The sequence below is a fragment of the Bos indicus x Bos taurus genome, chromosome 18 (genome assembly GCF_003369695.1).
Source record: "Bos indicus x Bos taurus breed Angus x Brahman F1 hybrid chromosome 18, Bos_hybrid_MaternalHap_v2.0, whole genome shotgun sequence".
NCBI classification, from domain to species: Eukaryota; Metazoa; Chordata; class Mammalia; order Artiodactyla; family Bovidae; genus Bos; species Bos indicus x Bos taurus.
The window spans coordinates 19,348,588-19,469,028 of NC_040093.1; the positions used below are offsets into that span (position 1 = coordinate 19,348,588).

Consider the following 120,441-nt stretch of genomic DNA (forward strand, 5'->3'; position numbering starts at 1 on the left):
GAAGACAGAGACAGGGTAAGTGGGGATATCTGTCTGTAAGGAAGACTCTGGGGAGGAGATTTGAGGGTGACAGCTGTCAAAGGGTCAGTGCCCAACTGCCTCCCCATGCCTCCATCCTGGAAGGTCGGAGGAAGACCGAGTCAGGAATGAATATGAGGAGAGCCAGTGGACTGGAGATCGGGACACTCGAAGCTCCACCGTAAGTGGGGGTGGTCCTGACACCCCACTGACAGGGAATTGACTGTGACTAAAATCCCACCATTAGCTTTAGGTTAATCATTGTCCTTTCCAGGAATGATGGAGTCAGAGGATGGAAAACACTTAATGCTTTTTTATTGGTGGGGGGGTTGTGGACAGGTTAGCACAACAGATGTAGAGCCATATTACCACTCCATGAGGGACTTCAGCCCCCAGCTTCCCCCCACGATGGAGGAGGTGTCTTATCCCCTAGGTGAGTGGTGTGCACAGTGGAACATCCTCTCCCCACCTTTGATACTCCTGACATCTAGACCTAGCTGTCTGATCATCACTTCCCCTCCCCACTCCAATTCCAGGTCTCAGGGCTCTTGAGGAGGAGAATATGGCCTTTCCTGGGCACCTGTATGATGAGGTGGAAAGAGTGTATGCTCCATCTCGGGCCTGGGGACCCCTCTACGATGAAGTACAAATGGTGAGGAGATTTATATCCACAGAAATATTTCCTAGTTAGTGCCGGAGATCCCCCTCCTACTGCCTGTATTAGTTCAGGTAAGCTAGCTGCTGTAGCAAAGAGGCCTGGCCATAATCCAGTGGCCTAAACAAGACAGCCTATTTCTTTCTCGTGTAGCAGTCAGAGGGGAGTGGCTGTGCTGCACATGGTTATTCTGCAACCCATGCTCTTTCCATTGTGTTCCTCTGCCATCCCCTAGTGAGTTGAACAAGTTTACATGGATGGGCCAGTTCACTGGGGGTTTCAGCTTGTGGGAAAGGGAAAAAGAGAGCATGGTAGAGGCACGACCCTGACTTATGGTCCAGGCCCAGAAATGTACACACTGCTCTTATTCCACTGGTGAGAATATGGACATGGCCACACCTTAACTGCAAAGGAGGCTGAGAAATGCAGTCTACTTGGCAGCTCTGTGCCCTACTAGGATTCTGTTACTGTGGAAGAAGGAAGGTGTGTATTTGGTTGGATAACTAGCCATCTCCACTATACTGGTTACAGCAGAGAGATAGAAATACTTTTTGGACCCACTCAATGGAAAAGTCAAGAGACAGAATTGTCTTCAGGCCTACCCAGAATTTTCTCTCTAAAGACAATCCCTAGCAAATCCAGGTTTCTATCCTATTAGATTATAAACCTTGAGAGAAAGAGAATGCCTCTTATCCAATCGCTCCAAAGCCCCAACTCGGACTCTTAGTGGTTTAGCTCGGTTCACATAGTTGTTGCTGAATGTTGCTGGTTCACTGAGGCAGGAGATAGAATATATACTAGTTGGACAAATCTGGGGCAGTGTCCACACATGGCATCTGGGATTAGAGGCCAGCCCCACTCAATCCACTGAACTGAGAGTGGGAGAGAGATGCAGAACCCAGAGGGAAGTGAAGATGGTGGTTGGGCAGGCACAAACCACAAACAAGCACCTTGACCACCAACTAAGCCCCACCTACTGGCTCACAGAAAGAGATGGGGCAGAACCCCTGACTTTCTGTGTGGCCTTGACTAATGCTCTGGCACCTGTGGGCCAAAGACTTCCCTCTGTAACTTTGTTCCCAATGGGGCACCGGCCTCCCCACCACTGTGGAAAGAACGCGATGCTGTCCATGGTGCTGAACACACATGCCCTCTAAAAGCACAGATAGAGCCTGCACACTTTTCCTGTAAAGGGCTAGACAGTAAATATTTTGGGCTTTGCAGGATATAGTGTCTTCCTAAAAACTACTCAACTCTGCCATAAAAATAGCCATAGAGAATACATAAATAATTATGACTAACTTCCAATAAAACTTTTATTTTTCGACACTGAAACTTGAACTTCATATAGTTCTCACATGTCACGAGTATCACTCTTTTTTAACAAATATTTCTCAGCAATTAAAAAATATAAAAAATATTCTTGGGCAATACAAAAACATGCAACGAGCCATATTTGGCTGCTTGCTCTAAAGTTTGCTGATCAAAAACAACCATTTTCTCCCAAAATCTAAGGCAAAGCACATCCTCAGTAAGGACCACCCTGCTGCTGCTGCTGCTTGCTGCGTTGCTTCAGTCGTGTCCGACTCTGTGCGACCCCAGAGACGGCAGCCCACCAGGCTCCGCCGTCCCTGGGATTCTCCAGGCAAAAGTACTGGAGTGGGGTGCCATTGCCTTCTCCAACGACCAGTGCGGAAGAACACTGGAGTGGGTTGTCATTTCCTTCTCCAATGCATGAAAGTGAAAAGGGAAAGTGAAGTCGCTCAGTCGTCTCCGACTCTAGCGATCCCATGGACTGCAGCCTACCAGGTTCCTCTGTCCATGGGATTTTCCAGGCAAAAGTACTGGAGTGGGGTGCCATTGCCTTCTCCAACGACCACCCTCCATGGCCTTTAATCTCTTCTATTTTGATGAGGTAGTGTTTTGGACATTCATAAAACCAACAGAATCAAGACTCACATGCCACAATTCCCTAACTGATGTTGTTGTTCTGTTGCTAAGTTGTGTCTGACTCTTTGAGACCCCATGGACTGCAGCACATCGGGCTTCCCTGTCCTTCCCCATCTCCCAGAGTTTGCTCAAACTCATGTCCATTGAGTTGATGATGCCATTCAACCATCTCATCCTCTCTGTCTTCTCCTCTTGCTTTCAATATTTCCCAGCATCAGGGTCTTTTCCAATGAGTTGGCTCTTCACATCAGGTGGCCAGTGTATTGGAGCTTCAGCCCCAGCATCAGTCCTTCCAGTGAATATTTAGTGTTGATTTCCTTTAGGATGATATCGTGGGCTAATTAAAAGTTTCACATACCTGCTTCAGCAGCACATATACTAAAACTGGAATGATATAGAGAAGATTAGCATGGCCCCTGTGTGAGGATGACATGCAAATTTGTGATGTGTTCCATATTCAAAAAGAAAAGTTTCACATGTATGACATTTAAATTGCTTTTTGACATGAAATTATGAGTTATCTTGGATTTGCTTTAAAAGAATTCCAGTTAGTGGCAGCAAGGGATGATAGAGATAAAGATAAATCAAGATTGACCAAAGGTTGAAATTAGGTGATAGGTTCACAGGGGTTTATTATAATCACTATCCTCTTTGTATATGTTGGAATTGCCTTTATAATTAGAAGTTAAAACATTTTTCTTTCCTGTGAAGTAGAGCAGGAAGGTGTATCCCCCAGAGCTGCAAACATGACTCACCCATAGCATCTTTCTATGGTTCTAACTCCACCTTTGCTTGTCAGGACTCCTGTGATTTCCGCTGGCCTGGAGACAGATATGAGGATGCAAGAGGAATTTATGATCAGGTGGCAGGAGATCTGGACCCTGTGGAACCTGATGCTATACCCTTTGAGCTGAGGGGACATCTGGTGTGAGAACCTCCTCAACACCCTTTTCCTACACCTGCAAGACACAACATGCCCACTGTCCTTTTTATTCTGAGCTAGGCTGAGCCTGTTAAGTGAGCTCCATTGGACACAAAGAGACGGGGCTTTTTCAGGAGGAGAAGTGGAGGGGTGTGTGTAAGTGACAGATGGTTCAAGCTGGTCCAAGTATCAACAGGGCTCCTCTGATGCTTGGTTTTAGAGTTCTCTGTAGGGACACAGTGGATTGTAAAAGACATCTCAATAAATAAAAGTGTCTTTATGCTTTTTAAAGTAAAAATTTTAGAAGTGGGGAAAAAACATACTAAAAACTCAGTTCATTTTGAGTTCAACTAAATCTGAAATAGCTAATAAGTGGAATTTATGAGCCATTGTTATATCCTACTTGTTTTATGCTTTTCCACAGTTATCTACAACACAATGTATAAACTATGACACATATGTATACATAAATAGACTCTACAGAAAATAAACAGACTTTATTGAAAAAGCTGTACTCAAAAGAATGCATACTGTACGGTTTTGCTCATAGAAATTCTAGAACCGGCAAAGCTAATCTACAGGGACAGAGCAATTAGTGGTTGCCTGGGGCCATGAGAAGGAACTGACTACAAAACATATGAGAAAACTTCTGAGAGGGTGATAATAATTTTCTATGTGATGACTGTGGTGGTCAAAACTCACTGAACTCTATGCTTAAGATGGGTGCATTTTATGGTACATAAATTTACCTAAACAAAAGTGACCTTAAAAACAGGCACCATAGGGTCTTTCCTGGTGGTTCAGTGGCTAAGACTCTGTGCTCCCAATGCAGGGGGCCTGGGTTCAATCCCTGGTCATGGAACAAGACTCCACAAGGCCACAGTTAAAGATCCCATATGCTGCAGTGAAGATCGAAAATCCTATGTCCCAGACCTGGTGCAGTCAATAAATAAATACTTTTTAAAAGGCACTATAATAAAGCCTTTTCATACTGTTCATACTGTTCATGGGGTTCTCAAGGCAGGAATACTGAAGTGGTTTACCATTCCCTTCTCCAGTGGACCAAATTTGTCAGAAGTCTCCACCATGACCCGTCTGTCTTGGGTGGCCCTACACGGCATGGCTCGTAGTTTCATTGAGTTAGACAAGGGTGTGGTCCCTGTGATTAGACTGGTCTGGTTAGTTTTCTGTGATTGTGGTTTTCAGTCTGCCCTCTGATGGAGAAGGATAAGAGGCTTATGGAAGCTTCCTGATGGGAGAGACTGACTGAGGGGGAAACTGGGCCTTGTTCTGATGGGTGGGACTATGTTCAGTAAATCTTTAATCCAATTTTCTATTGATGGGTGGAGCTGTGTTCCCTCCCTGTTTTTTACCTGGGGCCAAACTATGATGGGCTTCCCTTATGGCTCAGTTGGTAAAGAATCCACCTGCAATGTGGGAGACCTGGGTTCGATCCCTGGGTTGGGAAGATCCCCTGGAGAAGGGAAAGGCTACCCACTCCAGTATTCTAGCCTGGAGAATCCCGTATAGTCCATGGGTTCGCAAAGAGTCAGACTGAGAGACTTTCACTCACTCACTCAAACTATGATGCAGATAATGAAGATAATGGCAACCTCCTTCACAAGGTCCCATGCAGGCACTGCTACACTCAGTGCCCCAAACCCTGCAGCAGGCCACCGCCGACCCACGCCTCCGCAGGAGACTCCTGGACACTCATAGGCAAGTCTGGGTCAGTCTCTTGTGGGGTCACTGCTCCCTTCTCCTGGGTCCTAGTGCACATAAGGTTCTGTCTGTGCCCTTGAAGAGTTTTATTTCCCCAGTCCTGTGTAAGTTCTGGCAGCTCTATGGTAGGGTTAATGGCGACCTCCTCCAGGAGGGCTTATGCCATACTCAAGTCTGCTGCACCCAGAGCCCCTGCCTCTGTGGCAGTCCACTGCTGACCCATACCTCCACAGAGAGACACTCAAACACAGTTCTGTCTCAGTCTCTGTAGTTTTTCTGAGTCCTGGTGTGCACAAGCTATGTTTGAGCCCTCTGAGCGGGGTATGCGGTTTGATGTTGACGTTTGGGGAATGAGAGTGAAATGTATTGAAATTCTTTGTATCCATCTTAGAACTTTTCTGTAGCCCTAATATTACATCAAAATGAAAGTTAGGATTTTATTTTATTTTTTTTAAGTTAGGATTAAAAAGCACTTTGCAGGGATTTCCCTGGTGGTCCAATGGTTAAGACTTCACCTTCCAATTCAGGTTTTGCGGATTCTATCCCTAGTCAGGGAACTAAGACCCCACATGCAGTGTGGCCAAAAAACCAGAACAGAAAACAGAAACAATATTGCAATGAATTCAATAAGGACTTTTAAAATGTAAAAGTGCACATAAGAAAATCTTTTTAAAAAGATGTTTAAAAGTACATTGTAAAGGTTTATGATAAAGTCATAGAGGCAAAGAATAGGAAGTACCACCGCGTCTCATGGGTTGTGCAGATCTGACCAGTTCTTTTGATTTTCCCTAGATCTCATCATCTCTTGTCTGCATCCCTCAGCAAATTCCTCTCATCCTCTCCTTATAGATACCTAGCTTCCCTCTTTGTCCCAAATTACTGCTTGTCCAGAGACTGGCTGCCCCAGTTCTAGAGCACCACATGCTTGTCTGACTGAAATATGGTGCCTTTATTCCACATTCCAGACAGACCAAGTTGGATGGGCTCAAGTTAGGTTAAGAAAAGGAAATCATGGGGAAATGAAGACTATCTAGTACTGGAAGAAAATGGAAATACTACCTATCAGAACTTGTGAGAGGCATCAAAAGCAGAATTTTGGGAAAATATTTAACCCTTAAATACTTATACTAGAAAAGGAGAGAGCTCCAAAGTCACGAGGTGACTATCTTAAGAAACTAATAAATGAACCATAGAATAAACCCAGAGGAAGAAGAAGAAACAAGAAAATTAAATCAAATAAATTAAAGGAAAAATGCAGATTCTTGTTTAAAAACCCAGAAGTATGGTCTTTGAAACTAACAAAATATACAAATCCGACTACATAGTAAAGAAAGTCATTAGGATTATGAATAAAAAAGGCGATAAAACTATGAAAAGGAAGGATTAAAGATAAAGAAAAAAAAGGATTTCCTTGGTGGTCCAGTGGTTAAGACTCTGTGCTCCCAAGACAGGGGGCCTGGGTTGAATCCCTGGTCAGAGAACTAGATCCCACATGCCTTACTGGAAAAAAAAAAAAAAAATCTTGTGTGACATAAGGAAAACTGGGGATCCCAGGTGCCACAACTAATAGCCGGGGCAGCCAAATAAATAAATATGTATTAAAAAAAATAAACTAAGAGAAAAAAAAATAAGAGCTTTCAATCTTAATGGTATTTTTTAGGCTAAAGCAATCTCAAAGACTGCCTGAGTGTGTGTGAGTGTGTGTGCATGCACATGTGTGTGCCAGGTGGAGAGCCATGACACCCCCCGAGGTAAGGTGTCAGAACAAAGCACAATGAGAGGGCTGCCTAGTGCAGGCTCTTAGAGCCCTGAGGTAGTGCAAAGGGCTAGTACCTGGGACAAGGGAGGTAGTAACAGTGGGAAATCAGTTAAATACAGAGGGATTCATAAAAGAAAATCAATATATTAAGGACAGCCGAGTTCTCATTATCAGAGAAGGGACCTTGCATGGATCAGATTGCATCATGAACCAAGGATAGTGGTTAATTCATTCTGTGTGCCCGAGGACAGAAAGAAAAAAGAAAAACAAAACTAAACAAAAATGGTCAGGAAAAAGCATGTGCTTATGGGAGTGTAAATCAATACAACCATTTTGCCAAACTGGCTGTATCTACTAATTCTGAACACACACACACGCATGCGTGCATGCTCAGTCTCTAAGTCATGTCTGACTGTGACCCCATGGACTGTAGCTCATCACGCTCCTCTGTCCATGGGATTCTCCAGGCAAGAATACTGGAGTGGGTTGCCATCTCCTTTTCCAGGCGATCTTCCTGACCCAGGAAGATCCTGACCCACGTCTCCTTCTTCAGCAGGCAGATTCTTTACTGTTGAGCTATCAGGGAAGCCCAATTAAATTGTATATTCATCCAACAGATACTACGACAATGAAGATAAATGAACTACTGACTGACAACATGGTTGAACCTCACAAACACAATATTGAATCCAAAAGACTCAAAAGAGAATATACTGTATGATTTCAACTCTTTAAAGTTAAAAAGTCAAAACTGATTTATGGCAAAGCTGGTTTCCTTTGGGGGAGAGGGAAACAGTGACTTGAAAGGGACCCCAGGAGGGTTTCTAGGGGACTGATAATGTTTCTTGACCTGGTTGCTAGTCACACAGGTGTTGTCACTTTCTGAAATTTATCACACTGAATACTTGGGATTATATGCATATTTCTTTCTCTGTATTATACTTTAAATTTTTTACAGTATATCTCATAGATGGTATTATGATTTTTCTGATATGGCGAACAACCCTTGGTACCATTCTGAACAAATACTAAATTATATTTGTCATTCTATTTATGATACAGTTTCATTTCAGAAAAAAGTATACTTTAAACCATCCCCAAAATATGCATGCATGTGTATTTGTGTTATATTAATTTTAGATAATTATAAACTTTTCTTTGTACCCATATGAATGCTTTTAAAGATGTTTTCAAGTTGTTGAGGCTGCAGACGCAGTGTTCAGCCTGCCTTGACCCTGGCCTCTGAATGTCTGTGGTTATTCAGTGGATAAGTCATGTCCAACTCCTTGCAACCCCATGAACTGCAGAATGCCAGGTTTCCCTGTCCTTCATCATCTCCTGGAACTTGCTCGAACTCATGTCCATTGCGTCAGTGATGCCATCCAACTATCTCATCCTCTGTCGCTCCCTTCTCCTCCTGCCCTCAATCTTTCTCAGCATCAGGGTCTTTTCCAATGAGTTAGTTCTTCACATCAGGTGGCCAAATTATTGCAGCTTCAGCTTCAGCATCAGTCTTTCCAATGAATATTCAGGGTTGATTTCCTTTAGGACGGACTGATCTCCTTGCTGTCCAAGGTACTCTCAAGAGTCTTCTCCAACACCACAATTTGAAAGCATTAATTCCGCGCTCGTGCGGCAACCAAGAACGTCCAGGCAATTTCCCGAAACTCCCACCAGGGGGCAGTACCGGCCCGTTTGAGAAGACTCCATACACCAGATTGGTTGTGTATTGGGATCTGGAGCTCAGACTGTCTGTGTCGTGGTAGAGAGTGTCTTCTGCATGTTGTGGTCACTGAGTCCCAATATTAAAGGCGAAGTAGCTGTGTAGGGCATCCAGACGTAGAGGACCGCAGGAACAGTGTGGGAAGGGATTTTCCTAAAATTGAGGCTGGAGAATAACAGGGAGTGGTAGGAGTTGAGGTTGGTGAGATGGGCAAAGATATATTATGAAGGATTGTAGTTTATCCTCTGGGTGATAGGAAGCCACTGAACAGTTGAAACAACAACAGATGAACAGCATTTATGAGCTGTTTCCACACGCCAATCTCTTTTCTAAGTTTATGTATTCTCTCCCAGAACCATCAGAATCACTCATGAGCTCAGTTGTTCTGTCATCCAGAGTTTATTCACCCTTTTCCTGGTGATATGCAGTCTTCTCTTGGGAAGCATCAGTGCCTAGATCCCCTACTTCGGATATATTTTGTACCAAGCTCCCGCTCTACCTGGATCTCCACCAATAGGCATAGCTCTCAGAACTGGCCAACCAGAGTGTCTAATTTTCCAAGCCCAGTGATTGGCTTAGGGTTCACCAGGTGGTCCAGTCAGAGCCAATGAGAGGACTCTGAGGACGGGCCTCCCACTTAGAACTCTTGCCCCGCCTCTGAGCTAGTATTAAAGCTTCTTTCACTCTCACCCTGAAGGACCATCACCCACAGAAGGACCATCTGGGAGCTTCACTTAAGCTCCTCCAAGGCTACTGGAAGCTTCTCTCTTAGGACAGACCTCAAGGTTAACTACAGATGAGACTTTCCATTTCTCATCCCTCTTGCTCAATAACCCTAAAGAATTCACCCCTAGTTCTGGATTGCCCCATCTTGGGACACTCTGTACTTTTCACACATGTAAATATCAACATCAGACTGATAATCTCATCACCACACCCCAGTGCACCCCCGACATCTCTACCCTGGGAGAAGAACTAAATTCTCCTGACTGGTTAACACAATGCCAGAAGTCAGAGAGTGGGTTTTATTCCTCCTGCTAACAGGAAATTCCTCCTATTTCCAAAATAGAAAATAGAAAACAACCACACACATCACTGGTTCAACTTAAGTGTGGCTCACCTATGCCTAATTTGAGAAAGGAGCAAATTATTTCTCTGTTCAATAATCTCCTTCTATCACCATTAACCTTTGAGATTCACAAATGAAAACAACTCATCTGCTGTTTGGTCCTATCTCCTTAAGAATAAGCAAAGGGGAAAAAAGTAAGACCTGCGAGCTGAGAAATAAAATATCTTCTCTTGGGACTTCCCTGTGAGCCAGTGGTTCAGAATCCTTCTGCCTATGCAGGGGACACGAGTTCGGTCCCTGGTCTGGTTAAGATCCCACTTGCCCTGGAGCAGCTAAACCCGTGCACCACAGCTACTGAGCCTGTGCTCCAGGACTTCTGAGCCACAACTACTGAAGCCCACACACCCTAGAGCCCATGCTCTACAACAACAGAAGCCCAGGCACCGCAATGAAGAGTAGCCCCTGCTCGCTGAAACTAGAGAAAAGCCTGTGCAGCACTAAAGACCCAGCATAGCCAAAAATAAATAAATAAAATGATATTTAAAAAATTCTGTTACCCTTAAAAGGGTATAAAGAGAATATTATGACAACTTTGTGCCAAGGACTTTGACAAGTTAGATGAAATGCCAATTCCTTGAAAAATACAACATATGAGAGCTAACCCAAGATGCAACAGAAAATATGAAGAGCCCTATCTTTATTAAAGAAATTGAACTTATTATTAAAATCCTTCCCACAAAGAAAGCTCCAGGACCAGATGGCTTCACTGGTGAAATCTACAAAAGATTAAAGGAAGAAATAACATAAAAGCTTTCAAACTTGAGATATAGTTATATGTGCTGAGATGAGCATAATTCTTCAAAATACATTAAGTAAAAAAAAGTCAATGTGCAAAGGGACAAATAATATTTTCTCATTTATATATAAAAAGGAGTTATATAGGTGCATTTTTATGCACAAACTATCCTCTCCAAATGTTATTTAACTTATATGCAGAGTACATCATGAGAAACGCTGGGCTGGAAGAAGCACAAGCTGGAATCAAGATTGCCAGGAGAAATATCAATAACCTCAGATATGCAGATGACACCACCCTTATGGCAGAAAGTGAAGAGGAACTAAAAAGCCTCTTGATGAAAGTGAAAGTGGAGAATGAAAAAGTTGGCTTAAAGCTCAACATTCAGAAAACGAAGATCATGGCATCTGGTCCCATCACTTCATGGGAAATAGATGGGGAAACAGTGTCAGACTTTATTTTTGGGGCTCCAAAATCACTGCAGATGTGACTGCAGCCATGAAATTAAAAGACGCTTACTCCTTGGAAGAAAAGTTATGACCAACCTAGATAGCATATTGAAAAGCAGAGACATTACTTTGCCAACAAAAGTCCGTCTAGTCAAGGCTACAGTTTTTCCTGTGGTCATGTATGGATGTGAGAGTTGGACTGTGAAGAAAGCTGAGCGCTGAAGAATTGATGCTTTTGAACTGTGGTGTTGGAGAAGACTCTTGAGAGTCCCTTGGACTGCAAGGAGATCCAACCAGTCCATTCTGAAGGAGATCAGCCCTGGGAAGGAATGATGCTAAAGCTGAAACTCCAGTACTTTGGCCACCTCATGCGAAGAGTTGACTCATTGGAAAAGACTCTGATGTTGGGAGGGATTGGGGGCAGGAGGAGAAGGGGACGACAGAGGATGAGATGGCTGGATGGCATCACTGACTCGGTGGACGTGAGTCTGAGTGAACTCCGGGAGTTGGTGATGGACAGGGAGGCCTGGCATGCTGCGATTCATGGGGTCGCAAAGAGTCAGACATGACTGAGCGACTGAACTGAACTGAACTGATCCTCTCCAAGGATACTTCATTGCCTTGGAGGCATGAAATTGAGGGACTGAGATTGAGAAGTTGGAGAAAGCTTCACTTCATTTCCTTTTGGGCTATTTTAATTTTTAAATAATTTTTAAAACTGTACATGTAACTAAAAGAAAAGTTTAGGGACTTCCCTGGTGGTCCAGTGGCTAAGACTTCGCCCTCCCAATGCAGGAGGCCCGGGTTCCACCCTCGGTCAGGGAACTGGATCCCACATGCCACAACTAAAGGTCCCAAGTGCTGCAACTAAGACCCGACACAGCCAAATAAATACTAAGCAAACTTCCCCACTTCAATCTTGATAGTGGGTGGGAGGGAAAATAAGAATATATTTTAAAACCCTTACAATATGAACAACTGTGAATCATTATCAGGTTATGAAAAAAGGGCACAGAAGCCCCCATGAGACCCCACCAGGTTACAACTCCTCTGATCCCTTTCTGGTCTTTGTGATTATGATTTCCTTGCTTGTCTTTTCTTCATAGTTTTACCATCCAGGTATGCACCCATGCTCCCACACACGATATGGCCATTTCATTACCCCTGCTTTCAAGTTTATTGACTAGAATAAGACAGCATGTCCTGTTTGGTGTCTGGTTTCTTTCACGCAACATGTGTGTGAGATTCATCTGTGTGGTTGCAGGCATCAGTAGTTTACCCCTTTTCATTGCTGTATAGTAGTCTGTCATATGAATCTACCACGGTGTGTTTCTCCATTCTTGAGCTGATGGAAATGTGGGGAGCTTCCATTTAGGGCTATTGAAAAAACTACTGTTGTGAACATTTCTTCCTGTACATGTTTCCTGATGTCCATGTTCAAGTTCTCTAGGATATATGCTTAATATAGAACAGATAAAGATGAGGTGTATTTGCAAACTACACTCTCTCCCACTTTAAGATGAAGCAATTGCAACAAGAGATGTTTAATAACTTTCCCAAGATCACAAAGCCACACGGCCTGGCTCCCAGAGCGCTCTGACTTAATACCCATTGGCATATGATGGGTGACTAATAATTGTGAGCTGTTATGCTGAGGGTCATTGAGGTTTTGAGGGGGGCTTTCCTTTCCTGTCCCCATTATTCTGAACTATGTCCCTGTAAGTTAATAATTAACTGCCCCTCAAGGAGTCTGTGATCCTAAAGATTTGCCTTTCCCTGGCTACTGTCTGGTTAATCAGTCACTGTCCCTGGCCGGGCAAGGGGCACTGGGTAGACCAGCTGCCTCCAAAGCCCCCTGCTCCAGTGTGGAAGTGGTGAAGGATTCCTGATGCTTCAGACCTGTCGTGTGCTCCGCTCCCGAGCTGGCCCCTCCCCAGGGAGCTGGCAGCCCCTCAGCTTTGATGGTGGGGCCTTCCACCTCAAGAGCACGGGAGAACTGACCCGGGCTTTGCTGGTGCTACGGCTGTGTGCCTGGCCGCCTCTGGTCACCCATGGCCTGGCGGTGAGCAGCAATCCTGGGGGGACTAGCCTAGGAAGTTCCTGGGGCCTGGTTCTGAGCCCCTGCTCCCTGTCACCCCAGCTCCAAGCCTGGTCTCAGCGACTCCTGGGCTCCTGGCTCTCCGGTGCGCTTCTCCGAGCATCCATCTACGGGCAGTTTGTGGCTGGTGAGACCGCCGAGGAGGTGAGGAGCTGTGTCCTACAGCTCCAGAACCTAGGCCTGCGGCCTCTGCTGGCAGTGCCCACTGAGGAGGAGCCAGACTCGGCTGTCAAGACGGGGTGAGTAGGGGGGCCCGGAACCAGGGAGGCCGGGAGGCTGGTGGGAAGGGGGCTAGTGGGCTCCCAGCCCTGATGCCTGCTGGCTGGGCAGCGAGGCCTGGTATGAAGGGAACCTCAGTGCGATGCTGCGATGCGTGGACCTGTCACGAGGCCTCCTGGAGACCCCTGACCCAACAGGAAATGCCCTGATGCAGCTGAAGATGACGGCGCTGATGAGCACTCGGCTCTGTGTAAGGGGTGGGCCGGGTGGGAGGGGAGGGGCGGCTGCCCACCAGGTCCCCCTCACCGCCCCACCCTCCATCCCATTCCAGAAGCAGCTCACCTCATGGGTCCTAAGGCCAGGGGATTCTTTGGAGCTGAGCCCCAAGAGGCTGGCAGAAGCCATGGACTCTGGACAGGTAAGGACCACAGGTTGGGGGAGAGGAATGGTTGGTGGGGAGTGCAGAGGCAGCAGACACCAGCCAGCGGAATGTTCTAAATATTTAACTATCTCTACTTCCCAGGCTTCGAACTATCAGAATAAATGGGGTTACTGCCCTGGGGCATGGCTGGAGAGTAACCGGAATATGGGTCACCTGGGGATTCTAGGCTAGGGGCCTGGGAGCTGGGAGCTCTAGTAGGATCAATTAAGACAGTAGCTCTTTACCAATAAAAAAGTAACCAATATTTTTTCAATCAACTTAGCTACGCTAGTGTATGCTAACTAGCTAGAAGCTATGATTAGACCAGTGGGGTTTTGGTTCATTCATTTACTCGTTTGTTCTTTCATTTATTCTTTATTTCTGTATCTTATTTCTACCTTCCCCGCCATCAGTAATCACTTCACCTTGTATAATATACATCTCTTTGTTACCATGATGTGGTTTTGACAAATATATGCTATTTGGGGGCATATTTTTCCAACATTTTATTATGAAAATTTTCAAACATACAGAAAAATCAAAAGAATTTTATGGTGAACACCTGCTATTGTTCCTTTAAAATCATATCCATTCCTCTATCCATCCATCCACCCATCTTATTTTCTGATGCATTTCAAAGTAATTTGCAGACATCAGCACGCTTCTCCCCTCAAATGCTTCAGAATGCATATCACCAACTAGAGCTCAGCAGTCATTTCTTTTCAGGTAAAATTTATACACAGTGAGATGCATACATTGTAAATGTACCTTTTGATGAGCTTTGACAAATACACGCTGGAGCTACTACAATCCCTATCAAAGTACAGAACATTTCCATCCCTGCAGAAAGTCCCCTTGTGCCCTTCTCCATCAATCTGGGGTTGGGTATAGTTTTAAATATCTACAAGTAACATTCATCATTATGTTGAAAAAGACTCTGATTCTGGGAAAGATTGAGAGCAGGAGGAGAAGGAGGCGGCAGAGGATGAGGTGGTTAGACAGCATCACCAACTCAATGAACATGAGTTTGAGGAAACTCCTGGAGATAGTGAAGGACAGAGAAGCCTGGCACACCACAGTCTATGGGGTCATAAAGAGTCAGACACAACTTTGTGACTAAACAACATTATGTTATCTGTTGCGTCCTGTTTCTTACGTTTTTCCACTGAGCACTCTGATTTTTAGATGCCTCCAATCATCTCTGTATACATCTAATCCACTGTGTTTTTTTTAATTACTTGTTTTTCTTTTTGGCTGTCCTGGGTCTCCATTGCTGCGCTTGGACATTCTCTAGTTGGGGAGAGTAGGGGATACTCTAACTGTGGTGCGTGGGATTCCTCACTGCGGTGGCTTCTCTTGGTGCGGAGCACGGGTTCTAGGGTGCCTGGGCTTCAGTAATTGTGGTGCACGGGCTTAGTTGCTCCAAGTCATGTGGAGTCTTTCCAGACCAGGAATCAAACCCACATCCGCTGTATCAGCAGGCGGATTCTTAACCCCTGAACCACAAGGGAAGTCCTAATCCATTGTTTCTAATTTGGGCTTCTGGCCGCCGGGTTTACCTCTCCTGGGATGGGCACCCAGGTAGCCTCTGAGTCTCCATCACCGCCAAATAACTGCTGATGTTTATTTTTTAATTTGTAATTTTTTTTTAATGCATCACAGAACACATCGAAGCCGTGCTTAAAGGATCAGCTTTGGAGCATAACAAGCTTCACCCCTTCATGAGCTTTTCACTCACATGTGGCAATGGTAGTAATGTCTTCCCAGGGCAGTTTTCAGGACGAAAACCCTTGCCAGGCTGGCATCTTCACGATGACAAAGGGGCCCTGCTCCTTCTGTGTCCCTCACTTCCCTTGTCTTCCCCAACACCATCAGACCTGGTGTTCCTCATTTTCCATCGCTCCCGGCTCATCCTCAGTCTTCGTTAAGTTTACTCTGCCTGATACTCAAATATGGAGGTTCCCCAGGGTGAAGCCCAGGCTTGCTCCTCACTCTCCTCGAAAGGGCCTTCTCACCCACCCCTTCAGCCTCAGTTTCCCCGGTTTGCACTAATGATGCCCACCTGTCTCCAGGCCCAGCCTTTCCCCTGACCCTCCCCCTGCACCAAACTTCCCCTTGGGCGTCCCCCAGACTTCTCACACCCACTGGGTCCCACACTGGCCTGTGTCTCCCTAGAGCTGTCCCTTCTTCCTGTCCCCATGTCAGAGCCGCCCTGCCATCCCCACCCCAGATCCCAGCCCCCACCCATCCTTGGTCTTCACAGTCACCGGTTCCCCAGCACGATTTATGACTGTCCTGTTCACGGTCACATCCCAGGCCCTAGCACCTAGACAGGATGTGAAAAACATGTCAAATGAATGAATAAATAAATGAAGCAGGTGAGTTTGGAACAACGTATTAACGGTAGAGAGCTTACTGACCACTCACAACGTGCCGCACACTGTCCTGACGGCTTTACATATATTTGAGGGAAGCATTTCCTCTCTGCCTGTGGGTGGGTGTACATGGTGACTGTTAAGTACTCAGGTTCTGGAGAAGCTGAGGTTTAAATCCTAGGTCAAGCTGTGTGACTTTAGATGAGTAACTTCACCTCTCTGTGTCTTGACCTCTGCTTCCCCCCGTAAAATGGGGGTGACAGTAGTCGCCACCTCAGACGGTGGTGAAGGGTAAATGAGGGCCCGGTCGGCCCCCTGTGAGGGTGATGGCTCCACCAGCTGCACACACCCCAGAACTCCCCCGGACGCTGCCCCACAGCGGGGGACGATTCCCTGACTGGGGAGACGCACTGGGCAGGTAGGTGCCCCTTGCTCCTCCCTCCTGCTGGAGAGAGTCTTCTTCCCCAAGATGCGGTCCATATCCATCCATATCCATCCTGTCGGCCATGAGTGTGTGTGTGTGTGCTAAGTCACTTCAGTTGTGTCCAACTCTTTGTGACCCTATGGACTGTAGCCCTCCGGGCTCCTCTATGCATGGGATTCTCCAGGCAAGAATATTGGAGTGGGTTGTCATGCCCTCCTCCAAGGGATCTTCCCAACCCAGGGGTTGAACCCATATCTCTTGTATCTCCTGCATTGGCAGGCAGATCCTTTACCACTAGCGCTGCCTGGGAAGGAGTCCTGTTGGCCATAACAGAATTCCACCTGTTCCTCTTTTTTAACTTTCCCATTTCTCTGAACCCAACTGGACTCCCTGAGTCACCAGAAGCTCACATTCATGTGGAATCCCCATAAGAAGACCAAGAACTGTGTGCATTAGCCAGTCATGTCCAACTCTTTGCGACCCCATGGACTGTAGCCCACCAGGCTCCTCTGTCCATGGAATTCTCCAGGCAAGAATTACTGGAGTGGGTTGCCGTTCCTTTCTCCAGGGGAATCTTCCCGACCCAGGGACTGAACCCAGGTCTCCAGCACTGCAGGCAGATTCTTTACCGTCTGAGCCACCAGGGAAGATCCCTGTTACAAATGTCTAACAATTCCTTAAATGTCTGTTGAACATGTACTATGTTCCAGGTGCTATGCCAGGGGTGGAGACTGTTGTTCAGTCACTCAGTCATATCTCACTCTTTGCAACCCCATGAACTGCAGCACACCAGGCTTCCCTGTCCTTCACCATCTCCCAGAGCTTGCTCAAACTCATGTCCATTGTGGGGTGGGGGTGGTGATCAAGATAAACAAAATATATGTCCTTGAGGCACTTACTTGCAAGAGACAATCATTCAAATCAAAGCCAAAAACAAATATCGTACATTAACGCATACATGTGGAATCTAGAAAAATGGTACAGATGAACCTACTGCAAAGCAGAAATAGAGACAAAGATATACAGTACAAATGTATGGATACCAAAGGCGGGGGGTAGGATGAACTGGGAGATTGGGATTGACATATATCAGTTCAGTTCAGTTGCTCAGTTGTGTCTGACTCTTTGCGACCCCATGGACTGCAGCATGCCAGGCTTCCCTGCCCATCACCAACTCCCAGAGTTTACTCAAACTCATGTCCATAGAGTTGGTGATGCCATCCAATAATCTCATCCTCTGTCATCCCTTTCTCCTCCTGCCTTCAATCTTTCCCAGCATCAGGGTCTTTTCAAATGAGTCAGTTCTTTGTATCAGGTGGCCAAAGTACTGGAGTTTCAGCTTCAGCATCAGTCCTTCCAATGAATATTCAGGACTGATCTCCTTTAGAATGGACTGGTTGGGTCTCCTTGCAGTCCAAGGGACTCTCAAGGGTCTTTAACACCACAGTTCAAAAGCATCAATTCTTCAGTGCTCAGCTTTCTGTATAGTCCAACTCTCACATCCATACATGACCACTAAAAACCATAGCTTTGACTAGATGGACCCTTGTTGGCAAAGTAATATCTCTGCTTTTTAATATGCTATCTAAGTTGGTCATAACTTTTCTTCCAAGGAACAAGTGTCTTTTAATTTCATGGCTGCAGCCACCATCTGCAGTGATTTTGGAGCCCAAGAAAATAAAGTATCTCACTGTTTCCATTGTTTCCCCATCTATTTGCTATGAAGTGATGGGAATGGATGCCATGATCTTAGTTTTCTGAATGTTGAGTTTTAAGCCAACTTTTTCACTCTCCCCTTTCACTTTCATCAAGAGGCTCTTTAGTTCTTCTTTGCTTTCTGCCGTAAGGGTGGTGTCATCTGCATATCTGAGGTTATTGATATTTCTTCTGGCATTCATATACAGTATTATATGTAATGTAGATAACTAATGAGAACCTACTGTATAGCACAGAGAACTCTACTCAATGCTTTATGGTGACTCACATGGGAAAGAAATCCAAAAAAGGACAGTATGTATATGTATGGCTGATTCACTTAGATGTATAGCAGAAATTAACACATCATTGTAAGGCAGCTATGTGTGCTGTGCTGTGCTCAGTCTTGCCTGACTCTTTTGAGACCCCATGGACTGTAGCTCACCAGGTTTCTCTGTCCATGAGATTCTCCAGGCAAGAATACTGGAGTGAGTTGCCGCTTCCTCCTCCAGAGGAGCTTCCCAACCCGGGGACTGAACCTGTGTCTCCAAGTCTCTTGCATTGGCAGGTGGATGCTTTACTACTGAGCCATCAAGGAAGCCCCAAAAAGCAACAATAAAAGCCAGAAAAAGTCCAATAAAAAGTTAAGACAAAAACCCAAAGCTGAGTGCAGACTTGCTTGGCTGCCGGTCACGTGGTGGGGAGGGGGCGCAAGTGCACCCAGCCAGGAAATTCGATCTTTTTAAAGGTTTTAAGTTACCCTCTGGGTCTCAGTTTCCTTATTTGTAAATTGGAAATTATGTTTCCTTAATTGTTTTAGGGAATCACAGAAATTAATGCAGATGAAGTACATACATTAGAAATTGGGTTCTGAGAGTCTTCCTGTATTAGTAAACTGCCTTTTCACTTGAGCTCTTCTGAAAGGTTCCTGTTTATTAGAAGTGATCTTGGATTCAGATGTGGAGGCTGGTGCAGAGACAGACACAGAAACACACTTCCCTCTCTTCACTCTATTCATAAGTGTGTGAAAAATGTTTAATTATTAAAAAAAACCTCAAAGTGGATATGTAACAAGTATAAATAAGCATTGTAGAATGAGATGGTTGGATGGCATCACCAACTCAATGGACATGAGTTTGGGCACACTCTGAGAGATAGTGAAGGACAAGTAAGCCTAGTGTGCTGCAGTCCATGGGCTTGCAAAGAGTCAGACATGACAGCGACCGAACAACAACAAGGACTTCTCTGGTGGTCCAGTGGCTAAGACTCCATGCTCCTAATGCAGGGGGCGCAGATCAGATCCCTGTCAGGAAACTAGATCCCAAATCTCACAGCTAAGTGCTACAACTAAAAGATCCTGCATGCTGCAACTAAGACCCTGCGCAGCCAGATAAATAAATTAATTTTTAAAAAACGAGTATTGTAGGGAAAAATAAGGCTAAGGAAGGGGAAGGGAAAGCCCCAGCTAGGGAGTTGCAAATTCAAACCAGAGAAAATAAAGACCCTGCTGAGAGGTTGGAGTCGGGTGGATGGACATCTAGGGGAACAGTGTTCCAGGTGGAAGGAACAGCCAGAGCAAAGGCTCTGAGGTGCGAAGGTACCTGGCATGTTCCAAGAGTAGCCAGGAGGCCAGCGAGGCCAGAGAGCAGTGAGCGAGGCGAAGGGTGGGAGGAGGTAGAATAAACGGGTCAGACCAGGGGAGCCTTGTGAGTTGCAGTGAGACATCCTGAGAAACTAATGCAAAGTAACACTCACGGCTCTTATTAGGAGCTGGTTACTGTTCCTGGATGCTAACTCCAAGTCACTTCACTTTCCCAGCTTTGGTTTTCTCACTGGAAAACGGAGCTTGTAATAATATCTGCCTACTAGGATCATTGTGAAGATTATAAGATGGCATTTGAAGTCACCTATTATTATAACAATAACAACATGTATTGAGTGCTTAGGGCTTCCCAGGTGGCACACTGGTAAAGAATCTGCCTGCCAAAGCAGGAGTTGCAAGAGACGTGGGTTTGATCCCTGGATCAGGAAGATCCCCTGGAGTAGGAAATGGCAACCCGCCCCAGTATTCTTGCCTGGGAAATCCCATGGACAGAGGAGCCTGGCGGGCTATGGTCCATGGGGTCTCAAACAGTCAGACACGACTGGGCACACACAAAACAACAAAAACACTGAGTGCTTATCATATGTTGGCCCTGTCCTGTCCTGTTTATGGCCAGGCCATTTTTATCCACGCAGCAACTGAATGAGGTAGATCCTATAATCATCCCCGTTTTACAGAGAACATTGAGGCCCAGAGAGGTTACATTTGTTCAAGTCCACACAGTGAATGGTGGAGCCAAAACTCAAACTCAAATTCTGGGCTCTCAACCCATGTGTGTGTGTGTGTGTGTGTGTGAGTGTGCGTGCTAAGTCTCTTCAGTCATGTCCGACTCTGTGTGACCCCACGGGACTGTAACTGGCCAGGCTCCTCTGTCCATGGGATTTCCCAGGCAAGAATACTGCAGTGGGTTGCCGTCCCCTCCTCCAGGGGATCTTCCCAGCCCAGGGACAGAACTGGCGTCTCTTTACCTGCATTGGCAGGCAAGTTCTTTACCACTAGCACCACTTGGGAAGCCCGTCCATCCATGTATTATACCTCAATAAATAGTATCTATATGATACAGCTGCTTTCCAGATTTCTAGTAATTTCTAAACTTTTTTCCCTGCCTGCTGGTGGGGGAGAGGAGGCTTGGGCTCTGGAAGGGTCCAGAAGGCCTGAGCCGCCTTGCCTCCCCCCTGCCCCCCAGGACCTCCAGGTCTCCTGCCTCAACACCGAGCAAACACGACACCTCCAGGCCTCCCTGAGTCGTTTGCACCGGGTGGTACAGGTAACAGCTTCGGCCGAGGCCTGCCTCCACCGCGCCTGCTTGCTGGTCACCCCTGGGGCCCGACCGCAGTCCCTCTCACCCTCAGCATGCCCAGGCCCAGCGCGTGAGGCTCCTGGTGGATGCCGAGTACACCTCTCTGAACCCGGCACTCTCTCTGCTGGTGGCTGCCTTGGCCACGCGCTGGAACAGCTCCGGGGAAGGTGGGCCCTGGGTGTGGAACACTTACCAGGCCTATCTGAAGGTGTGTAGTGCACTCCGGGGATAGGGGGTGTTTGGGGACAAGGGGCTGCAGGCCGGGGTCCCAGCGCCTTGATCTGAAGCCGCCCATGTGCTCCACCAGGACACCTATGAGCGGCTGAGGCGGGACGCTGAGGCCGCAGACAGGGCTGGCCTGGCCTTTGGGGTGAAGTTGGTACGAGGGGCGTATCTGGACAAGGAGAGAGAGACGGCCCGGCTCCAGGGAACCGAAGATCCCACTCAGCCTGACTATGAGGCTACCAGTCAGAGGTGGGACAGGGGCAGGCCGGCCTCTGAGATGAATAATTGTTGCTGTGGTTGTTCAGTAGCTAAGTCGTGTCTGACTCTGTGACCCCATGGCTTGGCAGCACGCCAGACTTCCCTGTCCTTCACTATCTCCTGGAGTTTGCTCAAATTCACATCCATTGAGTCAGTGATGCTATCTAGCCATCTCATCCTCTGCCGGCCTCGAGAGGAAGAGCATTAGCATCTAACCTTCCATTAGAGCTCATTCCCCACAGTGTCCAGCAACCTACGTGCGTCTACAGGTCACTCTCTCTCCCCGACCAGGAGACTGTCGCTTCCCACCTGAACAGCAGCCTGCTCCCTTCTCTGTCACCCCTCTCCAACCTGTCGCCAGTGGGGAGCCTGTTAATACCTGTGTCAAATCTCCCTCCTCAGTTCAAATCCTCCCATAGCTCCCAGCACACCCTCGATAAACCCCAGATCCTTGCAGTGGCCTGCAGTCCTGTCCCCTCACTCACTTCACTCCAGCCACACTGGCCTCCTTGATGACCCCAGGGACTTTGCACTTCTTGTTCCCACTGCCCAGAACCTTCTCCCTCCAGATGGCCGTGTGGCAGGGCTCAGTCACTCACCTTCTTAGGTCTTTACTTTTTGGGACCTTCTCAGGGGACCTTCTTGCCCTCCCTACCAAAAACTGACACAGACCACACCCTCTCTTCTTGGATTGATTTTTCTCCCAGCACTTACTGGCAGCAGAGCTTTGGCGTTCAGTTGCTCATTGTCTTTCTCTCCCATGAGAGCGTGGGCCCAGGAGGGCAGGGTTTTCTAACTTGTTCACTGCTGAGTCCTCAGTGCTTAACACTGCTGCTCCATGGGAGGTGCTCGGTACAGGTCTGGTGAATGAAGGAGTAAACGACCCCAAGCAGTAGATACTATTGCTCTCTCTCTATTTCACAGAGGATGAAACAGGCTCAGAGACGTGACATCTCTTACCCAAGGTTGCAAAGCTAGTGAGTGGCAGTGCCAAGATTTGAGCCTTGGCAGACTGGGTTCCCTGGTGGCAGTAGCAGTAAAGAGCCCTCCTCCCAATGCTAGAGATGCAGGTTCGATCCCTGGGTCATGAAGATCCCCTGGAGGAGGGCATGGCAACCCACTCCATTGTTCTTGCCTGGAGAATCCCACGGACAAAGAAGCCTGGAGGGCTGCAGTCCATCGGGTCACAGAGTTGGACACGACTGAAGTGACTTAGCACATGCAGACTGACTCTAGAATCCTGATTCTGATACACCTCAAATCACAGGCAAGACATGGCTGAGCTCCTGGGGCCACCATCTCATGGCCCTGAGAAGAAAAGATTTGTTCTTTCAATACACACTTGCTGATCACTTGTTTCAGATCAGTGTTGGATTCTGGTTGCGGTAGCAATCCAGCTGGACCCCAGGCTCTGTTCTCATGGAGTTTTCAAAGCCTGATTCCATTTCCCAGCGGACAAGGAGGGGTCTGTAGAGCCACAGGGACTTACCAAGCTCCCACAGAAAGTGGCCAAGCCATGAAGGCTAAGCTTGCATCCAAAGCCCATGAAGCCTCCTAGGCACATTTGTATCCTATGGGCTTAATCATTTGGAATCATTTTTTTTTACTGAAATATAATTCACATACCATACAATTTGCTATTTTAAACTACAATTCAGTGGCTTTTAGTATATTCATTAAATTTTGCAGCCATCATCACCAATTCCAGAACATTTTCATCATCTCAAAAAGAAACTCCAGGACTTCCCGAGTGGTCCAGTGGTTAAGACTCTGAGGGTCCACTGCAGGGGAAATGGGCTCGATCCCTGGTCTGGGAACTAAAGTCCCACACCCTTAAGCAAAACAAACAGACAGACAGACAGACAGACAGACAGACATGGCACAGCCAAAAACAAACCATATTCATCAGCTGTTTTTGTACAGCAGCCGAGTTGTGTCCGACTCTTCGAGACACCATGGACTTCAGCACGCCAGGCTTCCCTGTCCCTCACTATCTCCAAGAGTTTGCCCAAGTTCATGACCAGTGAACTTGGGCAAATCAGTGATGCCATCCAACCATCTCATCCTCTGTCACCCTCTTCTCCTTCTGCCTTCAATCTTTCCCAGCATCAGGGTCTTTTCCAGTGAGTCAGCTGTTTGCAAAGTACTGGAGTTTCAGCTTCAGCATCAGTCCTTCCAAAGAGTATTCAGGGTTGATTTCCTTTAGGATTGACTGGTTGGATCTCTTTGCTTTCCAAGGGACTCTCAAGAGTCATCTGTAGCACCGCAGTTCGAAAGCATCATTTCTTTGGCACTCAGCCTTCTTTATAGTCCAGCTCTCACATCTGTACACGACTACTGGAAAGACCATATCCTTGACTATATAGACCTTTGTCAGCAAAGTGATGTCTTTGCTTTTTTAAACACTGTCTAGGGCTGTCATAGCTTTCCTGCCAAGAAGCAACCATCTTCTAATTTCATGGCTGCAATCATCACGCAGTGATTTTGGAGCCCAAGAAGAGAAAATCTGTCACTGCTTCCACCTTTCCCCTTTCTATTTGCTAATTTACTAATGCAAATATCCATTAGCAGTCACTCATAATTCCCATCCCCTTAGGCCCTGGAAGCCACTAATCTACTTTTTGTCACTATGGATTTGTCTATTCTGGACATCTCATGTTAGTGGAGTCGCATAATACATGACCTTCCGTACCTGGCTTCTTTCACTCAGCATAATGTATTTAAGGTTCAACCATGCTGTAGTGTGTGTCAGTGCTTCATTCCTTGTTACGGTTGAATAATATTCCATTGTATGGAGAGGCCGCATTTGATTTATCCATTCATCAATTGATGGATATTTGCATTGTTTACACTTTTTGTCAATTGTGGATAGTGCTGCTATGAACATTCATGTACATATTTTTTGGTAAATGCACATTTTAAATTCTCTTAAAAGTCCAACTCTCTAGGACTGGAATTGCTGGGTCCTATGGTCACTCCATGTTTAACCTTTTGAGGAAGTGCCAGATGGTTTCCCAAAGTGGCTGCAGCCTTTTAGACTCACACTAGCACAGTGGGAGAATTCCAATTTCTCCACATCTTCTCCAGCATAGTACCATTAATGTTTTAATAGAGATTTTAAATAAATAATACATTCCCATGATTCAAAAATCAAAATGGGGACTTACCTGATGGCCCAGAGGTTAGGACTCCATGCTTCCACTTTGAGGGGCCTGGGTTTGATCTCTGGTTGAAGAACTAAGATCCCACCTGCCACTCTCTGCACAGCCAAAAAAAAAAAAAAAAAAGACACAAAAATGAACAGGCTGATACAGCTCACTTCCACCCACATCCCCATCCAATCATGGGGGGGCGGTTCCTGCCCCTACAGGGGCCCTCCACTATCCTCTGGGTGTTCATTTAGCCAGTCTCCCACTTACAGACATTTGGGGTGTTGCTAACCCTGCTCTGCAGACGTTGCTGAAGTGAATGTCAGTGGGTAAATGTCATCTCCTGTGACATGGCCCTTTGCTGTGAGACTGCCATTGTGCCAAAGACTTTAGGTCTACCCTCATCTCACTCCATCCCCACAACAATGCTAACAGATGAACGTGTGTTGTTCAAGGGAAAAAAAAGGCTCAGAAAGAAGATGTCCCTCACAGCTGAGGCAGGTGGGATGTAGGTACTTCCTGACTTCAGGGTCCTTGCCCTTAGGCACCCTACCCCTCGGTGATATAAATCCCCGGTCTCTGGGGCCTGACCCTAACTCACCAGGTGCCATAAGCTGATCCTTCATCTCCCTTCAGTTACAGCCGCTGTCTGGAGCTGATGCTGACCCAGGTGTCCCATCGTGGCCCCATGTGCCACCTCATGGTGGCTTCCCACAATGAGGACTCTGTCCGCCAGGCAACCAAGCGGTATGAAGTAGGGGAATGGAAATAAGCGCCCAAAGGGTGGTTGACAAGGGGAGGGACTGTGGGGGCCAGTAGGTTCAAAGGGGGTCTGGGGAGAATATTCAAAATATTTAACTCCTGCTACACCTGTAGGCTCCCGCTGAACAAGGAACTGCCCCTTATTTGCTGGGGAATAGGGAAGTCCAACGGAGAAGGCAATGGCAACCCACTCCAGTACTCTTGCCTGGAAAATCCCATGGACGGAGGAGCCTGGAAGGCTGCAGTCCATGGGGTCGCTGAGGGTCGGACACGACTGAGCGACATCACTTTCACTTTTCACTTTCATGCATTGGAGAAGGAAATGGCAGCCCACTCCAGTGTTCTTGCCTGGAGAATCCCAGGGATGGGGGAGCCTGGTGGGCTGCCGTCTATGGGGTCGCACAGAATCAGACATGACTGAAGTGACTTGGCAGCAGCAGCAGGGAAGTCCAAATATTTCAGGAAAGGAGCTGAGACTTACGGGCGAGCTTTCAGAGGTCCCAGAGCCATGGTTATTTATCAGTGAGTTTGGAAATACTTCAATATTCAAATAACTAGAAGAGCCATATGAGTGTGTCATGGGGGATCCAGCCACTGTCTGGATTGATGATGTGACCTTTTCTGTAGCATGTGGGAGCTGGGCATTCCTCCAGATGGGCCTGTCTGCTTTGGACAACTTCTGGGGATGTGTGACCATGTCTCCTTGGCACTGGGTATGTGAGTGATCCGTCCCTCCCAGCCCCTACTCCCACCTCCCACCTAACCTGCCCCAGCCCCATTCCCTCCCAAACAGATCCCTTCTCCCATTCCCAGATGATGCCTGGCCAGGCTCCCATCAACAGCCTGCAGCCAGCCCAGTGGCAGGCCCTCAGAGAGGTCTGTCCCATATCTGAAGGCCTCGCGGGCCTATGTCTCTGCGTCTGTGCGCTGTTGTTTTTGTCTTGATCTTGGTATCTTGGTTTTTGATCTTGGTATCTTGTTTCCTGTCTGCTTTGTTATCTTTACTGTGTTGTTCCCCAGGGCCTGAGACCAGAAGATTTATGTTTTCTTCTGCCAGGCACTAAGGGGTACAAAATCACTGTACCCTAAATTCACAGCTTGAGGTTTCTTGAGATATCTCAAGGATCCACACTGGGGCTGCAAATATTTTAGGAGACTAACCTACAGTAACGGGCTTCCAGAATGGCTCAGTAGTAAAGACTCTGCCTGCAATGCAGGAGATGCAGGTTCAATCCCTGGGTCAGGAAGATCCCCTGGAGGAGGGCATGGCAACTCACTCCAGTATTCTTGCCTGAAGAATCTCATGAACAGAGGAGCCTTGTGGGCTAACAGTCCATAGCCTTGTGGGCAAAGTCTGACAACGACTGAAGTGACTGAGCACACACGCATGCAACCCATGGCCACAACTTCTCAGAGATGGACTTCTGTTTCCTTCCTTGCTCTGTTTATGGTCAAGGCCAACCTTCCTTATGGGAGAGTTGACTTCTTGTTAACTCTTACTTTGAGGGTCTAGATTTTGGGGTTCACACTTAATCTGGGGAAACTCTCTTTTATAACTCTTAATCCTGGTCAGGTTTTAGGCCTCCATTTCTGTACCCCCTTAACTTTGAAGTCATTAGACAGAAACTCAGTTTTGCCCTCAGGAAAGAAACGCTTCTCGTGTAATCCTTCTGCTCTGGGTTCTCTCTCTTTTTCAAGAAAAAGAATTTTTAAATTTATTTTTGGCTGTGCTAAGTCTTCATTGCTGTGTGGTCTCTTCTCTAGCTGTGGTGAGCAGGGGGTTACTTTCTAGTTGCAGTGCACGGGCTTCTCATTGCAGTTTCTCTTGTTGCAGAGCACGGGCTCTAGGCATGGGGGCTTCAGTAGTCACAGCATGTGGGGTCAGTACTTGTGGCACGTGGGCTTAGCTGTCCAGTGGCATGTGGGGTCTTCCCGGATCAGGGATTGAACCCGTCTCTCCTGCATTGGCAGGCAGATTCTCTACCACTGAGCCACAAGAGAAGCCCCTCATTTTCTCTTAATTCTTGAATTAGTAAATTCCTTATTCTCTTTGCTTCCCTAATAGCTCAGTTGGTAAATAATTCGTCTGTAGTGCAGGAGACCGCGGTTCGATTCCTGGGTCAGGAAGACTTCCCTGGAGAAGGGGTATGCTACCCACTCCAGTATTCTTGGGCTTCCCTAGTGACTCAGCTGGTAGAGAATCCACCTGCAATCAGGAAACCTGGGTTCGATCACTGGGTTGGGAAGATCCCCTGGAGAAGGGAAGGGCTACCTACTCCAGTATTCTGGCCTGGAGAATTCCATGGACTGTATAGTCCATGGGGTTGCAAAGAGCTGGACACGACTGAGTGACTTTCACTTTCACTTTCACTTTATTCTCTTTGCAGCATTTTTATAACTTTGAGAATTTTTTATTTTAATGTTTACTCCAGGAGTTTTAGTTTTTCAGCGGGAGATTTTGTCCAACTCACCTAATCTGTCATGCTCTCAGAAATGGAAGTCTCTGTTCTAGATGGAGCCTATGGGAGCCTCTTGCCAAACTTGAGCCCACACACTGCCAATACTCTCCCTCCAGGGCAGGCTGGCTATGCTGTGTACAAGTCCATCCCCTATGGCTCCCTGGAGGAGGTGATCCCTTACCTGATCCGGAGGGCCCAGGAGAACCGAAGTGTACTACGGGGTGCCCGCAGGGAACAGGAGCTGCTCAGCCAAGAACTTCGACGGAGGCTGCTGGGGCGGAGCCTGAGGGTATCCCCCCATTAGCACCCCCAGGAGTCATGTGGTCAATAAAGTTCTTGAGCTGTTGCCCAGGCAGCTGCCTTGCACCAAAGCCATCTCTTTGGGGAAGGGCTCATCTTGACCTCAGCCAGCCCAAGTTCGGGGGCTCTGTGGCTCAAGAAGGATCTTTAGATGACCCTAGAGCACAGCGAGGGCATTGATCAAAGACTAAGGAGGTCCCCCCAACCCTGAGGCAGTCTATCCTGCAAAGGGCCTGGGGTCAGCTCTACTCAACCAGTCAGTGGCTGACATGGGAATTTTCTTCACTCCTGTGGACACCCGGGTAAACAGCACAGATGAAGAGCAGATACTGAAACACTGAAATCTAGAGGCTAGGCTAAGGCCACACGTCCAGGGAGAGACAGAGAGAAGAGCAAACCACTCTCTCACTTAATAAGCATTTACTGAGTCTCCTTCTGAGCTAGGCTCTCAGGTAAATAACACTGGGGACACAACAGAGACCAACACAACCCCAGGCCTGGCCTCACTGGGTTTTCAGTCCAGTAGGGGTAAACAGACCACCTTCAGGCAGTGACAGCCCAGGGTAATCAGGGCTGTGATGGGTGAGCTCGGGGGAGTATCTGGGCAGCCTTGGGGAAAGCCCAGAGGCTGAAGGAGGCCAGAGGAGACACCTGGTGATCAAGAGGGCTTCCCAGAGAATTCCCAAGAATAACCAAGTAAATATTGAGAAGAGCATTCAAAGCCAAGGGCATGTGCACAAACAGACTGGGGAACGGGGAGACAAGGATGGGCGGGGGCAGATGATGCAGTCTTAGGTGCCACACAGCAGGGCTTCAACTCTGTCCAAGGTCACTAGGGAGTCAGGAAGGTTTGAAATGGGGAAGGGACAGAGTCAGGTAAGACTTTAGTTAAGAGTCCCCTGGCTGTCACATGATGGGTGGACTAGTGGAAAGAACCACCAGAAGACTGAGTGGAAGGGCCATGGAGCTGATAGCCAGAATATAAGGGAGACATTCAGGGTGAGACCCAGGGCTCTGGGTGAGAGGGGACAGTGGGACCAACTCTTAAGATGGGGATCTGGCAGGAAATGCAGTTTGGAGGAGATACTGAAGCCAATGTGGGACCGGGTGGGTGTGAAGGTCCCCGGGGACATCCAGGGAGAGGTGTCCAGCACACTGAGGAGCCTACGTGTGGAGCAAAGAAGAGAGACTGGGGCATAGACGAACAGGAAACTGCCCGTGGGGTTGACATGAGAAGCATGGGAAGACAGCGAAAGACAGGGATGGTGAAAGGCTGGGCATTCCAAACAACAAGGCAGTAACATTAGGGAGCAGCCACAGCTCTGGGGTGGACACTGCAGTCTTTTCTACCGGGTCGCCTCAGGGCCATAAGAGACTCTACTGCACGCAAGCGCAAAGATGGCTGGCGAGCACTGATGCGCATGCGCCTGGAATTGCCGCCTAGACCTCCGGAACTTCAGCGTGGGGTCACGTGGCAGTCACATGGTGATCACTGTCCAAGCCCAACGGTAGGTGCAAAGCTGAGGGGACTGGGCCCCCAGCTGGCCACCATGCCCCTCCCCCAGCCCACAGAACCCCTCCCCCATTCTCCCTTCCCACCCATCTTGTGCCCACAGACCCCACCCCTTTCTCAGCCTTGGTCTCAGTTCTGCACATCTTTCTCCCAGCCCACAGATACCATCTTCAGACTCCTTCTTTCTTCTGTCCCTTCTAATCCATAGACCCCATCCTAGTACACAGACACTTCCCTAAAGCTCAGTCCATGCCCCCAGCCCTCAGACCCTTTCCCAGCCCGTGGACCCCAGCTACCGCCCCCTACCCCTCCTCAAGGCCCTTCCCAGCCTGCAGGCCCTGCCCTCAGGCTGTCCTCCTTCCTTGGACACTCCTGTCTCACAGCCTGTAGACTGCACCTCCCTCTCAGGTCCTAACCCTCAGAGCCTTCTTCCTCCAGCCCCTATGTAGTCTTCAGACTCTCTTTCCAAGCCCCTGACTCCTATCCTCATAGCCCTTACTACTCCTCTGCCACAGAGAGCAGATTTCCTTAGCTTCTTTTCACTCCCAGACTCCCTTGAACTCCTGACCTTCTGGTCTGAAGCTCTCCCAGGTCTCATTCAGATGCCTCTCTCCAAATCACACCCCTCCCAAATCACCTTTATTTCTCAGACTGCCCCCCAAGACTCACAGCCAGCTCTGTCTTTATTGCTCCCAGAGATCTAGTCCTTCATGTCCTCCTGCCCTCATGAGACCTGCTCACTGATCCCTGGCCAGGAGCTGACGGAGTCCACAGATGCCCTCACTGCGTTCTCGATTCCCTGTGGAGCTGGGCTCTGTTCCGGATCCAGAAAGTCAGGTGGGCCGTCTGCATCGCCTGGCTGTGGCTGGGGGCCCAAGGTGGGGCCTCACCCGACTCCTGCGGAGAGGTGAGTTTAGCTGCTGAAACTGCCTCGGGGAACGAGATCAAGGAGCAGAAAGGAGGATGCAACTTCAGTTGACCTGTTAACAATTGTGTATCAGGCACCTGTCATGTGCCAAGGCGCTGTTGTCTGTGATGGAGACTTAGGGGCGAGAATGACCCTCCAGATCATTATGAATTAAATCTATAATGAGAATTTAAGAGAGTGATGAGAATGAGTGAGACACCCTGGAAGGATGGCCTTTCAAATGGGTTGATACTTGGGTCCCACAGCAGAAGAGCCAGACATGGAAACAGCTGGGGAACAAGCACTTCAGAGGGAGTAGCTAGTGCAAAGCCCTAAAATCAAAACAAACTGGGTACACAGTATCGTAAAGCAATAATTCTCCAGTTAAAAGTAAATTTTAAAAGCAAAAAAACCCCCACAAACCCCAAAACTGGGGATATGTAAGTAGCAGCAGGGAGCAAAAGGACTCAGGGAGGCAGCAATTACAGACAGGAACAGGCCTTAAGAGTGGTGTGAATTTTGTTGGATTTTGTTCTGTGTGTAATTGGAAACCCCTGGAGTTGTAGGCAGGAAATTAACATGATCAAACTTACAGTTTCTGTTGTTCACTGATTTTTGTAAGTTGATTGTGTATCCAGCCACTGTCTGAGCTTGCTTAATAGTTGTGTGTGTTGATTCTTTTACTTTATTGTTATCTGCAGACAGTAACAGTGTGGTCTCAGCTATTCAGTCTTTAAACCACAGTCTCTGTTTTCTGTCATAAGGTGTTGGCCAGAACTCCTAAACCTTGTTATCATTGGACATCTTTTTTTTTATTCTTGATATTAAAGAGAAGAGTCTTATGTTTCTGCATTAGGTACTTTGCTTGCTCTTGGGTTTTGGTTTGTAATTTTTATCAAGTAAGAAACTTTCCATCTAGTCTTAGTTTTCTGAGGTAGATTTTTTTTTCTAATCATAAGTAGGCCTTGAATTTTTTTTGTTTTTTGGCATTGAATTTTACCAAGTGCTTTTTCTGCATCTACTGATACAGTTAAATGTGATTTTTATTTTTTAATTTGTGAATGTGTTTTTTTTACATTGATTTTCTTTTGTTGATTCATCCTTGCTTTCTGGGAATAAATCAATTGGGTTACCCCTTTTACTTTATTTAGGGGCTTTGCATGTATGATCATAAATTGAATTGATGTATGACTTCATTTCTGGTTCTGGAATTCTCATCTGGTTTTGGAGTTAAGGTCATATTTTGCCTCATAAAAATTAGCCTTGCCCTCTTGCCCTGGGTACCTTTGTGCGTTTTAAAAATTTATTTATTTGTGACTGCGCTGGGTCTTCACTGATGTGCAGGCTTTTTCTCTAGTTGTGCTCCACAGGCTTCTCATTGCGGTGGCTTCTCTTATTGTGGAGCGCGGACTCTAGGCAGTGGGGCTCAGTAGTTGAGGCTCCCAGGTTCTAGAGCACAGGCTCAGTAGTTGTGGTGCACAGGCTTAGTTGCTCCATGGCATATGGGATCTTCCCAGACCAGGGATTGAACATGTGTCTCCTGCATTGGCAGGTGGATTCTTTACTGAGCTACCAGGGAAACCCCCCTTTGTGTGATTTTGACACCTCTGGGATGGGGGTGGGGTGGATGTTGGCAGGGCAAGTAGACGTCACCTTGTTCTAGTTCTGTGGACTTAGTGGTGAGGAGTGTGTTGAGATGGATTCTGAGGCAGAGTCCCCAGCGGCTGGAAGGTGGCGGTTCCAGGACATAGAGGTGGAATCTGGAGCCGAGGGTGACCCAGTCAGGGAGGGATTGTGGGGGCTGGGAATTGGGAAAGGTGTTGCCAGGACCTCTGCCCCTGGAGTAAGAGGCAGGGATAGTCCTAAGCCTCGCTGCCCCTCAGTCGTCCAGGTAGACGGCGAGAACTCGGCTGGGCAGACAGCACTCTACCTCTCGGCGCTGCTGGGTCACAGCTCGGCCGTGGAGCTCCTGCTGGCCTCTGGTGCCAACCCCAACCAGTACGTGGACACGTGGTGATGCCCCACACTCCCAGCGCCCTGAGTCTGAGCCCCAGAGAGCCAGGGCTGTCTTCCCCAGAGACCTCTCTCCCTCAGACCCCCTCCCATCCCCGGTGACCCATCTTGCTCTCTCAGTTAACCCCTTCTTGTCCTCCAGAAACTATTCCCATCTTCCTGGTGCCTCCATGCTTACCGCCATCCACTCACTCTTTTCAAGGACTCTGCTGTGTCCCCAAGTGAGCCCCCCATCCTGATGCCGTCTTCCCACGAGCATAGTGACCCCCGTATCTCTCCATGCTCCCCTCCTGCCACCTCCTGTCCCTGTTCCGTCCCTTTCCTAACCCATTCCTGTGCTCGCTGTTCTGCTGCAGCCGCTGCCTGGATGGCAGCACACCCGTGCACGCGGGCGCCTTCTCGGGCCGTAGCCTGGTGCTCCTACACCTGCTGCAGGCAGGCGGCGACCTGCGTCTGCGTGACCAGCAGGGGCACAGCCCTCAGGACTGGGCAGAACAAGGTGGTGCCAAACAGAGCTGGGAGGTGAGCTGTGGCCAGGGTGGGCCGAGGGCCTCAGGGCCGGGCCCCCCACCCTGCCTTACCCCACATGCTCCCCGCCCCGTCCAGACGCTGGAACTGTTACAGCTGTGCAGGGCCCACATGTCAGCCCTGGTGCATGGCAGTGAGTTGGCGCCCGCTGTCTCCCTGGGCCAGTGGCAGGCTAGCTCTGGACACAGCCTATGTGGTGGTCTGCGTCTGGTGCAGGCGAACAGGTAACGATGCATGTCCTGAGGCCTGCCTACCCACCACGCCTGGTTACCCTGGACTTGCTCTCAGATGGCCCTTTACCTCAGGGCATGGAGGCCAGAGCAGACCAGGAGACCCCCCCATGTCCCTGCCTTAGGGTTTGGCCAGGTAAGCAGATGTCGGAGGGAGTGGGGACCACGGTGTCTGTCCTCTTCCTGCCTCATGGTCCTGCTCCCCACCCCCAGCTGAGCAGCCTGTGGCCACTGGGCCTGGTAACAGGTGTACCCCTCGCGGATCCCAAGGAGCTGCTGCCAGCGCAGGGCGAGCCCGACCACACCTACAGGAGCAGCTCCCACACCCTCATGGCCAAGTGAGAGAGCCCCTCCGACACCCTGCCTGGTGTCCAGCAGAGCTGGGAAGAGTCCGACCCTCCTGCCCCCCTCACGGGGAAACCCCTTGTCTCAGACCTGCGCTCTCTCCCCTCTGCCTTCCTCCAGCCTTCTGTGGAGGGGCCACCCCGTGACCGTGCGGCAGCTGAAGGTGCCAGGAGCCCAGGCTGATGTGCTGTTGGCTGACCTTCAACACTGCAGGTGGGTGCCTCCAGCTGGCCCCCCAGGCCCGCCGTCTTCTACCCGCCCTGCCCAACTTGAGTGTTCTGGAAATAGATGACCAGGGAATGTGGTGGTGGCCGCGGTTGCAGCCTTCACCCCTGGGCCAGCACTTGGCATGGAGCCCTCCTACTGGAGTGACCCACCTCACAACGGGAAAGTGGGCGCCCAGTTCTGTAGGCCTCGGAGAGGAGTGGGTGTTGGGAGGGTACCACGGACAGTGGTGCTGGCCCCACCACTACCAGGCTGTATGATCCAGGGTCACCGTTTCTCCTCTGTCCGGTGGCTGAGGCAGATGGTCAGCTCCCGGCCGGGCGGGCTGGGGCCTCCTCACGAGTGGCCTGCTCTCCTCCTGTCCAGCGCCCTGCACCACCCCAGCCTGCTGCTGCTGATGGCACTGAGCCCCTCGGAGGACCTATCGGGGCTGTGTCTTCTCTTTGAACCCGTGTGGCTAGGCTCCCTGCATGTGGTGCTACACCCCCAGGGCCCGCGAGAAGGGGGACCCCCCCACCTCGTGCCAGGCCTGCTGCCGGGCCACCTGCTGCTGCAGGTGCTGGAGGCCCTGCTGTTCCTGCAGGCCCGCTGGCGTGCTCACGGCGGCCTCAGCTCCCATGCTGTGCAGCTGGTGCGGCCAGGCCTGGCCAAGGTGGGCGGCCTGGAGCATGGGCGCCCGCTGCACCAACGCTGGCTGCAGCCCAGGTGAGTGCCTTCCTCCCTGTCCTGCCTGTGGCCCCGTCTAGCAGCCACTGACTCACCAGGTCCCTTGGCCTCCACAGGCCGCGGCAGGGTTACCCCTGGGGAGGCCCAGGCCTAGGGCTGCCCCCACCTCCCGAACTGTACCCATGGCTGCCGCTGGAGCTCATCCGCGGTGACACGCCTGCGGCCACCTCAGACCTCTACAGCTTCTGCATTTTGGCCCAGGAGGTCTTCACGGGTCAGTGAGTAACCCCGCCCCCAGCCCCACTGAGGCTCCCCACCTCAGTTGGGTCCCCCAATCATACTTCCTCACAGGAGAGCTGCCTTGGGCTGGAAGAAAAGGGCCTGAGGTGAAGGCTAAACTGGAGGCGGGTGAGAGCCCGGCCCTGGACCCCCTGGTGCCAGCCCCCTACCAGGCCCTGGTTCAGGCTGGGCTGGGCCTAGGGCCTGCTGACCGCTGCGGCAGCCTGCAGAGTACACGATACCTGCTGCGGGAGGCCATAGCTCAGGTACAGGACAGGCGGGCAGGGGAGGGTGGCAGCCATGGAACCTCAGGCAGGGCCTGTGTCCCACACCCAGCCTCCTCTCCACAGGACTCGGCCTCTGAGGTGAGCTCCCCAAGGGACTGGGCCATACAGTGCCCTCCACCGCAGGGTTCTCTACCAGGTTAGAGGGCCCAGAGGGGATGGGGCCAGGCGCTGAGCAGAGCTCGGCTGTGCCCCTGCCCCATTTCCAACTGGCTGGTCTGCAAGCCCAGAGACACTACTGTGAGGTGGCTCCCAGAGCCAAGACTGCACCCGGGCCTGTGGCCCGCTGTGATGTCCCTAGGCCCCTCCCCATCCTAGGCAGGAGCGAGGACAGGCACTTGGAGGACCAAGGGAGCTGTGGGCCACCCACGCCAGCCCTCTGCCATCGCTCTCTGCAGGTCATGGGCCACAGCAGAGTCCAGAGGGGTGCCACCTGGGACTCGGGCAGCAGCTTGACTCTAGGCAGCAGCCCGAGTCCCCGCCCTGGCCTCTGCCCAGGGCACAGCCCCACAGCCAGGGTCAGCCTGGACCACAGCCTGGAGCCCAGATCAACAGTATGGATACCCCAAGTCCTGCGCCATTGTCCATTTGCTCACCCATGACCCTTCCCCCAAGTTGTCACCAACCCCAATTTCCCTGGCTGCCTGTCCTCTGACCAGGGACCCCTGGGACCCGCACTGTTCCCCTCGCTGACCGGTTAACCCCCACCCCGCCCCCGCCCAACCCTGCTTCCCCCAGGGCCCTGCCCTGCACACCAGCCTTCAGGACTCAGCCTCCCTGCTGGGGACTCAGAGCTCTGAGGAACGGTTTGAGAGGAGGTTCTCAGCTAAGATCCAAGCCCTGCAGGGGCTGCAGCGGCACACACACAGGGCTGCCCTGCTGGACCCCCAGCCCTGTGAGCCCAACCCCTGCCTGCTGACCCACAGGGAGGCTTCCCATGCCCTGGAGGCTGCTGGCAGGGAAGGCCACGAGGGCAGGTGAAGCAGAGGGCCCTAAGCCCAGGCCCTGCCCCAGCCCGCCCTCCCAGGGCCCTCCTGAGCTCCGTGGCCATTGGTGGCAGCTGTAGTCTTTACTCCTGCAGGTACCCAGCCCTGAGCTGATCAGAGGAAGTCGCTTCTCCAGCCTGCAGAAGTGAGAAGTGGGGTGCTGGTGGGAGGGCCCCGGGCCCCTTCCTCCTCCTCGAGGTCAACTTCAGCCCACCCTACCCCACCCTCTCCCAGGATGGACCTGCTGGAGGAGATCATAGCAGAGCTGCAAGGTGGATGCCAACTTGAAGACGGGCCCAGGCTCAATCCCACTCCTGACACAATTGTTAGGGCACCTGTGGCCCCCTCTGTGCAGATGTCACCCCTTAGAGCCTCCCAGGAGTGACTCCCCACTTAGCACCTGCTGAAATGATAAAATGAGAAAGCAGCCCACCTGTCACTGCCTCTTTATTCATTGAGCCTGGCCCCAGCATGACAGCAGCAGCCACATTTTCACCGTTTTTATTCATTAATTTTGTCAGATGGTTTAGTGGGGTGTGTGTGGGGAGATAGCAGGAGCAGTCCCCCACCCCCGTGCACAGGACAGGACATGCTGGGGACCCCTGGAGGGAAAGGGAGGGTAAGGAGTCAGCCTAACCCTCTCAGATTTGTGCGAGAGGCCCCAGGATGGAGGATGGTGGGGGGCGGGCATGCCCGTCAGCCCAGGGTAGGTAGGCTATGATAACGGGTTAGGGACCCACATCAAAGGCAAGTTACAAAGTTAGAAACCTGGGGTAGGGGTCAGAAGCTCAGGAAAATACAAAACAAGGGATCAGGTTGGACCAAGATCAGTGAGAGGGGAAGAGAAAGAAGGAGGGTCCCTCCCAGCTCTGGCTCAGCAGTAGCTTTGGGTCTGGCTCTCAGGGTGGAAGGACCAGCTGGGAGTAGGGTAGGGGGGTGGGGGACCAGCCCCTTCCCTCCCTTGCCCCCCATTCCTGTACAGGGACCCTCGGTGGTGCTCGCCCCTCCTCCCGTAGGCTGGTGGGGCTGCCCTGTAGGGGAGAGGGTCTGGAGGGCCCCAGGGCCCAGGCACCCTGTGAGGGGTGTGGTGGCCCCAGGGGGCCCGCTGCTTTTGGGGGAGGCGGGGGGCTGGGGGGCCAGGATCAGAGCGACTGCGAGGGTGGGCAGGAGGAGAGGAGGAGCTGGAAGAAGCGGGTGAGGGGCCCCTGGGCCCCAGGGCTAGGTTGACATAGAGGGGTTCAGGTCGGGTGGGACGCCGGGCCGAGTGCTGGGGGGCTGAGTAGCCAAGGTGGTCATGGGGAAAACAGGAGGGTGGTGGGTAACTGAGCAGGAAGTCGGGGGACCTATGGAGTGGTGGGGATTGGCCAAGCATGCCGTATGAGGCATTCAGCCTGTCTGGGGGCATGGAGCGCAAGGGACTCCAGGAGCGAGTGGGGCCAGAGTATGGGGACCCCTCACCCGCCTCGATCTCATAGTACAGGTTCTCTCCTCTGTCCAGTGGTGCAGGGGGAACCAGGGGGCTCCTCCAGACTGGGGCCGGGGAGCTGGGCTGGAAGGATGGGGAGCCGAGGGGGTACAAGCCTGGTTTGGGGACCCCGAGGAAGGGTGGCAGGCACTCCCGGGGGGCTGAGAAGAAGCCAGGGGTGGGAACCTGCTGGGGGACAGAACACAGGAACTGGGCTGCCATCTCTGGTGCAGCCCCACACCCCCCACCCATCCTGAGCTGGGCACTGACCTGGGCAGGGCCTCGGGGTGCCCTCCTTGAGGTCCCTGTGGGCCGCTGGCTCCTCACCAGGCTCCCATCACTTTGTTGCCTTGGTAAGGAGGGTGGGGGTCCTGGAGCCCAGCCACCTGGGTGGGCTAGGGGGTGGGGGGGTGGCCCACTCCCTGAGGTCCCTGGGGGCTCACCGCCCACCTCCAGGGACAGTGAACGGCGGAAAGGGGACTGAGGAGCAGAAGGGGTGCTCCCCTGCTCCTGCTGGCTCTGTCTCTGGGCCACCTGCTGAGCCCGCTCAGCCAGGGCCAGGGCCATGAGGCGTGCTGGATTTTTGGGAGGCGGGGGTGGGGCCCCCCCGGGCGCAGGAGGGACAGGGGAGGGGGCAGCAGCGGTGAATCCATACCAGCACCTAGGAGAGGAACGGGAAGAGGAGTCAGCCAGGTCTTGGGCACAGCCTCGGGGTTGAGGGAGTGGGCTGGGCTGGGCTGGGCTGGACAGGACACACCATGCTGGCCTTGGGCTCCCCGGGGACCAGGCAATGCCAACTTGCTGCAGATCTCTTGTTGGCAGGTGTCACTCAGCTGGGCCTCAGCTCCACGCAGCAGCAAGGGGATGAGGTGGGGGCGCAGGCCCGGGCTGGGGCTGAGAGCTGGTGTTGGGGTGGCTGAGGCGGGTGTTCCTCCAGCCCCCAGCAGCTCCAGGACAGCAGGTGGCACTGACACAGACAGGGGCTCCGAGATGTCCAGGGCAGCGGGTGAGGCAGGGCTGGTGGGGCCCCGGGGCGAGAGGGCCTGAGGGGTTGCCCTGGGTGGAAAGGCAGAGGCGGGGGCTGGGGGGGCCGGGCTGGCGGGAGGTGCCGGGTCCCCAGGGGTGGGGCTGCTGCATCGAAAAGTAAGGGGATCAAAGTCAAGCCCCCGGAGCCCCTCCAGGCAGCGGGGTGGGCTAAAGTCCAGCTCGTCACCGTCGTCTAGCCAGGCCGAGGTTCGGTGTGAAGGGGAGCCAGAGAGTACTCCCAGCCCAGCTGCGGAGGACTCAGAGGAAGAGGAGGAGGATGACTCGGAGGAGGACTCGGTGGACTCGGATGATGACAGGCTCTCGCAGGAGCCAGCGGGTGCGGGGCCCACGGGAAAAGCGTCACTGCTGGAGTGGGGTCGCCGTAGCCTGTGCAGACGCTGGAGGCCTGGAAGGGCAGTGCAGGGGAGGGGGAGTCAGGGATCAGAACTACCTACCCAGATACATCAGTGAGAACAGGACACACACCCCCAGTAAGTTGGGAAAATAACACACAGAGACACGTCTCTGCCTAGGGTCACAATGGCTGGGGATCCAGGGAGAGCTGTGCAGACTCATGGGTGATAGAAGACATCAGTGGCAAGTCCATGAAGAGAACTGTTCCAGAAGCAAGAACAAAGTCTGACAACCCCACTGGCTACAAGCTTGAGACCGACAGGATCTCATACCCGGTAGCTGGGAGGACAGCCTGAGGTGACCACACCTGGGAAATACTTGGGGCTCGTCTTGTACAGCTGGATGTGGGCGTATCATACAGTGTGCGCCTTCACTCCTGGGGCGCTTGTCGGAGCCCGCAGATCCATCAGGAGGGGCATGGACAAGCATCCCCTCCCCTGAGGGGACACCCACACTCGCCAATGGACAGTGATGGAGAGGAAGGAGCCTGAGCTACGCCAGCTGTGCGGACGGCAGCCTGTGACGCAGTGGTGAGTGAGTACACACGCAGCACGATACCCCTGTTTAATGATACCCTTTAATCAAAGATTCAGAACAACTAGCAGTGTGTTGTTGACCCCTACACCTGTAGGTGACAAAACTGTAAAAGCAAAGGGACGAAGACCATCAGAGGACCCCTGAGGTGGGGAGGCAGCAGGTGGGAGGGGAGGAGTTCGCACATACTGTGGTGGGAGGCCTTTACTTCTGGCCAGCAGGTTCATGGGTGTTCATGATACTATTTAATTTTTTTCGAAACGGATGAACAAAAGACTAGAAGGACCCTGCATGGGCCAATGACCAGAGTGCATCGTGAACCAAGAGTGAAGCTTTATCAAACTTATTGTACGTAAGGTCCAGATTAAAACAAAAAACCCCAAGACCCCCAAATCTCAGAACACCACGTGGAGGCCAGCTCAGAGCCCCAGTCCCTCCCAGCTCCACCTGGGCACAGGCAAGGGTCACCCCATGCTCACCAGCCCCACTGGCCTGCGATGACAGAGACTCCTCACTCTTGGCAGACCTCAGTGTGACAGTGTCAGGTCGGCAGCCTGCAGGGAGAGGACGAAGGGTCATGGGGGCACTCCAGGGTGCCTCTCCAGCCACCACGCCCACTGCCCCGCCTCTGACCTGAAGGCTGCGGTCGGGCCCGGGTGCCCCCTAGCCAGGGCAGAGGCTTCTTTCGAGGGATGCTGGGGCCTCGGCCCAGTGCAAAGAAGGTCTTCCAGCTGCTACCTCCAGGCTTCCGCTGTTTCTCGCCTCTCTCCCCTTTCCTCCTGGAGTTTGGGTCAAGACATAGGAGGCTGGCTGAGGAGCTGGGTCCCCAAGGCCAGTCCCTCCCTTCTGGACATCCTACTCACCTTTCCACAGGTGAAGTTGGGGCCTTGGAAGTTGTGGGCTCGGTGGGTGTCCCCAGCCGACCCTGGGTCCGAGCCTGGGCTTCCTCTAGTGTTAGCAGGCGAGTGGAGGGGCCGCTGCCCGCAAGGGACTTGGGCCTGGGAAGGAGGCAGCGGCCTGAGGAGTCGGGAGAGGGGGCAGCCATCAGCCCTGGGGCTGTTGAAGGCCACAGGCAAAGCCAAGCGCTACAGCCCAAGCCCCGGCCCCGCAGCGTGCCCACCCGGGCTGGCAAGGCAGGGGGCCAGGACAGATCAGGCGGGAATGGGTGGGCAGCAGGCAGGTGAGGAGGAGGAGTGAGGCAGAACGAGCTGATGAGGAGGCAGCTCCCAGCAGCCAGCGAGAACAGCGGCTCTGGCTTCAGTTACCTCGGGCCAGAGGGCCCTCCGACGTGCTGAGTCCTGACTGGGCTGGGGTCCGGGGCAGGGCAGGGAGTCTGGGTGGGGCCGGGGCAGGGTCAAGTCTGGGGACCTCCCACCTCCTCCCAGGTGGACCCATGGCCCCAAGTGCCCCCAGGAGCTACAAGGGGTGAAGGAAGAACGATGTCCGGGCCAAGAAGTGGGGATCCTGAGCGTAGGAGCTGAAATGAGAAGGCGGGGGAAGGGGAGGGAGAGGCCGGGGCGGGGTCCTCAAGGAACCAGAAGGGAGGTCCAGCTTCAGTGGGATAGGGATGGGGCTGGGAGCCCACCTACCCTCCCACTGCAGCCCTGACGATGGGGGGCGGTAGTCAGAACATGGGATAGGATTGGCATACCTGCAGGGTCAAGGCCAGCAGATGTGAAGGTGTCGCTGAACAGGACGTCCACATGGGTGAGCAGGAATTCCACCACCACCGACTGTACCCGCACCTCCCGGAAGGCTGCTGCACCCCCTAGCCCCACTGACTCCAGCTCCATGGACCTGGATGGGAGAAGAGTGAGGGTGGCCGGGTGCCTGGAGCTCCAGCTGGTGGGTTCTGGCCAGGGGAGGGTAGGGCGTCATGGAAGCAGTGACTGTCATTCAACGTCTCTGACCTTATCAAACTGATCACATCTAGAACTAGATTCTCAGCCTTTCCCCAGAACCTGCTCCCTCCCTGCCTATCCCATCTCAGTCAATACCTTGGTATTGCCCTTGACCCCTCTTTCCCTAACACCCACATCCAACTGCAGGAGACCCTGTGGGCTCCACCCACAAACTCTATGCAGAATCTGAACTCCCCATGCCCCTGCTCTGGCCCTGCCTCCATCCTCTCCCTCCTGGACCAACGCACCGCCTCCTCCCTGTTCTCCCTGCTCCCCGCCAAATCCCTACAGTCTGCTCCCTACACTCAGCCAGAGGGAGCCTGTGAACCCCTAAGTCACAGATCAGGGCCCTCCTGGCTCAGAGCCCTCCTCTGGCTACATGTCATTCCTGGTAAAAGCCAGATCCTCACCATGACCCACAACTTGTAAGTCACTCCCCTGTCTGTTCCTGCATCACCTCTCTGACCTTACCATCTCCTCCCCTTCAACCTGCACTCTCTCACTCAGCTCCAGTGACACTGGCCTCCAAAACACTGGGCCCTAACCCAGCCCCAGGACCTTTGCACTTGCTATTCCCTCTGCTTGGTTTGCTCCTTCTCAGCCACCCAGGTCCTTCTCTTACCTTCTGCAGCTGTTAATTCAAATGTTACCTTCCCAACAGAGTCTTCCCCACCTATTTTATTTAAAATTGTAAACCTATATATCCCAGGTCTGTCTTCATTTTTGCTCATAGTTCTTATACCTACCACGTACTAGCTATTTTATTTATTTGTTTATTTATTTAGCTGATTCCCAAGAAGACCTGAACTCCTCCAGGACAGAGAACTTGCCTGTCTCGGTCACCATCAAATCCTTTCGGGCTTACCTTGCTGCTGGCCAAGAAGGACTTCTTCCTGAAGCCTTTCCTGCCACTCTATCTAAAAATGTCAAGTGCCATGACTGACCAGATCTCCCTTCCCTACTTTGTAATCTTTCTCCTCAGCCCTCATCACTGTCACACTGTGCTCTCTTTTTTTTTTGGTAATGTCCACTGTCATCTCCCGCATAGGATTGTGAGCTCAGAGTGTAAGTTCCTGCTCACCACTGTGTCCCCAGTGCTGAGAACAAGGGCGGGCATACGGGCACCCAACACTTAAGAAATATGTGTTGAGGGACTTCCCTGGTGGTAGTGGCAGGAGTCTGCCTGCCAATGCAGGGGATGTGGGTTCAATCCCTGGTCTGGGAGGATCCCACATGACTTGGGGCAACTAAAGCCCGTGTGCCACAACTACTGAGCCCATGAGCTCTAGGACTGGTGAGCCACAGCTAATGAGACCCTGTGCCGCAACTACTGAATCCTGGGTGCCCTGGAGCTCACATGCGGCAACTACTGAAGCCCATGCACCTAGAGCCTGTGTTCTGCAACAAGAGACACCACGATGGGAAGCCTGTGCACCACAAGGAGTAGCTCCTGCTCACTGCAACTAGAGAAAATCCCGAACGCAGCAACGAAGACCCCCACAACCATAAATAAATTACAAGAAAAGAAATAATGTGTTGGGTGAAATGATCAAAAGTTGGATGGGTTCCTGGGGTGAGGTTGGGGGCGGGGGCGGGGAGACTCCAGGCCCAGCCTGGGAGTTGGTAGGGAGCTGGGGGAGCAGGCTGGTGAGCTGCCAGCTTACCGTAGCAGGTTAGGTGCCCAAACGATGGCCAGGTTGCGGGCGTGCATGCTGGTGTTGGCACTGTGCCTCGCCATGCGGGCCAAGTGCCTCAGAAGGTACTCCAGGGTCCTGGGGATGGGAGTGGAGAGGGACGCCTGAGCCTCACCTCCCTCGGGAGTCCACCACCACCCTTCCCTTCCCCTCCTGGTTTACCGGTAGTGCGGCGGGGGCAACTGCTGGATGACATCGTGAACCCTCACCAGGCGCTCCTCCTCGCCTGGCACCGACATGGCCTCCTAAGACAGTGCACAGTGTGAGCGGGGCTGGGCTGCCGCCTCCCAGCCCCTCCTACCTCGCGGTCACCCTCACTCACACTGAACTTCCCGTAGAGCTGGTAAGTGAGTAAGGGGTTGGGCAGCTCTCGGAAGTAGAGCTTGCAGAGGGAGGACACGCTGTGGATGTCCTGCAGGAAGGCGGGGCCAGACAGTTCAGGGATCCTCTCACTGTCGAACTCATGCCTGAGGCCACCACGTCAAGAAGAAGATGCAGGTCAGAGCTGGCCCACCAGGCTGGGTCCTGCCCCCACACCTAAAGTGTCCACAGGTAGATGCAACCCTCTTCCTGTGCTGGCTTTTCAGAGGCAGTACTTACTGAGCTCCCTTCCCCCCAACAACCCTGCATGCCAAAGACAAGGGCGCCCCATTTACACAGGAGCACACTGAGGCTCTGGTGGGAGACGCCCTGCTTGTAGCTACCCAAGCCCATCTGCCTCCAGAGTGTGACTGGGCTCCATCCACAAAGTTGTGCCATTTCCCTGGCTCCAAGAGGCACTGGAAACTGCAGCTGGAATCCCGGCGGCTTCTGCTCACAACCTGGCAGCCTCTCAGGTGAGAAAGCTCTATACACGGGACCTTGGCCTCAGGCTCTCTGCTCTCGCCTGGAAGCCCGGGCCTCAGCGCTTCCCACTTCTTAAACTGTTATGCCTATTGCCCCTCTTTGGCCCACAATCCTTCCTGTGGTTCCTCCCTTACTCCCAGTAAAAGCCAAGAGCCTAACAGTCATCAAAAAGAGCCCGTGAGCCTACTCTCCCCTAATCACTTCTCAGACATCATCTCCTGCCACTTTTCCCCTCTCACTGGCTGTTCTCTCCATGGTGGACAACCACAGTGCTCGCTCCCCCACCTCCTCCACAGCGAGCTCTCTCCCAGGAGGCCTTCTCCACCCACCATGATTTCTTATTATGATCTCCCTCACCCCGTCTTTTTTTTCTCCAGGCCACCTGTCACCTATCGTCAACTCTCTCCTTTCCTGTCTGCCTCTCCTTCCAGCACATGGACCCCATGAGGGCAGGAGTCTCCGGCTGTCTCGTTCACCATGGTGTCCCTAGAGCTTAATGCTTGGCATGTGGCAGGTGCTCATGAAGGTTGGTGGAGGGTCCTCACCGTAGCCTCTGGATGTTGGATGACACACCCGAGAGTCGATAGATTCCATCCACCACCCCGTGGGCCTCAATAAACTCAGAACAGCAGCGCAGCACCTGGGGCACTGGGAGAAAGCAAGGGTTCGATCTGCTGCTGTGGGTCACAGCCTAGCGGGGAGAAAGGGCAGGGGAGGCGGACTGGGCCTCACCGTCCTGGCCTGAGTTGCTGAGGTGTTCTCCCAGGTCACAGCCAAATACCCTCTGCCGCAGAATGCCCCGCTGCCGCAGACGCTGCCGGGAAGGGCGGGAGCGCATGAAGGTGCGGAGGAGGCCAGCCAGCTTCCCCCGCGGCCGGGGCACCGCTGTGGAGATAAAGGCTGGTCACACAGGGTCGCATGGGGAGATGGGGCAGGGTCTGGCCCCTGGTAATTACAAACGGGTAATGTTCACATTACCTGAGGTCAGAGAGGAAGCACCCTGGGAAGCCAGGACACCACACGGGGGACCGTCGGCATCTGCAGGGTGAACAGTGGTGGAAAGGATGGAGGGCAGGGAAGGGATGCAGGAGGGCCTCCCCACTCTGCCCAGGACACTCACCCCCCTTTAGTCCTGGACCCGGCCGCTCCGTGAATAGTTCCACACACTCACTGGGGAAGAAACCGACCTGAGGAGGGTTTGGGGTCAGTGGCGGGGCCACCTGAGCTGGCGCAGTGCCCCAGCCCCACCTGTCCAGCTCTAACCAGGCTTACCTGGAAGCCCCGCTTGCCCCGCCACCAGCTCCGATCCTCCGTGGGCGGCATGTCGATCACGGAGACAATGTCCCCCACCTGGGAGTGGGTGGGCATGAGGAGGCAGGGTCAGAAGGTGCAGATGAAGTGGGAGCCCAGCCAGAGTCTGCTCCCCTACAGCCTTACCTCGAAGGACAGCTCGTCAGGTGCCTGGGCCGTGTACCGCTTTACCACATGGGCAGCGGCCACTGCGGGGATATTGAGTGAGGCCTCCTCACTGAGGAGCAGTCGCCGGCCGTGGTTGTCCAGCTGAGATGGAGGGGATGTGGCAAGGAGAGGCCAGAAGAAGGCAATAGTAAAGACCGAGAAGGTTCCCCCACTGGAGGCCACCCCCTGTCCCCCACCTGGGTGCCCCTGTCACTCAAAGCTATTGGTAAAACACCTACACTCTTGCCCCTTCCAAAGCAAATTCCCTTCCATGTCCCAGGATGCCCCTGCCCGAAACCATGCTGATTCACTCCTGCACCCACATCCTCCACAGCAAACGTTGCATATCTGCTATCTGAAAACCTGCACTCTTAGCCTGGCGTTCTGCTGCTGCTGCTGCTAAGTCGCTTCAGTCGTGTCCGACTTTAGCAACCCCATGGACTGCAGCCTACCAGGCTCCTCCGTCCATGGGATTTTCCAGGCAAAAGTACTGGAGTGGGGTGCTGTTGCCTTCTCCGGCATTCTGCTAGCTATAGCCAAAACTATTTCTAGCCAGTATACCAATATTCCTTGAAATTCTCACATCCCCACAGCCCAACACCTGCACACACACACACACATGCACGCACCCACTTGCGTTCTCTCTCACAGGCAAGCGCCCACACAGACACTGAAATACCAGTGCCTCCTCCACTCTGGCTCTTTTCTTTCCTGTGCCCACACACCCTCCCAGGCTGCTTCTTGCTCCTCAGACATCCCTCCCTCACTCCCAGCTCCAAGCCCCCTGCCCGGGGCCCACCTCCATCCAGGTAAGCACCGGCCCACAGTTGAGGTTACTGTCCACCAGCCCTGACAGGGTTTCCAGGTACTGCAGCAGCAGCGGCACCAGCATCTGGGGCAGGTTGTCAGAGTGGGATTTGTGAGAAGACCCCACCCAAGAGAACCCACCACCCTCCTGTACTGCCCTGGCTCGCCTCTGGCAGGGCTGAAATTCAACGTAAACACATGGGTGCTGCTCCGCTGTGAAGTACTGAAATACTGTCGTTATCAGTTATAAACAGTCTGGGCCAAGGCCCTGTGTGCCCCCAGCGGTCTGGCCATTCTGACTCTCCCCTGGAGCCCCCTAAACTCCCCATGATCCTAAAAACTAAAGGGAGTCACCCTGCTGCAGTTCTGAGGCCCCCAACTGGTTGGAACTCAGGACATAGCAGTGTTTAATATTTATCTATTTCCCCTGCCTTGATGGTTTCACCCATCACTGGTGAGGACACACCTTGACTGAAGCAGGGGCTGGGACAGGTAGTTTACCTGGGCAGCCCTGGCGCCCTCTGGGGGTGGAGGAAGCTCTGGGAGGCAGGAAAACCTCCGGTCAAATATGCATCGGTGGAGGTGGGCATCCAAGGAACGGAAGTCATCGTAACTGCGGAGAACTGGCCAGGAACGGCCCTGTGGGAGTGGGAAGGACAGGGGGATACAGCAGCTTCATTATACTGAGCTGAGGACCACGGCAGTCAGTTCACTGGGCCAGAGGAGAGGCGGGGCGGCTGCCGCACCTGACAGGTCACCTGCACCCCGAACACCAGTTCATTCTCTCCAGAGACGTTCGGACCGTCACGCTCTGGAGACAGCAGGAGCTGCAGAGGGAAACAAAAGGCCCTGGTGAGGGTCTCACTTTTGTCCCTGTCCTGACCTCTCCAGGTCGGCACTATCAAGGGATGGGACCGTGTCCACCTCCTGAGTCTCCCCACAGTCAAGGCCTGGTGATGGCTCAGTCAGAATCCAAGGTCCTGGCACAAAATTCACACCTAACAAAGTCATTGCTGAATGAATAAAGGAACAAATGAAGGAAGGAACAAGTCTCCCCTCTGCCCTACAGCTCCTGCCACTGAGCAGTCACTCCCGGCGGGGAGGTTTCAGGGGTAAAGTGGCTGATGCTGCTTCAGGGTTGGGTGGGATCCCACCTACCCACCTGGGTGCAACCCCCATACCTGAATGTGGCCGAAGTCAACATTCTCGTAGTGGAAATGGGCACAGTCTGCCAGCCGGGGAAAGGGGCCTCGAGGAGCCGAGAGCCTGGGGGACAGACGACAGATCACTAGCAGCCCTATGCTTGGCTCCCCTCCTAGGTTGAGGCTCTCCCTCACCTCTCACCTCTTCCCAGCCTTCCCCTTCACACTGGGTCCCCCAGTAGGGGGCAGGGGCTGCACCGAGCCCTCCCCTGGGCCATCCAGGCTGTCAGTGCTGCGAGCCTGTACAGCAGAAAGAAGAATCAGAGGCCCCCAGAGATGGGAGCAGAGAGACAACGGGAGCATTGTTATCTGGCAGCCTGGGCCTGCAGGCCCGAATTGCTCCACACACTGTCCTGAGCATGGAGTAGAGGGGTAGGTCAGGGGGAGGTGAAGGCCGGGCTCAGGGTAGGTCTGCTTCTTTATGTGTAGTCTGGAGTGGGGGACTGAAGGAGCAGGGGCCATGGGTGCGTCAGGGCAAGAGCATGCTGGTACTATCTCTCCCTGTTTAAAAGCCTCCTCTAGCCCCAGGAGAGAAGGGGTTGTGCCTTTCCACGCCTTTCATCAACATCTGGACAATCACAGCTCCCATCTTATCAGTCTCCCTGCTTCCACCTCTCCCTTCCTGCCAGCTTCTTCACAGCAAGAGTCAGTATCACTTTCACAAAACACAAATCTGCCTCTGTCTCTCCCCAGGTCAGGGATCTTCAATGGCTCCCTGTTGTCTTTAAGATAAAGTCTAGATACTGTGGCCTCTGCTTACCTCTCCAGCCTCATTTCTTCCCACTGCCTCTACTCTCAGAGCTCTCAGACTTCTAAGAGTCCAACAAAAGAATCATCTTCTCATTTCCTTCTAGGCCTTTGCAAAGGCTGTTCCCACTGCATGGAACATTCATCCCCATCTTTTCCCCGTGCTTTCACTTAGCCCTCAGATCTGACTCTCATGGTAGCCTCCCCCATCCCAGGCTTGATGATGTTGCCTTAACTTCCCTCATAACAGCCCTGTGCACTCTGAGATGTCCCCATCTGGTGACAAGTCCAGCTCCCCCACTGGACTGAGGCTCAGTCCCTACTCCCCCAGCATTGCCCTGCACAGAGCTGGGCAGAGAATTGAAGCTCCTCACAAGTAGGGTTGTGCCTGATTCCTCTCTGGGTCCCAATGCCCAGTGCCAGCTCAGTCACCCAGCAGGGGCTGGGTGAAATCTGATGAATAAATTAACCATCTGCCAGATGAGGATTTCCCAGAATGGGCCCTAGCCTCTCCCTCCTTCATTCTCCCACAACCCCGACTTCATCCTTTGGGTCTCACCCTTGGGTCGGTCCCCCTCCAGCCCATGAAGTTCCCCAAGGCAGGATGGGTTCTGACTTTCTCCGTGCCTGGAGCAAAGGGGCTACACAGAGGTCTCAGTGAATGCTAAGTGAGGGAATGAGGGAATGAATGGATGAATGAGCAGGAGCAGCATGGTGGGAGAGGGAGACGGTGGGGGAGGGCGGATGAGGACAAGAAGATGGAGAGGACCCAACGATCACATCGCGGGGTACAATGCACGCTGGGGATTGAGGTGCAGTAAGGAAGAGGGGAGCAGTTGGAGAGGCTGAAGTAAAGGTTCAGGCTGATGCGGGGAGGGGGTAAGGGAGGGTTGGTTGAGAAGGACTGGGATGGGATGAGAAAGGAGAAGAAAAGGGTCAGGCTGAGGATGGAGCCGGGTGGGGGTGGGGCTCAAGAATGAGAAAGGGGCTGATGGTAGGAGGAGGAGGGGTCTAAGCCAGGGAGAGGAGGAGGATGGGATGACGATGCTGGGGATGGATCTGGGACAGGGGCTGGTTGGAGGACTCGGAGACCCTCAGAAGGCCTCCGCGAAGGCCACTTAGAGGATGCGGGGTCCTTCCCTGGACCAGCCCTTTTTCCTCCCAAGTCTGGGTCTTCGGCCACTGTCACCCCCATACAGGGCGTGGAACGGGGATGCGCGTTGAGGGGGCGGGGCCGGGGTAAGGGCTCGAGCCCAAGACCAGGCCGGGGTACGAGAGGGACCGCGATGAGGGGTGAGGGGCGGCGCGGGCCGCGGACTCGGGCGGGGCCAGGGGCGGGGCGCGTGGGGCGTGGCCGCGCGCGGACAGACTGACTTCGCCGATGGACGGACGGCCGCGTGGGCGCCTCACCACCATAGCCGCGTAGCCTCCTCAGGCGCCAGCCGCGCTGGACCCCTCGCTCGTCGTCCTCGTCGCCGATGCCGCCGCCATGGCGACACAAAGGGGAGGGCGCGAGCCGCGCGCGGGCGGCTGCAGGCCCCGCCTCTAACGGCTGCCCGTGCCTCTGGCGCGCGCGCTCCACGGGGGCGGGGGCAATGAGGGACGCGGCGAAGAATCTCATTGGCTCTACCCTTGGCCTTAGGACGACGCCCCGCCCACCTGGCGGCTAATCATTGGCTTCAGCTTGGGTCCTATTTCTGGCTAGATCTCTTCGGCCCCGCCCCGCGAAGTTTGACAGCACCACGCCCATGCCTGCGTTTCATTGGCCGTCATTCCCCTCCTGAGACACACCCCCAGGTTCTTTATGCTTTGCTTTTAACATTTCCAACAGTAAGCAGTGGACCCTTCCCTTAGTCCACTGTCAGTGATGGCTCTTCTGACATTTAGCTGGCTTCTCTCATGAGCGCAAGCTTTTCTCCACTCCCTAAGCAGCTCTTCAAAGTTCCGAACCCCACTTTGTCAGTCCCGACTCAGCCCCTACCCCTGCTCTTGGAATTTTAGGAACATTGGGCCATGGATGTTTTTCACTGGCTCAGATGCCTCGCACAAACTCAATTCCAATTTTTCCTGTTGTTGACTGAAGCTCAGAAAACACTCTGTAACAATACCCTTTCCAAGAGAACTTGCCATTGGTCATGCCCTCAACAAGGTCCTCGAAGGTACATCCTTGATCAATCCATTCATTCATTCAAAAACTCTGATCACTTAATTTGTGGATCTATCAGTAACCAAAACGGGGGATATATACCCTGCCCACATGGAGCTCAAAAGCTAGTGGGAAAAGAATTTGCAAAATAGATATTTTAAAATATGGATAAAAATTAAGCAGAGATTGGGGAAAGGGAGTGTGATGGAGGAGTCAATTTACAGCTACTTACTTCAATTTATTGAACATGTTGACCTCACTTCCACAACAGGTATTTCCCACATGAAGTACCCTCTGCCTGGAATATTCTTTGTGCCCCCCCCCCCCACCTCATTGAAACACAACTGCAAATCCTTCCACACTCTTCTTGTGAGAAAGTACAGTCTGCCTTTCCTCCCTCTTGAATCTGGGCAAGACTGTGACAACTTCAACCAATAGACAATAGGAATGATTGGAGAAGGCAATGGCACCAGTACTCTTGCCTGGAAAATCCCATGGATGGAGGAGCCTGGAAGGCTGCAGTCCATGGGGTCGCTGAGGGTCGGACACGACTGAGCGACTTCACTTTCACTTTTCACTTTCATGCATTGGAGAAGGAAATGGCAACCCACTCCAGTGTTCTTGCCTGGAGAATCCCAGGGACGGGGGAGCCTGGTGGGCTGCCGTCTATGGGGTCGCACAGAGTCGGACATGACTGAAGTGACTTAGCAGTAGCAGTAGCAGGAATTGACACTCTGTGATTTCCAAGGCGAGGTAGTAAAAGGTAATGCAGTTTCCTCTTTGTCTGCTGGAATGGCTAGCTCTGGAGCCTTGAAGCACAATGTAGAAGTGCAGTTCTGCTGAGGCAGTTCATGCTTTGAGGAAGCCCTGATCACAATAAACTGTGGAAAACTCTTCAAGAGATGGGCATACCAGGCCACCTGACCTGCCTCTTGAGAAACCTGTATGCAGGTCAGGAAGCAACAGTTAGAACTGGGCATGGAACAACAGACTGGTCCCAAATAGGAAAAGGAGTACGCCAAGGCTGTATATTGTCACCCTGCTTATTTAACTTCTATGCAGAGTACATCATGAGAAACGCTGGGATGGAGGAAGTACAAGCTGGAATCAAGATTGCTGGGAGAAATATCAATAACCTCAGATATGCAGATGACACTACCCTTATGGCAGAAAGTGAAGAGGAACTAAAGAGCCTCTTGATGAAAGTGAAAGAGGAGAGTGAAAAAGTTGGCTTAAAACTCAACATTCAAAAAAAAAAAAATTCAGAAAACTAAGATGGGCATCCGGTCCCATCACTTCATGGCAAATAAACGGGGAAACAGTGGAAACAGTGGCTGACTTTATTTTTCTGGGCTCCAAAATCACTGCAGATGGTGATTGCAGCCATGAAATTAAAAGACGCTTACTCTTTGGAAGGAAAGTTATGACCAACCTAGACAGCACATTAAAAAGCAGAGACGTTACTTTGCCAACAAAAGTCCGTCTAGTCAAGGCTATTTTTCCAGTGGTCATGTATGGATGTGAGAGTTGGACTATAAAGAAAGCTGAGCGCCAAAGAATTGATGCTTTTGAATTGTGGTGTTGGAGAAGACTCTTGAGAGTCCCTTGGACTCCAAGGAGATCCAACCAGTCCATCCTAAAGGAGATCAGTCCTGGGTATTCATTGTAAGGACTGATGCTGAAGCTGAAACTCCAATACTTTGGCCACCTGATGGGAAGAGCTGACTCATTTGAAAAGCCCCTGATGCTGGGAAAGATTGAGGGCAGGAGAAGGGGACGGCAGAGGATGAAATGGTTGGATGGCATCATGGACTCGATGGACATGGGTTTGGGTGGATTCCGGGAGTTGGTGATGGACAGGGAGGCCTGCTGTGCTGCGGTTGATGGGGTTGCAAAGAGTCGGAGACGACTACACGACTGAACTGAACTGAACTGAAGCCACAGACTCCACAGGTGAAGAATCTGCCTGCAATGCAAGAGCCACAGGAGACATGGGTTTGATCCCTGAGTTGGGAAGATCCCCTGGAGTAGGAAACAGCAACCCACCCCAATACTCTTGCCTGGGAAATCTCATGGCCAGAGGAGTCTGGCGGGCTACAGTCCATGCGGTTGCAAAGAGTTGGAACACAATTGAGCACATGAACACAAACAAACCAAAAAAAGCCACATAGAGAGACCTTGTATAGACACTACAGTCCAGCTTGGCATTGTCTGAGCCCTGATGCTGAACTTAGGAGTTTAAGAGGCTCCAGAGATTCCACTCCCAGCTGTCAAGCCACCTTTGTCTTTCCAGCCGAACCCCTAGACATCATGGAGCAGAAATGATCTATTCCCAACTCTGCCCTGTGACTCACAGAATATATGAGCATAATAGAATAATTGTTTTGTGCCACTAAGTTTTGGGGATAGCTTGTTACCTAGAAATAGTCATTAGGATGGCCCTTGGTTAATTATTAATTCCTACCTATCTCAATTCCTCAGGAATACTTCTAGGCCCCACTCACCCCACACACACACCAACTAAATCAGATTCTGCTGCTATAAACATCTTTTTTTTTCTCCTTATGCCTAAACAGCTATTTCCTTGTTTTTATTTTATTTAAATGTATGGCTTGTTCATAAAGACTGAAAACAAATATTTACCATGTCTATAACATACAAAAGCTACTTTTTACAGAAATCTATCCTATCCTCTTTTTTTGTAAATACAAATATCAACATAATCCTGATTGCATATTTAACACCTTGTCATAAAAATTGTCTAACATACAGCAAAGCTGAACAATTTTACACCCATACAACCACCCCAGATCCTACCATTAACATTTTACTATATTTGTTTTATCTCACATCTATTACTCTATTCATCTGTTAATTTGACTTTGGATACATTTCAAAATAAATTGGAGAAGGCAATGGCAACCCACTCCAGCACTCTTGCCTGGAAAATCCCATGGACGTAGGAGCCTGGTGGGCTGCAGTCCATGGGGTCGCTAAGAGTCTGACACGACTGAGCGACTTCACTTTCACTTTTCACTTTCATGCCTTGGAGAAGGAAATGGCAACCCACTCCAGTGCTCTTGCCTGGAGAATCCCAGGGACAGGGGAGCCTGGTGGGCTGCCGTCTATGGGGTTGCACAGAGTCGGACATGACTGAAGTGACTTAGCAGCAGCAGCAGCAAAATAAATTAAAGACATTGTATACTGTCCCATAAATACTTCAGCATGCATCTCTCACTAGAGTTCAATATTTATCTTTCTTTTCAGGTAATATGTACCCAGTGTAATTCACAATTTCACTGAATTTTAACAGGTGCATATGTGCATTTGTTCTAAGTCGCTTCAATCGTGTTGACTTTTTGCAATCCCATGGACAGTAGCCCGCCAGGCTCCTCTGTCCATGAGATTCTCCAGGCAAGAATACTGGAATGGGTTCCCACACCCTCCTCCAGGGGATCATCCCAACCCAGGGATCAAACTGGCATTTCTTGTGTCTCCTGCATTGGCAGGTGAGTTCTTTATCACTAGCACCACCTGGGAAGCCCCTAGCAAGTGCATATACCTTCATAATCCAAATGCTTACCCAGGATGGCAGCTGAACATTTTTATACAGCATCCCAGGACTCCCAAAGGAGGTGGGGGGAGAGATTAGGAGAAAACCAGGTGGAGGGCTTCCCTGGTGCTCTGTGGTAAAGAATCCACCTGTCAATGCAGGAAACATGAGTTTGACCCCTGGTCCAGGAAGATCCCACATACCGCACAGCAACTAAACCTGTGTACCAAAACTATTGAGCCTGTGTTCTAGAGCCAGGGAACCACAACTACTGAGCCCACATGCTGCAACTACAGAAGCCCCTGTGCCCTAGAGCTTGCTCTCAGCAATAAGAGAAGCCACCACAATGAGAAGAGTGCACACCACAATTAGAGAGTGGCCCCTACTCGACACAAGTAGAGGAAAGCCTGCACAGCAATGAAGACCCAGCACAGCCATAAATAAGCAAATAAATAATTTTTAATTATTTAAAAACAGGTGGAAATTATATCATCTTTTCTAATTCAATTTAGAAAGTTAAAGTAAAATTGCTTCCTTATACCCAATGTCAAGAAGGAACATGGACCCTATTTTTTTGATAGGAAATATGCCAAAGAATTCGAAGACAAAACAATAGGTTTTTCAGTAGTCCAGAGAGATGATGATAGTCTAGATTAGGGTCAACGGAGGGGTTGAATTCTGGAATTTTTTTTTAAGTGATGGTAACTCTTACAGTTTCTCTTCACAGCTTTTATTTAATTTTTTTGGTTGTGCTGGGTTTACTTTGCTGCACTCTGGCTTTCTCTAGTTATGGCAAGCGGGGGCTAGTTTTTGTTGTAGTACTCAGGCTTCTTATTGTGGTGACTTCTCTTGTTGCAGAGCACAGGCTGTAAGCACACAGGCTGCAGTAGTTGCAGCAGGCAGGCTCAGTAGTTGTGGCACAAAGGCTTAGTCGCTCTGCTGCCTGTGGAATCTTCCCCAACCAGGAATCGAACCCAAGTCCCCTGCATCTGCAGGTGGATTCCTATCCACTGTACCATCAGGGAAGTTCCTGGAGAGATTTTAAAGGTAGAGATAATATGACTTGCTGGTCAGCTGATTGTGAGGAGAATCAATGACAGCTATGAGGCTTCTGACTTGAGCAGGTGGAAGGATGGAGCTGAGAGCCAGGGAGGAGCAGGTTTCGGGCAAGGATTAAGACCTACGGAGTTTGAGATATTTCTTAGAACTTTTTGTGTGGATGATGAGCAAGTCATGGGATATAGGGACCTGAGGTTCTAGGCTGAAGATAGGAATTTGTTGTAGTACTCGGGCTTCACAATTTGTATGACTTTGTACAGTTCAAAATCGTCTATCAGAAGAGAGATGAGGTTCAGAACCATGAAGCCAGATGAGAACACCTGGGACTGGTTGTAGATAGAAAAGTCAAGGCCTGGGACACCAAAGTGACAGGTGTGAGGCACAATGAGGCACAACCAGATTGGTGAGGAGAAGGCTGGGGTTCTGGAAGCTAGGCAAGGAAGTGCTTCAAAGAGTGAGTGGGGATCAGCACACCTAATGCTGCTGCTGGGTCAAGCAGGATGTGGAGGCCTGACCATTGTCTAACACTCTAATGACTACAAGCTTCACACCCAGAGAACAGTTCCTTTGGTCTCATCTGAGACAGGAGGACCCACTTGCCCAGAACCCCTTTCCTGCCCTCAAAGATGAAACCAGAAGAGACCTGGCTTCAGTGGTCAGAAACAGGAGTTAAGTGGTGCAGGGCAGAGCTAGTATGGGGGAGAGGAAGGGGGCACAGGGAGCTATTTCCCTAAATTAGCAAGACCCTTGGCCTTTTCAAACAACTTCTTTTTCGGAGACAACCAGTAATCTGAAAAAAAAAATTTTTATTAAGAAAAATAGAATCTATACAATTCAAAGTCGTCTGGCCTCAAGAGAAGCTCCTTCCCTCCTCAGCCGCAGCCTTGGGGATCCGGGGGGGGCGACCTGGCTGGAGAAGACCAAGACTCTGGGTCTTCAGGGTGGCCCAGCAGGTGGGCTATTTGGGCATCCACTTTTCTGGAAAAAGGACAGTGGGGTAGAGGTTGAGGTATTTGTTCAGGATTAGGGTCTGGGGCTATGTATGTTCTGGGAAAGGGGTTCAGGAGAGGTGGGCACCACATGGCAATCTCAGAATTCAGGGACCAGGTGTGTTAAATCCTGGCGATGGTCACCTTTTCTGCTGCCGCAGCGCCGTCCTTTGAATCCTTAGCACCTGCAGTATAGGGTCGTCCTGGAACTCGCTCCCATCGGAGTCTAAGGTGGAAAGGAGCAAGATTCAAGGGGTCGGACTCATGGCGTAATGGACTGCCATTCAGAACACGGCAGCCACGCACAGCATGTGCGCCTGCTCACCTTCCGCAGCCTGCAGAAGTCTGGCAGCCTGGGAGAGCAGGTCTTCTGAGGGGGCGTCGCCAGCAGCGGGTGAGGGCGTGGCTACCACCTCAAGAGACCCCGCCTCGAACGGAGAGCGCGGGGCCGTAACACAAGTGGCGACCACCTCAGCTGGAGGAGGCAGGATCTTGGGCTGCAGACACTTGACTTCAGCCAAGGGAGTGTCTTTGTCTTTCCTAGGCACCGATCCCGCTAGGGGGAGCATGGTCTTGGCATTCCGAGACACCGCCTTAGACCTATCCCGCGATTCAGATAGATGAGCCGTGACTTCTGAGCGAGGGGTCAGAGGGTGTGTGGCCTTGGCTTTTCGAGGTTCAGCCTCGTGTGGAGGCGGGCCCTCAAGCCGGGGGGGCGTGTCCTCCAGGCAGTCCGGAAACAGCCGAGCCTTCACCACCTGGCCCAGTGCGCCTCTGAGCTGCGGTCCGGGGCCCTCGTGCTCATCCGCGGCCATGACTCGCCCTGAAGACTCCCGGAGTTGGGCTCTGCTTCTCCGAGGCTTGGAGCTCTGCTTCTCGAGCTCCTCTGGGCTGCTTGGTGCAGGGGTTGGGGGGCCCTGGAGGGCTGCAGGGGTCGTGGGTGTGGAGGCAGGGGGTGCGGGGGTTGAGGCTGGAGGGGCAGGAGTGGAGGCCAGGGGCGCTGGGACGGAGGCCGGCGGCCCTGGGGTGGAGGCCGGGAGTGTTGGAGGAATGATCCCAAGAGGTATCCAGGGACTGGGCTGTGGGGCCCAGAAGAATCCATGGGGACTGGGACCCCAAAAGATGTGTGGAGAGAACCCTGGGGGAATAGGAGGCCTCTCCATGGGGAAAGCTTCCTGGAGTCCAGGCGGAACCATACTGCCCCAAAGTGGGATGGAGTTAGACTGGGTTCCCAGGGAACCAAGGGTCTCCGCAGCGGGAGGAGATGGCTGTGGACAGATGGGGGAAGGGACCTGAGAGGGAGAGAAAAGGTAGAGAGTCCTCAGTCCCTCTCAGCCTACTCCTTCCTTCAACTTCCCTTAGGATCCTCCCTCCACACCCCACTCAGGCTCCTCCCTCCTCCATCTCACCGAGGTGGTGAGGGCAGGGGTCTGCGGCAGCACCCAGGTTCCGTCACCCTGGCTTCTTCGAGCCTGTTCAAGTTTCCGCCGCTGCCGCCACTGGTACAGAATGTCATCCTCTGGCCGCAGGGGTGCCTGGGAGGAGGACGGGGCAGGAGTAGGGATGGGGGCAGGTGCTGGGGTTGCTGTGGAGGAAGTAGAGGGAAGAGAGGTAAGGTAGGGGCTGGGGTGATGAGCAAGGATAGCCTAGCACACACCCTTTGAGTACCAGGTTATTCAGACAGGCTCTCCAGATGTTGTCCCAAGTCCCCTGCAGATTGGGAAATGGGGGAAGGGACAGAATCGGAGAAGAGAGCCCTCATGGGCTTCAACCTGTCATCATTTGACTCTTCATCATCAACAAATATTACTGAGTCCCTACTATGTGCCAGGCACATTGTAAGGCACAGTGCCAGGCACTGTTCTGGACACAGTGGTCACAGCAGGGACCAGGGCAGATCTTCCAGAATCTGCCTACATCTCCCCACTTTACCACCCTCACCTGCCAACCCCATAACAACTTCCTCCTTGGCTTCCCTTCTCTCCCATCCTCTGAAACTGCCTCCATCCACAGTCCAGGGAGCCTGTGAACACCTAAGTCAAGTCAGGGCCCTCCTGACTTAGAATCTTCCCTGGGCTGTACCTCTCTCCTGGTAAAAAGCACATCTTTGTACTTGTGGTTCCCTTTGCCTGGAAGGCTCTTCACTTATGCATCCACGGGGTTAACTCCAAGTCCTTCAGGTATTTCCCCAAGTACCACATTCTTCATGAGGCCATCCCTGGCTGCCCTATTCAAAATTGCAATAGCCCAGCCCTACCACCCTCCATCCTCTTTCCTGTTCCATTTTTCTCCTTAGCACCTATCACCTTCTAACTACTAAAGATCACACTTCTTTGCTTATTCATTGTTCATCTCTCCCTCCAAAATGCCGGCTATACAAGGACAGCAGTTTTTATCTGCCAGGCTGTTGCCAGATCCCCAGTGTCAAGAATAGGGCCTGGTGTCAGTATATGTGGCATAAAAGAAAATAAATATATGCAAAATTGTGCTCCATCCCAGTGCCCAGCACTGTGCTGGGGATACAGCAGTGACTAAGGGCAGGGTCACCACCTATCCTCAGGCCTGTGGGACAAAGGGACATCATTTCCCATCACCCAGGTTATCATTTCATGAGTCATGATTAGTATGGCTATCATTATCTCAGAAGCCCTACCTATTAATGCTGCACAGAGAAGGGGAAGCAGGGTAGTAGGCAGCATCTGGGACCTCTCCTCCCCTCCCCTCTATATCCTGTGATTCTATTTCCAGACCTGGCCACTTCCCTTTACTCTGTTCCTCAGGCTTTGGCCCATGCCAAACTACCAGAGTCTGTCTCTTACCAACAGGGAGTTTGCTAACACCTGGTAAAGATCTTATCCCTGCCTTGCTCACAACCCTCCTGTGGCTCCCCAGTAGATCGTAACCAAATGCCTCACATGGCTATGCAGCCCCATGTAACCTGACCCCTGCCAATATCTTCCACCTTATCTCACACTACTCTTACCCCTGGTTCTTGCCTTTTCTTGTTCATTATCTGCATTGTGCTCCCTCCCACCTCAGTACAGGCTACAGGGCTATAGTCCTCACCTACATCATTCAGGTTTCCACTTAGATAGCACCTCTTCCAGGAAGGCCTTCTCTGACATCTCAGTATCACAAGTCTCCCCTGCATGACCCTCATTTCTACTTATATTTGTTTGTGGAGTTATGCAGCTATTCTGTGCCCCACATTCACTATTCTGTGAGGACAATGAAGGTGAGACCATGTATGGTTGGTTCACTAAGGAATCCCCAATCTCGAGCAAAGGCTTCACACGCAACACGTATTCAATGTGTGTTGCATAAAAGAATACATACATTTACTCTGCAAAAAACTTATGAAGTATGTAGTAGGTTTATCCCTATTTTACAGATGAGGAAACTGAGGATCAGGAAGGAGAAGTGAATAAAAAGAGAAGCTTGGATGGATCAAAGAATCAGGGGACAGCTTGGGCAAGATCACTCAAATGCACAAATAGCACTCTGTTCTCTCTGCTTGCCTGTCCCCACTCATGGGAGTCCCATGAGATATGGAGAGAATCTTTCCTGGCTACCACTGCATCCCAGGAACTGGGGCACAGAGTAATAGTAACAACAGTGATGACAAAACAGTAACCCACATCTTTAACCCAACCTCTGAAATCTCAGGGGCAGAAATTTGAGAGTTCAACACTTAGCATGTTTTAGTCAAGTTGCTAGGTATGTATAGGATTGACAGGGGTCTGGGTCAGAACATCAGACTCAGACACACTAGTATATAGCTGAACGTGTGAAATTGCCATTATTCAACCATTTTTTACTTACAAAAATTTCATAAGATTCATAGTAGTATGAATATTTACTCCCTGACTTCAGACTATACTACAAAGCCATAGTAATCAAAACAGTATGGTACTGGCACAAAAACAGGCACAGATGAATAGAATAGATCAAAGCACCCAGAAATGAACCCACACACTTATGGTCAATTAATCTACAACAAAGGAGGCAAAAATATACAGTGGGGAAAAGACAGTTTCTTCAATAAGTGCTGCTAGGAAAACTGGACTGCTGCTGCTGCTAAGTCACTTCAGTCGTGTCTGACTCTGTGTGACTGCATAGACAGAAGCCCACCAGATTCCCCCATCCCTGGGATTCTCCGGGCAAGAACACTGGAGTGGGTTGCCATTTCCTTCTCTAACACATCAAAGTGAAAAGTGAAAGGGAAGTTTCGCAACCCCATGGACTACAGCCTACCAGGTTCCTCCGTCTGTGGGATTTTCCAGGCAAGAGTACTAGAGTGGGGTGCCATTGCCTTCTTCAGGAAAACTGGACAACTACATGTAGAACGTTTTCTCCCACCATATACAAAAATAAACTCAAGATGGATTAAAGACCTAAATGTAAGATCTGAGCCATAAAACTCCTAGAAGAAAACATAGGCATGGCATAGCAATATTTTTGTAGATATGTCTCCTAAGGCAAAGGAAACAAAAACAAAAATGAATGAATGGGACCCAATTAAACTTAAAAGTTTTTGTACAGCAAAGGAAACAATCAACAAAACAAAAAGACAACTTATTGAATGGGAGAAAACATTTCCAAGTGATACGACCAACAAGGGATTAACAGCTCATACAACTTAACATAAAAAAAAAAAACTTAATTAAAAGATGGGTAGAATCTGCCTGAGGACAACTGAGGCCATTTCCTGGGTGCCTGGCCTCGCTGCCCAGCAGCCCCAAGTGGCGAGCGGCCCTTGTGGCAGAGGAAGGGGGCGGGCGCAGGTGGAAGCAGGTTCACATCTGGAAAAGCACTAGACAACCCCCACCCCCGCCCCACTTTGTATTATTCCTCCTCTTACTCTGAGCTGTGAGTAATTTTAACCCTGTGCATATGGCAGCTCTTCTGATGCAGAGACTATTTTATCAATGTCAGTGCCATCCCCATAGGATGACTCCATGAGTGTTTCCAGACTCAGGCTCTGACAAACGAAATAAAAATGTTTTGTTTTTTTTAAAAAAAAAAACGGGCAGAAGACCTGAACAGACACTTTTCCAAATAAGACAGATGGCCAACAGGCACATTAAAAGATGCCCAACATTACTATTCATCAGAGAAATGCAAATCAAAACCACAATGAGATAATCACCTCATATCTTTCAAAATGGTTATCATCAAAAAGACCACAAATAACAAACGTTGGAAAAGATGAGGAGAAAAGGGAACCCTTGTAGTACAGTGTTTATGGGAATGTGTTTAAATTGGTACAGCTACAATGGAAAACAGCATGGAGATTCCTCAAAAAACTAAAAATAGAACTATCAAACATTCCAGCAATTCCACTCCTGTGTATATATCTAAAGAAAATGAAAACAGTAATTTGAAAAGATACATGCACCCCAACAGCAGCATTATTTACAATAGCCAAAATACAGAAGCAACTTTGGTATTCATCAACAGATGAATGGATAAAGAAGATGTGGTGTATATATACAATGGAATATTACTCATCCATTAAAAAAGAATGAAATTCTACCATTTGCAACAACACAAATGGTTCTTTTCTGGGGGTGGGGGGAAGATATTATGCTTAGTGAAATAAGTCAGACAGAGAAAGATGAATACCGTATTTTATCACTTATATGTAGAACTGAAAGAATAAAACAAATGAATATAACAAAACAGAAATTGACTCAGATATAAGGAACAAACTAGTGGTTAGGGTAGAGGGAAGCAGGGGAAGGGTGGGACAGGGACAGGGGATAAGAGGTAAAAACTACTGTGTATAAAATAAATAGGCAGAGAAGGAAATGGCAACCCACTCCAGTATTCTTGCCTGGAAAATCTCATGGACAGATGAGCCTGGTGGGCTAGTGTCTGGCATCACAGAGTCGTACACAACTTAGCAACTGAACAACAACACACAATCAGGCAGATTGTGATTTGGGGAAATAGTTCTTGATGGAAATGTGACATAAAATGAAGAGTGAAGTGACCTAGCAATATGGAATACAGAGTTTTGTAAGAAATTAACATTTGTGTATAGAATAATAATTGCAAATATTCAAACAATAAAGTCCATGGCTAAAGAAAAAAATAAAATAAATAGGCTACAAAGATATATTGTGGAGCACAGGGAAGATAGCCAATAGTTTAGAATATAGGGTTGGCCAAAAAATTTGTTTGGTTTTAAGTGAAAATAAAAGACATACTCTTCATTCTCACCAAGAACTTTACTGAATAATGTATTCACTAACCAAATGGACTTTTTGGCTAACCTAATAATGTTAAGAGCTTCTCTGGTGGCCAAGTGACAAAGAATCTGCCTGCAATGCAGGAGACATGGATTCTATTCCTGAGTCGGGAAGATCCCCTGGAGAAGGAAATGGCAACCCACTCCAGTATTCTTGCCTGGGAAATCCCATGGGCAGAGGAGCCTGGTGGGCTATAGTTGGACAATAAATCACCATCTCCACAAATAACTTCAAATGGAGTATAATCTATAAACATTTGGATTACTATGTCGTCTACCTTAAACTAATAGAATATTGTCAATCAACTATGCCTCAATAAAAAAGGATGACTTCATCCTAAATGAGATAGATATATAAATACTCTTCATATTGTTTAGGTCAAATTTTGCTGCCAAATCAGCTGTGGTGCCAAATTTGTAACAAGCCTTCTGATTTTGGAGCTTCATGTTCAGAACTGCAGACAGGATGCAGAGAGAGAAATTGCATACTCATGGGAGCTACTGCGTATGCTTTCTTAATTTTTTTGGCCACGGCTCATAGTATGCAGGATCTCAGTTCCCTGATCAAGGATTGAAACTATACCCCCTGCACTGGCAGTGTAGAGTCTTAACCACTGGACCACCAGGGAAGTCCTCCCACGATAGGTACTGTTAACAGAGCCATGCTGCGCGCTCCATGTATTCACCAACTCTTTCAATCCTCATGACACCTACAGCAGGGGAATACAGTTATTATCCCTGTTTTACAGCTGGGTAAACAAAGCACAGAGAAGCCCAAGGTCACAGAGCTATAAGTCGAAAAGTTGGAATTTGCACCCAGACTGCCCCCATCCTCACCTCCCAGCACTCACCTTGTGCCGTGATGTCAGGGTCCTTGATGGAGTCAGGAGTGAAGGTCATGGAGAAGGGAGAGAGGCCATCAGAGCTGATGGGGAATGAGGAGCTGCCGCCATCGCTGGGGCTGAGGGAGGAGGTGGAGGAGACAGAGGCCTTGCTAGAGGGAGAAGGCAGAAGTGAGGCCACCGGGGTCTCAGAGGCAGCAGCCTGGGTCCAGAGAGGATGGACTGGGGAGGATGATGCGGGTGGGGGAGGCACCTGCGTTTGAGCAGCCTGGCAGCTCTGCTTTGCAGGCTCAGTGTCTCCAAGTCCAGCAGGGATGAGTTCCATGTATTGAGACTCTGTGAGGTGAGAGGGGGTCAGAGCTCAGTCCCCATCGCAAAGGCTTCTGGGAAAGGGGCTCTGGACAGAGGGCCTGAATGCAAGTCTACATTCCACCTGGCACCCTCACATGCTGGCAGACAATCTGCTCCTCCTCAGGCAAGACAGACCAGGTTTCCCTCTGTGGATCCATAACCCTCAGTGTAATCACTGTTATAGTAGAAGGGCTGACCCTACCTTCCTGATCAGGCCTGGCTAGTCACAGTGCTCTGTCCTCCAGTTCACAGTGACTGGCTCACAAAGATGAGCGAATGAAAGTAAGTCCTGGGGCTTTGGATGGAGCTATTGGAAAAGCTTTTTCTTTTCACTGGAGTAATCAAATATATCAGACGCCTACAGCTATTGGAGACATCTTAGCTATTTTGAGGGGAAAGCCTACCTGAGATTGAGCCAAACAAGGAGGAACCGAAAGCCATGAGAGTTGAGTTCCTCCCAATATTGTTCAATCACCAGGATTCAGCTATGCTCAAAAGCATCTAGTTTAGGATTTCTTGATTACACTAGCTAACAAAGCCTCCCTTTTTTGTTTAGGTTTCCTTGAATTGGGGGTTGACTCTAATGCTAACTACATGTTTGTTTGGTTTTTTTCCTTCTTCTTTTTTGGCTGAGCCGTGCAGTGGCATATAGGATCTAATTTCCTGACCGAGGGTTGAATCTGCACACCCTGCATTGGAAGTGGAGAGTCTTAACCACTAGATCACCAGGGAATTTCTGACTCTAGTTCTGTCTCAGGGCTGGTGCTATCAGTCCAGGCAAGGAGGGACAGAAGTGGGTGGCAGTCTCACCTGCTTTATTTCCTGAAGGGGTGCCACAGCCTTAGCCTTCGATGCACTGGCCATCTTAGCATGAGTCAGGGCTGCTGTGTTGGGTCTTCCTTCTGGTTCACTGGCTCCTGTTGAGATGCCCCAGTTGATTTAGTGGGGGGCAGGTAGAGGAGCTGCTAGGGGTATTGCTCAGGAGGAGATGAGACTGAAGCAGGTACCTGCTGCAAGTTGACTGCCAGGGTCTGAAGATTCAGGCCGCAGCCACCAAAAGTCAGCTGGGGTTGGGCCTGCAGACTGGCGTTCTTCTCGGCTTGTGGGCTGAGCCTGTCGGAACCGGTTTATGTACCTGTGAGCATCAGAGAATTGGGAGGTGGGTGGGATGAGGAGCACCCAATAATAATAATAATAATCATAATAGTCAATGTATATGTAGCACCATAGCAACACTTGGTAGTTGATCCTCAGCATCTGTTCTCCTTTCTTATACAGTAATGCAATATTATGTAAGACGATATAACCCTGGGGACACAGCCACTCTTCTATAAATACATTTGCCAGATACCCTTGCAGATTTATGGCCATGTATATTCCTGACCACAAGATGCAATTCTGGAAAGTGGATGTGGCTGGGAGCCATTATGGGCCATGAAGGAAAGGGTAACAGCCTAGGGAAGGGAGAGCAACAAGAGAGAAGGAAACTGTGTCTCTGACACCTCACTTAGGGGCTGCCATATCAGCTCTGGTTGCTTCTGCCTGGACTGTTACGTGAGGGAGACATATTGATAAACACTCTTGTTTAAGGCACGATTCATTTGGGACTCCTTGTTATAGCAGCTGAACTTGGATCCTACAAATCCAAGTGCTCACTATGTGGCTCACTATTTGTTACAGATGCAGTACTGATGGTAATTCATCAAAAACTTAAAAGAGACCCAGAACATATGTGCTATTAATATCCTCAATTTACAGATGAAGAAACTGAGGCCAGGATTGTACAGTGATAAAGCCTGGATTTGAATCTAGCTCCAGAGCGCTTGGTAACATGAATGAAGCATGGTCCTAAAAGTGCAGCTCTGGCTAGGATGATTATTATGGATGTCTGCCCCCTCGAACTGATCCAAACCCTTCTTTTCCCTGAGAGCTACTGGAACTTACTTGGCCACCACGGAGTCCCCACTGTCAGTCACGATGGGTGGCGGGGAGGCTCTTATCTGGCCCTCAGCGGTGCTGGGTGGGGAAGGGGTCCCTGAGCTGGATGGCCAGGACTCCTCAAACAGCTCAGGGGAGCTGGGGCCTGTAGCCAGAGCCTTGGAAGCTTCTGGAAGTCTGGATCTCTGGGATCTGGATGGGCTCAGGGTCTAATATAGAGGAGGTGAAGAGAAAAAAAAGTGAGGCTGAGGAGTCATCCCTGTAGGGAAACGAAGACACAAATGAAATCTCAGTCTAGAGGAGAGGAAACACATCTCACAACGGCAACAACTCAGAGTGATTGGGGAGGTGACAAGGGATTTAAGTGGTGGAGGACAAGGGCAAGGCCATGGGGAAGAGAGGAGAGGCCTTTTAATCTCTCACCCCCATCTCTCATCACGTCTTCCTTCCCTCTAGTCGTCACTCCCTTGTTACTGGTTGGCACACAGCACTCTCTGTGGGGTGTCCTCACCTGGGGATGCCAGGTTTGGCTTCAGGATGGCCAGTGTGGCTTCAAACCACACTACGGTTCCCACGCAATCCTGGAAGAGACGAACTAAAATTTCCATGAAGCACCACTGTACATTCAAGATAATGACACTGGAGGCACGATTCCCACCAGTCCTTGGAGCAGTCTCAAAAGAGAACCTGGGAACTGCTGGTTGGTGATTCGTAACCCTGGATCCAGTCTAAGAGGAATCTTTTAAAAATACAGAGGCGTGGTCCTCACCCAAGATCAAAAGAATCAGAATACCTGGAAGGGGGCTGGGCATCTTCATACATCTGTTTTGCAGTGTTTCATGTGATTCTTAAGTGGAAGTCAGGAGAAGAGCCAAGGCTAAACCCTATCACTGTATATTTCCCATAAGTCCTTGGGACACTAAGGAGAGGGGTAGATGGATTACAATTCCTATAGTCACTGGGCTCCGCCTAAGCAAGACACCCGTGGTAGTATGGGAGAAAATTCAAAATTACGAATCTTAATTCCCAAGGTTCCCCCGGACACTTTTAGAGGAAAAAAAAAAAAAGCCCTTAGGGCCACTTAGCGGAACGTAAAACGCTATGAAATCCCCGCAGTGGTAAAGTCCAAGGTCGGAGCCACTTAAGGCTGTGGAGCATCTTGGGAGTTGTAGTTCCAGTAAGGTTGAGCACAGTTGACTCCGGACCGTAGCAAACCTGATCTTAGGCTGTGTTACTCTCACCCTTGATCCTCTCTAGGCCTCCTGTAATCCATCAGCTGAAGTCCATCCTGCAGCTACCTCGCCGATTCCGCCTGCTCTGCTAGGTCACCGGACTCACCCGGAGCGCATCTTTGTCGCTTAGCAATACCCTATAACCCCGCCCCTCTGTGAGACTGCAGGCGCGGGAAGAGAGCGGTCTCTAAGGCGACCAATGATAGAGAGGAAAATAAAAGTAATTGACAATGGCCAAAGGAAGGTGTCTCACAATTGGCTGTAACGGGAATGAGAGGGCATGTTTGATTGGGGAACGGTAGCGAGCTGCAGTAATTGGCAAGCCCATGGACCAATGGAAAGGATCCGAGGCTGGGCTCGCGGTTAGGAGGAGGTTCCAATGGACTCTCTTTTTGCTGTAGTCTTGTATTCTAACCACCCCTCGTCTTGCTGTCTAAATCTCATCCAGATTCCAATCTAACTACGGATTTTTCCGTTGCAGGGGCCATCAGGGAGCCTACCCCCTCTCTAGCCGCTGTCCCTTCATCAGTCCAGCAGTCCCTCCCGATCTTCTAACCACTTCCGTCTTGCTCCAGGAGCAGCTGGTTGCTCCAAGTGCCAAGCCTGGGCTCCCCGCCGAGGTGGCTGGATCATAACGAGCTATTTCGGGCCCCAGCGTGCGGCCCCCGCGGGGCCAGCCTGGACTGTTCTTGCCCGCGCCCCCTGGCTGCTGCTCACCTGGCAGACCCCGCTGTCCAGCGCACCCGAGGCTGAGTCAGACGCACAGAATTAGGCCCGGCTTGCCGGGGGTTGGGTCCAGGGCCCTGGTCAAATGGGAATAGGGTCTGTTCTGTGTCCTTCTGACAGCCTGGCCCAGCTACTGCATTCCCTCTAACCAGGAATCTGCTCCCAAGACCGGCATCTGCGTCATCCTCAGAGCACCTTCGGGGCGGGGGTGGATTAAAGGGACTGTGAATTCTTTGGTGGGTTTCTCAGGCTGTAGGTCCCTAACGCCACGCTTGCACCCCACTTTGGCAAGGCTCCTCCTCCTCAGCCTTAGTTTTTCTTTCGGGAAATTAGGGAATGATACCTCGCTGGCATTCAGCAGGCGCTTAATAAATGGCCAAGTCATTGTTGGGCTGTCTAAATAAGGCTCTATTAATGGCCGGCTCTGGCCGCGGTCCCAATGTCCCCGGGCGGCTCGCCGAGGGGCGGACACAGGGCGTACTATAAAGCAGCGGCGGCGCTCGCTGGGGCACTGCGGAGCCTAGGGCGACGGCGGAGCAGGATGGAGATCCCGGTGCCTGTGCAGCCGTCTTGGCTGCGCCGCGCCTCGGCCCCTTTGCCTGGGCTGTCGGCTCCCGGGCGCCTCTTCGACCAGCGCTTCGGCGAGGGGCTGCTGGAGGCCGAGCTGGCTGCGCTCTGCCCTGCCGCGCTGGCCCCATACTACCTGCGCGCACCCAGCGTGGCGCTGCCTACCGCCCAGGTGCAGACCTGGGGGAGGGGTGGTAACCCGACTACTTCCAAGGCTGGGGTCCTCGGTCACCCTGAGGGGGGTTAAGGAAAGTCCCTTGACTTTGAGCGGGGTGGAGAGTCCGGCCAGAGGGGCTTTCGGAGTTGCCGGAGTATGGATTCTCAGAGGTCGTTTCCCTGAATCGGGTGGGAGGGCCCAGTCGGTTTGAGGAGGGTCTCACGTCCCAGAGGAGTGTAAGGGCTGGGTTCCTAATGGGTGGGGATGCTCACTCTGAAGGGGTGTCTTGGTGATTCTGAAGGAGGCTGGGGACCCACGGTATCTGGGGAAAAGGGGGAGCCCAGTCATTCTGAAGGGCGTGGGGCTCCCAGTGACTCCGGGGGAGGGGAGGAAACTTTTTGTTATTCTTGAGGAAGAGAGTTTGGAGACTGTGGGTGGTGACTCTGTGTGTCTCATGGAGACACGCAGAGGGGAAGGAGGGTCCTGCAACTTGAGAAAGGGGGGTGTGGACACTCAGAAGTGGGGGAGGAGTACTAATAACTGCTGGGGGCTCAAGCAATCTCGTAACTCGAGCGGGAGGGTAGAAAGAGGACTCTGGAGAATCCGGGAGGAGGCTTCTTGGCGATTTCTGGCGGAGGTGGAGCAGTAAGGGGCCTAGGGGCTCTGAGGGGAAGGAGGCTGAGGAGTCAGTGCCCAGGAGGATACACGGACTACGAGGTTGTTAACTCCGGGGGAGCCGGCAGGCCTCACCCTATGAGGGCAGCGGTCCCTGACCTTGGAGGGCGAGGGACGGACCCTCATCACCCTGGATGAAGGGGGAATCCCCGGTGGCTACAGGGGGAGGGATGATGCCAGTTACTCTGGGTAAAGAGGTCCTGGGTGGCTAAGAGTAGGAAAGGGGACGCCCCAGTTCCGGAGGCCAGGATAGGCTGCAGCACCGGAACCAAAGGGGAGCCGAGGGGAGGGGCCTTTGCTGGGCCCCCGGGAGCCGTGCCCCGCCCGATGACCATCAGGTTGTGTGCAGGTATCGACCGACCCCGGGCATTTCTCGGTGTTGCTGGATGTGAAACACTTCTCACCCGAGGAAATTGCCGTCAAGGTGGTTGGTGACCACGTGGAAGTTCATGCGCGCCACGAGGAGCGCCCGGTGAGCCCGCTGGCGGGGGCGGGGCCAGAACGAGTAGGCTGGATCCGCAGGCGGGAGGGGCGGGGCACCTACGGGAACCTGGCGGAGCCTCTCAAGCCTCTCTCCCTCCAGGATGAGCACGGATACATTGCGCGCGAGTTCCACCGCCGCTACCGCTTGCCGCCTGGCGTGGACCCTGCGGCCGTGACGTCCGCGCTGTCCCCTGAGGGCGTCCTTTCCATCCAGGCCGCACCTGCGCCGGCCCAGGCCCCACTGCAGTCGCCGCCCGGGGCGGCTGCCAAGTAGGGGTCAGGGCACACCTGAACCCTGGAAGCCGCCTCAGCGCCCCCGCCCTTTTAAAGCCGACCTGACTCCGCCCAACCAGATGTCCCCAGCGCGCGCCGAGACTACCCGCCCACCCAGTCTGGGATGTGCCTTGAACCTTCCAACCTACTCATCCCTGGTAACTTTCCACTGACCCTCCGGCTCTCACACTCTCTCGTGCTTTCAAATCTCCAGACACCTAACTTCCAGACCCTACAACCACAATCCCTCAGCTAGTCTCTCATCTCCACCAACCCCACTTGGCATATAACCCCACTTCAAACTCCCTATTTCCTTTTGACTTTTCTAGAAAAACATCCCCTCACCCCATTTCAGTCCGATCTGCCACCAAAGATTATGGTGTAGACAGCCCTGCCCCCACCCTAGGCCAGTCAAGCATAATCCCCCCTTCTCAAATGTCCAAGACTGCACAGACCTCTCACCCTGGACCATCCTGGCCTGGTCCCCAAGACTCTGGATCCTTCCCCTCATTCCAACCAGATAGACCACTTCTCACCCTCTCCCTCCAACCCATCTTCTAACCTGAAACCTCGGCCAGCCACTCCCAGATCCTTGAACTCCTTTTCTGACCCTACCCTTGTACTCCTATTCTAAGCCAATCAGAACCCTCAACCTCAAACTGTACAGATACCCACCCCTCCTCCCCAGAGTCTGCACAGATATCTCACGCTATCCAGAACTCCTCAGTCACTTTGTCTTGACCCCCAAATCTCCAACCACAACACCCCTCCCCTTATTCTCCAAGACCCAACCAAGCAGCCACTTTCTTCAGTTCCCTACAATCTTTCTCCCTCCTCAAATTCTCTGATGCCCCATCCCCTACCTAGGCCCACTCCCCCAATAAATGTGCTAGAGCTGTGCAAACTGCTTTATGTCTGATCCAGGAAGGATAGGCTGTAGCAAATGGAGACCAGTGTGGAGGAGGGGAATGTTTATTGGGATGGGGGTGGGGATAGGGGAACATCACTGTCGCTCGTACATCTCCCGTAGGATCTTCATGCTCTCTGAGTAACGTAGCTGGTTCCGATGAGATGCCTCCTTCCACCTGCAGTGGGGGTTGGGGGAAGGCAGAGGGAGGACTCAGCAGTTGGAGCAGAGGCCATGGAGAACAAGCTGGTGGGGGGATGCTCACCTCTGGCGGATACGTTTCCAGCGCTGCATGTTACGGTAGATAAGCGTGGAGGGTGAGGGCTCAGGCTCGGAGGGCTGCATGACAGAGAAGCCAGGCTGGGTGACCACGCTCACACCCCACAACACCTGCCCCATGGCCCTGAGCCAGCCCAGCATACTCACCTCATCATCAGGGGTACCCTGGGTCTCAGGCTGCAGCGGGGATGGAATTCGGGATCTGCAGGCGTCTCCAGGTGGCCCGGGAGCTGTGGGTGGAGGCAGCTTATACACGTCACGACTCTTGCTGTTGGTGACCTCGGAACCCTGGGGATACAAGGACCCCACACCAGACCCAAGAGAGTCAGAGAAGAGGGTCAGGGGCATACATTTCACACCTTCCCCAGCAACAAAAGACATGAAGGTTTCTCCAGGGACTTGTACTTAGGAGTCATGTGTCTGCTCCAAGGACCCCTGTCCAAACCAGGGACCCCTGATCATTCCTGCCCAGCATAGAGACCTCCATCTATGGAGACCTCCATTCCTAGCCCAGGGGGTTGCCATCTGCTCCCCTAGACCAGGTGGCTATACCTGGTTGCCCTAAGGACCCCTGCCCAGTCTCTCAGCTCTTGGTGACTTCTGATCTTGGAGAGCACATCTATTTACCCAGGGACCCTGTCTCCTCTGCCTCTCAGACCAGAAAGCCATGTCTGTCTGCTCTAGGGCACTCCAGCTTTTGCCCTGGCCTAAGGGTTCCTATCTGTGTGCCTCACCAGATTCAGGAGTCATGGTATTCTTGTCTGCCAGGGAGGGTGCCTTGTGACTGCCTACCCATTGCACTCCCTGGCTGCTGGGCGGGACCCATCTCACCTCCTCATCCTCAGGCAGGGGCGGCAGCGGTGAGCTGGGTGAACGTTCACGCTCGCGCACTGTGGGGCTGTTGCGCATCCAGGCTCGGCAGATGGGGTACAGTGGTGTGTTCTCACTGAACTGAGCCAAGTCCACACTCCGGTCAAACAGCTTGATCACATACGTGTCTAGAGTGGGGTGAGTAGGAGGGGTATGAACATCCTTGCCTAGCCCCCTCAATTACTTCCCGCCCTCGAACGCCATCGCCTACTCACTGGATCGCTGTGGCCCTCCCTCAGCCAGCCCCTCATCCATCTCCCTCCTCTTCTTCCTCCGCTGGTGGGGGAATCGGGCAGATGGTCTGTGTGGGGAGGGAGTACATCAGGACCGGGGTGGGGACTAGGGACCTCTCATCAGCTGGTGGGGCCCCTGCCACCTTACCGTTTGCCGGTGGCCGTGATGGAGCAATCCCTGTGGGGAGAGACAGGGTGTCATGTCAGCAGGCTTGCCCTTAAATGAATGCCTGCTCACAACCCCTCAAAGAGCACCCTGGGGGTACTGTGAATGAGCTCATAGAGATCCCACCAAACCCTGAGGCCTTGGGTCCCACCCCTTGCAGGCTGACGTGCCATCATCAGGGGACCTATGTTTCTGCTACTTAATGGCTTTTGTACATGAAGAATGGTTAAGACTGTGATGGAGAAAGCACGGGGCTCGGGGGTCAGGGCTCAAATGAGGAAAGAAGTTATCTACCACAAACCCTCAGACACAGATCCCATCAATAAAACTTACTTGTTGTGGGTGTCTAAGGAGGTCTTCCCAGGTTCCTCATCCAGACGCTCCCTGGTAGCAGAAGAGAACTGCATGCTCAGGGTTCCCAGGGCCCAGGGTGGGAAAGTACCCAGTGGCCTCATCCATTGGGCCCCTTCCTTCCTAAGTCAGTCTCTGGGGTCCCACCCACAACCAGAGGGTCCCAACCCGCTAGGGCCCCCAACTTCCCGTGACCCTGTCCTGGGTCAGATCCCAACCTGTCCATGTGACTCTTCTCTAGCAGACACTGCAGAACAGCATCCAGTTGGTTCCGGGCCTTGGCCATCTCCAACTCTGGGGAAGAGGGAGGGTACCAAGCAGGAGTCACTTCCCAGGCCCAAGCCAGGTGGGCAGCTGCTGGACCAGGGAAGGGCATGCATATCCAATCGTTTGGCTGGGCCAGGCGTGCTGGGAGGGTATAGTGGGCAGAGCCTACTAAAGAGCAAGAGCTCTGGCTTCCAGGACTGACCCACATGCTCATGTGTGACCTAAGGTGAATCCCTTACCTCACTGAGCCTGTTTCCTCATATTGAAAATGGGTCTCCAAATGATATCTATTGCTAGGACTGTTTTGAGGTTTAAATAAACCTATGCTGTATATGAAAGCTTATTATGTGCCAAGCATTGTTCCAGGCACGTCATGTTTATCAACCCATCAAGTTTTTACAACAACCCTGGCAGGTGGATATGATTTTTATCCCCATTTCAGAGATGATGAAACTGAGGCACAGAGAGGATAGGCTACTTGCCCAAAGTTACACAGCTAGAAAATTGAAAGGCTGAAGATGTACACCAGGTCATTTGGCTCCAGAGTGGATATTATAAGGCAGGGGCTCAAACTGGGTGCAGAATCTAGTCCCAAGATGCACTTCGTTTGCTGAGGTAGTGGGGTTATTTCAAATCTGTTAAATATGAATGAGATGACTACATTTGAATAGTTGGAAGATTTCACCTAAAATACCCATTTGGGGCTTTCTTCCCCCTAGGAAATGAGATCTGGGCCCACCTTCCTGCATGCCACAGGCCCAGCCTGGCCCTAAGAACCTGTGTGTTTGCCTCTCTTCATCACAGAACTTACGGAGGTGATAATGTTATAAATTTCCTTACATTTCTTGTGTTCATTCTTCTCTTCCAAATAATAGGAGCTCTGACCCAGTGCTCAGAGCCCAGAAGGACACTCGGGGACATGACTAGCCAGCGCTGAGACTTCCTGAAGAGGCCAGGAGACATTACTCAGAGGAGACAGGGTGGGGATGTGGGGCTGGAAGCAGCTGAGATTCTCTAGCAAAGAGCCTTGGGTAGGAGCCAAGGTATGGATCATGCCCAGTGTCTTTCCCCAGTCCCTGCTTCTCTCCTGAACCTCAGATCTTGGGATCCCATGGACTCCCGGACACTTCCCCCTGGACATCCCCCCAGGCTCCTTCCACAGACTGGGTCCCACACTGGCCTCAGTGTCTCTTAAATGTATCCTTTTTTCCTGGACTGCCATCTCAGGGATATCCCTATTGTCACCCAGTCCTTTTCTCGGTCTCAACATGGTCACTGCTCTCCCTTCCCCGCCCACCCCACAACCTGTCTACTTGTCTCCTGAGGGTCTCTCCCCTCTCCCACCTCCCTAGTCTATCTGTCATGTCCCTTCCTCCCCCTGGGCCCCCAGCCTCGGTCTCCCCTTCTGATTCACCCTTCACAAGGTGGCCAAAGGGAATCTTCCTAAAGCCAAACCTGATCCCGAACTTTCCCTGCTTAGAATGCTCCAGAACTCTGCAGTGCCCCCTGAGGCAGAGTCCTAGTGGTCAGCCTGGTGTTCACAGGCTTCCATAACCCTGCCTACTCCTTCCTCAACACCCTCATTTGTGGTCAGACCCCCTTCACTCTTCCACCCACGATTTTTGGGGCATTTTTTGGCAGTTGGAGGGGGCATCTTGTAAAGACTTCCTCTGTGGTTCAAAACCCTCCCTTGGCTCCCCATTGCCCTTGGAGCAAAAGCCAAAGTCATAACCTGGGCCCACAAGATCTGCCCCGCTCCTTCACCTCTTTGCTCTCATCTCCTCACCTTTCTACCTCACTTTACTTGCTCTGCTCCAGCCACTCTAGCCTCCCTGCTGGCCCTTGAACATGTCAGAGAAATCTTTCACTTCTCTGCCATTTCAAAGCCATTTCCTTCATCAGATTTGCTGTTCCCTCACTTATCACTCTCTCCCTCACCTTGCCTCACTCCTGATCTCCTTACCTTCTCTTGTTTTTTTTTTCTTATTGACCACTTATAGCATTTACTATCTCAGGTCATTTTACTTGGTCTGGATTCCAGGTCTCTCCCACCACCCATAACATGCTAGCCCTGGGTTCCCATCAGCTTGGCCCAAAACCAGAATGACTTCCTCTCTCTCAGCTTCAGTTTCCCTATCTATATTTCCTACTTCCTAGGAAATAGGAATTATTAATCCCCTAGGATTATTGGGATACAGTGAGTGCAAAGATTAAAAGCTTTCCTGTACTTCAGGTGATCAGCATAATGCTTGACTCAAGACCACTGCCAGAAAGGGGGAAATGGAGGCAGAGCCAAGAAAAGAGTCCTTCTTGGAGTCACACAGTTCGGGTTCCCCATGTGGGACTGCACCACACTGCCAGCCCACCACCATAGCCTCAAACCTATCCTGAACACAGTTCGGGAGGGTATCAAGGTGGCCAGAATCGCTCGATCGATGCCTGACAGCGGTAGTCATATGGGCTGCAGGGAGAAGTCACGCAGTCCACCTTACCGCGATAATCCTGTTTAATGGGGCTCCCTTACCTGCCCCCAACCTTGGGATCCTCACCTGATTTCTCCACTTTCACCTTCACCGGGAACATGGTTGGGGTCTGGGATCTGGGTAGCTGGGCCAGGGGAGCCCAAAAGAGCCTAATGTCACAAGTCAAGGCCGGAGGCAGACGGGGAGAGGTCAAAGGTAAGCTTCATGTGTAGCCAGTCCGCCGCCCTGAGCAGTGTCCGGCCGCGACGGACGCGGATGCCGCCACCTCCTCCTGTTCCTTCTGTGGGCGGGCCCTCTCGGCAGTTCTTTGTTCCCATTAGTCAGTGTAACCGTCAATCCCATATCGTGGCCAATTAATAGCTGCCGGTGTCGGCTCCCAGCTCTCAGTCCCACCTTCCTAGAGCCTGGTTTCCGGAAACAAACCAACGACATCCCGGGGCTCTTCCTGGGACATGGTTCTAACTTCCGAGACTCGGTAAAAGTAACGCATGGTGGGAAACGAAGGATCAGAGCATCGCGAGGCTGCTGCTTAGAACTTGGAGAGTTAGAAGCTTTGAGTAACATCAGTTTAGCTATTGAACAGGATTTATTTAACCGTGCAAGTCTCTTTATCCCTAAGAGGAAAACAAATCTGGGGTTAGGCGGGGCTCCCTCTTACTGAGCACTCGCTAGGTGCCAGCTAGCTCCCTGTTAATCTCTTTTCAAGTTTAGCCTCATTCACTTAGCGAATATTAGCGTGCCAGGTACTTCTCTAGGTACTGGGGACACCGCAGTGAACAAAACGATAAAAATCCTTGCCCTAATGAGCTTATAGAGAATGGAAGATAAACAATAAACAAGCAGAACATTTTAAATGCAATGTAATAGGAAAAAGAATATAGCCTGAAAGAGACATGGGGAGTACCCAGGAGGGGGACTGAAACTTTAAATAGGATGGTCAAGGAAGCCGTCTCTAATAAAGCAATTGAATACTTGCCTATTGCTACAGACAGTCTCCTTCAGAAAATAGGGAACTTACGTTTACCACATGTGCCTTGGCCCAGATGAATTCTAGGGGGTAGTGTTGTGATCCACATTTCTGATGAGAATAATGAAGCCCAGTGGAAAAGTAAATATTTTCGAATTCACATACTACCAGTACAGGATAACAGCCCCTACTAATGGAAGTACTCTTACTTTTTTGGTTCCAAATCTGTAAAAGAGTGTTCCCAAGCAAGAAGTTTCCTATTTTTGAGAGTTATGAGTAGTATACAGTAAACTAATGCACATCATGTTTGAAGCACTAAGCCTAATACAAAGTAAGCAACCAATAAATGTTCCTGAATATTAATAATTATTTTAGGGAATTCCCTGGCAGTCCAGTGGTTGGGACTCCATGCTCTCACTGCCAAGTGCCCAGAGGGCCTGGGTTCAATCTCTAGTTGGGAAAATAAAATTTCACAAGGTGTGTGCATGGCGGGCAAAAAAAAACAAAAAACAAACACCCCAAATCATCTTATCCTTCAATCTCCAAAAGATCCCAGGAAGTCAATATTGAGAATTAGGGTCCTTTATTGGGGGATGTCAGCAGAGAACATAGGAGACAGGAACAAGTCTTAAGGGCTTGAGAGTGGGCTTGGAGTAGAGGAGCCCATCCTGGTCCTCAGGCCTATACAGAAGCTGTCAGGGGGTACCCAGGGGTATGGTGAAGGAGAGGTAGTCCCCAAGGGCGCCCCAACGTGGCCGGTAGATCTGGAAGATAGTGATCCAGGTGGAGAGTACAATCACCCATAAGAAGAAGCCCACAGCTGAGCGCCAGACATCTGTAAGAGGGAACAGGAAGGGAAAGGTTGGCCTCCACCTGCTCTGTGGTCTCCCTGAGACCGGCCCTCTCTTCTCTTCCACAAAGTTCCAGGATTCTTGACCCTCTGTCATGCCCTCCCACCAGGGCTTCTTGAGTCCCCCCTCCTTACACCTGATGGCCTCCCTTCATCTGTGCCCTGGACTCACAGCCTTTGATTTGGCTCTGCTCCGTGTATGCCGGGACAATGAAGGCCTCTCGGAAGAACCAGAAAATGTTGACCAACCAGAGAAAAGGCAGGAAGGCAAACCCACCTAAAGAGAAGAAAAAAGATTGGGACACGAAGAAATGAGGATCCTCCCAACACCCACCTGTTGAAAGGTCCAGTAGGAAGATCCTCTCCCACAACCTAAGTGAAATGATCTCTCTGCTATCAGGGACTCAGAAATCCTGGCTCCTCCCTGGGAGTCAAGAATCCTAGTCCTCAATTACCTCTTTGTCAGAACCAGGAGTCCAGCCCCTGCAACATTTCTCTTTTGGGACCCAGAAATTGAGGTCCCAGTCTCCTCCTTCAGCAAGACTCAGGCCCTTCCTCTCTTGGGACCAAAGAATCGGCGTCCCCTGCCACTTCATCCTCTGGACCCAAGAACCCAGGCCCCCAGACCCTCTTCCATCAGGCGCTCTAGTCCCGCCCCCTCTCTTCGGGTACCCTAGGATACCGGCCCTTACCCAGGTAGTACTTCCGGCAGAGGTTCAACTTCTCTTCGTTGGACACCCGCTCCAAGTTCATAGTTGCGCTGGGGCCGGTCTTCCGAGGGTCTGGGGCAAGACCCAAGTCCTGACCCTAAGTGACAGATCCAAGGATCACAAACAACCACGCCCCTATTAGGACAAAAGGGAGAGAAACTGAAGGGTGGATTTTCTGGAAGAGGGGCACCCCTGGCCCCACCAGCAAGCTGACTGTGTTGAGACGCTCTTTATGTTTATTTGGGTGCGGAAACGACCCCCGACTCACCAGTGGAGTCTTAACTTCCTCCGGTCTGGGACCCTTTGCCACTTTCAACCACGGACTTTTGCGCGAGATGCCCCAAGTTTCTCTGGAGATTGTAGTTTTTTTGGTGAGGCAACGCCGCGCGCATGCGTCTTCAGGCAACTCCACTGGGTGAGCCTGTGCGGAGAGTGCGAGCCTCCATCACGCAAGCGCACTAGGGAGTTTCTGAGTGTCCGGAGGCAGCGAACTACACTTCCCAATGCTTTTAAACAACGGAAATGACATAAATAGCAGACAGAGTTGGAGGGTTTGGGTAAAAATGGCTGAATATTTAGCATCGATATTCGGGACTGAGAAGGACAAGTGAGAATGGGTGTAGGGAGTGGCCCCTCGGGGGGCCGGGGACGGGGCACTTGGCAACCTGGTGGCTGGGCGGCATGGATCGGTGTTTCTGGGGTGTCCAGCTCCCTGGCCCTCGGTTCACCTCTGTCTTTGCACCTCTTTCAGGGTTAACTGCTCTTTTTACTTTAAGATCGGGGCCTGCCGGCACGGGGACCGGTGCTCCCGGCTTCACAACAAGCCGACTTTCAGCCAGGTGAGACGCGGCGCGGAGCCTGGGGGGTTAACGCCTCCTGGCCATTCCCCTTCTGTTGTCCATCATCACGAGGTCCCGCCTTTTCCGGATTTCTAGGGCCCACCCTATCGCCCGGTTTTTTTCTTGTCGGACCTCTACAGGTTCCTCCCCCAACCTTCAGGCTCTTCTCCCAGGAACTTGGCCACGCCCCCGTACGTACAGACCACACCCCTGGGCTATCCCTCACTGCTAGATACCCCCGCTTCTGGTTCTCTGAGGGACAAGCGTTGCTGAGGCACGCAAGATGTTTATGCTTTTTTCTCTGTTGCGAGGTCTCACCCGCAACCTTCATATCCCACCCCTTCGCACATAACCCCGCCCTCTGAGCTCAGGCCCTGCCCCTTTTAAATTCTGTTCAGACCATAGTGCTGCTCAACCTGTATCGGAATCCACAGAACACCGCCCAAACCGCAGACGGATCTCACTGTGAGTAAGCGGCCGGTGTTGGGGGCAGGGCGGACAGCCCCCAGCAGGCCGCCCCCTGATTCCACCCTGCCCCCTCCTCCAGGTCACGTGAGCGACGTGGAGGTGCAAGAACACTATGATAACTTCTTCGAGGTGAGGGTTGGCGGGGGTGGGTTGAGTTTACCGTGAGCCGGGAGCTCAGCTGATTTCCTCCTAATCTTCCACAGGAAGTGTTCACCGAACTGCAGGAGAAGTACGGGGAGATTGAAGAGATGAATGTGTGCGACAACCTGGGGGACCACCTCGTGGGCAATGTTTATGTCAAGGTGCCTGCTGTCCCCCCAGAGCCCAGAAGTGAAGGCATTTCAGTGCCTAAAGGTCACCACTGAAGCCTCGCAGCTTGAGGTCCATCACTAAAAGCCATCCAGCCCTTGAGCTGCTAGCTAATCCTCTGAAGATTTCTGAGTTTGATTGTTCACCCTGACTGACTTTTCCTCAGTTTCGGCGTGAGGAAGATGCAGAGCGGGCAGTGGTTGAGCTCAATAACCGCTGGTTCAACGGGCAAGCTGTGCATGCTGAGCTGTCTCCCGTCACCGATTTCCGGGAGTCGTGCTGTCGGCAGTATGAGATGGGGTATGGTAGTACAGCAGTGGGATGGGCACCTGAATTCCCAGGCTTTTGTTGTGTGTTGAGGGGGCTTTCAGTGACAGTGGCCTAATCCATCCATTCATCCATGTTTTTATCCTTTACCCAGGGAATGTACCCGCGGTGGTTTCTGCAACTTCATGCACCTGCGACCCATTTCCCGAGACCTCCGGCGGCAGCTCTACGGGCGGGGACCCAGGCGCAGGTATTTCAGGACCAGCCTGCCAAGACTTCTCATACCCCAAGCCCCCTGAACCCTGAGATGAATCTGATCCTATGCCCCAATAAGTGTCTCAAGCCTTTTGAGCCCTAAGACTAGCCCTCAGCCCCATCTGAAGGTCAGCATCTAAGTCTCAACCCCTAAACCAGCCTGAACCCCAAACCCAAGTCCATCCTCGATCTCCAGTCCTGAGATTAGCCCCTATGCACCTATCCTGAGGCCACCCCCAGGAACTATTTACTTCATCAATTGCCATGATTTATCCCTGAGCAGGGAGGCTGAACTGGAGTATCTGCACACCATTCCCTATGGCTCTAACCCTCCTCTCTATGTCCCCAGGTCACCCCCAAGGTCCCATACTGGCCACCGTCCCCGAGAAAGAAATCGACGACGGTCTCCAGACCACCGGCATGGCCGTTTCTGAGCCCCTGACCCCATTGCCCTCCACCCTTGGCAGGCACAGATGTTCCTGGCCAGGACACCTCCTCAAAGTTCCCTTAACTTCCCAGTGACATCTTCTCCAGACTCCGGGTCTCCATGATGTAACACCTTCAACACAGGGAACTTCTATTGCCCCTCCCCTAATAAAATTCTATACTGAGGGTTTAGAGCTTTGTTGTTAGCTTAAGCCTTGCTGTGGGCTGGTTTCCTTCCACCCCCACATCTGGTGAAAAGGGGAAGTGGGTCCGGGCTCTGGCCACAACCTCAGCCAAGGAACTTCCAACAACAGATGCAAAAGCAGAACACCCAGGGTCCCAGAAATCCCCAAGTGGGACTGGATAGGTGGGGCTGCCTTTGTGCTGGAAACTTCACATCTGGCTGATGACTCTCGAGGGAGATGCTTGGTTGCAGCAGGTTGGAGGACTCCTAATCTGGAGGAGATTATGGTTAGGAACTAAGGTAAGGGGTTGCTGGGCATTGGGTGGGAGTGTGTAGTGGGTGAGGATTGGGTCCTCCATGCCCACTGCCCGCGATTGAAGTAGGTATTCTATGCCAGATACTGTTCTAAATGCTTTACTTTCACTCATAGTTTTACTTCTCCAGTTACCCTATGAGACAGGTTACTATTATTATCCCATTTTACAGATGGGAAAAGAGGGCAGGAAGATGGCAGAGATAGGTTGTAAATCCACACAATCTGGCTCTAGAGTTCTCGCTCTAGCGATCTCAAAGGCCTTATGGCCTTTCTGATAACCGGCCAGGAGTTGGACTAGGGGCTGGGGGATAGATTCCTGGCTTCTGAAGGGGACTGAGGATCCTATGCCTCCACATCCACTGCTTCCTTCTTCTGCCCCGGTTTCCTGGCAAGTGCGGCAGAAGCGCTGTGCAGGAAGTCGTGTGGTCAGGGGCCCCCAGATTGCAGGCTCCTCCCGGATGGGGCCCCTACGCCTCCTCCCGACTGCTGTGCTGCTCCTGGCCCAGGCGGCGCCTTGGGAGGCCTCTCAGCACTGCGGCCGCCTCGAGTACTGGAACCCTGACAACCGGTGCTGCGGCAGCTGCCTGCAGCGCTTCGGGCCGCCCCCTTGCGCGGGTGAGGAGCGGGGAACTGGGCGTTTGCATATGTTCGGGCGGAGTTAAAGGGTGATGGGGGCGAGGGGAGGGGCGAGGTCTGTGTGCAAAGGCCTGTGAGGTTTGCTTCGGGGTAGGGGCGGTGGGTTGTGCGTAGACAAGTGAGGATGGGGGCTAAGCCTGCGACGAAGGGAGATGTGTGGGTTAAGGTCAAGGTGAAGGTGTGTGACCCATTAGGCGGGAACCGAGCAATGAGGAAGAAGTGGGCGGGACAATTTAAGGGGCGGGGCCTGGGTAGAGAGGGTTGGGAGGCTGCCTGAGATAATATGGGGCGGGGATAGAGGTGGACACGTCCGCTGATAGGTTGGGTGAGTACCGTACAAGGGGCGGGGCCTGCAAGGATAGGGCATAGATGAAAGGGCGTAGCTAGCGCAGAGAAGGCCGGCTTGACAACAGCACGTGAGACTCTCTCCCACCAGACCTAGAGTTTTCGGAAAACTGCGGGCTGGATGATGCTGGCAATCACGTAATGCACCCCTTCCAAGAGTGTCCTCCTGGACAGTGCAATCGCAACAGCGCGGAGCTATGTAGCCTTTGTGGCGGCGGAGCAACGGCACCCATTCCCTCGGGGAGCCGCGGTGGAACTGGGCGGCCCTGCCGAGAGGTACTGCTTAGATTTTAGAGGGCCTGGGCAGGTGTGCAGCTTGAAGGAGCAGGGCGAGAACTGGAGGCGTGACTTGGGATCGGATGGGTGGGGTCTTATTAAGGGAAGGGGAGTAGCTTAACTGAAGAGGGTAGGGATGGGGCCATGGTATCTGGAGATGACTTGCCTGGGTTAAAGGAGTCGGGGGTTGCGGGGGGCGGGGGCTGGATCAGGCGGGGATGTGGACCCATTGAGGGATGTAAGGATGAGAGGTTTGTGCTGAGGATTCAGAAATAGGGCATGCCTCGCACTTTATTCCAACCCCTTGTTTTCCAGAAGCCTGTCCCTAACAAAGAGCCCTGCCCACTGACACCTGGAAAATCGAGCATCCTTAGCTCCCAAGAGCCCAGCTCACCAGGGATTCCCAGTGTTTCGTGGACTTCTGAGCACAAAGCCCCTCAGCAAGCCTGGCCGAGTTTGAGTTTTGCCCTGTTCCTAGTGCTGGTTCTGCTCGTGACCTCAGCCATAATCCTGCTTGCCCTGCAAAGGCACCACCGTCGCCTCGACCAAGGGAAAGCAGTCCAACACCCATATCCTAGCTTGGTTTGCAGCGACCTTGACACCCACACCCGCTTCTTGCACTTGTCCTCTCCAGCCTCCCTGGAGACTTCAGAGGCAAGGGACTCATGGAAGGAGGTCTCTCTGTCTCCACTCCTAGGCAGGGGTTAGTTGAGGATACACCAAGGATGGGGAGGTGGACTGGAAGCTTGAACTCCCCCTACCTCACTCCTCACTTTGTCTCCCAGAGATGCCAAGCCTGGAGTCGCAGCCCCTGTCTCGCCTCCTGGATGAGCTGGAGGTGCTGGAGGAGCTGATCCTGTTGCTAGACCCTGAGCCTGGGCCAGGTGGGAGGATGGCCTGTGGCACCACTCGACACCTGGCTGCAAGATACGGACTGCCTGCTGCCTGGTCCACTTTCGCCTACTCACTGCGGCCCAGTCGCTCACCTCTGAGGGCTCTGATTGAGATGGTGGTGGCACGGGAGCCCTCTGCCTCTCTGGGCCAGCTTGGCACACACCTGGCCCAGATAGGGAGGGCAGATGCACTGCAGGTGCTGTCCAAACTTGGCTCATCAGGGGCTTGCCTGGCCTAGTATTCAATCAAGTTTCTATTGAAGTAAGTGCTGCTGTCTCCAGGCCTCATGAAGAGCCCTCTTAAAACAGTATGAATTAGGAATTCCTGGCAGCACAGTAGTTCCAACTCTGCATTTCCACTACAAGGGGCCTGGGTTTGATTTCCCGTCAGGAAACTAGGATCTTGCATGCCGCTCCCCACCCCTGAAGTCTTAATTGGGCCAAAACCTAAGACATCCCGATTCCCCTTCTAATCCCACCCCCACGGAATGGGCCAATCCCACCTCACAAGACCAGCTGTGGGTTACCTCTGGGCAACCAGGGTCCCCTCTAAGAAAAGGCCCTGCTCCCCAGCGAGAGTTCATCCACAAGGACTTAATTCAATTCTAACCCAGAACAGGTATTGTATTTAGCTCTGAGCCTTCACAGACCCCACAATTCTAGTTCTGAACCATGCCCTCTTACCTACCTGTTCAGGCTGACAGGTTTCCCTGGCTCAGGATGGGTGTGGGGCACAGAGAAACAGGAGGTCCTACCTGTCCCTAGCACCATACAAATGGAAGACGACCTCTCCAAACATTGACAGACTTTATTGTGGGGAGGTTCCCACCTGGGATCCCACCCCCTTAAATAAAAAAGTGCATAGAAAAGAAGGGATTTAGAAACTTTTGTACAATATCTACATCCTGGGCCCCCAGGGCAAGAAGGGGGCGATTGCTGGGTGGGCTGGAGGGGTGGAGGCAGGGCCCTCGCCACCTGCATGCCCACATCCACCCTGAACATGAGGGTGGGGGTGAGATGCTCTGGGAGGGACGAGGGAGCCCCCAGGCTAGGGGCAAGATGGCAGCGGGGGGAGTGGCAGGCAGCTACTGCTTCAGTTAAGGAAGCGACGGCAGCGCTTGGCGCCACAGTTGCAGGGCAGCTTGTTGCTGGCATCCTCAATGGGGAACTTGTAGTCATAGGTGAGCTCCTCACCACGCAGGATGCGGCGCAGGGCGAAGATGACGATGTGCTTCTGGCCCTCCACATGGATGACTCGAGAGAAGCAATTGGGCTCACACGAGTGGTTGATGAAGCGGGCGGCATTGCCATGCATGGTGGCGTCCACCACGTCAAAGTCATCCATGCGGAACATGTAGCACCCAATGCCCTACAGGGACAGGGTGGGGACGTCAGAGGCTCTGTTCCCATGGACCGCCCTGTTTCAGCTGCCTCATTCCCATGGCCTGGCAGAGCCTACCTTCCCATCATAGAACTTCTCCCGCTTGTCAGTCAGCACAGAGCGAATAACAATACCAGAGTACTCGATGACCATCTCGCCGGCATCGATGTTGCGCTTACAGAACAGGCCCCGCCCGTGGATGGCAGATCTGCAGGGTAGGATGGGCAAGGGGGAGGTCAGGGGGACAGAACCAAGGCAGCCCCTGACCAGGGCACCTGCCTGTCCACCCAGGGGCATCCTCCCCACAACCCCACGAACCTGTAGACACCCACAGCCTCTTTGGATGTCTTCTTGAGGTGGCGAAAGCGCATGGCCATGGGCAGCTCCAGACTGGTGGCACGTCTGGTGGGGGATGGCAGTGTCACACAGGCTGGTACCCAGAAATGACTTCTCTTGCCCTGATTACCCTCTTTTGGGCCCTTCCAGACCACCCCCAGCACACCCTGGCCTGCCCCCCATACCTGGTTGACCTGAGCTGCACCTCGTCCTCTTCCTCATCACAGGTGGCTCCCTCAGGAAGCACCCGGTGCTGGGAGGCCAGGAAGTTGAACATGTCAAAGGTGCACTTGCTGCAGGTGGGAGGGAGGAAAGGAGGGAGGTTCGTAGCCATTCTCTCAGGAAGATGCTACCCATCTATTCTTTGGCCTGGGCCTGCTGCTGGTGGGGCAGGAAGAATACTGCTACTATTGAAGACACAGCAAAAAGGAAGAGACGGGGTTCATTCTGATGTGGTCTCCAGAAACAACTTCTGGAGTAGCCTAGTGTCTTCTCCTCAGACCTCAGTTTCCAATCTGTGCAGACTGAATTTCCACCCTTGAGAACTCCTCTAGGGCTACCCGGACCCAGGCACCACACCCCAGACCTCTCACCGGAGATAGACCTCAGCGCGGGCTGCCCCATGGGGATTCAGGGGTGGCTCCTCCTGGCCCTCTCCCTGCTGGTGGTAGCGGAACTTGTAGTGCTGGCAGCGCTGAGCCCCGGGCAGCTGCTCTGCCAGGAAGATGACAGCATCATGGTGGATGCCCAGGAGCCTTGCCCCACTCATTCCTGGGGAGTCAACGGTGAAGACACATTGGTCATGTCGGAGGCCCATCCTGTCAACTGGGAGTCATCCCAGCTCCCAGCATCCCTGTGGACCCCCTCAGTTACCACTGAAGGAGAGATGTCTGAGCCGGGCATGCCCTCGGGCCTCTTGCACCTTCTCAATCAGAGTTCTCCATGCCCCTGGGGAGAGGGCAGGGCCAGAGCTGTCAGGATAATGTTCTATGGAACATCTCCCCTCCCTGTCAACACTATCTCCAACTCACCTTCCAAGCTCTCTGCCTCCACGCTGAACCCATCCTCACTGCTGATCTCGAAACGCAGGTGTGGGCCAGCCCGTTTAGGGGCCTGGTTCTCTTTGTCCTCTGGGGATGGAGGCTCTTCCTCGGAGCTTGAAGCCTCACCTGGTCCCAGGGAGCAGATCAGAGTTGGGGAGGGTCACCCTTCCTTGACTCAAACGTCCCTGGCTCCCCTCTGCCTTCCCTTCCTCCTCGGGTACAAGCACAGTTACTAGATTTAATGGCCTTCCTCTTGCAATATCTGCCCAATGAATCCTACAGAATGGACATTACGTCTTCTAAAGGGCCTACGGTCCCTTTTCTGTAGGACATGTTCACAGCTCACTCAAATTCAGTCTGTCACAAATGCCCATCTACTCCTCATTCTTCTGAATCTCACACAAAATTTAAAATACTGGAGAACTTTTGCACATGTGTTTTTTTAAGTGGGCTAGGGTTAGGGTTAAGGTTAGCTCAGTGGTAAAGAATCTGCCTGCCAAGCAGGAGATGCATGTTCAATCCCTGGGTTGGGATGATCCTCTGGAGAAGGAAACGGCAACCCACTCCAGTATTCTTGTCTGAAAAATCCCATGGACACAGGAGCCTGCTGGAGTATAGGCCATGGGGTCGCAAAAGAGGTAGACATGACTTATTGACTAAACAACAATTTTTTAATGTGCACCCCATTTCTGCAAAGATTACCAATATAGTATTATAGAAAGCCCATACTCACAGAATCAAGCATATGTACACTACAAGGGACTTCTCAAGGGCTAAAGAATTTAAAGCTACAACAGACAGGCCTAGCTAACATAGGTGATGTGGATGTGAGAAAGAGGAGAGTCAAGGACAACTCCAAATGTGGAGTCTAAACAACTGGAAGGATACAACGGCCACTGATTGAAGCAGTAAAGGTAAGGGAGAAACAAGTTTGTAGTTAAAGTCAAGAACTCAGTTTAAGACACACTGAGTCAGAGATCCCTCTTAGAAAACCTCCCCTTTCAACTTGTGGCAGAGATGGCAGGCGGGCAGCAGGATATAGGAGCCTGGCTAGCAATTTGGGAGCTACCAGAATTAGAGATAGGATTTAGAGCCAGGAAGATAGACAAGAGCACTTAGGGGTAAGTGGAGATAGAGAAGTCAAGGCCAGGGTCCTGGGACACACCAAAGTTGACAGACTAGAACAATGAGCCACAACTGGAGGGGAGGAGAGGGCTGGAAGCCAGGAAAAGGACGTGCTTCAAGAAGGGAGGGATCCGTGCACCAAATGATGCTATTGGCTCAAGCAGGATGTGAACTGAGGCCCGACCACTGTACCTAGGATGAGTGGGATGGGGGCAAATGTTTTGAATGGAGCACATTTTAGGAGAGGCAGGACTCACATGGCCATACTTTCTTCCCCACATAACTTCTTTGGGCCAACCTGCCCATATGCCCACCCTCTGGCCCTAAGCAAGACTAAACCTAACTCTTGCTGTGTGACCCACATCATCTCCAAGCCTCCAAGTGCCCCAGGGTCCTTCTCTGACTTCTTCCGCCTTTCTCCACCCTCACTTCCATTCTGTTCCCTGAACACAACTACACAGACCAGTCTGTAGACACAGGCCTCGCCCAGGCACTCTCTCACTGGCTTCTTTCTCACAGCGCTCATTCTAAGCTGAAGTACACTTGCTAATTACATGTCGGTTTCCTCTAGCAAAATGTGTCTGGTCCCTATGGGCAGGGACCTGTCTGTCACGGTCACTACCACCTCCTTACACCATCTCTGACCCCTGTAAGTAGCCTTTCAGCTAAACAGTCTCAGTCTACTTCATTCCACTTCCTTACTCAGCAGTTGAGCTCTACATAATGGAGAAAATCCACACATCCCAACAGGACTGGGGCCACAAGAAATTCTGAGCCTTGGGCTGCTCAATTACCAGCTTACTCGGCTGGAGCCCACTCCCTCTCCCCCTGCCCTCCATGACCAGCAGAGCACTGCCCTTCCAGCTTCACTGAGTCCATCAGCCAGAACTGCTTCAAGTGCCCCATCCTGCATCCTGATGTCTCATTATCTCTGCAAGTACAGGCATAACTCGGAGATATTGCGGGTTCGGTTCCGGACCACCGCATTAGGGTAAATACTGAAATAAAGCAAGTCAACAAATCTTTTGGGTTTCCAAGGGCATATAAAAGTTATGTTTACACTACATTGTAGTCTCTTGAAAGTGCAACAGAATTATGGCTAAAAAAACAATGTACATACCTTAATCATCACTAAAATATGCTAACCATCATCTGAGCTTTCATCAAGTTGTAATCTTCTTGCAATAGTAACAGCAAAGATCACTGATCACAGATCACCGTAACAGATAATGAAAAAGTTTGAAGTATTATGAAAATTACCAAAGTGTGACACAGAGACACAAAGTGAGCAAATACTGTTGGAAAAATGACACTGATAAGACTTGCTCCATGCAGGGTTTCCACAAACCTTCAATTTGTAAAAAATGTTGATAACTGAAGGGCAATAAAACGAGATATGCCTGTACACCTTCCTCGTGTCCTTCTCTCTGTCTCAGGGGTCTCCAATTCAAACCTGACTGCCACACCTCCTCCCACCTCCTTTTCCATCCATGAGTCCCATTCAACTTCCTTCTTGCCTTTGCTTTCACAGCCCTCACACAAAACCCCTGTAAGTCTGTCCCACCCTCTCCCCCAACCCAAGACTCTCAGCTGAGCTTTTTGGTGAGGTGCCTGGGCTTTGTTCTGGCTTCCTCATCACCCACTGTCTTCAGTTTTGGACTCTGACACATCTTCCCCACCCTGTGCTACCTGCACAGACAGTACACCTTTCCCAGACCCCATGTGCATGGTGGCCTCTGCAGCAGTTGGGATGACCGACTACTGCCTTCCCTGAGCCTCTGGACACCACTCTCCTCTGATTTCCCTACTGCTCTTGCCCTTCCTCTGGGTCTCAAGTGGGCTGAACCCTTTCTGAATGATCCCCAGAACCCCATCTTTGGCTTTACTAGGTACCTTACCTAACCCTCTGACCCTGGCACACGAAGTTCTGAAGCCCTTCTTTGACCTCTTGGGGACAATGGACAGGCATGTGTCTGTTTCTGCCACAGGCCACAAGCTCCTAAGGGTATCTCTGCAACCGTAGCACCCCACCTCAGGCTTGTATCCACTTTGAGTGTGCAATGTGCAATACCCAGGGAGTGTTTAAAGTGGACCAATTGTGTATGTCAGTTATTCAGCTGAGACAAGAATGGCGGAGGGAGGCAGTGAGAGAGAGAGGCTGGTCCTCACCTGAGTAGTGGTGCCACTGGGACTCAAGCAGCAGGTCAGGGGGACCATCAGGGGCCCGGGGAGGACCACCTTCGGGAAGTGGCAGCAGAGGGGACCGGTCCTGAAGGGGCCTGTGAGAAGAGACCTGTCAGAAGGAGGAAAGGACAGCGGTACCAGAGCCTCCAGGGAAAGGAGGCTGGCCACTCACCTCGGGCTTTCCTCCGCAGTGAGCTCCCCAGAATCATCCAGGTCGAGAACTCCACGCACGGTGGGCGTTTTCATCCTCACTCGGCTGAACCTGGGGTAGGGGCACCGTAAGAAGGCTAACTGCCTTCCCCTGCCCACCTCTCTCCCACTCCACAGCCTGGCCACTCACTCACCCACTGCCACAAGGCCCTGGACCCTGGGGGGGGTCTTCCAAGGACTCTCCATCTTCCTCCAGCCGGGGAGTCTTGCTGGGTGGAGGCGCTGGTGGAGAACGGCCAGAGAAGGTGGACACCCTTTTGACACGGATGGCCTGGCGGGGTGGGCTGGGGGGCCCACTGCTCAACACCAGCGTCAATGGGGGGGGGGGTGGGGGCGGGGCAGGGCGGACCACCCCTACCACTGGCAACACACCCAGCAGGGGTCCTGGGGGCAGAGTCCAGGAAGTGGGGGCCGTGGGGGGCATGGGAGGGGGCAGAGGCGGTGGCTTCACTGGAGGTGAGACAGGTTCACCCTCCCCCGCCATCTTTACAAACACCTGCCCCAGCTTGTTGACGAGGATGATCTTGGATGCGGCAGGTTTCGGGGGCTCAGGGGCAGGGCCCAGGCTCAATACCCGGACCCCTGGGGGTCCAGGGAGCCAGGCAAACGTCCGGGTGGGGTCAGCTGGGTTAGGGGGCAGGCCCTGAGGGGGCTGGCTGCCATTGGCCAGGGGAGGTGCTGGGGGAAGGGGCTCCTCTCTGGGTCCAGCACCGCCCTCCCCAGGGCCCCCTAGGTTCTTCAACACAAAATCCACAATTTCTGACGGCAAGTCCTCGGGAGGTCGGGCCCTGTCCCCTGCAGCCCCGATGACCCCCGCCCGGCCTGCTCCTGGCCCTGAAGTAGGAGTCCCCTGGCCCCGAGGCTGCTGGACTGCCTCGGCCTCGCTGTCGGTGCCATCATCCACTCCATCCAGCTGTTCAATGCGGGGGGCTCCGGGGAGGGCACCAGGGGCCAGGGCAGGGCCGGACACCACAGTCACGGGGAAGTGGACGTAGCGGGGGGTGGGGCCGGCCTCCTCCTCTGAGCTGTCCCCCAGGCCCCCGTGGCTGCTCCCCCCGGCCCCCGCAGCCACAATCTCTTCCTGGAAGGGCTCAGTCCCCAGCAGGCTGGCCGCAAAGTCCAGGTCAGCAGCACTCAGTCCTGACACCACCTCCATGTCCTCAAAGTCTGGGCCCAGGTCTTCAGGGGGTGGTGGAGGAGACGGGGCCCGGCTTGGGGGAGCCAGCTCCCCTGAGGTAGGTGTGAGGGCTCTAACGACTGAGGTAGGAGGGGGCACCCTGAGCTGAGGAGAGGTTCTGAGAGGGGGAGAGGCCCGCCGTGAAGGTGGCAGCCTGGAAGCCAGAGGGCTGGGGCGACGGGAGCGTCTCGGGGGAGCTGGGAAGTCCGGGTCTCCCACCGTAGGGATGTGGTGGGTCAGAGAAGATGGACTTCCTGTAGGGGGAAGGGTCGGTGTCAGCCAGGAGTTCCTGCCTCACCCTGCCCCACCCCTCCCCAGGACTTCCAGGTACACACCAGGCGAGGGCAGGGGTCCAAAGGACACACCCCCCAAGGGCCTCCGGGATGGTGAGTAGTTGGGCACTTTGATTCGAGCCCCCGAGAAGGAGCGGGGGGCTGGAGGAGGGGCGCTGCTTGGATCCAGCCGAGGTGGGGGGTCCGGGTTCTGAACGGGTGGGTGGTGCTCAGGAGCTCTAGGGATAAGGGCATCTGTATCTGGCGGGGGGTCCACATGATCTGGGGGCTCTAGAGAGGCAAGAGAATGGGATCGTGGGTGGCGGGGGCTCCTTGTGAAAGCCTCTGCTCACACACCTTTCATTCTTTTGAGGCACCCACACCTCCGTCTGGCCCTTGACCTGGGCACAAGGTGCTTGCGTTCCCAGTCATGGCCCAGGTCTCAGACCTCTCTGACTTCTGCAAAACCTCCCCATACACCTGGCTCAGAGTCCCTTTGTGACCCATCCTTTGCCATTTCCTCACTTCCTGGATGCCTGCTGTTCCCTCCCAGATTCAGTACCCATTCAGGGTACTGCCCTCCCTCCAGCACGGCCAGCCCTACCACTTTCTTACTTGCGCTGCATATCCCAGCCACATCAAACGCATCCACCCCATCCTGGCGCTTGTGGTGCCCCATTACCTGGCTCCACCCAATCTGTACAAGGTGATCTCTGCTGCCTCCTCCCAATACTCCGGTGTTTCCAGCCAGGATGGCCGTACCCTCTTTCCATGTTGTGCTCCAACCCAGAACAAACACCTTGCCCACAAGCATGATCCACATCTCTCCCTCCTCCCACTGGGCCCACCAGGACCTCTCTTCTCTACCAGTCCTTGAGCCCATTCTGTGCTTCCTGCCAACCGGCCCTAAGCGCTAGCATGGAGGGGAAGGTGTGAGTTTGGGAAATGAGCAGATCTAGGGTTGAATCCTGGCTCCACCACTATGCCCTTTCTAGGATGTACAAAGGAGCTTTTCCCTTTTACAAGGGGCTGTGGGGAGCATAACACAAGGACGGAGCCCCAAGTCAGGTGGCCATAAATGCTCCTTACATTTGTCCAGAAGCTGCCACCCTCACAAGCAGTTAGGGCGCACCTAACTCTCTCCTCACTTCCAGGCATGAAGTTAATCTTAAGCTACCACCACCACAACAAACAGAACAATGGCAAACATCCTGGGATTCCATTAGGGCACAGGAGAACAACGCTTGATGGGTAGCTGTTTGCGGAGGGCAGCACTCAGGGAGGAAAATGCGTGCGCTCCAAGGCCGTACCTGAGCAAGGGGCAGGACTGTGCACAATGGTCTGGTTCTCTTCTGCTGCCTCCAGGTGAACCGGCTCTTCCCTTGGCCCCCATGGCCGATACTCCAGGATCCGGCACCGATACCAGCAGCGCCGCCGAGCATCCACTGTGCTCCAGTACAGACGGGAGCACCTGGGGCGGGGGGAGGTGGGGGGAGGTGGCGTGTGGGACAAAAGGGTCAGGACAACCTGGGAAACAAGATCCAGCCCTGGAAGCCCCCAGCCCCACCAACGCCCCTTGGGTTGCTCACTGGTAGCCAATGGGGAAGAGCCGTCCCTCACAGTCTGAGAGGTCAGACAGAGTGCCCAAGGAGTCGATCCGGATGGAGCCTATGGTACAGGTGGGTGGGAGAGGTCAGGAGAGCGGGCCTAGGCAGGGTCAGGAAGATGAGGGGAGAAAGCAAGCTGCTTACCAATTAGTACATTGATGGCATCAGGTTCAAGCCCCGTCAAGAACTTTCGCTTGAAATTGATGCCCTCAAAGTCCACGTAGACTCGGCGGAGAACATCAAAACCGTCAGGGTTCACGATCTCCTGGGAGGTGGGTGGCAAATGGGGTTGCTGGATTGGTGAGGGGGTGAGGGGGATGTGAGGGAAGGCTCACTCCACAGACTGGTTAGTCAAGGGGCTTGACTAAAGCACTGGGGGCGGAGGGTAAGGGAACAAGGAAGAGATACTAAGAAGCAGCTGGGTGAGGCCCGAGGGGCTACGGGGCTCCTTGAGAGGAAGGAGAGAGCGAGAGTGGGGCACTGTGTCCCCAAAGTGAGGGCCCACCTTGCCATCCAACAGGTCTGTGTGCTTCTGGCAGAACACTTTCTTGTCATCCTGGAAGATGCAGTAGCTGGCCCGGGCGCACATGAAGTGGAAGTTGCTGAGGCAGGAGGAAAGGCAGCAGCCCACTGTGGCACCAGGCTTCAGGCAGAGTTCACAGCGCTATGGGCAGAAGGGGCTGCTAAGCGAGGAAGCCAGGGCCTGACACCCAGCATCGCTGTCCTCAAAGACTTCTTGGGCCCCTGCCGAGCCTAGCACCTCACAGAACAACAGCACATTACTCCCCACCAGTGGCATCCAGGCCCAGGCATTCATCAAAACAAGCGCAGACTCCTTGAATCAGAGTTGCAGCGGGAAGAAAAACAACAGGAGCTAAGGTTTCCTCACACTGTTCTAACGCGGAGCCCGTATTACTTCACTGAACCCTTGCATCTGCCCGCTGTGGCAGGTCTCTCTCATCCTGCTTCCTGAGGGTGAGCTGGCGGCACCGCACAGAGTGGGGGTTCCCACGCAGTACCTCACCTCACAGGGATGCAGTAAGAGGTAAATGCCACACAAGCTTAGTAACAGGAGATCATCTAACTTTTAGTCTCCGAGGCTTCAGGCCCACATTAAGCCAGAGAGCACAAATAGGAAAAGACTTGCTTTCGCTGCAGCACTAGAGTCCTGGACAGCCAGAAGAGGCACCAAGGACAAGCTGTGGCAGAGACTGTGAAACCAGAGCTGTCTCTACTACAGTTGGACCCCACCCCAGTCCCCGAGAACTGCCCCCTCTTCAGGCCCGCGCCCTCACCATCTGCCTCCCTCGAGCCACAGCAGCATGCACGTTCTTGAGGGAGCCATCGTTTTCTTCAAACACTTCGGCTGACCAAATGGCACAGTTGACGTGTGTCCACTCATTCTGCCCAATGTACAGGAGCCGTCCCGCCTCCTGGGGGCAGAGTCGTGGTGTGAGGGGAGGAGTCAGAGACCAGACCCTACAACCTGGGTCTTCATGCAGTAGCCCTCACCTTAGAGTCCGCATCCCCGTATTTGAGGCAGAGTGCACACTGACGGGGGTCCTCCAGGTGTGAGAAAGCAGCTGAATCCTTGCCCTGGAAAGCTGGTAGGGGTTTGGGAAGGACGGTCCAAGAATGAGGACCTGGAGCCTGGCCCACCAACTAAGCGATCAAGCTTCTAGCCCCAACTGCCCAGTACCTGTTGAGGGATCGCCTGGAGGCTGCCCTGATTCTGGGGTCTCTGGTTCCTGCTGCCTCCACTGAGCATAGACGTGGTCCAGGGATGGGGGCAACACCGCATTGGGAAGGACTCCGCTGTGGACAGGCAGGGTCAGCCTCTGACACATCTATCGAGGGGTGCTGGACTGGGGCCCACCCGTAATATCAACCTGATTATGCCATGACCCCCTCTGTCCTCTATGTGAAACTTCTCTCAGCCTTCCAAACAAGCCAGACCCTCTCGTGCCACCTTTGCCACATAAAATATTGTTCTTCATGCCCAAAATATGTCTCCTCCACTTTTCAGCTTAGATGTCATTTCTCTGAAAGCCTCAGGCCTGAGGCTCCTAGGCAGGCACCTCCTCTGAGCTCCCACAGCCCCTGGGCCTCCCCATCAAAGCCCTAACTGTCCAGGTTATCAGTGCCTGCCTAACCCCCCAAACATGGCTTGCCCACTGCTGTCCCCAGCACCACCTTGCATAATGTACAGCCAAAGAAAGAATTAACCACACAATCTGAGTCTCTGCTCATCTAGAACCACTGGGGACTCTCATCCTGGTCCCATGCCCTCCAAGACCCTAACCCTGCTCCTTGTCTATTCTCAGTCCAGCTGGACCCCGGATTCCCAGGTGCCCCTGCCTTTGCCCTCACTCCCTGGTTCCCCTCCTGCTACCCAGTCTTGCTCACTTCGGCAGCCGGGTACTCCGTCGCCAGTACTTGGGGTCGTGGGCGTCGAACCAGCCGAACGCAGACTCTAGCAGCTGGGGAGCAGGTTAACAGGATGAGAAGAACTATCTTCCCCAGGAGAGGTGGTGGGGGCAGGAACCCACTCTCTCTTCCCTGCTACCATGCAAGCCACCCTGAGGGCAGCCCCCAAAGAGCTCACCTTCAGTAGGAGCCCCTTGGTCTGGCCTCCAGCCCGGCGCTCCAGCATCTCTCCTTCCTCAGAGTGCCTCATCAGGATGCCCACCACGTCCTCCATGAAGCTGTGCTGTAAGGGGGTTTGTCAGGACCCGAGCCCCCACCCCAATCCTCTCCCCCAGGCACGCAGCGGCTCCTCAGTGTCCCACTCACCACAGACTTGTAGTGGCCCTCCTCGAAGCGCCGCCTCACAGCGTGCAGATCACAGGGCCCTGGGTGTAGCTGCTGTCCTTCCTGCCCACACTGCAAAGAGGGGAAGTCAGCAGGGCTCGTGCTGGGCTGGGCCCCTCCCGTCCAGTCATCCGGGCCCGCAGACCTGGGTGCACAGCAGCAGTGGGCCTGCCACCTTGGAGCTCAGCAGGCCCTGAAGCACCTGGCGCAGGCCCCCCTGTAGGGCCCCACTCAGGGCCTCTCGCCAGCGAGGGTGTGTGGCCCCAGCACATGGCCCACAGGTGTACAGCACCGAGTCTGGCAGCCCTGAAAGGATCTCGTAGTCTTCATCTAGAATGGCCAGGGCAGGAAAAAGAAAAATGGTTTCAGTGACATGGAAGTTCTCAAACCGCCCCAGGTCACTAAGAACATTTCGCTGTCCTCTGAGAGCCTGTGGCAAGGGGCAGGACAGGGCTGAGGCCACACCCCAGTCTTCCGTCCACTCACCCGAGAGCCCCTCACACTTGGCATGCACCCAGTGGTCACATTGTGCACACTGCATCATCTTGCTCTCGTAGTCATTGTCTTCATAGCAGCGTGTGCAGATCGGGCAGTAGTTTCCTAGAGCAAGAAGAGGCAAGTCAGAGGGGTTGGTGCCATGAGCTGCCCTCAGCAGCCTGGCATGGAGGCCAGCTGGCCCACGACTGCTGCACGAGCTGCCCTGTCCTGCCCAACTTGGGGCCCTACCATGCCCCAAAGGATGGCTAAAGATAAGGATGCTCTCCTAACTCTGCAGCCCCAAGGGCTCACAACGCAAAGAGCCTTGCTAAACCTGCTGCTTGAGCCAACGAGGAAGCCCAGGTCTTCAGAGAGCTCAGCGGAGACTTAAGGTTCTAGGAGGTACTTCCGGGACCACCATGAGGGTGGGGTCCAAGCCCTCCACTCCCACTGCCCTCAGAGGAGCCGTGTCCCTCTCTTAAGTACTAGATAGGCTCCTACAAAAGAGTACTTTGAATGGAAAGAAAGGCTCCAGAGGAGAACAGAGTGGAGAAATACTAGCAGAGAGAATCTCTTCCAAATGCTTGTCTAGAAACCTGGCCCACTCCCCGGTGGCCCCCGGGGCCCCGGTCCCCTGCCAGGTCCCCACCTTTCTCAAAGAGCTGGGTGCACCTGGGGCAGAGGCTGTAATCTCCCGACCACTCGACGTCCCAGTTCTTGCCTGGAGTCGCCCCACAGCTCTTACATCGCACGCAGGCTGAGCAGATCTGGGGGGACAGGGCAATGTTAGGGGGAGAACCAGACACCAGGCTGGAGCAGCGTGAAGTGGGTAGGGGCAAAGACGAGTGGGCAGGAGACAGATGCAGAAGGATGGGTAAGGAGAACAGGTGTGCAGGAGAGGTGAAGCGGAGGATGGAGAGGGAAAGAAGCAGGGAAGGAGAGAGATGAAGTGTGGAGACTCGCAGAGACGGAAGAGATGAGGCTACAGCAGGGGGCTGTGAACTGGGGACTACGGAATCCATGAGCCTGTAAAACCATTACATATAAATTCTGCACAGAAATCTTATCTGTGCAAAATTCTTGAAGAGGACATGTGATGTTTATCAAACTCTTAAGAGGACCTCCACCTTCCCACCCCCAAGAGCCCTGGCCTAGAGCAATCCTGGGGTGGTGGCGGCATTAATTAGAGCTCCAAAGCCAGGGGAGGGGGCCTCATCTCTCACCCAGTGGCGCCGTTTGCGTGTGGCTCGGGTTGGGTAGCTGGGCCCCAGACAGGCTGGGTGGTAAGCATGGCGGCAGCGCTCACACTCCAGGAGGTGCTGCAGGATATCAGAGAAAGACAGTAATGGTAAAACCTACCGGCTCAGAGACACCCCTCTCCTCCATGCGGCCACTGCCATGGCCCTTGTGCCCAAACCTTGGATCCCCGGCCTTTGCGCCCACAGACGTGGCAAAACTTGCAGCGGCGGCAGCACCAAGTGTCATGATGTTGGGGCAGGGGCCGCTCGGCCTCCTCCAGGCAGAATGGGTGGAAAGGGTCACAGCAGACCTGGCAGAACACCAACTAGGAGTGGGGAGAGTGAACAATGGGCAGAGTGAGGGGCCAGGAGGCCAGGGAGGGTGACCCTCTTTAAAGGGCCCAAACACCAGGCAGTCAGGGCTAATGGAGACTTGAGGGGAAAGGGATCCAACCTCATGCAGGCCTTTGCTGGCACACAGCAAGCACACCATGGGTGGTCCCCCTGGCACGGAGGTGAGTACACTTAGGCCACCCATCAGCCACACGTTCTCCAGGTCACAATCCTCCTGAGGGAAGAGAAGATGCAGAATCAGAGAGCAGCCAGGAACACAGCAAGATCCAAACTTAAAGCCCAAGGTTCTCATTCGTAACCAACACGTTTCTTCCCAGCACAGTGCCCACCACCCTGTGCCATACCTTAAAATCCACACGAACCCGGTGCACACCATCTGGAGACTTTTGTTTTCCAGTCCAGCCATTGGGAAAAGAGGCAAAAGGGCCAGGGGCCAAAGCATCCTAGGGAGGGACAGTGGTGCTAAGAGGGCTGCAGCCCCACCATTTACCAACTTCTCACTGCCCTCTCCCCAGCCTACGCCACCCTGCCTTTTGCCTAGACTCTACTTGGCCTTCCACAGAGAGATGCCTGCTTCACCCACGCAGGGCCTGTCCTCTGACATAGAGACACTATATCACTCAGGTGAGCCTGTGACCCTGACTTGCCAGGAAGCTCCTTGGGATGGAGCCACACCTCACAAAGGGCTCAGGTTCTTGGTGTGGGGGCTATGCTGACCTTGTCCAGGCGCCTTCGGGCCTTGAGCTGCAACACAGGCTGCAGGGTGGGTTTGCGGGGCCGACTCTGCTCCTCTGGTTCTGGCACTGGCAGCTCTAGGCAGGACACAGGAGTGGTGAGGATCCCCCTCTTCTCTGCCCCATCCCCCCTCCTCGACCACCCCCATGTGATTTCCAGATCCCCAGGCCTTTAACGAGCCCAGGTCCATGATGACGACTTGAGCCTTGTTCAATAACTACTGAAAACCTCCCGCACCCGTTCTCCCTGCCCACTAAAACTGCCCTTCTCTTCACTCAGTCACTCTCCTGGAGACTGACAGAGCCTTGGGTTGGGGAGTCCTAACCCTTCCACACACAGGACTGATACCGAAAGCAAACAATTCATACCGTTCTCCCGGGGGGTCCGACGCCGAGGAGCAGGGGGACCCCCGGGGTCTGAGTCATCCGAGTCCTCGAATATATCATAGGAGGGTCGCTGTTTGACGCAGCGCCGGGCTGACTTGCGCTGCAGTAGGAAGGAGTCCTGCTCCTCGGGCCCCGGGGGGGCCACCACCTCCTCCCGGGGCCCCCCAGCTCCCGCCCCCCGGCGTGGGCCTGGAGGACCAGGGGAGGCCTCAGGAGATTCATCGGAATCCCAGGGCAACAGCGTCTTCACTATCGTCCGGCCTGTGGGAACAGGGGACTTAGTAAGATCTGAGCTCAGCCAAGGACTTGGACAGTAGGATGGAGAAAAGCCAGAAAAAAGCGCAGAAGAGAACAAGCACAGGAGATACAGAAGTGCACGATGGGAAAACGACAAAGGTGGTGGACTGCAAAGACAAAGGGAGGAGAGCAGAGAAAGACGTGGTTTCCTCTACAGCATGCATCTCAGTAAGACTGTGTAAAGAAATGCTGCTCAAGCTTCGTTACCTTTTTTGGCCAGCCGTTCCATCTTCCGAGCCTCTATCTTGTCACACTTCCGGTATCTGGGGAGGGGAGCAGCACGTCACCAGGGTAGGGGACTGGTGGTCTGGGGGAAGAGAGGAAGCTCTCCACAAGGATGCCAATCCCACTGCTCTGCTGGGGCAGGAGGCCTGGGTGACTGACAACCATGGGTGGGAACGGAGCCTGCGCCCCAGCTACTCACACACAGCACTGCTTCTTGGTGTTGGGGCCCCCAAACTTGGGCTTGTCCAGGCAGTTGACACAGGAGCCACAGTCCTGCACACGCAGGCAGCCCCGACAGTGTCCACACCGTGCCATCCGCATCTTCTTGCCGTGATGGGAGGGCAGTGAGCGCCGGGGTGCATGTGCCAGGGTCCCTCCAGACCCTGCAGGCTCTGAGTCTCCCCCGGGCCCTGTTGACTCCACCTTTCCCGGCTGGGACTGGGATGGGACGCTCTCAGTCTCAGATGCTGATGATGTATCTAGTGCAGTGGAAAGGTGGGAATGGAGCCACAAAGCACAGTTCTACCTTGGTCCCCTGACCTCCCCAAGATCCCATTCAACTTTCCCACCATGCTCAGGCTCCAGGTGCTCCCAAGTCTGCTCTAAGATCTAGCACTCCAACCCACTTGCCACCTGGCCCAAAGGACCCTACTCAGCTGCCATTCTCCCAGGTTCTTGATTCCTTCACTCACCCCCAAATTTGACACAGCTGTCAAAACTTCCCCACAACACACCCGCCCCTACCCTCCGCATTGAGGTCCTGCCGATCCCGGAGAGGGAGAGCGCTGAGGCGGGGGACGTCTTCGGGCACCATGGCCCGGGCCTGACCCAGGGCCACAGCAGCATGACGGCAGACATGTTTGATGCGGGGGCCTTGTACAGGGGACTCAGGGCCCTGGGGGAGGAGAAACCAGGAATACCTGTGGAGAGCTGCCCCTCATACTCCCTCTGCCAGTCTTCCCCAGAGGGCCTTCTTCCCACTCCATACCGATGGTCTCTCCCTCTTAGTTTCCACTGATTCATCTTCCGACTTGACAGAACCTCTATCTGGGATCTGCTTGACAGTCCCCACAACCTCCTCCATCTGCCCTCCAGGGCTGGGCTGGTGGGGGAATAAATAGGGTCAGAGGCTGGAGAGTGAGGACAAATGGGGCCAGGGAAGGAACCCAAGAAGCTGGGGGACAGGGGAAAGACTGGCTTGGAGGGTTCCCTGCAATGCTAGAAGGTGTCCTGAGAGCCAGGAGGCAAAGGGACTGCAGAGAATTGAGTCTGAGTGACTGGATGCAGGGGCCTGGCCAAAGCACCATGCTCACCGGCATCAAAGACGCCACTTTCTGCTGCTGCTGCTGGTCAATCTTGATTAGCTGCACCTTGGCTCTCTTGAGGAGACTGAACATTTTCTCCTCCACACCAGACAGTGGTAAGGACCCCAGGCCTGCAATCCGGGCCTTTTCCAGTGGTGGCGCCTGCTGTGGCGGTGGCTGCAGCTGTAACTGTGGCTGCAGTAGTGACTGCTGTGGTGGTAGTGCTGGGGGCAGCAGCTGGGTTTGCAAGGCCTGTAGGGGCTGCTGCAGCTGAGCGTGAGGCTGTTGCCCACTGCTTGGAGCTGGAGCCCCAGGGGAGGGCATCTCAGCCTTAATAGGAGTGGCGACCACAGGGGCAAATCGAGGCAAGCTGAGGTGGTTCGTGCGGCCCAATGCCCGCGGCTCAGGCTCAGCTGGAGAGTCATCGGCAGGAGGAGGCTCTGGCTCAGGGGCTTCAGGGGCCCCAAGAGGAGGAGTAGTAAGCACCGATTCGTAGATCTTCAGGTGGGCTTCACTTGGGGTAAACTGAGGGGCCCGAAGGAGCAGGGGCCTCCGGGAAGGAGTGACAGGGGCAGGAAGTGGGGGTGGGGCCGGTGGAGGAGCAGGGGGAGGAGGGGGCAGTTCCCGGGTCAGTGAGGTCCAGCGAAATGTGGGTTCCCTTAGGATGGACCGTCTCTTCTCAGGGAGTGGGACTGGGGTAGATGGAGGAGTTGGGGCACGGGGTGGAGAGGGGGCTGGTGCTGGTTCCTGGGGGGCCAGTGGGGAGGTGGCAATGGGAGGCCGTAGAGTAGGTGAGACCTCCACCTTTGGGGGCTTGGGGGGGTCTTCATCCATAAATCGCCGGGGTGTCTTGATGACACGGGAAGAGCGGGCACTCACCACAGGCATAATAAACTGTCGGATGTTCTTCAGAAAGGTGGTACTTTTGGGGGCCACAGTAGGGCTGTCTTCCAGAGGGCCTCCTGTGGCGGTGCTGGGGACTGGAGTGGGAGGAGAGGTACCCTCTGGCCCTGCCCGAGCAGCTTCCCGCTCTGCTCGCTGGCTGGGAGTTAGGGGAGGCCGGCCCCTCTTTCGCGAGCATGTAGCTGGGACCACGGGAGGAGGGGACTCTTCCTGCTCCTCCGGGGCACGAGGCGGTGGAGGGGTTGGTGGGGGTGGAGGAGAGACAGGTGGGGGGGGAGGGCAAAGTGGGGATGGAGGAGATGCTGAAGCGGGTGGCAGGGATGGAGGAGGTGGAGGGGCTGGAGGAGTCAGGGGTGGTGATGGCAGCTTTGCCTCTTCCTTTTCCTCGGCTAGCACCATTGCTTCCTCAGCTACAGCTCTCTCTTCCTCCTCATCTTCCTCTTCTTTCTCCTCCTCTCCCTCCTCCTCCAGCTTCTGCTCCTTCCTCCAGCAGGGGCCCTCTCCTTGCCCAGATCCAACTCTTCCCTGGGGGGCATCCTGCCAGCTTTCCTCATGCTGATCTTGACCCTGACCTGATTCAAGTCCCAAGGACAACTGTCCCATCTTCATTTTTTTGGCCTTTGAAACAAACTTGATCACGAGGGGGAGGCGGCCTCGGCCTCGGCCCCTGCCTCCACGGCCTCCTCGCCCAGACTGTCCTCCACGCTTGGGGGTCCCAGGTCCTGGGCCGGGCCCCTCCTTGCACTTCCAGCTGCCAGTTCGGTGTTTTACTGGAACAACAGGAGGCGGGGGCTCAGGTCTGGGGATTGTCACAGCTGCTTCTGCCACCACTACTGCTTGCTGCTTCTTCCTGCAGGGGCCTGCTGGCCGTCCTGGGGGCCGTCCCCGAGACCGACGCGGGGTGGAGGACTCACATGCCCGGCTCCGGGGGGCTGGGGGTGCCTGGGCCCGCCGGAGAAGTTCGGTCAGTGCCTGCACCATCCGTTCTGTGCCCTCCTCACCCCGTTTCCGGGCAGGAGTCTTTGGGGGTGCAGGAGCCACATCTGCTAGGCGAGGAGGCGGAAGGGGGGTCGTCTTATGCTTGCGGCCCCGACCTCGGGGGGCTCGACCTAAAAGGAGAATAGGTGTGGGGAGATGGGTTAAGCTGGCCCTGCAGACAGAGGAAGACTCCAGGAGTGCAGGGACTCTGACTTGTCTGCTTCCCCAACAGCCCAGCCTAGCTGGGGCTTTGACACAGAACACACTTGGTAACTGATAGAGACTCTAGAGCAGGGCAGAGCTGACACAAAAAGCAAGAGTAACATTCCTATAAAGCTACAGAGGTAGAGTTTCCCCGTCACTCACCTCGCTGGGATCGGAGCGCAGAGCGCAGGGAACTGGAGGCCGCATCTTCATCTGAGTGAAAACCCTGAAACTCCTGATTTAGGGGACCAGGGGTGGAGGGGAGAAACAGCATCAGTGCTAAAGCCCTTGTTTAGCCTGAGACTCAGATATTGAGGAATATCCCCAGCTTCCCCCTTAACGTATCCCTATTTACAAATGAACTAAAAAGACTAGAAGGTGAAAGGCAAAAATACACAATCTCTTCCCAGGGATGGAGATAGAATGTATTTTGAAATTGCATCCCCAGTTTGGGACCACACCAGCACAAGCCATCAGTGGTCCACTGGCTCAAAGGGAACAGAACAGGGTCTAAGTCAGGCAGTAGCCACTACCCTCATATTCTCTCATCCTCCAACTCAGAAAAAAGTAGAACCTCTGTCTATACCCTCTCAAGCTGTTGTTTCTCTCTGAATGAAAAATGGGAATTGGGGCACTCAAGTGGGGTGTGCATGTACATGTATTAAATAGTTTATCGTATTATGACCTGCCGTGAGCACTCAGGTGGCTACAAACCGTCCTAAGCAGTACAACCCACACCTTCGAGCCCTTTCTGAGAGACTGGTGATAAATTCTGAATTGAACTCAGACCTGCTGGAGTACCCAGTCTCACCTACGTCCCATGTCTCTTGCACCTCTGCCCCCAAGAGGAAGCCCTCCACCATTCTCCCCTCTCTTCACTTTAGTCGGAAGAAGAATTGGGGCACTGGTGAAATGTGATGTGTCGGAGCTTATGAGGCCGGGTGGGGCAGCTTGCAGGTCCACAGCCTAGCCCGCGTCCACTCAAGCCACGCTTCTGCTGTCAACCACCACTGGTTGGGCATGCAGTCCCACAGCCTCCTAGCCCAAATCTCTCCAGCCCTGGCTTTGCCAACTACCAAGAAGGATCAGCCCAGGACACTTCTGCAGGACCTGCCTCGAGCCGAAGTGCTCAGCGGCAGCTCAGGCTTCTCTATCCACTTTCAGAGGCCTCTTACACCGACAGCTCCGCACAGCCTACCTACCTCCTCCCCTGCCTATTTCCAGGGCCCTTTCCCTCCCCAAAAGCCCTGAGGACTCCGCTTCCCCACATCACCCCTCGGGGCCACCCAGACCCCTGGAAGCCCCCAGCCTCCGCCCCGCCCAGCGCTGGGGACGCCTCCGACTGCCTCACCTCATCGTCGGACTCCCCGTCACTGCTCTCCTCCTCCAGCAGGCAGCCCCGGCTCGGGCCCCAGCCCCGGCCCCGACCCCGGCCCCGGCCCCGCTGAATGCGCGGGCCGGCCCACAGGCGGCGGAGCCGGCGCAGGCCCCGGTGGAGTCCCAGCAAACGGAGCAGGGCCGTGTCCTCCCCGGGCTCGGCTCCGCCCGGCCCCGCCGCGCCGCCGCCGCGCCGCAGAGCTACCCGCACTCTTTCGGCCCCGTTGCCCCGTCCGCCGCGGCCCCCGCCCCCGCCGGAGCCCCGCGGCCGGCCCGGGAAGCGGCCCCGCGCGGAGCCAGGCCCGGGGCAACTGCCGCCGCCCGCCGCCGCCGCCATCTTGGCACCGTGAGAGGGGCCGGGGAGGCGGGGGGAGGGGCGGCCCGTACGCAGGGCCGGGGGGAGGGGAGCAGAGGAGGGGCGGGGCGGCTTAGGCTCACGACAGCAACCAGCGCCGCCGCGGGGCCGACACGAGCCAGGGGCTGGGCCGGCCGCGCGGGGCACCACGGGAGCGGGAGTCCGAGGCCGGCCGGCTGGTCACCCTTAGACCGCACCTAAAGAGCCTAGACCCCGCGTCGCGGCGGGAGAGGGCGAGGCGCAAGGATCTCCGGGAAATGTAGTTCAAGCACCTCTCTCCTTCCGCCGCGAGCTAGGGCCGCGAGAACTGGGACTATGGGAGCCTGACCCGGCCCAGAAAGCAATCTCTCGGGCCGCCGGGAGTTGTGGTTCTCGCCCCAGACTCCTCCTATTGTTCTTGTCGAGGCCAGCGGCCCGCGTGAACTACCACTCCCAGAGTGCAGCGGGCCTTGGACCCTCAGGGACACTGGGAGATGAAGTTCGCGACTGCAGGAGGCGTGGGCTGGGTAAGGGGCGGCCGCCTCAGTTTGGAGTTTGACCCGGCAGCCGCTCCGTACGGCGTGGAGGGAAGATACTGGAGGGGCTGCGGCCTTTCGGCTCTTGTGCTCCGGAAAGGAGTCGGGTGGCTGAAAGCAGAGCATAGCATGCGTTCCTTTCGAGTCCCGGGCTAGACGACCCAGACTCAGACTTGGCGCGCAGTTGCTTGCTGTGAAAGGGACCAGTAACTTGGATTCTCACAGCCTTTCCAACAGGGCTTGCTGCGAAGTCGGTCTGGACACCACCCTGTCCTCGCGGCCCGCTGCCTCGAGGGGGAGGATCAGAAGCCCCGGGAGACGGAGGTGGCAGCCGCCACGTTGAACCACCAGGGGCCGCTACAGGACTAAGGGCAAGGCTGCCCCCCGCGCACAGACGAAAATCTGGACTCTACTTTCTGGTCCCGAGAGGAGAGCACAGGAAACTTTATTTTGGTGACGAATCGCCAGTCCTCGCACAGTTAACCGTCACTCGTGCAAACTTCACTGCCCTCACCCCACAGGGGCTCTCTGGCCCAGGTCCGCGGCCGGAGGCTGGCTGGGAGAGGGCTCCTGGCGCCCTTACCGCAGCGCTTCTTGGAGCTTAGCTAGGCTGCTGCAGCCGCGGTACGGAATCAGAAGCCTAGCCCGCTCGCCGGCCCGTCTTTCACTTTTTAATTGTAAGCTTGGCTGAAGCCAAAGAAGTTACTGACGCTCCGTCAGGTGGTGGAGGAAGAGGGCCTACTGGGAGAGGTCGAGGCCCTAGATGGCCTCGAGGAGGAGGAGTAGAGGAAGGTGGAGCGAATGGTCCATCCCGGCGGGAGCTGACTGGGCGAGTGGCCGCGCATGTGCGCCTGCATGGAGGCCAGGCTGGGGCAGCCGGCCTGGCAAAGAGGGCAGCGGTAGGGTGCGGCCCCGTGCGTTCGCAGGTGCTTGGTCATGGCTGAGAAGTCCCGGGAGCGCTGGGGACAGAGGCTACAGGAGAAGGGCTTCTCTCCTAGGGAAGGTGGAGGGGAAGGCTCATAAAGCAAAGAAGAAGGGCATGAAGGCTCGCCTAGGGGTAGGTAGGGGCAGCTGGGCAAGGTTGTTGCTCGGGAGCACAGCGTTCACAAAGGGACTTAGGAGCGGGCCCACTGGAGTTTGAAAGGAAGCAGTTTGTACAGGGCAGGGCACCCATACCTGTGTGGACACGGTAGTGCGTCTCCATCTGATGTTTGAGTGAAAACCTCTTCCCACAGACAGAGCAAGAATAGGGCCGAGACCGAGCAGGAGTGGGTGGGGGAGGGTGTGGGAGAGATGGATGGCTTGCGGTGCCGACCTGACCCACACAGGTTGCTAGTTCACCTGTGGGAACAAAAGGCAGAGGAGGGCAGGGCTGGGATTCCCAGAGCCAGGTCACTGGAACACTCAGGCTGGGGCCATAGTGGCACTGAGGCAAAAGCTCCCTCACCCTACTCACCTGTGCGCCTCTGATCAGACTCTTCCGTCTCCCCAGGGCTGAGCTGTGTGGGGACCTGGGGGAGGGAACCTGGAGGGAACAGTGAAGCAGGCGCCCTGCTCAGGCTGGACTCCTGGAGCCCTGGCCTCAGTCTCAGGCTCGAGACCGCGTTACAGGGTGCATGCCAGGCAGTGAGGGGCTTACCTGGGGTGGGGCTGGAGGAGGCCAACTGGTTCTGGCTCCAAAGGCCTTTGTGGAGGTTCAGGGACAGTGGGATCCTGGGGTTGGGATGGGGAAGAGTTACGGCCTTGGTTACACCTGGGATCCTGCGGACCCCTTTCCGGGGAGGGAGGAGTCATAAGTGCTCTATGGGGCCTGGGCTTTGGCTTGCCCTGTGGTGACAGCTTCTTGTCCTACCTCAACTCAGAAAGTGTATAGTAGAGATAAGAGATGTGGTAATCTTCCACCCATCACTGCTGCCTCTCCTGAGCCACTCCCTCCCAGCCAGAGGTCTTCCATAAGCCCTTCAACTCACCTCTGGTCCGGAGGCCAGACCTCTTGCCAGGCTCCAGTCATAGGGATGCTATGGGAGAAGGGAGTGCCATATCTAGGCGGCAACAGAAGGATGCTCCACAGGGCAGACTGGCCCTCCCCCAACCAAGGGGCCTCAGCCCACCAAGGGCTGGGGGTGATGCCAGTCTGGAAGGAACCTGCTGGGGGAAGGGGGCCAGGGAACTCCCGCAGACTTTCCTCAGAGCCCCTTGCACTGTCCCTCAACCACATGACTACTTCTTGCTTCCCACCGACTCTGCCGTGGCCAACAAGGGCTTGGTGGAGTTGCTCCTTTGGTCTCATCTGCTCCCCTCGACCCTCCAGAATCGCCTCTGCCGTGTCAGGGCTCTCTCTTGGTGGCCGCGGCCTGTGCAACGTCTCCTGCTCTTTCCCACCAGCCCTAACAAACTTCTCTGGTCTCTGCTTCTCCCCAAAGGCCCCCACGACTCTCATCGAGTCCCTTGTGGGTTTCTCTAGCTCCTCCTGTTTCTTCAGCCCTGGACCCAGCTCTTCTCTGGCCATGTCCCTTCGAGCCCTAAAGCATGCCTCTTCCAGGGACTGCACCCCCAGTGTTCTGGCTGCCTCCTCAAGGGGCCCCAGTTCCCCAGGATGCAGCTCTAGACTCTCCCCATAAACAAAGTGCAGAAGTTGGGCAAAGGTGGAAGGGCTGATGCCTTTCACCACAGCCCAGCGGCCCCTGCGACCCAGTTGCTGGCTCACACCTGCCAGCACCAGGCTGTGGGCAGGGAACTCCTGGCTGCCCACTGTGATCAGGGTATCACATAGTGCTGGCCGGAGCCTGGCTGCTAGCCGTACCAGCCGATCAGAAGCATAGGGACTAGGCAGTCTTGTTGGGGACAGGGGCATTGTGCCTTGCCTGGGTACCAATCTCAGAGGTTCTGAGAGAAAGGCCACAGTTTAGGGTCCATGGTGAAAAGGGGAGGGAGGAACCGCATACTCAAGCCTGTGGAGGTGAGGGAAGAAAGAGTGAGTTGCTGGCTTTGAATCAGCTCTGTCCTGAATGGAGCAGATAAACTGACCCAAGAGAAAACCCGAGGTTGTTCAGAATCATAGCAGGGGTGGAGGTGGTGAGAGAATGGAAATTAGACCAAATTCAGGACTTAAAGAGCAAGGACCGGACATTGAAGAGCTATCTCAAGTAGTAGATAGAGGGGTCCTGCCAGTTGGCAATGTCTGACTTAAGGGAGAGCAGACACTGATATTTCTGCTTCTCCAAGCTCCTCTGCAGGGAAAGACCCCTGAGTAGGCCCCGGCTCTCATTCCAGACAGGATCACCACAAAACCCAGTCAGCCCTGTAAGTTAGGGGTGGAGCCAGACACAGTTTCATGGGAGTTTAGAAAGCTAGTGTGTCCTCCTCCTGCAAGCCTGTCATGTGGAGCTGAGGGTCCTGAGAGGAAAAAAGGGCAGCAAGATGGGGTCGTAGCTGCAGAAAGCAGGCTCAAGGCATCAACTGATCATCTCCCTCAGGATGAAACTTCTAGAAACCATCCTCAGAGAAGGAACTGGAAGTGACCAAAAGCTCCCATGCAGTGAGATAAAGAGAGCAGGTTGGAACTCACAGGAGAGAAGGCTCCTCACCCAGGGATGGAGAGATGGAGAAGGCTTTGACCCTGGAGGAAGCAGGCGAAAGGGAAATGGAAACTATGGAGGGAGAGGCTATTTCCTCTCAAGATAAGGATAAGGAGACAGTTCAATTTTGTTTTTCATAAGCCAAAAATGAAGATTAGAAAGACAGAACCCAATAAGGCAGAAGTTTGTCACACATCAAAACCACCACATTGGCTTTTAAGAAGAGAACTGGGAACCCAGATACAAAGAGACAGACCTAAGTGTCCCGGAGCCCAGCAGGCATATTCCTAAGTGTAGGCTCACCCTGAGTACAGACCCCGTAGGAGGGAGGAATTACTACTTGGACACCTCACAGGGAGGGCTACAGGCTGGCAGGAAGTGGACAGAAAGAGGAATGTAATGGGAGGAAAGTCTCAGTTGGGGAGAAGTAACCACTCACCGGTTGTAGCTTCCTCCTGGACACCGCATGCTCTGAACTGCTGCTGGGGCTCCTGGCCCCCCTACTCTGGAGCTAGCCCCGCCCCTGACTTCACAGTCTTCCATTGGGTGTCCCAAGTATCAGTCTGCCACAGTCCCCCAAGGGGTGTGGTCTTACACCCCTCGCTGTGTTTCACCCCTCCAGGAGAGACCACTCCTCTCCCAGAACCCAAGCATTCTGCCTCCTGACCTCTGGTCTTCTTATTTCATTTGTGAATTTCTGGAGTCAAATAAGCATATCTGAAGCAATAAGAACTTTGGGATAATCAGACCTGCATTTGACTCTCATCTCTGCCACCTACTAGTTGAGTCACCTTGGGCAAGTCACCTCTTTGAGCCTCAGTTACCTCATCCGTGAAATAGGGAGAAGCTCTGCCTACCTCATTATGAGGTGGGGTGAAGATGAAATGACACGATGTATGTGAAAGTGGTTTCTCGGTACATAGCATCATTCAAATAGTATTAGTTCTGTTTCTTAGAGGTGTCAGTAGAGTTCTAGCAGCTGGAAGCTCTTTATACTACCTCAAAAGTAAAAAGGACTGAAACATCTGGATTCTAAGAAGAGAGTGAAAGAGGGCCAAAAGCATGCGTCCTCCTCCCTCTCTCTGACTTGGTACTGGGAAGCCTCCACTCCTCTGTGGGAATGACCCAGGTCATCTGGGCCATCACTGGGGACAGGGTATGTGAGTGACTCAGATCCTCCCATCACGCTCTGAAGGGGGCAACCCCAGGAAGGGCCTGCGGTGGTCTCCAAAGAGAAAAACTCTTTCTTGGGCTGATGACAAATGACATTTCTCTGAAATCAGGACTTGCGGAGTTACTTTGACTTCCTGCCCAGAGGATGAAGGTCCTCGGAGATTTGCCCTCTTTTCACAGTTTAGCACTACTTAACCTGGGGAAAAGATGAGGTCTGAGAAACTCACATTTCTTTTTCTGTTTCTTATTATTTCTTGCAGATTTTTCATGCATAGAACAGGTATTGCTAGATAGCTTACGATATGTGCCTGACATATATGCCTAATAAATAACTAGAAGAGTAACAAGTCCGGCACTGGTAGGCTGGTATGATGACAAGACCCAGTCTGCTTTCCCCAAGGCTTCTCTCCTAGATTCTGATTCCCTCCTAGACTCAAAGATTATGTCTCTAAAACTCCTGTTTCGCCTTTTGGCTTCAGGACCCTCAAATGTTCAGACCACCCTTCTACTCTGTTGAGACCTAACATACCTTCATTCTACCTCTCATTCTAGCTTGGGTCCAAGCAGATGTTATCCCTTCCTAGATCAGACAGGGTGTGCCAATGGGTGGGGCCAGTGGAGGGGCAATAATAGTGTGGGGAGAGGGGAAGATGAGTCAGAGTGAAAGGGAAAATGCAAATGGGGAAGTTGTATTCATTTGCTACTCTGGTCGTTAAATATTTTCCATTTCTAAGCTTTCTAACTCCTCACACCACCACACCCAGGGACCCATGAAATACCCATATAAAAGACCCTTGACTTGGACACAGAAAAATACCAATCCTTGATGTGTACGTATATGGAGGGAAAACATCCTTCCTCCCACACAGAAATACACACTCTCTGAGGATGTGGAATAAGTTGGGGAAGCCACAAAGGAGGAACCCCAAGTGTAGGTATAGGGGTCTGGAAGATTACGTCATCACCCAGTGGAGTGGGGTCCCCCTCACTTCCCAGGCCTACAGCATGTGCCCATGACTCAGCTCCTCCACTGGTGGTTTGCCCATTGATGTTCAGAAGAGATGGAGGCTGTGCTCAAAGAGTAGCATTTTCTTATCCAAATGCAGTTGACAGGGAGGGCTGTGGGCTTTCAGGAAACCTAACAGGGAGGGTAAGGGGTGAGGGGACTCCCCGTTCAGTGAACTAAAGCCCCCGAGGTTAGGAAACCCCATCTTTCCCTCCCACTTGGTGTCTACCCTCATCTAAGGCTATCCCTTTAGAGACTGCCTCCTTAGAGGGGTCGGGCCCTTTACACCTCAGCCCTTCTTCCTGCCTACATTCTTGACTGCACAGTCCAAACCATCTTTCACTGAGCAGTGACAAGCAGAAGCAAGTACCACTTTGACTTGGAAGGGTAAGCACACTGCTGACTGTTTCTCTTTTTTTTTCTTTGGCCACAAGTCATGAGGAACTTCCCCAACAAGGGATTGAAGACTTGCCACCTGCACTGGAAGCGCAGTCTCTTTATCACTGGACCACCAGAGAATGTTGTGTTTCTCTTCTCTTTCCCCGCAAGTCTCAAAAACCTTGCCCACCCTCCATTTGCCAGGCTGACTCAATAGGAATCTCCTGCAGTTGTCTCTCTGGGGTGGAGCCAGGAAACCACAGGTTTTGTGGACACAAGCCTGCATCTTGGGATAGAGTGGAGTAGGCAGGAAAGTTTACATAGGATATAATTGGAAGAGAAGTATGTGGGAAAAGGAGGTATGATTTTTGCCTCTCAGTCCTTTATAATACTTATATTACTAAATAAAGTTTGAAATCTGATATCTTTTATTCTTACTGATATACCTGACCATAAGCCCATTCAAGCACAACTCAGCTTGATGTAAAAAATGTCAAAATAGCAACATAAGTACGGATTCTCTCTAAATATTATAATTAAAACTTAAACCATCAGAGGACTTCCCTGGTAGCTCAGTAGCTAAGACTCTGTGCTCCCAATGCAGAGGGGCCGGGTTTGATCCCTGGTCAGGGATCTAGATCCCACAAGCTGCAAATAAGAGTTCTCATTATGCAACTAGAGATCCTGCATGCCACAAGGAAAAGCGAAAGATCCTGTGTGATGCAACTAAGACCTGGTGCAACCAAATAAACTAATTTAAAAAAAAAAAAGCTAAACCATCAGAATATGCCTATTAGAGGGATGCTTATTTGTTTTATGAAAAATACTCCCTTTGTCTCATGTATTAAATATTGAGTACCTCCAAAGTCAAGTTAAACAAGATTCAATTTAGGAAAGTTCTATGAACTTTCCACTCGTCCCAGAGACATATCGCTTTCTGCAAATTAAGGTGATTAAACTTCCCACATTTTATACAGCTTAAAACCAATTACCCAAACCTTACAGAAAACTTGAAGTGTTCATTCTTTAGTTAAGTACATCCAAGACATACCAGAGAAGAGATGCCACAGAGTGAATGAGTTTCTTTCTTCCCTTAAATCTATGTTCTACATAACCCAAGATACGGATATAGTAATAGGCAGGTGAGCTGAATCTAGGTCATAGAGACCCTATTATAGCACACTTTTTGTAGATTATGTGGCAAAAGAACCAGACTAGAAATAAAAACAATTTAGGTTCCACTGCCTCTTCACAATAGACAGCTTTCTTCTTCAGCCTTAACTTGGGGCTAACTCTTCTGAGACCTTCAACTTCCTCATAGGGACTACTTTCCAAACCAGTGTTGAATATCCATATTGCCTCAAATCCAGACAGAGGGGACCACTCTGATCTCTAGTTGTGTCCCTCCCCTTGGGCTGAGGAGTCCAAGGGTATCTAGGAAGTACCCACTTGTACCTCCCAATTCTAGACCATACTCTGGGAACTCAAAACCCCTGACTTCCTGGTCCAAATGGTCCACTACCCAGGCTCACATGAGCCTCAACCCTAGATCTATACTCTTCAGAATGGTGTGGCCCCGAATGGGTGGGAGGGGCATGGAGACTGAGCTTGGACAGGCAGGCTAGTGTGTGAGACACCTTGAAGTGTGCACTAACACCAGATGTGGGGAGAAGAGGGAAAATCTCCCATTTCTAGTTTTTCCTAATAGATAATAGGAGGGCCTGCTTTAATCTAGTAGCTGTTAACCTCTCAGGGGGTCACTATCCTTTTTAAAATCGTATGTTATGAAATCAACTCTACATCAGAAAAATGTAGATTCTCATACCATTTTGCATATGAATGACAATAGAGTCACAGACTGCTCTGAACCATCCTTGGACAGGATCCACTCCTCCTCTTTGTGGCTACTTCCCTCCCTACCCCTGGCCCCAACAATACACATACAGTTTTTCTGATTATTTCCAGGAGCTCATAGACCCTTGTAATCCACTCATAAACTACCCCCTTGCACTACACCTTTGGTTTGAGAACTCTGGGTGTACATGAAAGCACCCTGAAAGCTTTAATACTTTGTACAACTTGAACAGCTGAGTGAAATTAGATATCAACTTCCTGCACCATAAGTATAAAAATCTTCAGTAAAGACAGCATGGTGACTTCCTAAAGAGCAGGATATCTCACACACCTCCTCCCGTGTCCAATACAATATCCATCTTCCCCAAGCCCCCACCCCATGCTTATAACCTGATATCTTCTGGAAATGATCAGAAACAGTTTGGGGGAAAAAATGGGGACAGGAACTAAAAGGTCCCAGACACAACTCAATCCTGATTCTGTCTAGAGCCACCACAAGTCAATAATATACTTCATGGAGGGCAAACAACTTGCTGGAATTCAGACACCCTCCTCTCCCTGGAACCTCCAGAAAACCACGGGCCTAACCTCTTGGCCATGTTGTCCAACTTGTAGCCAGTACTGGAAAATCTTCTGTGAGCACCCCAACCTGGAATCCAGAGACCTCCCCACCCCCAAAGCCTTGCAGCCACATGTTCCCAGCACAGCCAGGATGCAAAGACTCTTGACAACTTCCTGTTGGGCTTTTGACTTCATCAACACTTACTCTCAGCCCAGGCTGGATCCAGAAACTTCAGAAGGCCTCTCAAGTACTTACTAGTTTCATTTCTTGGTCAAAGACTCCCACTAACCTCTGGAGAGTCACAGACCTCTCTAGTCACCAGATCCAGGCTCAGTCCAGAACCCAGACAACCTGTGATGGTTCAGAGGCCATACCTCATGGCCAGTGACCCCACACAGAGCTCCAGGTGCCTATAACTGCCCCACAACGCATTTCCAAATCAGGCTATCTCAGGGACCACGGACCAATTCATAGGACATGCTGGCCTGGTTTCTGCCCAGCTGGGCCCAACAGTGCCCAAGAGACCCAATTTCCAGCCTCTCCAGGGAAGAAGGAGTCCCTAGAGGCCAAAGCCCTCACCCTTCCTTCCCAATCTTCCTCCTCATGAAAACCACTCACGCCCCCATACCTCAGCTTTACCTGGGCCAGGTCTAAGCCCGGAGAAAAGTAAGAAAATCCATGATGCTTACTGACTCAGGCCCTGTTCCTCTCCCCACTCAGCCTCACATTCACTCACGGCGGCACAAACCCGAGTGGCCGTTAGAAAGTGGAGCGGCGCGAGGCTCATGGCTCGAAGCCTGACCGCGTGCATAGCTTGCTGGTATCGCAGGGAATCCGAGGCAGAAGCTGATTGGCCGCAGTACTGGCCACACCCTCTTTATTGGCTCCACTCCCTGCCCTCCCTTCGCCCTTCAATCCCCGCCTCTGCCTCGCGACCTCCGCTGATTGGCTGCAGAGCCCAAGCTCTTGCCCACCTGGCCAGCGCTGTGGCGAGGAGGCGTTAAGTCTGATTGGTCTGCGGACTTAGGCTTCAGGCCTCTAAGGCTGAGATCTCATCCACTAGCTGGTCCTCAAGGCTTTGTAGCTGCGGAGATTGCTCGTCCCATCCTCTAAGAGACTGAACCTCCTTCATCTGCATCACCTTGGAAGCTCCCTCCGTAAAGGCTCAGGGATATCACTTCTTTCTTGCTTCTGTCTTACCATCCTGAGTAACTCATTGCAAAGTCTTTCACCTTTCTCTCAACCCCTTACAATCTGTGGAGAAATGAGTGTGATTGGATGGGGGAGGGGAGGGAAGGGGGGGAAGGCAGCCAGGCTTTGAATGCTTGTGGGTAGCTCTCCTTTCCCGCCTTTTGCCCTGCTGAACGATTAATTGGCTGCAGAACGCACCCTGCCCCATCCGGGAGTATAGGGAAACAGAAGACACAAGCGTCGGCAGTCAGTGCTCCACTGACGCCTTAACAGTCAGCTGAGTCGGGATTTAACTGCGTACTTCACGTGCCAACCGCTGCTACACCGTAAAGAGAATGACCCATTACGCTGCCCTGCCATTAACTTGCCCCGGGTTAGAACCCGGCCAGTGGGCTTTCTGATTAGGCGGCGTTTTGGTGCTGACACACCATGCCGTTCTGAGGTTGGTCGGCGGCCTCTCTTCTCCTACTACCCTTGCCAGCATAGCACGGTGGATAGGTTGGCCCCACTCCTAAGTGGCTTAGCTTGGACACATCCAATCAGGGGTGAGGGCGCTTTAAGGAGGCGGGGCATTGCTCCACCGCTTCCGCTTCTCATTGGTCCCGAGGCTCGCTTCTTCGCCTTTGATGGATCAGAGGGCCGGAGGGAGCCAAGCCTAGCTGTTTCGGGAGGCGTGTAGAATTCTGTCTCTTTTGCGTCTTTGCAGTTTCGGGGTTCTGGCGAGTGTTGTTTGGCGTCTTTTTCCCGCGGCTAGTGAAGAAACGGGGGTGGGGTATGGCATGGGGGGAGGAACTGGAAAGGGCCGTGCTGAGGGGGGCGTGACTCAGAGAATCCTGGAGCAGTGGGAACCGAGACCTGCGAAGGCGAGTGCCTGAGCACGTGGGAGCTAATAATCCTTCAGATAGTAGGGGAAAGACAGGCGCTGTAGCAATATTAACAGCTCCGACTTTAAGCCCTTTCTTTGTTTCTTATCTCATTGAATCCGTCTGTCGGTAAATAGCTCTGTGAGGGCGTCTGTTACTAGCCAGGTTGAACGTGGAGAGCTAGAGGTGGTCACTTGTCTCAGGTTCCACAGTGAACATGGGCATTGCTGGGACTCTGACCTTTTTCTGGTGAGAATTCAACATCCGAGCTACACTACAGTTAAATAGGATTGATCTTGTAGATGTGGAATCGGGTGTGATGTGGTCACATTGACCTTGGTTTAACTTCATCTATAAATGAGGTTTTTGTTTGGGGGTTTTTGTTTGATTAGTTTTTGTTGTCGTTTTTAGACTTGAATACCATTCCCATCCTGAAGGCCCAGAACATATTTTCAACTCCTCAGGGCAAATGCATTTGCATTCTAGAAAAGGATATTTTAAAACTCAGCATCATGATATCTTTGCTGGTTTTTGGCCACTAACATCAAACCAGGCCAGTTTAAAGTGTTTTACATGCATCATCTGATTGAATCCTCCTAACAAGTTCTATCAGATATTTACTGTTATTTTTCTCACTTCACAGATAAGTAAATCGAGGCTGATTTCCCTAAGATCTCACCAGGAGTAATTGCCAAAGCTGGAATCGAATTCCTGTTGCAATTTGACTCTAGAGCCTAAGCTCCTAACAGCTGGTATATACTGTCTCTCATGCTAACAGCTAGTGTCCAGAGAGAGGGCACACATGGTCCCGGGGAATCCTCACAGCCACCCCAGGAAGAAGAATGACGACAGCACCCATTAAAGCAGACAACTGAGGCTCATGGAGGTGAAGACACTCAGCTCACACAGCTGGTCCATGGTTGAGCAAGGAGTAGAGTGAATGATACCTAATCTTCTGAATCCAAATCCACATCTTAATCTCTCCTCACACTGCTTCCTTCCCATTTGACTGATGGAGAAACTGAGGCCCTGAGGAAAATCAAAGCTGGAATTCAGATCCAGATCCATGAGACCCAGTAGAGCACCCCCTATACCACATTGCCTCCAAGAATTCGGTGTCTAGTAGATCCTGTGTTTGGACATGACTGAAGTGACTAAGCACACACAGCACAGATCCTATGTTAGATGAGGTGAAAAGTCTTCTCAGCCAACCAGCCTTGTCTGTAAGCAGTGAGGTCATCTGGTCCCAAATTTGGCCCTAAAGGTGGTTGGGAGACTATTTCACAGCCTTGGAATCTTTGGCGGCTTCTCACTGAGAAGCCTGTAATCATAACTGTGACAATTTATTGAACACTTTTTATGAGCCAGGTGAGGTGGAAAGCATTCTGCATGTATCACCTCACTAAATCCTTTTAATTCTAGGGTATAGGAATTGTTATTGTCCCCATTTTACAGGTAAGGAAACTGAGACCCTGGGATGGATGAAACATTTCTATGCTTACAGAGCTAGTGAATCATGGAGCCTGAATTGGAACCCAGCGCTTACTCAAGCCCTCAATTCCAGCTACTCAGCACGTGCAAGCATGAGAAGATGGAGCGAGGGACCCTGAGTTCTGGCAAGATGGAATAGGAAGGGTTGTTGGCTTCATTCTGGAAGTCGTATTATAAGATTAGAAGAGTCAGCTGGCTGAGATGAATAGAGAAATACCTATGGCTTATGGAACAGCGATCCCATGCCAGGTCCTATGCTAACTACACTTGATTTATGTTGAGAAGCAGAGAACCTTGTGGTTAAGAAGCTGGACACTGGATCCAGTCTCCCTGGATTCATGTTCTGGCCTTGCTACTTGCTAGTTCTGAGACCTTTAGCCGGTTACTTAACCAGTCTTGGCCTCAATTTCCTCATCTGTAAAGTGGGGTTAATGATAATAAATACCTCTTAGGACTGTCAAGAGGATTAAATGAACTAATAGAATAACAGCATCTCTTCTCTTCCTTAGTGCCCTGAAACTGAGTTGTTTCCTTGTAATCAGCATCACCTGCCTTAATTCTGGTGTAGACACTGAAAATTAAGTCCAGATATTTGCAATGGGAAAATATAGGGGAAGTATTCTCCTGTGGCAAGTATAAAGCCCTTGAGAGAGCAGTGAACTTAGTATTTCTGAGGGATAGCACGAAGTCCAGCTGGAGCCAGGCAGATGACTGAGACTCAGGAGTTCAACTCAGCTGCACATGTGCTCATAACAGGCATCAAAACGACCTTGTACTTTTCAAAGCATGATGGACTTTACCTAAGCTTTGACCTCTGGGGAAACTCAAGGCCATGTTTATTTTTGAGGCTCAGTATGCAAGCACAGGTAGAGATGAAGCTTAGAACTCAGGTTGTCTTGAACCAGGGCTCATGTTTAGGGGTCAGAAAACTTGCATTTGATCAAATATTTATGAAACTTCAAAATCACATGCCACCTGTGCCAAACCCTAGGAAGACTTAGCCCTTCAAAATCTTTAAAAGACTAAGGTTCTAGAAAGGAATGAGACCTTAAAACATATCTTTCCAGAACCAAATGGAAAGTATAATGAATAAAGCCCCCAAAGGGCAGTCAAACCAGGGCTGGGGGAGGGAAAGGGTCAAGGAAGGTGATGACACCAAAGTATATGTTTTTGGAGGACCTACTGTGTGCTAGACATGGTGTTTAGTACAAAGCATATAATGGCAAACAAGAAGAGACCAAATGTATTAGTCTGCTTAGGCTGCCATAACAAAATACCACAGCCTGGGTGGCTTAAACGATACAAATTTATTTCTCACAGCTCTGGAGGCTGGATTCAAAATCAAGGTGCCAGCTGAGCTGACTTCTCCTCAATCCTTCCATTGACTTGCAGACAGCTGCCATCTCCCTGTGTCTTCACACGGCCTTGCCTCTGCTCGTGCACACTACTGTTGTCTCTTCCTTTTCTTACAAGGTGCCATAAACTGAATGTTTGTTTACCCCCTCCCTCCCACATTCATATGTGAAACCTAATCCCCAATGTGAGGATATTTGGAGAGGAGGCCTTTGTGATGATTAGATCATAAGGGTAGAGCCCTTATGAACGGGATTAGTGCCCTTATAAAAGAGGGTTCAGAGAGAGCTCCCTTGCCCCTTCCTCCATGTGAAGTTACAGTGAGAAGATCACCAACTGTAAACCAGAAGGTGGGCCCTCACCAGATACCCAATATGCCAGTGCTTTGATCTTGGACTTTCCAGCCTCCAGAACTGTGAGCAATAAATTTTAGAAATGTTTATAATCTATCCAGTCTATGGTGTTCTGTTATAGCAGCCCAAACAGACTAAGACAGAAAGAAGGATAATAGTCCTATTGGTTTAAGTTCTTGCTCTTAGGACCTCATTTAGCTTAATTCCCTCTGTAAAGGTCCTATCTTCAAAATACAGTTACATTGAGGGTTGGAGCTTCAACACATGAATTTGAGGCAGGGACAGAATTCAGTCTATGCCACCAAATATCTATAACTGAGGAATTAAATAGTCTGGTAGGAGAGATGCATATTATTTACATCATGTAAAGGGAGCCGAGGAGAACGGTTGAGATGTCAGATCTGGAATCAAACTGACCGGGTCCTGCTCTGTCTCTTTACCAACCATGTGGACTAGAGCAGGTTTCTTCCACTTTCTGTGCCTTGAGAGAATCAAATGAGCAGATATCCTTGAAATCCTTAGGTCAGCCCCCGACACAGAGTAAGTGCTCATTAAATGTTTGCTATTGTTATTCATTACACGTAAAATTAAAACTTGCTAAAATGTTCTGAAGGAAACCCACAAGATAAAGTAAAATTCTGACTTGGTCAGTGTTTTCAAGAAAGACTTCCTAGGGGAAGTGATGTTTGTTTTCAGATCTGAAGGATGCGTACTCCTAACCAGATGGGGGAAGGAGGAGAGTTTTCCAGGTAGTAGGAAAGTAGGTTCCAGAGCTCTTGGGTGGGAGGAAACTGGCCCAGAAGTCCAGTGTCTCTGAAGTAGAGAGAGTAGAGACAGGAAGCACAGGGGGAGCTGGGGAGAGTGAGGCCCGTGTAGTTGTCAGGGCCTGGTCTTGCAGACCATCCATGCTCAGGAGTGCTGGCATTCTCTTAAGAGCCATGCAAACTCACAGAGGGAAGTGTCTTTTTTTTTTTTTAACAGAGACTAATAGTTTGATGAACCTTTATGTACTTATCACCCAGATGAAAGAGCTATCAACATTCTGCTTTTTTTTTTTTTTTTTGGCCATGTTGCATGGCATGTGGGATCTTAGTTCCATGACCAAGGATAGAACCTGAGCCCCCTGCGGTGGAAGTGCAGAGTCCTAACCACTGGACCACCAGGGAAGTCCATTTCTGCCTTTCTTATTTCATCAATACTCCCTCAGTCTTTTAAATGTTTTTGTCCTTGAACACATCCTACTTAACAATGAAAGCTATTAGGACAAAAATCTCTGGAGAAGAGGAAATACGCAAACCACTTTATTAGGGGGAAAAGGCACACACATGTTTGGTTTTATCTAGAGATAATGTATGGCTTTAAAAAATTATTTACTTGGCTGCATCAGATCTTAGTTGCGGCATGCGGGATCTTTGTTACATCATTTGGCATCTTTCAGTGGGGCACACAAACTTTCTAGTTGTGGTGCTTAGGCTTAGTTTTACTTGGTCCATGGCATGTGGAATTTTAGTTCCCTCCCCAGGGAAGGAACCTACGTCACCTGCATTGCAAGGCAGATTCTTAACTACTGGACCACCAGGGAAGTTCCAATGTATGTTTTTTTTTAAATGACACATTTTAAAAAATACTTTGAAAAATGCTTTAAAAAACTTTAGTACCAATCAATAAACTCAACAATACGGGAATACTTTGTTTTATTATTTTTATTGTGCTTTGCAGATACTGTATTTTTGTTTTTTACAAATTGAACGTTTGCAGTAACCCTATGTTGAACAAGTATTGGTGCCATTTTTCCAATAGCATTTGTTCATATTTCTGTGTCATATTTTAGATAATTCTTGAAATATGTCAAACTTTTTCACGATTATTATATTTTATGGTGATTTGTGACCAGTTATATTTGATGTTATTATTATAATTGTTTGGGGGCAAAGACAGGGAAGTCTGGTGTGCTGCAGTCCACAGGGTCATAAAGAGTCAGACACAACTTAGTGACTGAACAACAACCATCACTACAAACCAGGCCCATACAAAACAACAAACTTAATAAATGTCATGTGTGGTCTAACTTCTTCACTTATCAGATCACATCAGATCAGATCAGTCGCTCAGTCATGTCTGACTCTTTGCGACCCTGTGAATTGCAGCACCCCAGGCCTCCCTGTCCATCACCAACTCCCAGA

The 120,441-nt window shown here is 52.4% G+C and overlaps 12 protein-coding genes, 1 long non-coding RNA gene and 1 other non-coding gene across 29 annotated transcripts in view; 8 read left to right on the forward strand and 6 right to left on the reverse strand.

Moving 5' to 3' along the window:
* Window positions 1-4,055, forward strand: part of NPHS1 (NPHS1, nephrin) — a 19,812-nt gene extending 15,757 nt beyond the window's left edge. For both annotated transcript variants that reach the window (XM_027514168.1, XM_027514169.1), the window contains 5 exons: window positions 1-15; window positions 124-199; window positions 358-451; window positions 555-670; window positions 3,423-4,055. The exon at window positions 1-15 is cut by the window's left edge and continues 10 nt beyond it. In XM_027514168.1, the coding sequence (XP_027369969.1) occupies window positions 1-15; window positions 124-199; window positions 358-451; window positions 555-670; window positions 3,423-3,554 (433 nt within the window). In that variant the 3' untranslated portion in view covers window positions 3,555-4,055. The remainder of the gene's footprint in view (window positions 16-123; window positions 200-357; window positions 452-554; window positions 671-3,422) is intronic.
* Window positions 2,982-3,084, forward strand: LOC113876894. Its single transcript, XR_003506628.1, has one exon. It is a non-coding gene; the product is annotated as a U6 spliceosomal RNA (small nuclear RNA).
* Window positions 4,056-12,849: 8,794 nt separating the features above from the next.
* PRODH2 (proline dehydrogenase 2) lies at window positions 12,850-28,611 on the forward strand. 2 transcript variants are annotated; one of them, XM_027514299.1, is made up of 10 exons: window positions 12,852-13,125; window positions 13,204-13,400; window positions 13,492-13,630; window positions 13,712-13,798; window positions 21,085-21,165; window positions 21,251-21,406; window positions 21,506-21,672; window positions 25,467-25,577; window positions 26,220-26,305; window positions 28,168-28,417. In XM_027514299.1, exons 1-10 carry the CDS (start codon window positions 12,952-12,954, stop codon window positions 28,353-28,355), a joined length of 1,386 nt encoding a protein of 461 aa, XP_027370100.1. In that variant the 5' UTR covers window positions 12,852-12,951; the 3' UTR covers window positions 28,356-28,417. The 2 variants fall into 2 exon arrangements, with proteins under 2 accessions (XP_027370099.1, XP_027370100.1); XM_027514298.1 differs by lacking the exon at window positions 26,220-26,305 and having other exon boundaries at window positions 12,850-13,125; window positions 28,168-28,611.
* A 105-nt stretch (window positions 28,612-28,716) lies between these two features.
* On the forward strand, window positions 28,717-36,756 carry LOC113875636 (inactive serine/threonine-protein kinase TEX14-like). Of its 8 annotated transcripts, XM_027514189.1 has the most exons (15): window positions 28,717-29,859; window positions 30,561-30,771; window positions 32,655-32,769; window positions 33,141-33,306; window positions 33,391-33,536; window positions 33,618-33,678; window positions 33,756-33,880; window positions 34,008-34,100; window positions 34,479-34,817; window positions 34,895-35,052; window positions 35,130-35,422; window positions 35,740-35,895; window positions 36,080-36,318; window positions 36,423-36,472; window positions 36,562-36,653. In XM_027514189.1, exons 2-14 carry the CDS (start codon window positions 30,639-30,641, stop codon window positions 36,439-36,441), a joined length of 2,043 nt encoding a protein of 680 aa, XP_027369990.1. In that variant the 5' UTR covers window positions 28,717-29,859; window positions 30,561-30,638; the 3' UTR covers window positions 36,442-36,472; window positions 36,562-36,653. The 8 variants fall into 8 exon arrangements, with proteins under 8 accessions (XP_027369990.1, XP_027369991.1, XP_027369994.1 ...); XM_027514190.1 differs by lacking the exon at window positions 28,717-29,859 and having other exon boundaries at window positions 29,867-30,771; XM_027514193.1 differs by lacking the exons at window positions 28,717-29,859; window positions 30,561-30,771 and having other exon boundaries at window positions 32,281-32,769; window positions 35,130-35,323; window positions 35,408-35,422.
* A 56-nt stretch (window positions 36,757-36,812) lies between these two features.
* Window positions 36,813-49,705, reverse strand: ARHGAP33 (Rho GTPase activating protein 33). The gene is given in 23 exon segments (XM_027514167.1): window positions 36,813-37,978; window positions 38,063-38,394; window positions 38,397-38,453; window positions 38,550-39,224; window positions 40,246-40,320; window positions 40,400-40,545; window positions 40,630-40,783; window positions 41,418-41,563; window positions 43,332-43,439; window positions 43,524-43,606; window positions 43,684-43,828; window positions 44,753-44,855; window positions 44,940-45,092; window positions 45,186-45,245; window positions 45,328-45,394; window positions 45,480-45,557; window positions 45,645-45,767; window positions 46,465-46,557; window positions 46,974-47,111; window positions 47,219-47,299; window positions 47,654-47,738; window positions 47,817-47,914; window positions 48,981-49,705. Coding segments are annotated over 23 exon segments (3,804 nt in total). The 5' UTR covers window positions 49,008-49,705; the 3' UTR covers window positions 36,813-37,201.
* A 6,260-nt stretch (window positions 49,706-55,965) lies between these two features.
* PROSER3 (proline and serine rich 3) lies at window positions 55,966-67,932 on the reverse strand. The gene is made up of 10 exons (XM_027514204.1): window positions 65,976-67,932; window positions 65,559-65,761; window positions 64,622-64,749; window positions 64,425-64,531; window positions 63,517-63,599; window positions 63,273-63,415; window positions 57,578-57,753; window positions 56,494-57,460; window positions 56,313-56,394; window positions 55,966-56,157 (listed from the first exon to the last, which is right to left on the reverse strand). Exons 1-10 carry the CDS (start codon window positions 65,979-65,981, stop codon window positions 56,052-56,054), a joined length of 2,001 nt encoding a protein of 666 aa, XP_027370005.1. The 5' UTR covers window positions 65,982-67,932; the 3' UTR covers window positions 55,966-56,051.
* A 49-nt stretch (window positions 67,933-67,981) lies between these two features.
* On the forward strand, window positions 67,982-70,569 carry HSPB6 (heat shock protein family B (small) member 6). Of its 2 annotated transcripts, none has more exons than XM_027514385.1 (3): window positions 67,982-68,249; window positions 69,259-69,381; window positions 69,493-70,569. In XM_027514385.1, exons 1-3 carry the CDS (start codon window positions 68,052-68,054, stop codon window positions 69,664-69,666), a joined length of 495 nt encoding a protein of 164 aa, XP_027370186.1. In that variant the 5' UTR covers window positions 67,982-68,051; the 3' UTR covers window positions 69,667-70,569. The 2 variants fall into 2 exon arrangements, with proteins under 2 accessions (XP_027370186.1, XP_027370185.1); XM_027514384.1 differs by having other exon boundaries at window positions 67,998-68,249; window positions 69,259-69,414; window positions 69,493-70,565.
* Window positions 70,570-70,621: 52 nt separating this feature from the next.
* LIN37 (lin-37 DREAM MuvB core complex component) lies at window positions 70,622-75,525 on the reverse strand. The gene is made up of 9 exons (XM_027514366.1): window positions 75,288-75,525; window positions 72,690-72,765; window positions 72,454-72,504; window positions 72,103-72,132; window positions 71,937-72,022; window positions 71,683-71,849; window positions 70,999-71,139; window positions 70,838-70,911; window positions 70,622-70,750 (listed from the first exon to the last, which is right to left on the reverse strand). Exons 1-9 carry the CDS (start codon window positions 75,319-75,321, stop codon window positions 70,669-70,671), a joined length of 741 nt encoding a protein of 246 aa, XP_027370167.1. The 5' UTR covers window positions 75,322-75,525; the 3' UTR covers window positions 70,622-70,668.
* Window positions 75,526-76,754: 1,229 nt separating this feature from the next.
* PSENEN (presenilin enhancer, gamma-secretase subunit) lies at window positions 76,755-78,214 on the reverse strand. 2 transcript variants are annotated; one of them, XM_027514408.1, is made up of 4 exons: window positions 78,017-78,214; window positions 77,731-77,845; window positions 77,211-77,315; window positions 76,755-77,023 (listed from the first exon to the last, which is right to left on the reverse strand). In XM_027514408.1, the coding sequence occupies exons 2-4, from the start codon at window positions 77,789-77,791 to the stop codon at window positions 76,884-76,886; spliced, it is 306 nt and encodes a 101-aa protein (XP_027370209.1). In that variant the 5' UTR covers window positions 77,792-77,845; window positions 78,017-78,214; the 3' UTR covers window positions 76,755-76,883. The 2 variants fall into 2 exon arrangements, with proteins under 2 accessions (XP_027370209.1, XP_027370208.1); XM_027514407.1 differs by having other exon boundaries at window positions 77,731-77,883; window positions 78,017-78,164.
* U2AF1L4 (U2 small nuclear RNA auxiliary factor 1 like 4) lies at window positions 78,171-83,228 on the forward strand. Of its 2 annotated transcripts, XM_027514356.1 has the most exons (12): window positions 78,245-78,355; window positions 78,500-78,587; window positions 78,728-78,778; window positions 78,986-79,052; window positions 79,135-79,184; window positions 79,259-79,357; window positions 79,531-79,664; window positions 79,786-79,881; window positions 80,236-81,427; window positions 81,885-82,069; window positions 82,385-82,772; window positions 82,855-83,228. In XM_027514356.1, the coding sequence occupies exons 1-9, from the start codon at window positions 78,252-78,254 to the stop codon at window positions 80,318-80,320; spliced, it is 774 nt and encodes a 257-aa protein (XP_027370157.1). In that variant the 5' UTR covers window positions 78,245-78,251; the 3' UTR covers window positions 80,321-81,427; window positions 81,885-82,069; window positions 82,385-82,772; window positions 82,855-83,228. The 2 variants fall into 2 exon arrangements, with proteins under 2 accessions (XP_027370158.1, XP_027370157.1); XM_027514357.1 differs by lacking the exons at window positions 78,728-78,778; window positions 81,885-82,069; window positions 82,385-82,772; window positions 82,855-83,228 and having other exon boundaries at window positions 78,171-78,355; window positions 80,236-80,506.
* IGFLR1 (IGF like family receptor 1) lies at window positions 80,708-83,228 on the forward strand. 2 transcript variants are annotated; one of them, XM_027514340.1, is made up of 5 exons: window positions 80,708-80,796; window positions 81,206-81,427; window positions 81,885-82,069; window positions 82,385-82,772; window positions 82,855-83,228. In XM_027514340.1, exons 2-5 carry the CDS (start codon window positions 81,271-81,273, stop codon window positions 83,199-83,201), a joined length of 1,077 nt encoding a protein of 358 aa, XP_027370141.1. In that variant the 5' UTR covers window positions 80,708-80,796; window positions 81,206-81,270; the 3' UTR covers window positions 83,202-83,228. The 2 variants fall into 2 exon arrangements, with proteins under 2 accessions (XP_027370141.1, XP_027370140.1); XM_027514339.1 differs by lacking the exon at window positions 80,708-80,796 and having other exon boundaries at window positions 81,135-81,427.
* A 524-nt stretch (window positions 83,229-83,752) lies between these two features.
* KMT2B (lysine methyltransferase 2B) lies at window positions 83,753-103,923 on the reverse strand. Of its 2 annotated transcripts, XM_027514164.1 has the most exons (37): window positions 103,561-103,923; window positions 102,372-102,444; window positions 100,134-102,136; window positions 99,809-99,922; window positions 99,565-99,715; window positions 99,020-99,299; window positions 98,803-98,858; window positions 98,281-98,559; window positions 97,895-97,989; window positions 97,522-97,620; window positions 97,278-97,391; window positions 97,003-97,149; window positions 96,809-96,904; window positions 96,235-96,352; window positions 95,595-95,708; window positions 95,254-95,438; window positions 95,091-95,180; window positions 94,903-95,007; window positions 94,704-94,777; window positions 93,997-94,112; window positions 93,810-93,901; window positions 93,593-93,730; window positions 92,803-92,961; window positions 92,442-92,562; window positions 92,280-92,358; window positions 92,001-92,161; window positions 90,754-90,981; window positions 89,376-90,672; window positions 89,204-89,293; window positions 89,017-89,126; window positions 85,711-85,848; window positions 85,553-85,627; window positions 85,273-85,450; window positions 84,865-84,972; window positions 84,662-84,745; window positions 84,422-84,551; window positions 83,753-84,331 (listed from the first exon to the last, which is right to left on the reverse strand). In XM_027514164.1, exons 1-37 carry the CDS (start codon window positions 103,921-103,923, stop codon window positions 84,056-84,058), a joined length of 8,136 nt encoding a protein of 2,711 aa, XP_027369965.1. In that variant the 3' UTR covers window positions 83,753-84,055. The 2 variants fall into 2 exon arrangements, 1 of the variants encoding a protein (XP_027369965.1); XR_003506319.1 differs by lacking the exon at window positions 83,753-84,331 and having other exon boundaries at window positions 84,513-84,551; window positions 84,865-85,086.
* Window positions 103,924-103,978: 55 nt separating this feature from the next.
* Window positions 103,979-111,013, forward strand: LOC113875729. The gene is made up of 2 exons (XR_003506340.1): window positions 103,979-105,133; window positions 110,648-111,013. It is a non-coding gene; the product is annotated as an uncharacterized LOC113875729 (long non-coding RNA).
* Window positions 104,870-108,754, reverse strand: ZBTB32 (zinc finger and BTB domain containing 32). 2 transcript variants are annotated; one of them, XM_027514300.1, is made up of 6 exons: window positions 108,474-108,754; window positions 106,427-107,407; window positions 106,096-106,169; window positions 105,913-105,981; window positions 105,633-105,797; window positions 104,870-105,450 (listed from the first exon to the last, which is right to left on the reverse strand). In XM_027514300.1, the coding sequence occupies exons 2-6, from the start codon at window positions 107,308-107,310 to the stop codon at window positions 105,173-105,175; spliced, it is 1,470 nt and encodes a 489-aa protein (XP_027370101.1). In that variant the 5' UTR covers window positions 107,311-107,407; window positions 108,474-108,754; the 3' UTR covers window positions 104,870-105,172. The 2 variants fall into 2 exon arrangements, with proteins under 2 accessions (XP_027370101.1, XP_027370104.1); XM_027514303.1 differs by lacking the exon at window positions 108,474-108,754 and having other exon boundaries at window positions 106,427-107,431.
* Window positions 111,014-120,441: the final 9,428 nt, after the last annotated feature.

Bases quoted from the DNA above. Each gene is read 5' to 3' on its own strand.
- ZBTB32 (XM_027514300.1), bottom strand. From the start codon at position 107,310: ATGCCCCTGTCCCCAACAAGACTGCCTAGTCCCTATGCTTCTGATCGG. The intron at 106,170-106,426 runs GTGAGTTGAAGG...TCCCAACCCCAG, and splicing joins GTCTGGCCTCCGGACCAGAG to GATCCCACTGTCCCTGAACC. The intron at 105,451-105,632 runs GTATGGGTGCCC...CACCTTCCCTAG, and splicing joins GCACTACCGTGTCCACACAG to GAGAGAAGCCCTTCTCCTGT.
- PROSER3 (XM_027514204.1), bottom strand. The intron at 57,754-63,272 runs GTGAGTGCTGGG...CTTCCTCCACAG, and splicing joins CCCTGACATCACGGCACAAG to CAACCCCAGCACCTGCCCCC. The intron at 56,395-56,493 runs GTGAGCAGGCGC...TTTCCACCTTAG, and splicing joins ACTTCTGCAGGCTGCGGAAG to ACTCCGATGGGAGCGAGTTC.
- IGFLR1 (XM_027514339.1), top strand. From the start codon at position 81,157: ATGCCTCCACATCCACTGCTTCCTTCTTCTGCCCCGGTTTCCTGGCAA. The intron at 82,070-82,384 runs GTACTGCTTAGA...CTTGTTTTCCAG, and splicing joins CTGGGCGGCCCTGCCGAGAG to AAGCCTGTCCCTAACAAAGA. The intron at 82,773-82,854 runs GTTAGTTGAGGA...TTTGTCTCCCAG, and splicing joins GTCTCCACTCCTAGGCAGGG to AGATGCCAAGCCTGGAGTCG.
- LIN37 (XM_027514366.1), bottom strand. From the start codon at position 75,321: ATGTTCCCGGTGAAGGTGAAAGTGGAGAAATCAG. The intron at 72,766-75,287 runs GTGAGGATCCCA...CCTCTTCCCCAG, and splicing joins GGTGAAAGTGGAGAAATCAG to AGTTGGAGATGGCCAAGGCC. The intron at 72,133-72,453 runs GTAAGTTTTATT...CTCTCCCCACAG, and splicing joins TCCTTAGACACCCACAACAA to GGATTGCTCCATCACGGCCA.
- KMT2B (XM_027514164.1), bottom strand. From the start codon at position 103,923: ATGGCGGCGGCGGCGGGCGGCGGCAGTTGCCCCGGGCCTGGCTCCGCG. The intron at 102,137-102,371 runs GTGAGTGACGGG...TTCTCCTTTTAG, and splicing joins TGCGCTCCGATCCCAGCGAG to GTCGAGCCCCCCGAGGTCGG. The intron at 96,905-97,002 runs GTTTGGGCACAA...GATATCCTGCAG, and splicing joins GCAAAGGCCGGGGATCCAAG to CACCTCCTGGAGTGTGAGCG.
- PSENEN (XM_027514408.1), bottom strand. From the start codon at position 77,791: ATGAACTTGGAGCGGGTGTCCAACGAAGAGAAGTTGAACCTCTGCCGG. The intron at 77,316-77,730 runs GTAAGGGCCGGT...TCTTCTCTTTAG, and splicing joins CTGCCGGAAGTACTACCTGG to GTGGGTTTGCCTTCCTGCCT. The intron at 77,024-77,210 runs GTGAGTCCAGGG...TCCCTCTTACAG, and splicing joins GCAGAGCCAAATCAAAGGCT to ATGTCTGGCGCTCAGCTGTG.
- U2AF1L4 (XM_027514356.1), top strand. From the start codon at position 78,252: ATGCTTTTAAACAACGGAAATGACATAAATAGCAGACAGAGTTGGAGG. The intron at 79,053-79,134 runs GTGAGTAAGCGG...CCCCTCCTCCAG, and splicing joins AACCGCAGACGGATCTCACT to GTCACGTGAGCGACGTGGAG. The intron at 79,665-79,785 runs GTATGGTAGTAC...TCCTTTACCCAG, and splicing joins TGTCGGCAGTATGAGATGGG to GGAATGTACCCGCGGTGGTT.
- LOC113875636 (XM_027514188.1), top strand. From the start codon at position 32,468: ATGGATTCTGAGGCAGAGTCCCCAGCGGCTGGAAGGTGGCGGTTCCAG. The intron at 33,307-33,390 runs GTGAGCTGTGGC...CGCCCCGTCCAG, and splicing joins GTGCCAAACAGAGCTGGGAG to ACGCTGGAACTGTTACAGCT. The intron at 33,881-34,007 runs GTGAGAGAGCCC...GCCTTCCTCCAG, and splicing joins TCCCACACCCTCATGGCCAA to CCTTCTGTGGAGGGGCCACC.
- PRODH2 (XM_027514298.1), top strand. From the start codon at position 12,952: ATGCTTCAGACCTGTCGTGTGCTCCGCTCCCGAGCTGGCCCCTCCCCA. The intron at 21,166-21,250 runs GTAACAGCTTCG...TCTCACCCTCAG, and splicing joins GTTTGCACCGGGTGGTACAG to CATGCCCAGGCCCAGCGCGT. The intron at 25,578-28,167 runs GTATGAAGTAGG...CTCTCCCTCCAG, and splicing joins GTCCGCCAGGCAACCAAGCG to GGCAGGCTGGCTATGCTGTG.
- HSPB6 (XM_027514384.1), top strand. From the start codon at position 68,052: ATGGAGATCCCGGTGCCTGTGCAGCCGTCTTGGCTGCGCCGCGCCTCG. The intron at 68,250-69,258 runs GTGCAGACCTGG...GGTTGTGTGCAG, and splicing joins TGGCGCTGCCTACCGCCCAG to GTATCGACCGACCCCGGGCA. The intron at 69,415-69,492 runs GTAGGCTGGATC...CTCTCCCTCCAG, and splicing joins CGGGGGCGGGGCCAGAACGA to GATGAGCACGGATACATTGC.